At 40.9% G+C, this 143,445-nt stretch overlaps 8 protein-coding genes across 15 annotated transcripts in view; 4 read left to right on the forward strand and 4 right to left on the reverse strand.

The window, feature by feature from the left end:
- Positions 1-16,347: 16,347 nt before the first annotated feature.
- On the forward strand, positions 16,348-27,882 carry LOC311489145 (dual specificity protein phosphatase CDC14AB-like). The gene is made up of 14 exons (XM_084546093.1): positions 16,348-16,641; positions 18,772-18,862; positions 21,819-21,894; positions 22,046-22,138; positions 22,272-22,351; positions 23,274-23,340; positions 23,507-23,569; positions 23,850-23,937; positions 24,143-24,373; positions 24,467-24,605; positions 25,595-25,829; positions 25,951-26,042; positions 27,309-27,452; positions 27,550-27,882. Exons 1-14 carry the CDS (start codon positions 16,596-16,598, stop codon positions 27,596-27,598), a joined length of 1,494 nt encoding a protein of 497 aa, XP_084402219.1. The 5' UTR covers positions 16,348-16,595; the 3' UTR covers positions 27,599-27,882.
- A 3,480-nt stretch (positions 27,883-31,362) lies between these two features.
- Positions 31,363-38,549, reverse strand: dnai4 (dynein axonemal intermediate chain 4; the record flags this gene model as incomplete). The annotated part of the gene is made up of 17 exons (XM_084546745.1): positions 31,363-31,407; positions 31,491-31,644; positions 31,732-31,958; positions 32,465-32,563; positions 32,779-32,903; positions 32,986-33,146; positions 33,229-33,383; positions 33,498-33,584; positions 34,188-34,342; positions 34,488-34,688; positions 34,844-35,008; positions 35,923-36,062; positions 36,293-36,449; positions 36,572-36,678; positions 37,771-37,934; positions 38,243-38,411; positions 38,491-38,549. The coding sequence occupies 17 exons, from the start codon at positions 38,547-38,549 to the stop codon at positions 31,363-31,365; spliced, it is 2,370 nt and encodes a 789-aa protein (XP_084402871.1).
- Positions 38,550-42,162: 3,613 nt separating this feature from the next.
- On the forward strand, positions 42,163-50,827 carry fam151a (family with sequence similarity 151 member A). Its single transcript, XM_084545923.1, has 12 exons — positions 42,163-42,487; positions 45,168-45,317; positions 45,484-45,633; positions 45,714-45,876; positions 45,992-46,049; positions 46,705-46,794; positions 47,708-47,784; positions 47,931-48,067; positions 48,404-48,574; positions 48,944-49,050; positions 49,727-49,906; positions 50,309-50,827. The coding sequence occupies exons 1-12, from the start codon at positions 42,463-42,465 to the stop codon at positions 50,618-50,620; spliced, it is 1,620 nt and encodes a 539-aa protein (XP_084402049.1). The 5' UTR covers positions 42,163-42,462; the 3' UTR covers positions 50,621-50,827.
- Positions 50,828-64,562: 13,735 nt separating this feature from the next.
- On the reverse strand, positions 64,563-80,307 carry LOC311489959 (acyl-coenzyme A thioesterase 11-like). Of its 2 annotated transcripts, XM_084547273.1 has the most exons (17): positions 80,080-80,307; positions 78,236-78,439; positions 78,015-78,084; positions 77,877-77,937; positions 77,015-77,119; positions 76,637-76,772; positions 75,867-75,958; positions 73,369-73,430; positions 72,752-72,871; positions 72,448-72,586; positions 70,533-70,588; positions 70,301-70,367; positions 68,664-68,747; positions 68,401-68,534; positions 67,114-67,281; positions 66,891-67,017; positions 64,563-66,798 (listed from the first exon to the last, which is right to left on the reverse strand). In XM_084547273.1, the coding sequence occupies exons 2-17, from the start codon at positions 78,429-78,431 to the stop codon at positions 66,658-66,660; spliced, it is 1,758 nt and encodes a 585-aa protein (XP_084403399.1). In that variant the 5' UTR covers positions 78,432-78,439; positions 80,080-80,307; the 3' UTR covers positions 64,563-66,657. The 2 variants fall into 2 exon arrangements, with proteins under 2 accessions (XP_084403399.1, XP_084403400.1); XM_084547274.1 differs by lacking the exon at positions 80,080-80,307 and having other exon boundaries at positions 78,236-79,775.
- Positions 80,308-80,894: 587 nt separating this feature from the next.
- On the reverse strand, positions 80,895-85,990 carry mrpl37 (mitochondrial ribosomal protein L37). The gene is made up of 8 exons (XM_084547275.1): positions 85,495-85,990; positions 85,173-85,356; positions 83,779-83,894; positions 83,105-83,293; positions 82,872-83,023; positions 82,623-82,754; positions 82,088-82,162; positions 80,895-81,320 (listed from the first exon to the last, which is right to left on the reverse strand). Exons 1-8 carry the CDS (start codon positions 85,877-85,879, stop codon positions 81,243-81,245), a joined length of 1,311 nt encoding a protein of 436 aa, XP_084403401.1. The 5' UTR covers positions 85,880-85,990; the 3' UTR covers positions 80,895-81,242.
- Positions 85,991-92,467: 6,477 nt separating this feature from the next.
- LOC311489563 (casein kinase I-like) lies at positions 92,468-112,137 on the forward strand. 4 transcript variants are annotated; one of them, XM_084546697.1, is made up of 12 exons: positions 92,468-92,972; positions 99,375-100,428; positions 101,155-101,224; positions 102,164-102,312; positions 102,417-102,651; positions 102,913-102,998; positions 103,126-103,210; positions 103,380-103,528; positions 104,668-104,748; positions 106,092-106,193; positions 108,808-108,914; positions 110,656-112,137. In XM_084546697.1, the coding sequence occupies exons 2-12, from the start codon at positions 100,153-100,155 to the stop codon at positions 110,708-110,710; spliced, it is 1,395 nt and encodes a 464-aa protein (XP_084402823.1). In that variant the 5' UTR covers positions 92,468-92,972; positions 99,375-100,152; the 3' UTR covers positions 110,711-112,137. The 4 variants fall into 4 exon arrangements, with proteins under 4 accessions (XP_084402823.1, XP_084402821.1, XP_084402820.1 ...); XM_084546695.1 differs by lacking the exon at positions 106,092-106,193 and adding an exon at positions 97,953-98,058 and having other exon boundaries at positions 110,656-112,136; XM_084546694.1 differs by lacking the exon at positions 106,092-106,193 and having other exon boundaries at positions 110,656-112,136.
- A 2,950-nt stretch (positions 112,138-115,087) lies between these two features.
- On the forward strand, positions 115,088-128,972 carry LOC311489233 (major facilitator superfamily domain-containing protein 12-like). Its single transcript, XM_084546208.1, has 11 exons — positions 115,088-116,078; positions 116,877-116,996; positions 118,987-119,197; positions 119,284-119,413; positions 122,685-122,930; positions 123,057-123,149; positions 123,290-123,382; positions 125,445-125,615; positions 125,718-125,812; positions 126,134-126,264; positions 126,356-128,972. Exons 1-11 carry the CDS (start codon positions 115,931-115,933, stop codon positions 126,397-126,399), a joined length of 1,482 nt encoding a protein of 493 aa, XP_084402334.1. The 5' UTR covers positions 115,088-115,930; the 3' UTR covers positions 126,400-128,972.
- A 165-nt stretch (positions 128,973-129,137) lies between these two features.
- The window catches only part of depdc5 (DEP domain containing 5, GATOR1 subcomplex subunit), a 23,353-nt gene continuing 9,045 nt past the window's right edge, over positions 129,138-143,445 (reverse strand). Inside the window, exons 23-43 of one of the 4 annotated variants that reach the window (XM_084546224.1) lie at positions 142,825-142,960; positions 142,626-142,717; positions 141,619-141,678; positions 140,434-140,590; positions 139,230-139,390; positions 138,185-138,305; positions 137,811-137,978; positions 137,233-137,455; positions 136,798-136,934; positions 136,603-136,705; positions 136,282-136,344; positions 135,024-135,133; positions 134,645-134,725; positions 133,877-134,009; positions 133,585-133,684; positions 133,226-133,465; positions 131,657-131,826; positions 131,049-131,220; positions 130,896-130,956; positions 129,904-129,986; positions 129,138-129,817 (exon numbers count right to left, since the gene is read on the reverse strand). In XM_084546224.1, coding sequence (XP_084402350.1) covers positions 129,519-129,817; positions 129,904-129,986; positions 130,896-130,956; positions 131,049-131,220; positions 131,657-131,826; positions 133,226-133,465; positions 133,585-133,684; positions 133,877-134,009; positions 134,645-134,725; positions 135,024-135,133; positions 136,282-136,344; positions 136,603-136,705; positions 136,798-136,934; positions 137,233-137,455; positions 137,811-137,978; positions 138,185-138,305; positions 139,230-139,390; positions 140,434-140,590; positions 141,619-141,678; positions 142,626-142,717; positions 142,825-142,960 — 2,870 coding nt within the window. In that variant the 3' untranslated portion in view covers positions 129,138-129,518. Of the gene's footprint in view, positions 129,818-129,903; positions 129,987-130,895; positions 130,957-131,048; positions 131,221-131,656; positions 131,827-133,225; positions 133,466-133,584; positions 133,685-133,876; positions 134,010-134,644; positions 134,726-135,023; positions 135,134-136,281; positions 136,345-136,602; positions 136,706-136,797; positions 136,935-137,232; positions 137,456-137,810; positions 137,979-138,184; positions 138,306-139,229; positions 139,391-140,433; positions 140,618-141,618; positions 141,679-142,625; positions 142,718-142,824; positions 142,961-143,445 lie in introns of all 4 variants that reach the window. The other 3 variants (XM_084546223.1, XM_084546222.1, XM_084546225.1) reach the window with 3 other exon arrangements.

Genomic DNA, 143,445 nt, shown 5'->3' on the forward strand with positions numbered 1-143,445 from the left:
AATATTTAGAAGAAATTAAATACATCAGATACTGTTGGTTAGCATAGTTTCAAAACCTTTGAATATGAGGAGTCTAAAAAGAAACGTTCACTCTGTAATGGGCATTCTGAAAAATTTCAGTTAAACCACAAGCCGTCAGACAAGGCAAACGTTGGATTAATGGATTAAAGAAAAATAACACAAAATAGGGGCGGCACAGTGGCGTGGTGGTTAGCACTGATGCCTCACAGCGAATCCATGGGCTGACTGGGCCTTTCTGTGTGGAGTTTGCATGTTCTCCCTGTGTCTGCGTGGGTTCTCTCCGCCGGGTATCTCAGCTTCCTCCCACCATCCAAAGACAATTGGCTAGGTGTGCATGTGAGTGTGAATGGTTGTCTGTCTCTCTGTGTTAGCCCTGAGATAGACTGGAGACCTGTCCAGGGTGTACCCTGCCTCTCGCCCGATTTAGAACACCACACTTATGAATGTAACGTAACCAGCCTGGCTAATCTGACATTTAATGATTTAACCTGACTGAGCTTGAAATGAATGCTTCTGATGCTGATCAGTTCAGTCAATGAAACTGTAAAAGCGCAGAGGTTGGTCATGAAAAGACTACCAGCGCCCTCTGGTGTTTGGACAAGGCATTGCAAACCCACCAAGCTCATAGCCAGTCTGTATGACAGGTGCATGAGAGGTATGATTGACAACCTTTTCACTGGCTTTGCACTCAAATACCCCAAATATCCAAAAAAATACTTAAATACCGTGCTATCTGTTTTTTATCCAGAGGGTGCAAAGAGAGCAGCATGTCCAAACCAAATATGTTACTGTTGCTTGCTCTTGATGAGAAAACATTTGTCTTTCATTTTCAAGGTTAAATGCTTTTAGTTTAAAAGGGTATGATTTAAAGGTAGCATAATAAAATCACATTGCATGAATTTGACTGTAGTCAGAGGCTGCAGAGGCCACACATGCTGCTACTCGGCTAAGCTAGGTTATACAAGGCTAGTAGGTTTTATCTTCTTAGATTCACATTTTTTCCCCCCCATTATGAATAGATTCGGCTTCTGTGTTATTTGTGTGATATGACAAACTCAATTACTCAGATATAGGATATAGGAGTATCAGTTTTTACTTTTATTACAAGAAAAGGAAAAAGTGGGTAGAGTTTGATGTAACACTACCTAAACAGCTTGCTGTAATCGCTGCTGTGTGGTTTTCACACACAAAAAAGCACATTGTTCATGTTCATATGGAAAATTTTATTTCAAAATCTGATTCAGGTCTTAATTCCAGACTGTCCTGTTCCTGGGACAAATGCCACTCACTGTATTCACATTGTAGCTAGCTCCACTCTCTTTCAACCAAAGTGAAAACACACAGTTAACTGGAAAGGAAAATTGTTTTTCTGTATTTTTCAGTCACTCCTTGCCTTGTCTTTTATGTTCCAGAATAATTAATTGATATTAAATAGTACTGATGGATAAACATTAGTTATACAAAGAATATAAAATTCATAAACATAGTGGTAGTCACACCTATTGTGGTGTTAGTAACTGTGATCATTGCGATAGTACTAGGAGAACAAACCACATTTGAAGTTTGACCATGTGTGAATGAATAAAACGTCCAGATGGCATTTTGCTGCTCATCAGCTGTGTAAATCTCAATTACAAATACTGCTGAATGCTGCAGAGCCACAGACAAACTGTACTGTTTCATGCGGTGAGCCATTTCAAATGCATCCATTGTCACTGTGACCTCCGTGTGGCCAAAGAGGCCAACCAGCACTCTAGCATCCGTCTGCTCAATGACTACTCATATGGAATAGTGTTTTAACATACACTATATTACCAAAAGTATTCGCTCACCTGCCTTTACTCATTCTATGAACTGAAGTGCCATCCCATTCCTAACTCATAGAATTCAATATGATGTCGGTCCACCTTTTGCAGCTATTACAGCTTCAACTCTTCTGGGAAGACTGTCCACAAGGTTGAGGAGAGTGTTTATAGGAATTTTTGACCATTCTTCCAAAAGCGCATTGGTGAGGTCACACACTGATGTTGGTCGAGAAGGCCTGGCTCTCAGTCTCCGCTCTAATTCATCCCAAAGGTGTTCTATCGGGTTCAGGTCAGGACTCTGTGCAGGCCAGTCAAGTTCATCCACACCAGACTCTGTCATCCACGTCTTTATGGACCTTGCTTTGTGCACTGGTGCACAGTCATGTTGGAAGAGGAAGGGGCCCGCTCCAAACTGTTCCCACAAGGTTGGGAGCATGGAATTGTCCAAAATGTTTTGGTATCCTGAAGCATTCAATGTTCCTTTCACTGGAACTAAGGGGCCAAGCCCAGCTCCTGAAAAACAACCCCATACCATAATTCCTCCTCCACCAAATTTCACAGTTGGCACAATGCAATCTGAAATGTACCGTTCTCCTGGCAACCTCCAAACCCAGACTCGTCCATCAGATTGCCAGATGGAAAAGCGTGATTCATCACTCCAGAGAACGCGTCTCCACTGCTCTAGAGGCCAGTGGCGGCGTGCTTTACACCATTGCATCCGACGCCTTGCATTGCACTTGGTGATGTGTGGCTTGGCTGCAGCTGCTCGGCCATGGAAACCCATTCCATGAAGCTCTCTGCGTACTGTACTTGGGCTAATCTGAAGGTCACATGAAGTTTGTAGCTCTGTAGCAATTGACTGTGCAGAAAGTCGGCGACCTCTTTGCACTATGCGCTTCAGCATCCGCTGACCCCTCTCCGTCACTTTACGTGGCCTACCACTTCGTGGCTGAGTTGCTGTTTTTCCCAAACGCTTCCATTTTGTTATAATAGAGCTGACAGTTGACTGTGGAATATTTAGGAGCGAGGAAATTTCACGACTGGATTTGTTGCACAAGTGGCATCCTATGACAGTTCCACGCTGGAATTCACTGAGCTCCTGAGAGCGGCCCATTCTTTCACAAATGTCTTGTTTCACAGTCTGCATGCCTGAGTGCTTGAATTTATACACCTGGGGCCAGGCCAAGTGATTAGAACACCTGATTCTGATCATTTGAATGGGTGAGCGAATACTTTTGGTAATATAGTGTACCTTTTCTCTCTGTACAGAATATTTAATTCTTATTTATTAATGTTTTCTTGTTGTGGTTGGTTTTACAACCCTGATTCCAGAAACAGAAGGCAACGATTTGCTAATTATTCCTCCTCACGTTTAATCAGAAACAGTGCAAACACAAAGTATCAAATGATAAGAATTTTATTTAGTTTTATGAAAAAAAACATTACAAAAAACTTCCCACACATACTGTACAACTGATCACAAATGACAGCTGAATGTAGCAGAAAGTATTTATGTACATTTACTCAGGGTACTGCGTTTATTTGCAACAAGTCGTTCATATGCGTATGTCATGTTTTATTACATGTCAGTGAGAAACATCCACCATTAGCACATGGCAGCTAGTGATCAATTATACCGCAGATGTAGATTTCACTAGTAAAAGCTTATAAAAGACAATAAGTCTTTAGAGATTAAACTACTGTCTCATATTCTTTCAGCCTCTTATATACTGTATATAAATAAATCCGTGTTGTTGACACATTAGTTTTGTTCACATACAAGAAGAGATGATTCCAGAAATAATGAATAGATTTGAATTAATTGATTAATTTAGAAGTATTTTTCTCCAGAACAAGTACTCTGACGTTGGCTTTTCGGATTTTGAGCACATTTGGGTGATTTGTGCCCCATTTTCAGGTGATGCATTCGGAACTTATAATAAAACATCTATTTACTTTTTCTGGCGCTGCATCCTTTAACACATGTACACCACAGCTGAGGTTGCTATCCAGACATGCCTTCATGTTTCATGAGACTACATCTAAAAATGTTAAGCTCGTCCCCTGTCTTCTCCTCAAGGTCCTTCGGGTGTCAGACAGTAGGACTCCTCTGCTACCTGATGGAGGACCACCACTGTTACCTGGCAACCACAACCACATGCCATTTGTTTTTGAGAGAAGCCTCAACCTCATTTGCAATATTAACACAACTTAATTTAATCTGCAACAGCACGGCAGTACAGCAGGGATGAACTCATCTTTAACAGTGTCTGCTTTGCATTGCAAATTTTTGCAGATTGGAACAAGAATGTGATTTTTCCAGCTTTCCACAGCTCAAAATGTAACTATCACTGTATCATGTTTAATCCTTTACACCCTGTGGCCTCAGTACTGCCATGTCTGTTATTAAAGTGTGACCCTTCTCAAAGAATGGAAGTCTATTCTTGCTGTCCATATTTGTAACAATAAATCTATACATTTTTTGAATATAAAATGTAATGTGCTGGCTGCAGTTGCTTCCTCATGTTGTTACATAAGATGAAATGTTTTTGACTGGTTCTGAAGGATTAAAATTACACGGCTTGACTTAAAATACATCTGAGCATGTCACCGGATCAATAGAGCGAAAACAATTTCAGATTACACAATCTGTGCGCGTTTGAGTGAGCATTTTTGTGTGTGCGTGCGGGATCGAGCCGAGTAGGTGTCTGTATTCATGGGTGCTGTGTGTGCACAACACAGAACTCCACGCTAAACAAGATTATTTTGGAAAAGAACATCAGCGAAATAGCGAGTGTGGCTGATGACGACCCTCCACCTGTGGAAACATCCAGAGAGGCAGCAGGACTAAATGTGGAGCAGTCATTTCTGCATTACTGAGGATTAACGGACAACCAGGGTCAGATTAAGGTGGCTCGCCTTTTATAACAAGGCTGTTTAGACGTAAACAAAATAGCATCTGCAGTTTTAAACTTATCTGCAATTGCTGAGCAGGGGGCATTAGGAAGAAAACTCTGCCCTATTAGCATTTGTGTTGCGTGTGACTCTGACTCACCTTTGTTAGTGATCTGCAGGAAGTTGCAGAATTCTCAATTAAAACAGCCAATTAACATCCAAACTCTAGGTCATGTGGTATTTCACTGTTTCAACCATATGTTGCCCTGAGAAAGCTGTTCAGTGACAATGCAGCTAAGTGGCAGTTGAGAGCTAAAGCTTTGTGTACTAAGAGGCCACATCTGTGATTATCCATTATTCATTCATCAGAGACTCAGTGGATGAAGTTTCTCAGCGAGTCACCTAAACAGATTCCGGCCTTTGTGGGGGCCAGATAATCTGGTCTTTGCCCTTCTTGTTGAAAATAGTTCTTCATGACTCTGACTGGATGTTAGAGTCATAGACATAAGACTGTAGTACTGCTGGCTTCCTTCACTTACATTACTTCCTTAGAGAATTTTTTATGCATAAACAATTGACAATAAAACCTGCAGCAAAGAAAAGACAGCCTTAAACATTGAGAATTACTATAACAATTGGTCAGTTTCTTCTTCACTTAAACTAACTCTACAAGATCAAGTCCAATAGTGTGCAAACGTTGACACATTGAAATGCAGGAGTAGTTTAAGGTTCACCCAAGCAAACTGTGAACAGAGAAAATATGAAGAAGTCAAAAAGTTGCAGGCATGAACTATCAAAACTCTAATGAGTCATAAAGGCTCTGTTGCAAAATCAAAACAGAACAAGACAGAACAAACTGGCAAAGGTGTACTCATGGAGACTTGATGATTACCTGGAAAGCAGCTGAGCTCAATCAACCAGCGGAGAGGGCGGGGATCAATGACTGGCACAGGGATCAAGTTCAAGCAGGTGGACTGAATCCTGCCATAGAGCTAAAAGTGACAAACCTTAAAGGTATGCAATACACAGCCTTCGACAATATGAAAGCAGAACTGAATTTCTTTCAGTTTCTATCTTAATGTTCGAGCCACAGTTGTTTTACAGTAAATGGCTTCCCATCAGCCAAAAAGAAAAATTGGCTCAATTTTGATAATGATGGGATCCTGGAGAGAGCTAGAGTCTGGAAAGAAAGAGATATCAATGACTAGAACACAGTATCTTATGAAACATACAAAAAGGAGAGCCTCATGGGGACAGTGGTACAGATAGTTTCAGCATATAAAAAGTACGGCCACATGTAAATGTCTGTATGATCATGGCAGGGTGAGACTGGACACTGAAAAAGAACACAAGCAAGTTGACCCATCAGCCGATGATCTGCCCAGGACATAGAGATAACAACAAATTGCATAAAGTGGTTAGGAGAAGGAGCTGAAGTCTGTGTTGAAGACACCATAAAACTGAGATCCATCTGATTTTCATCCTGCCCTCGGTGCTCTAATTTTATTTTTACTTTTAGGCATAACATTATGACCACCTTTCTAATAGTGTATAGGTTTCCCTTGTGCCTCTGAAACAGGCATCAAAGAATCAAAGAATGGACATGGGTCTTCTGAGGGTGTCCTGTGGTGTCTGGCAACAGAACATTGTTAGTAGGGGCCTTTGGGTCCTATGGTTTGGGGGGAGGGGCCTCTGTGGATCATCCCACAGATACTTGATCAGTTTGGGATCTAGTGAATTTGGAGGCAAGGTCAACACTTTGTGCTGTTCTTGATTTTTTTTTTTGTTGTTCCTAAACACTTTTTGTGTGTGTGTCTGTGTCAGGCTGCATCCTGCTGGGGATGGCTGCTGCCATCAAGGAGTGTCATTGCTATGGGGTGGGGGTGCCTGGTCTGGTCTGGTCTAGGTGAGTGCTGCATGTCTAAGTAACATCCACATGAATGCCAGGTACAAAAGTTTCCCAGTAGAACATGGAATTGTCACAAGATGGTCAGTGTTATTTACTTCCCCTGTCAGTGGTTTTAATGTTATGGCTGATCGGTGTCCCTGTCCTCTAAGTATTTGTGTTCAGTTAAAACAAAATTTCCTTCTGATCACTCTGTGAGATGAGTCAGCAATACAAGGAGCTCAGCTATATATACATTGTGTCTTTAGTACAGATGAGATTAACATCATCATCATCAAGAAATGCTGATGACTAGTTATCTCAGCATCTGAATGGGTTGCCAAGGCAAGAACAACTTGGCCCCTAGAATGAACAGCTCAGCTGGATGAGAGGGTGACACAACTTGTAGAGTGATATGAAAGACATCGTGCTAGCCTCTCAGCAGCTAGATCAGTCAAGGTTCATCTGGCCTCACATGCTCCTTTTACACCTGCTATTTAAATGCATCGTGATGAAATCACCCATAGACAGTCACAACCACATGGTTGGTTAGTGATCCTGTTTATTACTGAGATGGTTGATACAGAACTAGGGAAAAACTGGGACTATTAAAACCCCTGTTGTACACAATGGTATCTAGTACCAACAGCAGAGCGGGTGCAAACGCATTTCAAGATAATCTCAGCCAACAGATCAGAGTTGTTGGAGTGCACCACATCAAACAGTTCAGGACCTCTGTGAGTGCTCGAGAATGAAGTGAAGATTGTCAGGAGTCCCTCCACTGATGGTTCGTTGCAGAATAGTAACGTTACTGGAAAACACCAAAGACTATGAACACACAGCAGGGGCTTTTATTTCTGCACTCTGAGTAGTCCTCCTCTGCACTTCAGACGTACATAATCTAAGATAGATGGTATATTTTTAGAACTGGAATACCATTACTTCACTATTTTCATATATTCTAATATTTGTAGCTTTCCTCACCTGACTGTAACATGTTTTTGGCAAAAGCTCTTAAGATTAACCTTTAGACCTCCATATAAGAAAACAATCATTTTAAAATGCGAATGCGAAAATATCAGTTCATAGAATTATACATGAAAAATGGAACATTTGATGACTAGAACAGAACACTTCAGAACACATAGATTATTATTCTAAAACTCGCTTCCTTGCTGACAGTATTTTGAGATTACAAATTTACCTTCTGATCATCTTTTTATGGCAGACATACCTTCTTTTTACGATCAACTGTAGTGAAAAGAAGGCACCAATGGACACGATAATCCATCTTTCTATATAAAAGCTTTGTTTGTTAACAGACTTTGTTTATTGAGTACCACAGTTTACTTCAGAGCTTTTCTTAATTAGCCCTGTTTGGGATATCTCAGGCCCAGTGGATTATAATGTTGACAACACTGACGAAACCAATTACTACTAAATGTTAATGTCATTGTATTAGTTGCATCTGAGTAGTATTATCTCAGATCAAATCTGATCATTTATTTGTCAATTCTATTTTGAATTAAAATCTGAATGTACAAATGAACGTGTTGGAAGTATTAAGTGGAATAAAATGGATATACTCAAGTATTGTGGCCCATCTTGACCTTATTTTGGTTCAGTACTTGAAACCCCTGACACAAATCCCTCTGTAGGATTATTTACTTTTGTCTATGAAGGACTTTTTGACAAAAATAAATACAGTGTGAAAGATGTTGTTATCTGGTGTCACTGGAATAATCTGTGGTCATTTTAGTATTTTGTTATCAAATGTGCAAGTACAATTAGAGCCAAGGCAAAGATTATTTACTTTAATATTTCACTTTAATATTTTCATTCACATTCAGTTTTAATAACATGAGAAGAAAACAGATCAACAATAAAGATGCAATTATTATCACTCACTTCCTGCTGAGGATGTTCCGCTTTTTGCAACAATGACGTTCAAAAACGCGGAAACAATTTTACCAAAATGTTCTCAGAAAGGAAACGTACAGAGACACAACCTTATGTATGCTTATAGGTTTTCCTACATTCCACAGCAATCTCCAGCCACAATGAAGCAGCGAGGCTCCTCTCTTGGCATTCACCGCGTGCCTTAATTGACTGATTTTAAATCAAGGTCCACTGTGAACACTGAGAGACGAAGCCAAGAGTCACAGAGAGACAGTGGGGGTAACCTTGAGGTAGAGAGCGCAGAGGTCAGACCTGCTGGATGTCTGTTGTGTTTCTTGCTCTGAAAGGAACTCAACTGAATATTGTAGTGTGCATACAATTGGCCTTTTTTTTGTTATTGTGTAGTATTACCACAGCTGCCTCAGCAGGCTATGTCTATAAAAATATGTTCTCTATTATTATCAACAGATTTAATAGGATTTTTTATTTTAATTTTTTTACTCTGAAACTCACTTCCATGCTGACAATAATTAAAGGTCACACATTTACCTGCTGATCACCTTCCTTTTGCTCTGTCATTTATGACAGCCATCCACTGCTGACACCTGACCACCCCCCAACACACCGTCTTCAGCGGTGCAAAGCAGCCACGGACATGCATGATATTCCATCTTTCTTTTTCATGACATGTCAAGGACACATCCAGCAGGCAGCCATTACAGAGAGCAGCCCGGGCTCTAAATGAGGCTAAGACCGGATTTGACGGAGCCTCCTGAGGATGTAAACAGATGGAAACCGAAGAATGTGATTCGCTTTATAATTAGAAGACAAGGAGGCTTTTACGTACTGATATGTGGGCATTTTTGTTGATGTTTTTTTTTTTTTTTTTTTTTTTTTTTAAAAGCATCCCTAGTGCCAAATGGTGGCACTGTGTCCTTTACCCTGGGAAGAATAAAATGTTAAAGTCTGTTCAGAATGACATTATTGAAATACTGATATTGTGGTGGATAAAATAACAAAGGCATCTCGCTTACACGCAGTATATGCACTCTGCTGTAACAGTAACATTGTCCCTGCTAGAATATTGCAGAGAAGATCAAATACATGCCATATCTGCCATAATAATGCATTACATTCTAAAACGCACATTCAAACACAAAGTGTGCCTCTTAGTGTGATAAGAGGGATTATTTTTTTATCTAGCTTTGACATTACATTTAGCAGATTCTTACAGTATGTAGGCCGGGCCATGCAACATTAGCCTATATCCTCCACCAAAGGCCTAAACTACCGCATCCTGCCAAGCAATAAAAGCACAAAATATGCGCTTCAAGAAAACGGCGCCACGAGACATATAGAAATATTTCCATTTTCAACAGGAACAGGTCTTTTGACTACAGCCTACACCATTGCATTTTACGCACAAAGGAAGCCTCACATCAAAAGCTATGGCATAAGACAACAGGAATGAATTGCCTAAATGTGAAGAACGTCGATGTCTGCAGTGAAACACGGAGATGCCCGTCTTCTTGTCGCATTATCTCCTCCAGGATCCATCCCGAAGCCTTCACATTCTCCCTCTCCTCTATCACACCATTTCATTCAGTGCAAAAATAAAATAAAAATAAAAATCTGAGAAAATTTGAAGTAGCAAAATCGGAGTCCCTTTCGATGAGGCGCAGTCCACTCTTTCCACTCTCTGGATAAAAAATAAATAAAATAAAAAAAGATCTCGGTTAATTGGTTTTAATACTGGAGACGGATTTGTTAAATGAAATCAAAGTGTTTGGATTCATCCTCCCGGACGGTGCGGACGGGCGGGCGGTGGATTACGCACAGGAGAAGGCTTCCAGCGGCTGGGGCGGGGTGACGTCACCATGCAGACAGATGCTCTCCTCTCATCCCCCAACGCCCCCACTGCCACCCCTCCCCCTCTTTGCCCTTGAGACCGGGCCTCCTGCACAGCTGATGCTGCCATTTGGGTCTGTCACTTTGCTTCCCCGTTATTCAGCGGTTTGCTTTAAAAGCACCAGGGTCTGTGTTTACTGCGTTAAAACAGCAACACAACGGCACCACGTGATGCACAAACCCTTCTTCAGATATTTCAAATTATAAATATATATCACACATAAAATAGCACCTATAATAACATTTAAAGATGACTTATAAGATAATACAAGAGTGGCACCAGATGACACAGTTCTGGCAATTGTGTAGCATTGCATTGTTGCACACATGATTGCCTCCTCAGTGTGGCCGCAAACATTGATCATTATGTGTCTCAGATAAACAGGTATGTGACCTCCTAATTGTTTTGATCGGTTTTGGGGTCCCCAGATTTCATGTCATATCGTGCTCAGAGTCTACAGCCGCGCAACGACTTTGTGACACCTTGAGCTACACAATAACATCAGCAGCCTTGAGCTTTATGCTAGCATTGGCAATATTATCATTAAACACAAAACGCAGCTGAGGTTTGTGGGATTGTCATTGGTTTTGAAGTTGTTTGGCCATAAACTAAATGCTGAACAAACCCTGGCCCTACTGGGAATGTTAAGGCATCAATCGCGACCAACAGTAGAGGAGAGCTGTACTGTGGGTGACATTATTACTTATTTTAGTCCTCCTTAAAAAATCCTCTTGGCTACCCAGAGGGTCATGACCCCACAGGAAAAGAACCACATAGTTAAATCTAAACTTAAAAATTAACAAATGTATTTCTTCTGCATGTTTCTGTCTGTTTTCTCTATAGTTGTTCTGCTGTCCCCATAGTGCCACTTAATTGCTGTCACAGACCTGTTTAGAACAAGTGTCTTTCTCATTATAAAATCCAGTCTAATTAAATTTAATTCTATTTATATAGCATCAATAACAGTGAAAATTGTCTCAAGATGCGAAACCCAGAGTCTGAAACCCCCAGTAGAGCTCTAAGGGCAACGGAGGCGAAGTAAAACTCCCTTTTAACAGGAAGAAATCTTGACAAGAACCCAGCTCATATGGAGGGACCCATCTGCCTGAGGCTGACCGGGTAGAGACAGAAAAACAGAAATAGGAGGAGGAGACAGCAGCAGGGGAAACAGAATAATGCTTGGAGTGCTTCCTTGAAATAATTGGTGATTCTAAATTGGCCGTAGGTGTCCAGGGTGTACCCCGCCTCTCGCCCGATGACAGCTGGGATAGGCTCCAGCCCCCCCACAGCCCTTCACAGGACAGGTGGTTACAGAAGATGAAGCAGAAGAAGGTATTTATTTGCATGTTTGGAGAAATAGTTGCCTGGTACTATTTATCTTTCTCTCTGTGGAGATAGTTGTCACATACCACATTCATATTCCCCTATTCTGTCTAGAGGTGGCATCAGAATAATTAAAAGCCTGTACAAATAAAACCAAATCCATTCATGCCATTCTTCCTGTCACTTTTTATATATGAGGCTGAAACTTGGGTGCTTGAATGCCAGCTTTGATGATAAGCTGTCTAATATCTTGTCATATACAAATATTCAGTAGATGGGCGTTAGTTTCTTCAAGAACAAAGGAAATTTGGACTCCTTCTGATATGACAAACTGTGACTTGTCAGTGCGACTTCCCAGCAACATTGTGTAATGACTGCATGATTTATTCCTCACTTGCCCTTCTTCAATTTCTACTCAGTGTTGCTGTCCTTCCAATCTCAGAGGAGTTTTGCCAGATCTTGTGAATGAAAGTAATTTCCTGTAAGAGGACATTTCAGCAGTAACTGCTTTGGGAACTGATCTATTCAGACCTCCAAGGGTGAAAGCAGTCTTGCTGTGAGCTCTGATGCTTCATGAAACGAGTGAACTGCTGTAAGACTGAGTCAGTCCAGCACTGATGCGGTGGGGCTGTTTCTTTGATTAAGGATTGTGTCACAGCAGTGAAGCCACCATTTAATGTGATTAGCATCCTTTCATTTCTGCAGTCAAACTCTCTGGTCAAGCTACAACTTTCTTTACGTCATGTTCCCTGAGTGGAATCAATAACGAGTTGGGGTTTTGGCAGCATGGCCAGCGAGGAGCAGATTGGAAAGTTCACTGGCACCTCAGTGTGCCATCACTCCCTGATGTGTTACATCAGAACACATTCATCAGACTGAGGATGGAGCATGGGTTTAGACCACATTCACTTCTTTCTCTTGTTCCTGTCTTTTCATCTCAAAGCTACCCTTTTCTGCTCTCCCTCCTCATCCCCACAGTATTTAGTCATTAACATCTGATTGTTGGTTAGAGGGCATTTTATACTGATGTCTATTAGCATTAATAATATGTTTGTCTGACAGACATACTGTTGTGGCTATTTACTTTCCAGAATAAGATTTTACTTTAAAGCATATAAAGCACATAAAACACAAAGGCAATGATCAAATGGTTCACCTACATGAGCTGCTGCTTCTTACATGATTATATACAATAACGGTTGGAGGCTCTGAGATTTAAAATTAACTTCTGTTTCACAAAAAGCAAACTTTGTGTTGTTTTGACTCCACTGTGAACTATGCTATATATACTCCAATCAGGCATAACATTATGACCAACTTCCTAATATTGTGTAGGTCTCCCTTGTGCCTCCAAAACAGTTGTGACTCATCAGAGAATGGACATGGTCCTTCTGAGGGTGTCCTGTGGTGTCTGGAAACAGAATGTTGTTAGTGGGGGGCCTTTGGGTCCTAGGGGTTGAGGGGAGGGGCCTCTGTGGATCATCCCACAGATACTTGATCAGTGTGGGATCTAGTGAATTTGGAGGCCAGGTCAACACCTTGTGCTGTTCTTCATGTTTTTTTAGTTGTTCCTAAAGTGTTTTTATGTGTGTGTCTGTATCAGGCTGCATCCTGCTGGGGATGGCTGCTGCCATCAAGGAGTGTCATTGCTATGGGGTGGGGGTGCCAGGTCTGGTCTGGTCCAGGTGGTCGCTACATGTCTAAGTAACATCCACATAAATGCCAGGTCCAAACGTTTCCCAGCAGAACATTAGATTGTCACAAGGTGGTCAATGTTATTCACTTCTTCTGTCAGTGGTTTTAATGTTGTGGCTGATCAGTGTAACTGTAATGTTCTACAGTATACCTCAATAACATTGCTGACTCAAATGGATACAGCACAAGCTGAGATTTAGTCTATTTTATCCCACACATTCTTCTTCTTGTCCTTTTAAAAAACTGTAAAATCATTATCAGCAGCACAGAAGAACACGTTAATGCATGTCACACTTGCTCTCAGTATTATTGTAAGCTACTTGTAATGCTGTGAGAAAAAAGGATTCAAAAGTTTCTCGGGATTAATTCACCTGCTTGGTATTTTAGCCTCGACCAACCCCAGGTTGCAGTGTGCGAGATTCTGAGCTCATTGATCAGTGGAGCAATGATCACTGATCATGTATTATTAACGCTGATAAAAATAAAACACTGGTAAAATACTGGAAAATTGATTCCATGTCACTGACAAACATAGCCACTAGGGGGTAGTCTCTTATTGAAAAATAAATCTTTATAGCTCCACAACATCTCTTCTAACTGTGTAATAGAAGTACAGCCTTCAAGAGTGTTAAATATGGTGCACTGGTGAAGAATATAACCTTTGATCCATAAATTGTTACAAAGTGAACATACCGTTTTACTCTGTCTGAGGCAGTTTGGCAATTTTGAAAGGTTTTGAAGATAACCCACCATCAGGATCAACTTCTGTTTTAATTTCACTTCATGGTCATGGTGCTGCTGTCCTCGGCTATGACCCTGCTCTTTCCCTCCCTTCCTTCTGTTAATCTCATGTCTAATTGGCTAACTAGAGCAGATGAAGCTATGGCCAGGAATAGGACTACATCCCATAGACAGACATCTCAGTGTGAGTGTGGGTTGGTGTTAGAGGTTAGACAGAGTGTAAGGACAGTACAATATTACCGAGACAATACCAAGACAAGGGAAATACTACTAAATCCACCTAAGACAGAAACACTCACCATTTGCTCCAGTTACACAGAAATAAGCATTTTAAACAGTGTCAAACAAAATGCAATCTAAACCATGTCCATGATAGGTTTGACATTTACTTTATTCTGAGGGACAGAGGGAATAATATTTCCTCAAGAGCAAAAATGAAATGTGTCTCCTAAGACTAAACTCTCCCAGCTCAGATTAAAATCAGATTGTCCTGTTCTTTCCATCCTGCTGACATGGAGTGAATGCAGTATTATGCAAACATGTTTGTGGTGACAGTGCTAACATGCAGGTATACTGTTAAGCATATGTAACTTATTGGCATGCTCAGTTGCCTGTTACTAAACTTAAAGGAGTCAACAAGCTGGAGGGATCATCACGGCATTTGGTCACGAAACCAGAGTTTTGAGGAAGAACTTTCATTTAATATTTGAGATACCTCAGACACCATCAACCTCATGTTGCCGTACAAGAGATCAACAAAATGTTCTCCTCAGGATCATAAATGTACAAAGGTTTGTGGTGATATTTAGCAGAATTAGTCGATACCTTACCTGCTGGTGTAGCCAAAGTTCGAGTATGTCCTCCTTGAAAAACATTTGATTTCAAAATGGAAGCCCTTCTTCAAAATAATTTTTTTTAAATATGACAAAGTAAACAAGTGTTTGTTCATTACTGTAACTTCACACATTTGTTTTGTTTGTGTCTACATATAATCAAACAGAGATGTAAAGTATCATTAAACCATGAATAGTGTGACAAATATGGGAAAAAACATGGAAACAGCTGTTGTTTAGACATTTCCATAAAAGGCAAAAATGTAGTAGACTGCTAAAAATGAAAAGGCTGGGAGGAATGGAAAAAAAGACACCACTAACAACAAACCCTTGTGGTAATCTTTCCAATCCTTACTCAGTTATTTCTACCCAGACCACACTGCTGACCTGTTTGATCAACAGACTAACTGACAGATATCCCTACAACCACATAAACTACTGGAATCTCTGAAGCCAGATTAGAACCATATGCTACTGTTGGACAGAAATCTCCTTGTAGAACATTTGTGGAGAACTGGTGACTCTATAAACTTCGGTTTAGTGACCAAGCGAACTCTTATGGTCGAATCGCCAACAGAAACGCTTGTAACTGGGTGATGTAAGATTTTTCTGGCCTCATATGAAGTTCACAGCTCAGCCAGGCAATCAGGGATTTCAGACATTTGGCACCTCAGCCATTGGCTCCGCACCCTTGGGTGAGAAGAGGAAGTACGTGCCTAAGGCCAGACGACTCAATCTGTCATTTGAGACATTGGCTGTTACAGTAATGCACACACCAGGGCAACTGTAATTACGGCAAATGTTGTGAAAATATAGGAGTGGGAAGGCATCCAGAAAGGACATTTATATACAACATATAGTGAGACATTTAATGGAATTACATGTCTGTTGTCCCTCTGAACGCAAATCACAAATCTATTTTAAGGTAGCATTAAAAAACAGCTATTATATAAATGCACATTAGTAGGGAAAGGGATTACAGGAATATATACAACAAGTACTGTTTCATCCATCAATCCACCTCTATCAGGCTTTGGCAACATGCTCGCCAGTGTGTGTGCGTGTGAGTGCGCGTGTGTCCACTGACTGAGCATGTGCAGAGCAGCAGAGATTAGCGCTCCTTGTGACTGTGGACGGCTTGGTGCGTCTCCGCTGCTGGAATTTTCCGGGAAACGTTTTAATTCAGGCATAGAGGAACGGAACTATTCGGTTCAAGCAGAGTCGGTAGATAGCCGAGAGAGAGAGAGAGAGAGAGAGAGAGAGAGAGAGAGAGAGAGAGGGGACTTTGGTTTTACTTGACTTTGGAGACTTTTACGCGCGTGAACCGTCTCCTCAGGTGTGAACATGGAACGGAAGCAGCAACAATTTGCCAATTAAAGAGTTACTTTTGTTGGAGTGGGATGTTTTCAAGTAATGCCAGGAGCACCGAAGTGGGATAATAAACCTGGTGTCATGATATTTTGTAGAGGACTCTTTTTCTGGACGCATCTCAACAGATAACCCAAGAAATCACTGACTGGAAGAGAGGACTATCCGTATTCTAAAGTCATAAAGGACTTGAATCGAGGAACTGATCGGTAGTCAGTGCAATGGCAGAAGAATATGAACAAGGGGGTGCGTCAGAATTTATTAAAGGTAAGTCACGGATGGAGACACTGTAATAACATTGTAGATTTTCATTGAAAACTACATTTAGATTTAAAGTGGAAGATTAGGACAGAAAACCATGTGATGAGCTCAGAGTGAGTGTTTAGAATACATTAGCCCATGTATCATATGCTTTAGATTCAGTCTGACTTACACTGAGGATGTCATTATCTCTAATATCCGTATATGAACCCACTTAGAGGGGAAATTATACTTAGAAATCCAGAACTTGCTGGAGAATAATCACGTTTTAAACTTTTATCAGTATTAAAGTAATTCAGTGAGACTGTGTACATTAATGAGTCCACTATGGATCCAGTATGGATTCAGTTTTTCAGAGTGTTTTCAGTAAAATAATGAAGTCAGAATACTGTAAAATCTAATGAACTAACTCTAAAAACTCATTACCTCAATAAAACTACGCAAAGTAAACGTAACATGGTGAATTAGAGCTAAGTTGTTCAGTTTAAGCACTGCTTAATTGCTACTGCTTGAATATATAGTACAATTAACATCATTTTTTGAGTTTGTTTAATTTATATCATTCAGTGTCCACTACTGGACACATATTGCCCCCTTCTTAAATCATCTATTAACTTCAGATTTAGTTATACTCACTCAATAGTCCAGATTCACTTAATTATACCAAGTAAAGGTCTGAATCTACACAATCCTCTAAAACAACACACTGACACCATTTGAATGACAACATTGCCAAGATTTTCCTTAAATGTTTAACATCACTTAAAACACAACAGATCAGGGATGAACAATAAACCACTAGGATATAACAATTAAATATATAGACGGCTCCAATATCAAGGAAGTGGAGATAACTAGAGGTACAGGCACCCCATGATGGAGACCATCTTCAGTCACAGAGGACAATGGTCCAGTTGGATAACCCCGGCTGAGCTATACAGTAGAGCTGGTCAGTTTCTGAATGATCCGGTTTAATGATTCGACTCTTCTTACTGAACCAGCTATTACGAGCCCCAAGTCTCCATTAACCCTGATCTTATGATCTGGTTGCTACAAGGCGTCCAACAACACTGACTCAAGTGAAGCGGATGATTTTGGTGAGTCTAACTCGGTTCCATAAAATGAACAGAGTTTACCACCACTCCAATATAGAAGTACTTCTTTATTCATTCTACAACATCATCAACATGGCCTGGATGCCAGTGAACACATAATCATTTAGTAACTGTTGCAGAACATTTAGCTCATTATTTAACATGACATAAAACTAATTAAAAACGCTCTCGCTAGTCACTCAGTTCTCTTAATAAATTTGTAATTTTTTCCTCAAAGCTTTAATGAAACAACGAAAAAGGTTCCAAGTAGAAGTGGACTGATCTGTGCATGTCCAAATGTTAAAACAGCTCTTTATCCGAAAACAAAATGCTTTTTCTAAGAGGATTGAACAATGAGTTGGACCCAACTGCTGTGCAAGTGCGGATAACAAGTTGTTAGTGCCACTAGATGTATTTGATTAAATACCATGTCAGAATTTACAGTGAGCACTTGGCATTTAAAGGTTAAAGATGTGTTGAAGGTTGGTAAGCAAACAGAGCATAATTATTAAGAGAATTTTGGTTGCCATGTTGTTTAAAAAGCCATTCATTGTAATAGTCCTAAAGAGAGAAAGTGTATCACCAACTAGAGAGACTGCTTTCACAATCTGGCAACATAAATGTTGTGTCTTTATTATTAGAATGATCCACCTTACATAAAGTGACTATCTTTTGTTAGTGGCCAGCCATGGTAGTTTCAGTGAGGCTAGGATTAAGTTGTATTAAATCAGGTTAAATAACAGTGGTTTAAGATGAGGACCTTGGGGAACATGCTGCCTGGGCAGCCCAGTTAAACAGAGAGGCTGGAATTAATAAGGTTCTGCTTTGAACTGTCAAAGCAGCAGAGACTCCCGAGGAGGTTCCAGGGGTCGTAGTGGCAAATAGTCCACTCCCATTTAATGGTCAGCAAGTTTGAAAACATCCAAGTTTGACCTGCCAGTGCAATTGCTTGGTGAAAGCAATGTGTGATCACCCTTAACCCTCGACCGTTATTAATAATGTTAAAATGTTTGTCTTACTGTGTGTGTGATGTTCACTGCAGACCGGCTGTACTTCACCACTCTACGAGTCAAACCAAAAAACACAGCCAACACACATTACTTCTGCACAGACGAGGAGTTCATATATGAGAGGTAAGCATCTACCAGTAGTTTCAACCTAATGTTTTTGATGTATACATGCATGTATGCACATGTACATTTGCAGTATGTGTACAACAGTATAGGATTTGTATGACTGCACATTGGGTGACAATGAATGACGAACGGGGCCTTTCTGTATGGAGTTTGCATGTTTTCCCTGTGTCTGCGTGGGTTCTCTCCGGGCACCTCAGCTTCCTCCCACCATCCAAAGACATGCTGGTTAGGTTAATTGGTGATTCTAAATTGGCCGTAGTTGTGCATGTTAGTGTGAATGGTTGTCTGTCTCTCTGTGTTAGCCCTGCGATAGACTGGAGACCTGTCCAGGGTGTACCCCGCCTCTGGCCCAATGACAGCTGGGATAGGCTCCAGCCTTTGTTCTTAACTTAAAGAACAAAATCAGTCAGTCAGTCAGTCAGTCAGTCATAAATGTTGTTTAAAACAACTTGGCCATTGTCATTTTTTCAATATTTACATTTTAATGATGGCACAGCCACTCTGCCTCTGAACGTCTACATTAACTACTCAGTAACACTGACAAGCCAAGCTAAAGGTTTAACAGCAGTTCCAGTGATTTATCTGTAGAAGCTGCAGCAGGAAGTTAATTCAGTGTATTCTACAAAACAGACTTATGACTCCCTAGGACCAATATTAGAAAACTCAAGCCAACACATTAAAGGGTCTGTTCACTCTAATTACAGAAAAAAAACATTACATTACTCAATGTTAACACTGAGCCACTACAGTAGTCCTGTCGGTCATGCTCTCAAGGCTAGATAACAACAAATGCTGTAGAGGGGCTGTGTTATTATATTTCATAATTTTACTACCATTTTCTCTGTTTTTCAAGTAGTCAAGTCACAGTCCACACAGGAGAACTGTTACGTTGCAACCATTGATTATTTTCATTATCAATTGGTCTGACATTATTTTAGATGATTTAGACTACAAGTTGCTTATGAAAAAGAAATTCCATCATTGTTCCCAGAAGTCCAGAAAAAAACATGAAGAACAGAAAAAATAAAGTTAGTAAAAAGAAAAAGGCTGAGGCTATTTATTATAAGCTTAATATTATTTGAATTCACACATAGTCAGTTATCCACAGATGGGTTTAACAACATAATAACAGATGTAATACAGTCCTGATGTACAGCGCGTCTCATCTGATCTGTTATCCTGTGTTTCAGCAAAATGGGAAAAAAAATGAAATGTAGAAGGATTTTAGTTTAATAGAACGCAATATAAATTCATCCGTGCACACATCTTCTCCCCTTAGCTGGTTCCATTTTGTCACCTACTCTCTGTCAACGCAGGATTTTCATGCGCTATCCTAACGCCTAGTCAGTCTGCATAACTCAGAGGACTCTTAGTCACGTCAAGCTCGAAACAGTCAAGGATTAAACGTGGTGAAAATGTATAACTGATGTCGTGTTTCTGATCAAGATGATACACCCTGATCAATAAACTTTCTCTGCACTGTTAACAGTCACAGCTCATATACAGTAACATACAGTAACTTGCATGAAAAGGATGTGAAAAGAACTGAGCTGCCATCATTGTGTAATCTTTTTTTGAAACGAGAAAAGTGAAAGATTTATGGGGAATACTGACTTCATGTGAAATATTTCAGTGAGTTGCAAACTGTAAACTGCTTTTAGGACATTTAGTCAAGAGATTTTGTAGTACAATGCATAATGTAGAACTGAATGAATTCCACATTAAGAATCAAACTTATTAGGACACACTCATTGTGGATGGAACAAGAAACACGTTTACCGTAAGTGCATAACTGAAGTTTCTCTCGCCTTACAGTGATCTTGTGATGAAGCAGGAACCTTAACGCTGTGATCTACTAATAACACAGTCAAACACAGCAAAGCAAACCTCATATCCAAGGCCAGACTTAAAATGTTCCCCTTACTTTTGATTTTCACTTTTGGATACTTTTACAGATAAAATGAGAAATATGTGAATGGGATGAGGACGTCCTGAGCTGTTCATGCGAATACCCATTCACTCATACATACATGTTCAGCCTGTGGTTATGTGAAATATAGGCCAAGATGAGATCAGTGGCTGCGGCCTTGTCATGCAAAGGGATTTAGGATGAACACAGAGCGCTGCCATTCAGGCTGGACACTTATTCTTCCCGGCCTTCCATCCTTACCGCTAATCTATGCAGTAAACTAAATTTGCGAATTGATTTGCTAATCGATTTGGTCCTTAGCATCAACCAAAATAGCAGTAACGCAGCAGAGGAAGTAAATACAAAAGCATGCATTTCAGTTTTAAAAGCTTACTAGACCTGGCTGAATGCGAAATTAAACATTGAGCAGAGCTCAGTGTGTTGGAGCTGTGGCCGTGAATCCTTGGTCCCTTCTGGCCTCTGGTCTGGTGCTACAGAAACAAACAAGAGTGGAAATAGACATACAGGTTTGCAACAAAGCCAATAAATACTGTACTATAATTTATCAGTAGCTTGTAAGAATGGCTATAAACATGTTTCTGTGGAATTTGTCTCAGTATGTTGGAAAAGCAGTGATAAATGGAAATACAATGACCCAAGCACTGATTACTGTACATTCTGAGGGACATCAAACGACCAAAAAAGAATCCTTCAAATGTAGAAAACCTGTTCAACGCTGTTCCCATGTTTTGAGCTGCAAGCTTGCACTGACAATGTGCAAGACCAGCATCCTCTGACATGGATGGCCTGCAGCACACATGAGATAAGCAAGATTTTCCCAGAAGATCATGCTTGAAGGGCTTAGCTCCAGTATTTACTATGCACGCATTGTGACACCCATGAATTTCCCAAGTGAAGGTGCAGAGCTTTGTTACTTAGTCTTGATTGTAATTGTGATTTGGTGCTTTAAAATAAATAGTATCTGGTCAATGACATTACATACTGGATATACATATATATGACATGTTTATTTGTGTGTTGCAGTTTCTATGCAGACTTTGGGCCCCTCAACCTGGCCATGCTGTACAGATATTGTTACAAACTCAACAAGAAGCTCAAGGTAACAGACTGAGGTCTTTACATGAATTAACACTTTCTCAGGCTGACAGAGTAACATCAGAGTCTACAGACAGTGGACTCTCAAATCATCCATATTCATGTGTTTTTGTTACTGATTATTAATTATGGGTGTTGACTCTTTCTGTTGCTAGTCTTTCACAACATCTAGAAAGAAGCTGGTCCACTACACCAGTTATGACCAGAAGAAGAGAGCCAATGCTGCTGTCCTCATCGGTGCCTATGCTGTAAATATCTTTTATTTATCCATCCCTTTGTCCATTACTCCATCCATCAATGGACAAACATCCACCATTATAAGTATATAATGTTATTATATGTGTCCATTATAAGTAATAAAGGCTGATCTCTGCTCTCTAGGTAATCTATTTGAAAAGGAGTCCAGAAGAAGCCTACAGGACTCTGATCTCAGGAAACAACTCAAGCTACATGCCGTTTAGGTAGACACACACACACTATGCCATAAGTCTTTCTGTAGCTTCGCTTTAAGCTACATGAGAAGATCAGTTCTGTGTCTGTGAAGGTTCTCTCTCATCTAGATCATGGTATGAAAATAGCTGAAACAAGGACAACTGGACATTTATGATTTCTTTAAGGTTTATCCAAGTAGCTTCTTCAGTTCTAACAGCCTGGTGGGAACATTTGTTGGTTGTGCCCTGTCTTCAAGAAACCCTAAAGGTCCAGTTACCCTTGTTTCAGTTTATTTTTTGAATTAGATTAATTATACTTAGTCTTTTAAAACTACTGCCACTTAGCTTGGCTGAGGAGAAACAGACAGCTCACCTCTGTTCGGAAAGCCACTGCTCCCAGCCAAGATATGTCTGGGATGCCTCATAAAATCTCATTACCTTAGAACTCGGCCAGACCAGCTGTTTCCCCTTTCCGGCCTCTACCCTAAGCTAAGGTAACCAGCTGTTGGCTCTGCTTTCATACAGTCTCCTCATCCAGTGATCAATGATGAATGTGAACAAGCGTCTTTCCCAAAATGCAAGCTTCAACTTTAGCATCATTTTATTTGCAATACAAATCACATATTGTATCTGTGTGAGGCCTCTCATGTACAAATACACACACATATGCATATTTGCCCTAGGTTTTAGAATTGGTTATGTAATTTTTCTCCACATAACAGCAAGAAGCAGAGGATTAATATCATTGTATAACATAGTGTTGCAGACACAAAGTAGAGACTATATGCACTCAAAATGAATAATAATAATAATAATACATTTTGTTTGTGGGCTCCTTTCAGAGCACTCAAGGTCACCTTTAACAGCAATTTCTGGATCTAAAGCCAAGATTTGGATCCAATCAGCTGAAGGCTTTCTATTAGAATGATATTGTTGTGTGTGTGCCCTACAGGGATGCAGCAGTGGGAGAGTGCTCCTTCAACCTCACGGTCCTCGACTGCTTGCAAGGAATACGCAAGGTAAACAACAGGAACAACTAAGCCTGACAGCAGTGGATTACTTTAATAAATTAAGAAGGCACTTATTTTAACCTGTGTTCACACAGGCAGTGGATCAGCTGCAGGGACTTTGTTTTAAAGGCTATTTTCCACTGACCTCCCTCTGCTCTCCTCCTTTCTCCTCCAGGCATTACAGCACGGTTTCCTGGACTTTGAAAGCTTCAGTGCTGAGGAATATGAACATTATGAGGTGAGGATGATTATAACCGTGCAGGCAACACACTGCAGACTGCAGATATAGTATACAACCAAAAATGCAATATCATTAAAATATTAGGTGAATCTATAAATGATCATCTTGTAATTAAAGGTATCTTCACAGGGTGTTTGATCTGATGTAAGCAAAAAGGATAGATACACCTGAAAATACATCCTTCAAAGTACACTCCCCAGTGCAACAAGTGATTTTTTTAATGTCGGATGGTCTCTTTGAAACAATGCATCTGCCTCTTTTCTCTCTGTGTTCTTAGAGAGTGGAAAATGGAGACATGAACTGGATAATTCCTGGGAAAATTCTGGCATTCAGCAGCCCTCACCCACGTAGTAAGATAGAAAATGGTGAGTCAGATTGTAACTAAAACCTTTCATCTTAAAAAGGGACTTCCCAAGGGTCCGCCACTGGAAAGTAGGTTTTGTCAAAAGGTTGCACAAGCCATCATCTCTTTCCATCAGTGAATCAGTCTCAGTCTGATACTCAGGATTTTAAAGAAAATGTCCCATGCGTCTGCTTAAAAGCACTACAGCTCAGTGATTCTGTCTACAGGTTATCCTCTCCATGCACCCGAGGCATACTTTGCATACTTTCACCAGAATGATGTGACGGCCGTGGTTCGTCTGAACAAGAAGTTGTATGACAGCAGGAGGTTTGAGGATGCGGGATTTGAGCACCATGACCTCTTCTTCCTGGATGGTACCACGCCCTCTGACCTCATCATCAGGCGCTTCCTGCATGTTTGTGAAAGTACAGAAGGGGCTGTGGCTGTGCACTGTAAAGGTGGGACGTTTGTTTGTGTTGTTGTTGCAGTCCAAAATGCATACCTGTGATAGAAGGTGTACATTACGTCAAAATGTTCTCTCCCAACTGTAGCTGGCCTGGGACGCACGGGCACTCTGATTGGCTGCTACCTGATGAAGCACTTCAGATTCACTGCGGCTGAGGCCATTGCTTGGATCAGAATCTGTCGACCTGGATCCATCATTGGTCCCCAGCAGAATTTCTTAGAAGAGTAAGTTTCGGCCTTATTTGAGAAACATGGAGTGTTATTTTTCCCTTCAGGGTGATGACTCTCAGCATCCAGCTAAGTATGGAAGTTAGTATCAGCTTTAGCAATACATTTCAAGTGGTTAGAGACACTAAAATGCTGTCTTGTCCACTGATCTTACAGTCAGTTTGGCTCAGAGTTAAACACATGAATAGGTGTCGGGCGTTCATGGTCTTCAGATGATGAATCCTTGTGGTTTTCTGTTAAAAACAAAGTCAGTGAGCTACACTGCTGAGCTGGCTAACACGTTCCTCTATTACCTTGAACACTGTTATTATTTTGTTATTTAGTCTATATGCAGCATCCTGCTGTGAGCAATACTCCTTAACAAAGGCACTATTTCCAGTGTTTTGGGAAATTACAGAGTAATCTTTCAAACGAATGGAACTACATGTTTTTGAGCTATTTATAAAGATTCAGTAATGTGATTCAGGCTCAGATACACGGGCAGGGTGGAGGAATCAAATAAGGCTTTAAAAGCATTTTTTCTGCTATGCTGACATTATGCTATGCTAAATTGCAGAACAACACCAGAACTACACAGACCTTAGGCCACAGCTGATAACATAATAAAATGATAACATGGGAAGGTGAGCACGTTATATGCCAAGGTGGGAAGTAATGAAGTACAAATACTTCGTTACTGTACTTAAGTAGATTTTTTCAACTTTTTCATTTTACAAAATTATCAACGGATGAATTGCTTCATTAATGGCAAAATCATTTTTACTTTTTACTTCAGTACATTTCAGAGCCTGTACTTTATTATTTTTACTTGAGTAAAGGAGTTTAATCAGTACTTTTACTTTTACCAGAGTATTTTTTTTTACACAAGTATCCATACTTTTACTTAATTACAGAATGTCAATACTTTTGCCACCTCTGGTTATATGTTATAAGATCAGTATTGTAGCATTGTCAGTGTGATGCAGTCATTGCCTCTGTGTGTGTAGGAAGCAGCACAGTTTGTGGGTCCAGGGTGATGTCCATCGCTCCAAGCAGAAGCTGGTCCAGCAGAGACTGAGTCGACGACTGCAGGTGCAGCAACAGCGTCTACAGCAGCAGCAGCAGCTTCACAGCTCTGACTCGGTCGAGGGAGGACAACAGGAAGAAATGTCCCATCTGCTCTCCAGCATGGATGACCTGTCAATCAACACCACCCTCTGCAAATCGTTCAGCTTGGATGAGGTGATTAGCTCCTTAAAAAAAAAAAAATTATAATAAATGCAGAATTGAAAACTGTACATTTACAATGTGACCCCGAATGCCTTTTCAAACTCTCTGTCTCTGTGTGTGCATGTGTGTGTAGAACAACTACAAGGAAACCAGTCTAACTCAGGGCGACAGACTGAGAGCACTGAAGGGGAAACGACCGCCGAGATCAGTCTCATCCTCCTCAAGGTACCACTTGTTATAACTTTGTTTTTAGGACAGTGTTACAGTTATGGTGGGTTTATGTGTGGAGTCATGATAGTTAGTGAACTGATGACATTATATATGACAATATAGTCTTTCCAAGACATGCATGGGCCCTGTATAGGAAAAATACTTTACCTTTGTTTGCGTTAAAAAGAAAATATGACAATATATAATCTAAAACAAAATGAACAAATATATTATATATATATAATATATAATATAATATATATATATTTTTTTTTACTTTGGGACAAGGCCATGCCAGTTGAGTCCCTCTGGTTCTATAAGTTAACAATGGAGCTTTCCATTTGACAGACATGAAAATGCAATGATCCTCTGCAAACTGCACAGACTGCAGTGACACAGCCAGTGCTTTCTGTTTCATCACAACAAAAGCGCTGCTAGTTGCATAATTTTCATTTTCCATTTGCTTCACCAATAAGAGGATGAGGAGTAAACAGAGAGGCCGATGTAACTGAAGGGGCAGAACCTCTTGCAGAGTGGCAGCTACGCCTGGTTACAAAATGGTTTTCCCTCATGCAGTATTCTCGAGTCTGTAAATGTATCAACTCAGAAACCAGCGTCTGTGACATGTGAACAGACCCACAGTACAATGTGCAATGTTTTATAGATGCTGAAATGAACATAACGTGACTCCACAGCTGACTCTGACGACACAAAATGATGATAAGTGAGTGTGTGCCGTATCGCTTAATGGCTCTCTGTTGAGTAAACTGTTGGGTTTCCATTAAAAAGAGAGGAGTGCGTGAGTGATCAAAGGGGATTTCAACAGTTTTCATGAAATAATATGAACAATATCACTGTTACTTTACATAGAAGCAAAATAGTTTTCTGGATAATGTAACAATCCTATATATTTATGCTGACATGACATTGTTCCAGTTGTTATCCAGTTATTTGACTCAGAATCAAGCATTGCACTGGTTTAAGGTGCCGGTTGTAAAATCCTTGTTATCTCTGACTAAACCTCCAAACTTTTCAAACTGTACTTAGGAGTCATTGTTATCTTGTTTCCTGAAATGCAAGCACTTTTCTTCAGATATGTTGTTGTCAATGTTTTGTTCTGATCATTAAACCAGAGAAGCTATCTGTTTATCCAAGCTTCAGTCACTCTCTCAACATTAACTATGTAAAACAACTACTGACTACATGTATCCTTGGAAGAGATGCTGCGTCAAAAACACATTTAAATTTTCATTTCTTGATTCACCTGTGTCTCTTATTCAGGTTAAACCTTTCCAAGACCTCACAATGCTCCATCCTTCCTCCCCCTAAGTCCTCTAAAGTCTTCCTCCCTCTATGCCCCTCCTCCTCCTCTTCTAAAAATCAGCTGCGAAGTTCCTCCACCACCACCGTCGCACACATCAGGAGGTGGGTGTCCACATTTATGTTTTATTTTAAGATCAAACTAATTCTTCTCTTTCTCTTGATCTCACTCTGTGTTCATTGTATGCCTCTCTCTCCCCAGCCCCTTCAGCCTCAGTTTGTTCAGCACCAGGCCAGCATTAATTCACTGACTCCGCTTTGGACGTCTCCATTCCGCTCTCAAGTCGACTCAACTGATGATGAACTGGTTAAAATCTGGATCAGCTCTCCTTCAACATGCTGTGGTTTAATGGGCCTTAAACATTTCGTCATTCCCGACATATATGTTTCTATAGTATTTCTGACACAGCCATACAATTTGAATGCAGGGACTGACAGAACCAGCTCCCCAAGTGCATCCAATTTTACATTTGGTACACATTTAAAGGGCTACTTCAAAACTGGTCTCCTTAACCAATACGTGATAAGAGGACTAACACCCTAGCTCACCAGAGGCTCATATCTGGTCAACAGGATGAATTAACTGCAATTTTTCAGAGAGTAACTGCTATTCCTAATTTGACCACCAGGGGTCGTTTTTGTAAGAGTTGTGGACATTACACAACACTGAGACTAAACAGTAGATGGCAGCAATACACCAGAATTGCACTTTTCCTAAGAAATCTTAGGTTGCTCCTAAAATGTTTTGTAAAAGGAAAAAATCATTAAATGAAAACATTTTCATAATCTGATTCTTTTCACAAAAACAATGGGGGTTGGAGTTGGTTGTCGTTATTTATAGCTTATTATGCTATTAAGTGACTGGTCTGGCCCCCTTGAGATCAAATGGGGTTGTATGTGGCCCCTGAGCTAAGATGAGTTTGACAACCCTGCCCTAGACCACCCTCTCATCTCCGACATGTAACAAGCAGATGATGTCTACATGACATCATCTGCTTGTTCTACGGTATCTACGGTGTGGAACTTCTGGCAGTCAGAGTTTATGTCCTGGCCTTCAGATTCCTCAGATCTCATTCAAGTGTCTGCATGATGTAATTCATTATATTCATGTGGAACAAGATTTCTGACCAATGTCTTGGTGGGCCAAGGGCCAGCAATCTAGGCGCATCAGTGGGTTGTAATGTTGTTACCTCTACAATTCATGAATCGTAAGACCTAGTAGCGTCTGAATACTCTGCGATATCTAGTCTTCAAAGGAGGATTTAACCAAAATAGATGAATTATTAAAACCCATATTCTACCCACCTTTGGATAATGCTCCTGCTCGTACAAATAATAAAGAGTCATGGGGATTTTGGCATTGTGTAGGTGATATTCTGGGTCAGGAGACATTGAGATGAAACTTCCATTTGAGGTATTGAAGAGACTGGAGAATGCTCTTGACTGGAGGCAGTTCTGTTCACCGCCACACTAAAGTCTTTCCATTACAGGTTTGGATTCATCACGTGGATTTGATATGAAAAATGGTAAACAATTTTCAGTCAGCTTTCTCTTTTCTGTGTAAGCCAGTGTTCAAACAATGTGGTGATAACATCAGGAGGAGTGGAAACAAAGCCATATGATTCTTAACAGCAAACGCACTTTACAGTTAGAACCATAATTTAATTTATTTGAATGTGTTTTAGACAAAACTAAAATCATAAAATGTAGTCACTTGATATATGACAGGCTTTTTAAGGACAGTAATTCTAATAGGACATTTAGAGGATATTTGTGATGGCCATCATTGTATTTGGCCAACAGAAAGTTCTTGTTGATGAGAGTCATTCAAAAAGGGAACTTAATTTATTTTTGTCTAGTTTTTTGTTGTTTTTTTTCCTGAGGAAATGTATGCAGAATCAGTTTTATTTTTTGTTTCTTGCAACATTAACTTTAAAATTGCTATGCAGATGATGCTCGGTTGTGAAACTGTGTTGTCCCTATATTACTACGCTCTCAGATTATGTCTAATCGCTGGTTTCTTCAGAAGAAAGAATGCATTTGTGATATGCAGTTTGAGAAGATGGTTGTCATTTATGTTGCTGCAGAGAGGGTTGTTTGAAAAATAAAGGCTGAGAAACAATGATAAAAGTATTAATGTTATTCCTTAGCTTCATCACTAGTGGAAACATACAGGTCCAAAGTTCACAGAGAGAAAAAATAAAAACACAACAGAAGGGTAACTCAGCAGGAGCTCTCTCTTTGTGGACTTTTGCCTCTATGACAGCACAATCTTCAGTGTCACTGGTAACAGGTGGCAGTTGTCATCGTGCCAGCAGAATAAAGGTCAATACTAAAATTCAAAACTTAATCAAATCAGTATGATCAGTGATAAGTTTTAAAACAACACCCACCTTTTTGAAATCGACATAAACTGTATGCCTAAAACCTTTCCAGAGTAAACTACATGCAGGAATTAATACCAGAAGAAATTTAGTCTTTATACGATTAGTATTAACTAAACAAACCTTACATATCTGAATGTAAAGTTGCACTGATCAGCCATAATATTATGACCTGGGAAACATTTGAACCTGGTATTCATGTGGATGTTACTTAGACATGTAGCACCCACCTAGACCAGACCAGACACCCCCACCCCATAACAATGACACTCCTTGATGGCAGCAGCCATCCCCAGCAGGATGCAGCCTGACACACACACACACACACAAATGGTTTAGGAACAACTCAAAAAACATAAAAAGAAGCACAAGGTGTTGACCTGGCCTCCAAATTCACTAGATCCCAAACTGATCAAGTATCTGTGGGATGATCCACAGAGGCCCCTCCCCTCAACCCATAAGACCCAAAGGCCCCCACTAACAACATTCTGTTGCCAGACACCACAGGACACCCTCAGAAGGACCATGTCCATTCTCTGATGAGTCACAAATGTTTTGGAATCACAAGGGAGATCTACACAATATTAGGATGGTGGTCATAATGTTACTACCAATGGAACATATTTGTGATGGAGGGTATTGTTTATTGTGTGTTTCTAATCAAGGCTTTAATACAAAGGCTATGTCCATATCTATGAGATCTCCAATTGGAGGCCCTGAAGACCATTACATGGACAATATTTCTTCAGTCTAATTAAAATCATTGGTTCCAGTGTTCCACTGTTTACAACACTAAATATAAATGATCCATGGAAGTATTAGTAATGATGATATACACTGATGTTCCAGGGCATGTAAACACATCCATCTCAGCAGACTGTTTTATGTAGCATCCATGTATATTTATCAATCTTTGGTAGACATTTTGAACACAACAGAATAAAAAAAAAAAAAAAAAAGAAAACAAAGATACAAGACACAATGGACAAGTGGAAGCCTAGTTTAGATATCATGGTGGTTCATGGTTCAGGTGTAGTATTTAGAAGATGAAAATACACATGAAAGGTAAAAACAAAGAAAATATCAATACAATCAACTTAATGATTTTCACAATGATTTTTTTTTTTTTTTTTTTTAAAGTTTAGCATCTTTCATAATCTTTTATATATATATACTTTTTATTACTTTAAAAAAAAATCTATTCCGAATCCATGGGCCGACCGGTCCTTTCTGTGTGGAGTTTGCATGTTCTCCCTGTGTCTCCGTGGGTTCTCTCCAGGTACTCCAGCCTCCTCCCACTGTCCAAAGACATGCTGGTTAGGTTCATTGGTGATTCTAAATTAGCTGTAGGTATGCATGTGAGTGTGAATGGTTGTCTGTCTCTCTGTGTTAGCCCTGAGATAGACTGGAGACCTGTCCAGGGTGTACCCTGCCTCTTGCCCGATGACAGCTGGGATAGGCTCCAGACCGGCCAGATCCTTCACAGGACAAGCGGTTACAGAAGATGAATGAATGAATGAAATCTATTCTGTCTCTCTGACTCATGCATTTGGATGTCTTCTATTTCTCTGTACATCTTTTACAGACAGAAACCCTTATGGATTGGGTATAAATCTGTCTGTTTCCTGTAGTTATCTGGACGCTACAGAATGGAGGAGGTTTTCCAGAACATCCAGCTGAAAGAAAAGGGAGATGGAGATTTTTTAGGTGTTCACCCTGTGTCTCTGTGTCTACCAGGCCACCAACTCCTCTATTTTACCTGGCTGCTTTCCCCCGTACTGAGGTTCTTGAGCTGGTAGAAGGTCACTTGTCCATCACTGTCTCCCACCACAACACAGTCTGTCTGTGAGGCAAACAGCAGGGACGTCATCCTCACGCCAGGGGCAGCAGGCTTCACTATGATTGGTTCCAGACTGGAGGAGGGAAGTGCATGTTTGAACAGAGCACATTAGAGTGAAACATAGAACAGGACGAACAGATTCTCCACCCCTCTGACTCACAGGCTTGAATTCAGGTCCCAGATTTCTAGTTGTCCTTCAATGATAGCTCCGAATACTGTGGCCCACTTTGGGGACCACTTGATGTTGTGCACAGCCCTCTGGGTGGAGGTGAAGCTTAACACAGGGTGGAGGTTGTCCTGCTTCCAAAGGTGGATGGTCCAGTCAGAGGAACAGCTCAGGAACACATCAGGATTGAGTGGACACCAAGTGATGCTGTTCACAGGACACTGAGAGGGAGCAAGATGTCAACCATGCTGGTGCTCTCTCTATCAGTACCTTTCTATAACTATGAGTTTTGTTTCTGGAGCATGTGCTCACATACATGCAGTATACAAATAGACTTTGCTTCTATCCTTGAACATATAGCCACTCAAACTATAATATACATATACATACAGTACATAAAATAAAATAAAATAAAATAAAATAAAGGGAATACAGTACATGGCTCTGACAACCAACTATTTTAAACTGGGGTTCAGCATCTTGCTCAAGAACACTCGGGCATGCGCTCCATGTACTGAGGTTCAAACCACTAACCCTCTGGACAACCTGCTATAACCTACCTAGTGAGCCCCAGCTGCTAATGTAGGCAAAGGATGCTCATGCCAAATACTTTCTAGGAATTTAAACCTATTACAATCCTTACTTTTCTTTTCTATAGTCATGTTTGTTTTTAAATGAGCCTCATCAGAAGGAGGTGGTGATTGTTGATTTATCCTGATGAACTTACACAGTGTTTCCTGTAAGTTTCCAGAAACTGCTGACTGTTGGAACTGGAGCATTTGTGGATGAGGCCTTCCCATGAACCAACCAAGTATATACTAGAGTCCTGCAGGAACAATGGAACACAGAAGACAAGTGGGGTGCATGATGATAATGACAACATAAATGGTGCTATTTTTTTCTGTGACAAGGAAATTTCCCATACGTGGGATTAATAAACATGTCTTATCTTATCTTATCTTTTTAATCACAAGAACTAGTGATGGTTCAGTGGAAACCACCCAACCACACATTTAATGACTTGTTGTTAGATCGACTTACTGTTGGATGGAAGTCAAAACACAGACCAGGAGTCAGCGCCGTTAGAACGCTTTCTGTTGTCTTCTCTGTCTTGTTCCCTCCAGCTTTCTTCTTTGGATTTTGAATCCTCTTGATCTTCATTAGGTCTGTGGTAAGAGAATATGGCTCATGATAACCTGTCTCACTTCACTGGCACTAAAATGAAGGTGTAGCGGTTGCGTATAGTACCTATGCAGTCGAGGCCATTGTTGAAGACAAACCATTTGCTGATCCTGCCATCTGCACCCACAGAGAAGAGGGCTTCTACCTTTTCCTCTCCTGTCAAGCTCAGTTCTTGCTGAGTCCACCTGAGCTGCCACACAGGCCCCAAGTGTCTGTTGAGACATTCACTGCACAGAGAACGAGAGCAACAACATGAGTGGCATGACATTAATTTTACTGTGATGGAAGACCTGCCTGCACTGTGCTCACCGGCTGCTCATTACATGTGACTTGTTGTCTTGACTCTGCACGTTGTAGATAGCTATGCTGCCATCATACATCCCCACAGCCAGCTGACTGGGGCTGCTGGCCGAGAAATCCAGGGAAGTCACAGCACTGTCACAGTGGATGATACGCTCAGGCCACTGCAGGGGGAGGAAACACGTGACAACAGCAGGAACTCACACATAAACTAAATCCTCACTCAGTGATCTGATGCACCTGAGGGAAAGCAAAGTCAGGTCAAACCAAAATCATACCGTGAGGTTTTTGAGGGACCAGCAGCACACCAGACCTGATTTCTGGTTCTTGGAGTCAAACTCACCATATCCCACAGCCAGGAGGTCCTGACAGAGAAAAATATGTTTTAGTGAAATGACAAGAATTTGAATGTATTTAAGACTTGCAGTAGTATACCCATAAAAGATACACATAATCATTTGTTGACAGTTTGATAAATGTCTCAACAAGACCAGTTCCTGGTATTCCATTAATAGACTTTGTGAATAATTATTTGCAGTAGCACACAAGACAATACTACCATGGTATGTACGTTGCAGAATTTCTCCAACATTAAAAATTACAAGCCTCACAAATTTCCTGTATTCCAGTTCGAGGGCAAGCCTCACAAAGAACTCTTTGAAGTCACAACAACAAAAATCCATATAATGTGAAAAAACAAAACACCATCAGATGGCAAGATTTTTTCTATTTAGAAAATAAATTCTTATGCTCCCACATTTGCTTAATTCACTTAATAATAATGATCTACATTGTTTTCCCTTTGCTATTTAGTTAGTGTCATATTTAAGTATTATTTAGGTTTTGTGCATTATGCTTTTATAACTTATATTGCACAATTTTGCTAATAACTCTCAAACCCGTCCGTGGTTTTAGAGTCTCTGCTTTTGTAGGGCACTGTAGAGTATTTGATGTCTAGTCTCTGTTACCGGGCTCTTCTTGTTCCAGGCCATGCTGCTGATGCTGTGTCCTCTGCTCAACTCACAGCTGAACACCCAGAGACACTCCAGGGCTGGAGAGGGAGTGCTCTCTGTGTCCCCCAGTCTCTGCTCTACAGGCTCTGGCTTCACCAGGCTATCTGGATCTGACAAAATAATTCCATGTATACTTGTTCAAATGCTTATATTTCATACATTACTCATTGTCACCAATAGCTGGGGGTACAGTGTGAAGGACAAGGCTTTTTTTACGTGTCTTATTACTAGGGTGTGATGATGAGCTGAGATTACCTTGTAGTACAGGCAGCTGTCTGTAAGCGGAGAGCTGAGGTTGGAAGCTGTTTCGCAGTATGCTCCTCTCCATCACTAGTAAGGAGTGGTGGAATTTCTCCGACAGCATGATGAGCTGCAATTCTGACTCTGAGTAAAAACTGTTCCCCAACGCTTCCACTTCTTTCAGGGAGCTAGAAACACTAACTGAAGAGACAAACAGTATGTATGAGAAAATAATATATCTGTTGATTGCACATATTTTTAATCAATAACACAGTTTGTATTAATGATGTAAAATTGTATCTCAGTTTAGCTAATGAAAAAAAATTATATTGAAGCCAGCATTAATGATAGATTATGTCCTTCATCCTTACCTGCACTGGTTGTGCTGCCCATTGACACACTCTTCTCTGTACCTCTGCTGGAGTCCACAACAGCCTCTGGATAATCATCCTTCTCTGCTGCGGGTTTATCCATAGTTTTTTCCTGATCAGTGCCGCTGAAAGTGTCATACATGTCCCAAGTGGTGACAGTCGTGGCTGCAGACATTGAAACATTTGAAAAGATTGTCCTCTTTTAAAACCGGAAAACTTGCCATTTGTGCACCAGAGCATAGCAATCCTTCCACTATAAAAAAATTTGGTTTGTAAGTGCAGACTTGTACTGCAACAGTAAGGTGATACATGTACAGTGCACATGGGAAATGGGTTCAACGGAAAGATTTGCTAAAATAATCAAAAATGAATAGTTTGAAAAAATTCCTGTGAAAATACGTGAAATGCATAGTGAAATGTATTGGCTGAATAACAGGTAACAAAACAATCTGGCAAAGCTGACCGATATTTTTAGAAATAGAAGTGGTTAGCTGAAAGTAATCTTAAAAACATAGTTAAAATAACTAAAAGCACAGGATAGAACATTGAAATGGTTATTACAGAAATCTTCCCTCCATGACCCAGCTCAGCTCCCACATCTCTAGACCTCTCTGTGCCTTGTTTCCCCCAGCTTTTCCCCCACCCAGCCCAAGCTTCTGCCTCTGGTTTACAGCTACCAGCCCAAGCCTCAGCTCCAGAGCTCTTGTTAAGAATAAATAAACTACTCATTAGACTTATTCTGCCTGCTACGTGTGTGTCTGCACTTGAGATCACCTGGCTAATTGTAACAAAAAGTTTTAAATGGATATTATAGTCATGGTTAGAAGCTACTCCTGGATCAACAGTTATGGTTAAACAATTACACAAAAGGGATAATAGTACAATGGTACATATAATTAAAAAAAATAGTGTTGAATAGCTTTAATATCCAGTTGACTGAACTGCGAACACATTGTGAAGCTGGTGTTAATGGACAGCACTTAACAAAGTTTGGGAATCACATCATTCATCAGGTGGCTAAAAACATACTAACACTAAACAATGTTTAGTAGTAAGTAAGTGGTAGTAGTAGTAGATACCTGCTTCCACCATGACCACGCTGTCGGTCTGGGCCTGTTTGTTTTTAGTCGCTCCATTCATTGTCTGCATTGATCGATCCTCATAGTTATCATTGCCCATCCTGTTCCTGCAAACCTCGGCATACCGACTGTTCCTCTCTCTGTGTAGAAAGGTAAGGATGTCAACAACTTGTGAAGCCAGTAATGAAAATGTATGTAGCATTTAGTCATCAATAGATGAATTCCTTGGTCACACACTGCATGAGTTCCAGTCAGTTCAACAGAGCAATTTAAAAAGATTTAAAGTCTTGTAGCAGCCTGTTTTCAAAGCTGGCTTGGTACCCAGATCTTGTCAAATAGTTAAAAAGGTCAAGAAGTAGAGGACACTCACATGATATCTTGTGCGTCACCAGCTTGCACTGACACGAAGGTGCTGGGTATGTCCAGCAGTGAAATATCCTCTGTCTCAGTGATGAAGACGTCTATGATTTCTTTCAGCATATCTTCTGTCACTTGTTCTTTCACTGCGTCTTTTTTTCCTCTCAAATCTAACAGAAGACGAAAGACATGAAGCAAAAATGCAATACCACAGAAGAGTCTGTGTTTAAAACTTATCGGCTACTGGGTTCTGTGACATAAAAACGTATGAATATGCATTATTTTAAGGAACCTGGGTAGAAATTGGGCAAGTCTCGTTTGGAAAATGTATCCTCAATCTCCTCATTCATTGACCCTAGTGTAGACTGGCTGGATATTCTGCTGCTTCCCAACACTGACCTGGAAGACAATGTAATCGCACATTTTTACAATCCAGTTGTTTCTCAAAACAATTCAGACCCCTTCAGTTTTTTATACACATTATTGTGTTGTAGAGCTTACAGTGCAAATGGATACAGTGTGACACAATTTTTGTTGTTTTTTTCAAATACTTTATAAATCAACTAGACATTCAGTACTTTGTAGAAGCCTCTTTGGCATTTATTTCATTTTTCTTGGCAAGTCCTGGTGTGCTTCATTAGGCTAAAATTGGGAAGTACTACCTTCGAGTCTTATTAAAAACGTTCTATTTAAGGATGAGCCACTCTAGGCGTTGCTTCTGAAACCTCCAGAGCAAGCCTGAAGGCGACGGTGGCAAAGAAAAACTCCTTTTTAACAGGAAGAAACCTTGAGCAGAACCCAGCTCATATGGAGGGACCCATCTGCCTAAGGCCAGCCGGGTACAGACAGAAGAAAGAGAGAAGAGAACAGCAAGATAAACATACATCTGTCATAGATACACATATCTGACTAAAGCGTACATGTGGAATCTTATGATACAAACTGGTGATGTTACATGGCAGTTCGAAAATGTAAGAGGAATCATAGGCAGGTTGGAGAACTGTTCATTCAGGTAGGAGTGGAAAACTGCAGGATGCCATGAAGACTGGGCAGGCTGATGAGACCACGACATATATCATACAATATATGCAGAGGTATAGAAAATTAACGTAAACAGGCACATTATCGGTTTAAAAATGTAAAAAAACGTTCTTCCATTGTATCTATGTAAATATCTTCAATGACTCTTTATATAGTTAATATGGGCAAGTGTGCACAGATTTGTTTCGCAAAATACCAATTTTATTCATTTAAAAATGAAATCTACAACACAATGAGTGCAAAAAGTGAAGGGGTCTGAATACATCCTGAGGCAACTGTAAATATGATACAAATATATTTTGTTGATTTAATAGAGTGGCAAACAAGACAAAGTTTAAAAAAGATTTTAGTGTATTTTTTTTATAAATTTCTAATAAATAGTTTGTGCACCCTCTCAAATCATATCAGACCCCTTCAGCTCAGCTGGTGTTAAACATGGTGGCATGGTACCTGGAGAAAGGCATGGTGAAACTCCCTGTGGTTGTTGTCTGGTCTGATGATGATCCAGCCGAGAATTCATCCGCAAAGAACCTGCTGGCTTTGACCTGGACTGTTCCAGGGTCTGCTTGATACAGAGGCTGAGGAGTAACGTCATTGTCTTCTTCATCAAACACCTGAAAATACAACTATTAGACTTGCTTTGAGCAGCTTCTACTTTTACTCCACTACATTTCAGAGGGCCATAATGTATTTTTCTATTCCATATTAATCCAATCACTTTATTTATTTATTTTTTATTGATTAGAAATACTAAAATAGATTAAAAAAATTTTTTTTTTAAAAAACCCTCTCTGTAGCCTGTCACTAGAAAAGCTTCCTATCAGTTGCCTTCTTTGAAGTCAGTAAAGGATGTGGACACTTCCTCCACCAGTGCTGCTGCTCCTAAACACTAAGAAAGTGGAGCTTAAACATTTAGAGTTACCCGAACAGATTGTCTCGGAGTTTGTATGGCGCTCTTCTCCAGAACTTTGCTGCCGGCGGCCAGACTCAGTCGCCTCTTGCTCGGGGAGAAGATCACGCTGTTTGTGTGCCTTGAGCTTTGGTTGACTCCATGAGGTCCCGACACTGAAATGTTTGTTCTTCGAGAAGAGCTACCAAAAAGAGCAGAGCAGCGGTCAGCACGGCTAGCATGCTCAGACAAAACATGATGAGAGAAAGATGTCAACTTACGGCCTCAGCACCAGGGTGCGTTTCCTTGGTATTTCTTCTTTTGCCACCGAAGCAGACATTTTTACTGCGCTTGTTACTGAAGTTGATGTGTTGCCACGGCAACGCGACGCCTCGTGCACCCCGGATGGACTTGCAGGCAGGAAGCAGCAACTACACAAACAGATCTGAAAGCTTTTGTTGGCTCTTAACCAAACTGTGCGACGGATACCATAAATATAAAACCTTTAATATTATTAATCGTTGTCATAAACTGCAAAATGAAAGTTTCATTTAAATAGCATATTCTGCATTTCAATCTAAAAGTGGAGGAAAACTATATATCTACAAACAGATTTCTAACTCATATTCCATCAATGAATGAATTTCAAACTAGTCACAAAAGTCAGTGGGTGCTGGTGCCGGGAAGCCCGGCCAGCAGAGTAGGAGGCAGACAGGAGGCAGACTCAGAAATATAGTATAATCCAAAGAAAGTGTTTATTTACACAAGGAAGTGTCACCAAAATATACGTGTAACAAAAACAAAGAGAAAATCTACAAAAATAAACGGTTAACAAGGCTTAACTGAATAAAACTAAACTTATAGCAAAAGTAATGTAACGTAACGTGCACCCAACACGGACATGTTTCCTCCCTCCCGAGGGCCGACAAGCAACTGCTTATATAGAGCTGCCCATTAGCACTTGACTGGCATACAGTTGGTACATACCATGTGGCAGGTACGTTCACCATCTCCTTTGGAAAAGGTAAGTGACAAGATTGTCCAAATCTTAAAAGATCAAATAATCCATAACATAATTCTTAAACACCCCCATCAATGGTTTAGTCTGATGTCCTCATCGATGAGGTCACAGAGACCTTAAGAGCAGGAAGAGATCCAAACTTTCCTACTTTTGTCTCTGGAACGCATGGTGGGTATGGTAAGTAACTCAACAATTAACTTAAATAATGCACATTTGAAATAAACAAAATTTAACTTAATACTTGTCTGAGTCTGATTTTATATGGAAATGCTGGTGTATGATTTGTAACCAAGTATAATGCAAAACAAAAACAAATGTTGCAAAATAAAAATGTGTAACTTGAAGTGATTTGTAATTGTTGCTATTAGTATTGTTGTTGTTTTGTTTTTCCTGATGATGGTCATGTCACCAGCTCTCCATATGTGCCTTAAAAGGTCCAAGATAACCAAGAATGAGCTCAACTCAAATTACCAACTATAATACAACAAGAGTCCAAAACTATGATTATTTGATTATGACAGTTTTACTTGTTTTATTTGATGATTTATTGCTTATTTTAATATTTATTTGTTTTATATTTAATGGGATTGTTTTATTTATATTCTGCTTGTACAGCACTTTGGTTCAACTGAGGTTGTTCTTAAATGTGCTTTAGAAATAAACTTTGACTTGACACTAAAAAAGCACAAGAGAGAAATGACACACAACATTCAATACACTCATGGCAAGTGCCACCTTGTGACCATTATAGGTCGTGGAACAACACTGCCTTAAATTATGATCATTTTATTCCTATTCAAGAAGCAGTCTGCGAAATATCAGAGTCTCCTTTTAATAATTGTCTCTTTTATCATAGGGACAGTAAAGGCAAAAGGACACAGGACACGCGACACGCAAGTGTTTCATACTTTTATTCTTGAGTCTAGATAAGAGTCATACCTTGATCCATCAAGGATGAGAATCTTATCACATCGGTCTCTGCTCTTTAGATAAGACTCACTAAAACAACAGAAATATTGTTCACCATCTGTCTCCCAGTCACTGTGTGTGCCAGACCTTTGAGTGTTGTGGCAGTAGAAAGAGCTGCTAGAAGAGGATGGGAGAAGGAAAAGAGAAAGGGACTGACAGAGATATGGATGAAAGGCAAAACAGGTTAGTGACAAATTACTGATCTATTTGATTTATTTATCAAGCAGCACATAAGAGGCTGAGACGTGTTTGTGACATGGTCAGGTAAAGACACTGCAGCATACTGGTTTTTAAACGCTACAATAAATGATATTCATGTGACTGCATTTACAAATAACCAAATAATTCTTCTGTTTTCCTCCTGTGTTCCTCCAGAATGAACGCAGGTCAAAAGGAGCAGCAATCTGACCATTACTTGGGCTGTCTAAGCAAACGACACCTTATAATGGCATCTGTGGCTGTCGGACTTATCATCCTGCTGATTATTATCATTGTCCCTGCCGTACTGCTTCCCAGTAAATCAGGTACATTCTTAAAGATACTTGGAACCATGGTTCTCTGAGGTACCTTTGCTGAAAATTTCATCAAATGTGAAAATGAACTGAATAATCTTATTTAAGCAGTGCATTTCTGTGAATGTCTGTACTTAACTCCTCCAGTCCTATGCTACTTTTTGAAATTTCTACCTGAAAAATCATCCAAAAAGTTTGCCAGTAACACCTCTAATTTACAATCCCACAATTAGGCTATGGAATATACAGTTAAATTTACAGTATTATGCAGTATTGTCATCAAATATAGATGTAGTAACTGAAGTGATAAATAAATAATAAATAATAATAGTGCATTAATAAATAAAATTATAAATCATGCATTCATATAAGTAAATCGTCATATTTGATGGACCTACTGTTGAGTCTAATCTGTTTACTTAAATCAATTTATTTTGTAGCAATATAGCTTTTATTGTGGAGATTATCGTGTAAGTGCAAGTGGTCACTCAAGATGCATGTGGAAACACATTCTAATGCCAGATTTTCACGGAAGTGCTAGCGTCCAGAGATCCATGTACAGGGTCTAAGATTGCATTGATGGCCCTGTTCAGACCACAGGTGTCCGTTTAGGCTGCAGCCTATTTCATCTAGTATAATCCACCACATCAGTCCATGTAACTGTACCCCAAATGTACACTAGAAGTATGATTCTGGTCCTGCAACGCTGCTTAGGCATACTGTGGTTTTCTTTGAGTGAAAGTGAGAATCCTAGCAATCTTACTGACATTTATATAAGCATTCTGTGGTTACGAGGTGAAATCGTTGGAATCGCTATCTAACATCCTTGGACAAAAGGAGCATCGTCCCTGGGTGGGCTCGAACCACCAACCTTTCGGTTAACAGCCGAACGCGCTAACCGATTGCGCCACAGAGACCTGCCGCGCACCTTTAAATACAGGGAAATTATTCCACGAGTTCATTCCTTTGGCGATTTATTTGGTTTGTCAGTAATAAACAGACATCACTCACATAGCTTATTTCTTTTCTGGGGATGATCCAAAACTGCAATTGCATGTTTTATTTTTGAGTGAATGTGTAAAAATTCAGCTCTTGCAAAAGCAGGCAGTTACGATCAGATCACACTGGACGCATGTTAAAAAACTGATCTGAACAGGGTTCAAAATATCTGCATTTATGTACAAGCGATGCAGTATCCAAAAAAAAAAAAAGCGTTTAAAAAAGGTAACTGGACTTGTAGAGTTTTTTGAGAAGACGTTTTACCACTCATCCGATTAGCTTCTTCAGTTCTAGGGGACTGGTGGCAAGTTTGAGGTTTAAGTAGGAACTTCTACTGAAACTTGCTTGTTTGTGTAAACAACCAGAAACCAGTGTACAGCTAATTTCCATTAACGGTTACAAGCAATGCTCTTATTTTGAAGGGCGCACGTATTTTAGAGTCGTGTGTTTTTATGCATTGAAGTTAACTTGCAAGGTGAACGCGACACACAACGTACACCTATTGGTTGTATGGTCGTGATCATTGACGTCAGACGTTTTTGGCTTCAGTCATTGGTCAGCTGAGCAGCACAGGTTAACGTGACAGTTTTAGAAAATGGCGGCTTTCGTAAACTCTGAATCAGCTCAGAGTAAACATTTACAAAGACACAGTGCTTTGAAAGTATGAGAGTACTTCATATTGCCACTAAACAAAAGGTGACTCTTACCCTCTATGCTCGAGCACCTGAAGAGGAAACACACAACTACCCTGAATGATGGACAAAGGACAAACGCACTGTAAGTCTATGCATCAGGAGATTAGTAAAATCCTTTAGCTGTCAACAAACTAAACTAATAAATAAACCACAACCTAGAGTAAACCGACACATTAACTTGAATATGAGCTGCCTGTGTGTGATTCTGTCATTAAAACGATATTTACATGCGTATAGCGGCATAACACTGTCATGTGTGGATGCTTCCCAAAGGATGTACGAGATAATGGCATGTAGTTGGAGGCATGTGGTCATGTGGAGACAGTTTAACGCCAGATGTGAACAAAGTACTCAGAGATAACCTTTTCCCTCCTGTATTCAACTCAAAGGGAGATCTTCAAGGTGGAAAATAGTCTAATCTTTTACATTACTACAGTACCCAATACAACCAAAACACATGATCAGCATATAGCATCCATGTCAAATGCATTAATCTTACAAGACTTTGACATGTTTTGTCTCATTCATTCAGAAAAGGGCACACGGCTGATATGAAAAAACATCGGAAGTGATGTTTGCTCATAATGAGAGCCTTTTAAAATATTCTGTTCTTGTAGCTGTTAACGAACTAAAAAGAAATCAATCTAAAATAGAATTAAGAAATGATTTAATATATATGACAGAATCACAAACAGTTGTTCATGGTTCTCATACACTGGTAGCAGCTGTGTACAGTATTCTAGTGTGCCCCAAACTATGTTGAGGATTATTTGCACACAAAGTGTGAAACTGAGATCAGATCTCAAGGTTCGCTGTCGAGGCATGTGGAGATGCATTTTAATGCCACATGTGAACACAGGTACTTAAAGCTGGCCACTTAAGATCTTGTTAGTTGATTTAAACAGGGCCTCATAGGTTAAACATGGCATTTTCAAACAGATTTTTATTAATTAATATAAATGAAGGGACCCACATGTCCAATAACAACAGAGATATGAGCTTGTGTTTTGGAGGGGAGAGAAGGACACACAACAGTTAACATGCTATACAGTAATAGCATCGAATTGCATGACTAGCAGTAGATAAGACGTTAGAGGGCAAGAGCTCGGTGCCAGAGAAAAGAAAATGGAGGATACGAGAGAGAAGAGCGAAGATTACATGTGCATCATCCTCCAGCAGCCTTGGCCTATTGCAGCATAACTAAAGGATGGTTCAGTCCAGCCCTAACTATAAGCTTGATCAAAAAGGAAAGTCTTCAGCCTGACCTTGAAAATCAGGAGCAGCACATAAGAATTTTATAATGCCTTTATCTAGCGATTTGTTTGATTAACATGGCCAAAGTTCATGAGATAACACAAAGTTCATTTTAATGGAATAATGCGTCACATATTTATCATTAGGCAAATGGTGTTATAGGGTTCACTCTCATTACAGGTATTATAGAGACATATAATGGAAAGGGGAAAATATGAACCCTTTAGAATGACCTGGCTTTATATTTTAAATGGTCTAACTCACAAGCATAGACAAGCAAAATGTGCTCAAGCTAATCACACACAAATCTCTAATCTTTAGGAGCGCAGGGGTTGACGTTCTTTTTATAGCAAGCACTTTGAATGTTTGGGGTTGTGTGTACTTATAACTGCTACTTAGAGCATCATTTAACACAAATGCATAGCCATGCATACCTTTGTTTGAGACCACAAACTTATAACAGAAGACCAAGTCATGCAGGGGTTTGAAAGACGATGTGTCAGTAAGGAAAGGTCTAATAAAAGCTGTTACTTTTGCTTTGAGGGAAATAAAGAACCAAATTACCTTAGATGTCTTGATCAAGTTGGGTTTTTTTTTTTTTTTTTGCCCTTGTTCTGATTCTGATTATTTAATATTGAATATTGTCCCTAGTCCCAGTCTGCAATGCATCAAGAAACAAAAAGCATACTGGATGGTTTTAAGAAAATAATTAACAAACTTATCTTTATAAATAGTGATGTGTATCTCTACTTGAACCATAACACTGTCACAATCTAAATCATAATTTCAGTTTAGACCAGCATTATAAAGCTTTACTACAGAAACCTTCAAAGTTTTGTAAAGTACTTCAGGACAGAAGTCATCTTTAGTCATGTTTGGTTTTGGTTTTACGTCAGCCGTGAAGCGAATACAAATGGAATACATCAGACTTGGCTACTTGCTCATTTTAAAAATGCTCTGATACATATCGGGACATCTATAATACCGTATAACTCAAAGAGCTAGTACCTTAAGCCAAGTTCTGTATATCAGAGTGTCTCCAGGCTATTCCATTGTATATTTGTAATATTACGTACCTACATCCTTAAATATTTGTCTGACTAAAGGGCTATAATCAGTTTCTTTAAAAAGAAACCTGTCCAGAGAAGAGTCAAGTTTCATGCAGATTCCATGCAGCATTCAAGATCTTCAACTCCTGAGACCTAAAGAGGTGTTATATAATCACACCAATGATACAGTGTCAAAATGCATCCACTGTTGTAAAATAATAAAACATAGGGTGAATAATTTCTACTGGTGTGAGCACCATCAGTATTATCAGTATGAACAGATATGATGGCATATAAATGTGTTGTTTTATTTCAAGTTTAGGGACATTATGAAAGTGACTGAGAAGGAGTGGGAGACTGAAGATTATGTGTTACTTGTCTTTAAGGCATTTCCCACAGTTGTATTAGAAAAAAAACTAACGGCAACCTGCCATGAACTGTCTTCCCATTCAAAAACAGTGTCCGTCACTGCTGTTCCCACATTCTCCACTGGTGGAGACATGCTGGACTACCTGGTGCAGACAGGTTACATCGCCGAACCTGATGGCCTGTTCGCTACCTGGTTTCACAGAGCCAACAGCAAGGAGGACATGAACAAAGCTCTCGCAAGTAAAGACACACACACACACTTAGACCGGAGATAACATTGCATTTTCCAGTGATTATGCTAGTAGCTATTATATTAATATCTTATACTGAACAGAATATTAATATATCATACACGTGCTAAATACGTGGTTTAACAAAACCACTTCCCCTTCTGTCCTCCTCTCAGGTGATGCCATGATCCTGGAGGCTGATATCACTCTGCATGCTTATGGAACCCCTGATGAGAAGCCCATCCCTATCATGGCTCACTTTCCAGACATCATCAGCGACAACACTCTGGACCAGTGGCTGGATGCCGTGCTGGCCTCAAATAAAAGTACGAATAGAATAGGTCTGATTAGTCTCGTTAACAGGTTCACTCGGTGACAAGCTGTGACGTGTTGTGCCTTCTTAAAGGTATGAAGTTGGACTTCAAGGCTCTGGAATCAGTGGGTTTATCACTGGACCTGCTCAGTCAAAAGAACAATAGCACAGCAATAAACAGGCCTGTGTGGCTTAATGCAGACATCCTCCTAGGTCCTAATGTACCAAGTTTTGTGCCTCCAGTTAATGGAACCAGGTAAGAAACCTAAGATTGCTAAGATTTAGATTTGGAGATACACTAGTAACTCACAACATATATATACAGTTTATATACAGGACAAACATACTCTCTTTCATCCCTGTTCTTGCAGATTTCTGGAACTGATTCAGGAGAAGTTTCCAGATGCAACTTTGTCTCCTGGATGGAAGGTATTACATGCTAACGCCAGAGTACCATTCATATAACCTGTAATATTTTTAGCTAAGAATCTCTGGGGATGGTCATGTCAGTCAGCTGGTCAGGTGGGGAACTGGTTGACTGGTTGGTATACAGCCATTCTAGCTGCTGTGTGAGGCTGTACTTATGACAACACCATTGTCTTTGAGACATTTCACAAAATGTCAGTGTCATGGAACACTAAGGGTGAAGTGTTTTTTTCCTTTTACTGCAGTGCAAAAACCCTCCTACGTCAGGAAAAGCATTTTTATCACAGACCAACATTATGAAAGGGAATTCTACAAAATTATTTAACAGACACGTAGCAGCAGGAATTTTTAATGTGAAACAACCAAAATCATTCTAATTTTGACTGAAAAGGAGAGTTTGTGTAGAATCCCATTACTCGTGGTAAGAAGCCGATACCGAGATGCCTTTAATGTTCACCAGAGCTCTATGGATGCGCTTAAAGACAATGTGTTTCCATTTGCACCACCCTCAGGCAAAGCTTTGAATTTTGCCCCCAGCTGCAGGTCAGAGTCTCAGAGTCGCTCAGTCTTTCATGCAGCCATCCAGCAGTTGAATAATCAGAAGTACATTAGTCTGAATGACTGTAATTTGCAGTTCTCATTGCATTGTTTCTGCTAGGTGGCCTATACTCCTCCACTCTTCACTGCTACATACACCAGGGCCATGGTGGAAGAGATGTATGATATGATCAAAGATGTACCCCAAAAGGTAAGCTACAAAAATATGCAGAAGTGTGAAAACTAGGATCCAGTAGATCAGCAGAGTGTGGTCAAAGGCGGGAATGCACATGTCAAAATTTACCAAAGTGAATAACTTCCATTAAAAAGACTAATTTATTATAATGACAACGATTTGACTGAAACATGTTTATGTTCATTGGTAGCTTAGCTCCAGTATATTCATGGAAATATTTAATTGACTGCTGCTGTACTTTGCAGTGATGCATCAGTGTGGTCGCCATATTGCTGTGGAGAAGTGATACCGCTTTACGCATGTACTGTAACTTCAGCTGTTTAGATTTATTTACACACTTATTTACTGTATCAATGAAGATTTTCATACCTTTGTATCAGTTTATTTAAAATGTAATTGCCTTTGTTATTAATTTCTGAGAGTATTATTAGTCTAGACCAGACCAGGCACCCCCACCCCATAGCAATGACACTCCTTGATGGCAGCAGCCATCCCCAGCAGGATGCAGCCTGACACAGACACACACACAAAAACGCTTTAGGAACAACTCAAAAAACATGAAGAACAGCACAAGGTGTTGACCTGGCCTCCAAATTCACTAGATCCCAAACTGATCAAGTATCTGTGGGATGCACTGAAACAGGTTTTGGAGGCATAAGGGAGACATATACAGTATTGGGCAGATGGTCATAATGTTGGCTGATCGATATATATATACAGAATAATATATATATTGTATCACGCATTCACCAATAGCAGCCCAAATGTGTGGTTTTTATTTTAGATGCATTAGCATATGCAGAAATACATGTCTTAGTCTACACCAAGGTCTCACAGTATAATGTGACTCTGATAGGAGGCAGCAGCTCCAAGTCAGTGACTAATTTAAGATCTGTAGTGAAACATCAAGGCTGTTTTATCTCTCCAGGTCACATTCCCTGTCCACGCTCTGTTGGTCCGCAGCGGCTGGCAGCACCTCTCCTGGCTCCTCAGCCAGTCACAACGGTAACGGATAACTTCTGCCATGGCAGTAAGCTGATTGCTAGCTGTTTAGGGATAATGGACTGAACCCCAAAAACACTAACTGTAGGAGATTTTTCTTGACTTTCCATGATGATGACACACATTGATGATGAGGATTATGTTTCCAGGTTCAGCCTGACTTTGTGGCAGGGGTCAATTCACCCGAACGTCAGTGATCTGCTGTTTGTCCGTGACAACACCCACCCTTCCAGCGTGTACTACGATATATATGAACCCACGCTGTCAGAATTCAAAGAGGCTGCAGGCAAGTTAGAAACCTGTCTGCTAGTGTGCAGTCATGCCATGATGTTCACATGAGTCTTTTTTTAACTCTTGTTAAATAATTGGTAAATAAAAAGAGGAATTGGGATAAGAATACGTAACTAAATACATTTATTACAGAACAATACTTAAAAAGTATAGGCTTTCATAAAAGGCCTTCATATGATGATGTATGATAATGTAATCGTCACTTTGCTACATTTCTTTTTGCACATTGTCTGTATTTGCTGATATTAAATATACTGTTGAACTGATATCTTAATATTTTCATTTATATTATGTGTTTACTGTGTATTTATTGCTATATTAATTATTGCAGGGTATCAGAACCAAGTGAGGAGATTCTATCCTGGAGGAGACCTGTTGGACTTCCTTTATCCAACTAACTACTCAGGCACCAATTTCTCACCTGCAGCCACGCAGCACAGCAGCCTGGCAGTGCGTTGGTTTACAGTCAGTGATCGTTCTTCCCTGTTGGCTCGGCTCTCAGGTATGGAGACTTTCACATCACATGTTCTCATATCTAATTGTAGTCTTATATCCCAAACTCCTTAATTAAAGTATTTTCTGTGATCAGTTGCTCTTTTCAATTGACTATGGATAACAGAAAAGTCCAGTAGTTTAGCACCATCTGGTGGTAGTATTAAGAACGACATGGAAGCATGTTGAGCCATTTCCAAGCTTCCCAGACACTGGGATAAAAAACTAAATTGGTTTGATTAAATCTACAGTGTTTCAGTATTTCAGCTGCATGATTTATGTGTTAAGTAAGGGCATGCTGAGGACGTCAAGTGTAAACCTGTGGACACTGCTGTTGTATTAACATTATTCTCTTTCTGTGTCATTTATACGTATCCAGATGAGGATGGCGGGATGCTGATCCTTCATGTGGCGTCTCACAGCAACCAACCTGACGTCCCTCTGGTGGAAGGTTCTGGAAGCAGCTCAGACCCCCTCCTGTTGCAGGTACATCAGCAGGAAAAATGCTGGACACTGGGAGAGCAAAGTCTTTGTGCTGACCAGATGAAACACCACTAACTCTGACTTCACTGTATTGATTGTTACAACCCGGACATCAGTTACAAAGATAAAGGGTTTATTCCTGCAAATTAAATAAAATTGCACACAAGCAACAAAATTAAAACTGCTGGGCTTCAGTGTGAAAAGAGTAGTGAGTCCTTCAGGCCTCTCCAGCCATGCCTTTTATCGACATCTTCTCACATGTGGTTGAGGGGCTGGTCAGACCTGGTTATTAAATGCTTTCTCAGTGATCCAATCACAATTAACCAGCTGAAAATATTGCGGTCGTATCAACATTTTAATGAGATTTTTAATGAAATCTGATCACAAATCTGTGCTCTGAATTCAAATAAATACCAACATGATTTGGAGTATAGTAGAATACCAAACAACTGTTGTCTCTAATGGATCTCTACCACTGTATCGGAACCATGAACAGCACTGTTTATTGTGTCTGCATCGTGAAGACTCAAATTTGAAACAAGCTGTGAAGTCTTGTGAAGATTGAGCGCCACTTATTACTATTGTGCAGATCGTTTTGTGATGATCACTTAAAGAATGACATTGACTTCAAAACAAACCTTGTACGTTAAAAACGCCTTTGGTGCGCATGTATTTGCAGGATGTTCTTGAGCTGCTTGAGCAAAATGCTAACGCCCCCTGGGGTGTGTACCTGCGGATCCACACTCATCAGCTTCTGGAGGCTTCTCTCAACTTGCTGCAGTCGGCCTACAGCACAGAGAATCTCTACAGGCCTGTCTGGATCAGCATGGAGGGTTTACAAAGCAGCGACAGCGCCGAGGTATGTACTCTGCCTTCCTGCCTCACTGACACTAACATGGTTTTCTAATATGTGGCCACCAGGCATGCAATAGTTACTGGTAGTCTGTGCCTGTAACATTAACTCTGATGATGTGTACGATAGTTGTAATAGACTATTTTGGTTTATATACTGTATATTCATATATTCAGAAGCCATGTTCCCACCCACACTGTGATTTCTGTCTCTGCTGATGCCACAGTTACCACCATTTTTCCAGTTATTTTTTGTTTTATAGCATTTGTGGTGCCACAGGATTCTGTCCTCGGTCCACTATTATTTACTCTGTATTGTTACCACTTTGTGGCAATTTTCCCTTTATTCAGGTATTAAATGTATTTAGGTGCTTGTATTCCTCTACATTGTCTCCCTCTTCTCTTTCAGGACTTTGTTTCCACAGTAGAAAGACTGTTTCCTTATGTCACCCTGGTGTTGACCGAGCAGAACTGGCCTCCCATGACACCATCAGCACTGACAGGCTTGTCTCAGAGGGTCGCTGTGCATCTGAATGCAGCGTCGTTGATCAAAGGACAGGAGCAGCTTCATCTTCTAATGGGGTTGATGGACAAATATGACTTTGTAGTGGAGACAGAAACAAATAGCGATGCTGGAGTGTTTACAATACTGAAGGGACTTATGGCTCAGCGCACAGGGAGAGCAAACACGAACCTGTATGTGATATCTAACATGTCCTAACTGAGGAACCCACAATTGCAGAATTATGCAAATATCAACAAGGATATTTGTGTTATAGTTTCGTCTTTATTTACTGTGAATAGAAATGTATCTGTGATGGGTTGTAACATCAGAATGTTGCAACCCATCAAGAGCCTGACCAACATTCTGGGGAACCTGCATTATATTATAATGATTAATCACTCATCAATCATGTATACACTGGTGAATGTGTGGTTAAAATATAAAAGTATTTTTTTTAAAAAAATGAATCAATTGTGTAAAATATTTAAATAATTCATAAAATAAACTATAAACTATAAATATATAGTAGTTTTTAAGGTCAAAGTTCTTGAGTGTGTATACACCAGAGCCATTGAGAAAGAGAGTTGCGACACTCTTTGATGTCGCCGCATGGCTGTCACGTGGTTCATGTAAACCCAATTAGTTCCTAAACATACGCTGGCTGTCATGTTCTTCTATGGGACAGCAGCGATTGCATTATTGAACAGTAAATATAAAATAAAACACACACCCAAGTACTTTTTCAGCTGTTATTACATTATTGCATTTTTGTTAATGTCAGTTTTGCATTTGGAGAGGCAGGGTGACAACGAAAAACTTATATTACTTAGATAAGTTTTAGGCTACATTTTTGGAGGGAAAAGCTTAGTGTTCATGTTCGCATGGGTAGTAGCACTGGCTTTAGAGGCTCTAACTTAACTTTTCCATATCATTCATCTGATGGTAGACGTCTCACGATATTCATTTGAGCACAACTGCGCTGTATTAGGCTATTGATTCCTGTGATTTTGCTTATAAATTCCGATTAAGCTATTAGCCTACCTTCGTGATAACGCAAAGAGGTCTGCCACTCAAACTCGCCAGTCCTAAAATTCCCGTCATTCCTAATTAAATAACCCTCGCTCAAATCACGAGTCACGACAATGCCTTGACATACCCTGATCACGAGCTCATGGCATGGGATAGCAATCTATCAGCATGTCATCAAGCATCAGCAAGTAGCGCTGGGCAAATTGTACACTAGCCAAGTGAACATGGAACAGGAACAGTACAACAAATTAAGTACAGCCAACACGTCACATAATGAAAAGTTAGTATATCCCAAAATTCAATTAAATAAAAGTTGCTATAAAGGTGGTAGCGATTCATTACCGAACTACCTTCACAGCAGGGGAAGTCGCGCTGGCTAATTAGCTAGCAGGCAATGCTAGAAAATTGGTTGAAACAACCAAGATAAAATATAAATAATTACGCTGTGCATATACAAATGAAGACCAGTATAAGCATCGCAAAGGGCCTCTGATACAATATAGACAGTTGACAATTCAAAAGAGGTCGATATTTCAGCAACTTACCTCTGGAACAACTCGATGCGCAGCAATGTAAGTGAATGAGGTCCAACGCCCAAATGACAGTGTTAGGAACTAATCCGATTTTCAAATCCCGGACGTAGGCGGTTAAAAGCGCCGCCATTTTTTACAACGGAGGTCTATGGGAGTGTCGCAACTCTCTCTCTCTATGGCTCTGGTATACACTATTGCCATGTATTCACTCACCCATCCAACTAATTGAATTCATGCGTTCCAATCACTTCCATGGCCACAGGTGTATAAAATCAAGCACCTAGCCATGCAGACTGCTTCTACGAACATTTGTGAAAGAATCCCACATAGCAAAACTGGTGTGGCCCACCTCTGGGCCACACCTCCCACTTGCACTCGGCCCACATGCCTGGAAGAATTCCGGCCCTTATGTGACCCACATCCGGCATCCAACATGTGTGCCACATAAGGCCCACATCTCAGCCACACTGCAACCAGAGCTGGCCCTAATCTGGCCCTAAGGTGGGCCAAACCATTTTCAGAAGTGGTTCCTGATGTTATGGTTAACTCAGCCACTATATTTATGTGCCATATTTATTCATATATATATATGTATATTTCCATAAAGGTTTAAGATTGTATTTGTCACATACACAGTTATATACAGTACAATGCACAGTGAAATGTATTCTTTTACCTGCAGCCAGTAGTAAAAAAAAAAGAGTACTACAGTAAAACAGTAGTAATTGCAAATTCCTTAACACACAAGGTAAACAATACAAGTGTAAATGTACACCGATAAAAATAGAATAAAATATAGACTGTGAAATAGAATAAAATATAGATGGTAAAACTCAAGTGTAAACTTAGAGGGGGGGTAGTTTGTATATATACACACACATTGGCGCCACTTCACGCAGGATAGTCTGTTCCTATTCCAATGATGACAGCTAATCACGTTCATTCATTTCCAATGTGGACGCAGCCAATCAGAGCGCTGCTTTGGATGCCGTACTCACGTACGCAACGTACTGTGTATCAGTGCCTAGCAACGATTTGCTTTCACCGTACTGCAGCTGTCAGTAAGCGATACCGTTCACATTCAATGGTAAGTAACCATTAAAATATGTGTTTCTTTCTTTTGGCCCAGGGGCCATGTGTTTGGTTGCTCTCTCCTCCCCCATGTGTTCCTTTATGTGTTTCAGGTGCTCTTCCTCCTCTCTGGATTTTCACAGGTGAAGGCTATTGCTAATCAGCAGGTTATATCTAGGAGGGAGGCAAGACCTGTGAGGAGAGCGGACATTTTGGAAGCGTGTGAGCTGCGTGCTGGTTATAGGCAGAGCTGTCCTCTCGTGTGGAGAACTCAACTTTAGTTTAATTGTGTTTTTTGGTTGTTGTCTTTCAGTTATGTTTTACTTTTGTAAATAAACCACTTGTTTTCCTGCCCATTCCCGTGTTGCTTCGCTCCTCTTAATTAGTGATTTGACTGTATGTTACTCCCCTTTTCCCCTAGCATTTTGGGGGACGTAACATAATTGGGGGCTCGTCCGGGATCTCCACTGGTTTTGGGTAAGTGAGCCTGTGTCTGGTTGTCTGGTCTTGCTTTTGCTGGGTGGCAAGTTTCCTCAGTTCAGGTAGGTGGGTGTCCAGCTAGGCTGTTTCCGCCTTTCCGTCTGCACTCTTTTGTTATTCTGCCCCTGGTGATCCCTGGTGGGGGTAGGCGTTTCAGGGCCTCGGCCGCTGATGTGTGCCTTTCAAGCTGCCTCGAGCCCGGCACGCCTCAGAAGATAGGTAGGTTAGGTTAGCATTTTGGGGGACGTAACACCATCCTTCACACGAAGTTATCTGATCATTTTGATAGATGTTACATGACGTTATATGGCCGCTAGTCACCATAGCTAACAATCGCCAATGCTAACTTGCCTATGGAAAAAATCATGTGTGATTTATAAATAGGACAACGTCATTGTGTTGGCTACCTTGAACTGGTATCAGATAACGGGGTAAGCCACGCTGTAGGCTAGCTAATATGGGTCATGTTCGTGGTATTATTATTATTATTATGTAAAATGTAAACAAACCGACGCTAACGTTACGATCGATAAATGTAACGTTAATAGGCTCAATATTAATATGAATAGAAAAAGACATGTAACTACTATGACATTACTATTCTTAGCTAACTACCTAGATAGATTGCAAGCTGTAGGTTAACTTTTATGGCTAGTTTGTGTCATGTAAACAAACTAACGTTACGATCTAAATAATATTACTATGAATAGAAAATCATATGCATCTAACTGACTGTGACAGCCTACTCTTGCTTATCATCTAGGTAGATTGCTACTAGGGGTGTGTATTGGCAAGAATCTGGCGATACGATGCGTATCACGATACAGTGGCAACGATACGATATATTGCGATACTGTATGAACAACGATATATTGAGTTTCTTTTAAAGATTTAATTGTGAGAAAACTGTCATAGCATAGTAAACACACAATGCTGTTACATGCTTAACATAAGCTTACTGAATTCGAACACAGGGATCTATATTTGTGTTTCACAAGAGAAGAAATACAGGATTTGCAGGATTTTTTGGATAAACAAATGAAAAAAATAAGTTAACAATTTCTTGACTCTGGTAAAAGGTTATCCCTTAACTGTAATAAGCAATAATAATAAGGTAAAGTAATAAGGTTCAAATTTCTGAAGTTGAAAAAGAAAATGCAAAGTCACTGCAACATCCGCTCTTTATGTGGAGGCTGAAGAAATTAATATCTGCCTTTCAGTAAAAGTCACAAATACTTGCAAATATATGCAGTCCCTGTACAATCTAACATAACAATACTTTTTCCTGCAATATCAACAGTCATTAGCTTAACATGTAGAAAAAATATGTAAACAATGTTACATGAAGGCTGTAGATATTTTAAGATATCTGCTTAGAGGTTCACAACCAATGAGGAGTTTTTGATTTCAAAGTAACTATCAAAAGAAAATATGGTCTCTATACCTTCAAACGTCACAACACTTTTTCTGGCTGTTACCACAAAGAAATTAGCATATACTCTTTCTATAATCAAATATGAAAGTGCTTGTAGGATTCTTAATATTAACAAAAAATGTAAACTGTTATTGACAAAATAAAGTACAAAGCCCTGCAACATCCACTTTTTCAGTGTAATCTCAATAAAGGAATTTACCCATCTGCCTAAATAAATAAAAACTTGCAGGACTCAACAAAATTAAATATGGTAAACAGTCTCAGATACTGGATTTTACATGTTGTTCCAGTTTGTATGTCAGTGCTAAAAAACTAATTAACTTCTTGAATAGTACGTTGACCAGGATCCACTCGTTTCACGTTAGCCTGTAATGCTACATTGTCATGGTGTCTCGCCACATGTGATCGCAAATTTGTAGTATTGCCCGACTACTTGACTCTGGCGTTGCAGAGTTTACAGACCGCATGGCTCTTGTCGAAGTCGCAACTGCCTTCCTTTGTTTTGAAACCAAAATATGCCCAAACATCCGCTTTAAAAGCTGCTGGAGCCGGCTGTATCCGCTCGTCCTCAGTCATCGCCGGTGAACTGTGCTAAGTTAGCGGTTAGCATGCAATTTGGCACAGACTGGTGCTCTCGCGGGATTTCATTGTTTTTTTTGGCGCGGAGGACATAATGACTGCTGCCCATGCTGCCCACCTAGCGGCCGGATGTTTAATTGCAACACAAAAATGAACAAACGCCGTGAATATTGCATGTTAATTGTTAATAAAAAAAATTATACAGTACTGTTGAATATCGATACGGTATCGTGAAAGAAAATATCGCGCTATTTAAGTGTATCGATATTTTCTTACACCCCTAATTGCTACCCATGTAAAACGTCTGATCAGAGGTGATCATACACCCAACATTACTGCAACTTGATTAATTTGACAATGCAGCTGTCATGCTGTCATATTAGGTGTGTTTGTGCTGTAGTGTCACAGTGTAGTCCAAAGGGATGCTCATTGTTTATTGTTGTCCATATTCAGATGAGCAATAAGCCTAAGAGCCACAAGGCCATGGGGGAAGGAGAGTGGATGGCCAGGCTGAGGGCATATGCCAGCTCAGGGGTTTGGCCTTCTGGAGGCAATAGACCAGCCCCTAGGCAGCGGAAGTGGCATGACCTCTACCAGAAGGTAAAATATAGCAATACATAATGATCACTTGAAAAATGTACCATACAATAGTGCAGATACTATGAATAAAACAAATGACTGTAATCCCCAGGCTAAGCAGGGTTCTGATTATTTCAGATTGAGAAATGCCCCATGCAGGCCCGTGGACAGACCACTCTGTTTGGAGGGTCAGTGGCCTGTAATTGTGGATTTCACAGTGCTAAGGTGATCTATTTTAAAATTATGTGTCATTATGATTAATCTTGCATCTTATGTCATGTCTGCAGCAATGCTGTAGCTGTTATATCACGCATTACAATGTTGTAGCCGTTATATCACGCATCACAATGTTGTAGCTGTTATATCACGCATCACAATGCTGTTGCTTCAGCAGCCCACCACTCAACCTCCTGCTGCAGCCTCGCAGCCTCACAACCTGCTGCTCCGGTCTCGGCCCCTGGTGCAGTGCCAAAGTCTTTCCTGCGCCCCCCTCCGAGTTTGTCTATGGTGAATATTATATTAAATAACTCATATTTCATTCATAATGGTTTTGTATTTGTTACGTCATCAAATTAATATTGTTTGTCTTTTCAGTTCACTAAATCACGCTTTGGTGGGTCACACTCTGCCACACTAAAGCCTAATTTAGTGGCTAGGAGAAGCCCCAGCCCCTCTTCCTCCCCCGTGAAGACACCCAGACCCTCTCCATCCCCTGTGAGGACTCCCATCCCCTCTCCATCCCCTGTGAAGACTCCCAGCCCTTCTCCATCCTCTGTGAGGACCCCCAGCCCCTCTCCAGCCTGTGAGGACCCCGAGCCCTTCTGTAAACACCAGCATGGCAGAAGCCTGTGTAAGTACAGCAGTGTCTGTTCATTGGCCTGGCTTTTGTGTAGGTTATGCTTAGTGTGGCCTTTATTTATGCCATATATTAATAGTTTGTTGTTGTCTTCTAAACAGGGTGAACCTGGAGGAGGTCAGCTGGCCACTGCTGGGGCTGCAGCTTCATTCTGGTTGCCAGCAGAGATGCGGAAAAACATTCCCATCCAAGACCAGAGGTGGATTTCCAAAACCATTTTCCACTCTGGCAAACTGCAGCAAGATTTGAAGCTGTGGTATGAACCCCCTGTCCCAGCCCTCATCTACCACCAGACACCAACACCAGATCGCTTTTTCACGCATCGGCTGATGGTGTGGATGCCCTACCACCTGTGGAAGGTGAGGGTAACCTGCCCTGAGTGTGGGAAGCAGCTGACAGGCTATGGTGTCCACAAGAGGGCTCGGATGGTCCTGGACATCGACAGGTACTACCTGATGCTGACAGAGACACTCAGGTGCACTCAGTGTTCTCTGAACTACCTGTCCACCTCACAGACTGTCCGGGACCAGCTAGACCTGCCGCAACAAAAAATGTTTTGGCTGATCCTGACCCGCAAGTGAGTAAAACAGTTTTGAAAAAATGCATCGCCAGTAGTGTGTGTAATAAAACGATCAACAGAATTCCACCGTCACATTCAGCTGTCGCATTGCCGGCCGTGTGTGATAGACTTTACACGACTGTAATGACCCTTCTATTAATATGTAACTAATCACAACTACATGTGCATTTCAGGTACGCCTGTGACATCCGTGTCATACGCCTGCTGCGTGACCGGACTCTGGGCAACAGTCCAGCACGTCTGGTGAAGCAGCTGAAAGAAAATCATGGGGAGGAATGGCTGAGCAGGTTGGCACACTATCTTGGGGAGTGTGCTGCCTTTGTTGATCGACCGAGCCTCTTCCCAGTAGTGTGCCAGGAGCCCCCAGAGCCCATTGATGTGCCCACTAGTCGCTGGCTGCTGTCCGTGTATGGCAGGGACATCCTCTCCCGCCTGGAACATATTAAGGCCAGCATCACCTCCACATTTGGCTCCATCTTGAAGATGGACTCAACCAAACAGGTAATACAGTAAATAATCTGTGTAATAGATATCCATGTTCTTAATATATGCCATTATACGCATGAATGCTATTGTCAATCATAATATTACATGGGTAGATATTTTAAATGTGTACAGTGTAATTAATCTATATATACTTGCTGCTGTAAATAGTTCAAATGACAGATTTTGTAACATCACTATTGTTAAATTCCAGATCACAAAGAAGCTGGCAGGCCATGGCAAGGGGACTGGTCTCTGGGTCACCTCCATTGGGAACGAGGTTGGCCAGATTGTCATCAGTGTGGTGACAGTGCAGGAGGGGCCAGGACTGGACAGGATGGTAGCAGGGGTGATGGAGCGGTACCGCCAGGCAGCTGTCGCACCCCCACTGCTGCTGTATGTGGATTGTGGTTGCTGCATCAGTGAGGGGTCCAGCAAGCTGCAGACCAGGTTTGGGGAGGGGCCAGACCTCCAAATACGACTGGACATCTGGCACTTCATGCGGAGGCTGGCCGTCGGGTGTACCACCGACGCTCATCCCCTCTACCCCACCTTCATGAGCTGTCTCTCTGCCTGCATATTTGAGTGGGATGCCGGGGACCTCTCTCTGTTGCGACGGGCAAAGAGAGAGCAGCTCAGGCAGGAGGGTGTGCCAGCCATAACTGATCGTGCGGTGGACGCAAGGATCAGCAAGAAAGAGCTGAGCCAGTACTGCCGCAGGAGGACGCATGGCGAGGAGGCCACCATCAGCCTCATCGGGCGACTGCTGAAGGAACTGGGAGGGGCAAATGGGAGAGACCTCATGGGGGTGCCACTGCTGGACCAGGTGCGCATGGAGCACATCTGGCGTGTTGCAGCAGCGCCACGTCAAGTGCATCCAGGACCTGCCTTGTGTGCAGCTCTACACGGAGACTCGCACCACCAAGAAGGGGGGTGTTGTCCTGACCAGGTACCGCTGTGCCAGAGGGTCCACATCCCTGGAATCTTTTCATTGCCACCTGAACAGGTTCATTCCAGGTTGGTGTCTCCCTTATGTATGATAAACACACAGTATACTCTTTTATCAAAGCATTCATTAGATTGGAAAGCTAGACTTTTTTAATTGACTATTAATATTGTATTGTTTTCTCAGGAACCAGTGCAAATGCGCTGAATTTCCAACTGTACCTCCTGGAAGGCCTGAACAGGTGGAACCAGGACCGGGGGACTGCGGTGGTGACCAGCAGGCCATCGTCTCTGCTTACCTACTCCGGGGATGTGACCCAGAGCGTCAACACAAACAGCTTGAAGGTGTTTGGCCGGGCATTCGTGCCAACTTTCAGGCCACCCTCCAAATACACTGGTATGCTAATGTAATGATAACTGTCTACCTAGTATTTTTGGTTTGTTGGCTTTCAAGTGCATTAACTGAAATTCAGTGAAGCTTTTTCATTCCCAGTGGCAACAGCAAACTATATACTTAACATGATACATTAATTAATTATGTGTGCATGCTTGTTCATATGTTTATCTGTTCATAGGAGAGCTGCTTGGTGTTGACTACCTGTTAAGTCAGACTGGGCAGACCCTGCAGGTCAACCCTGACTCAGAGGCGGTGGAGGACATGCTGGAGGATGTGAACGAGGGCGAGGAAGAAGACGAGGGCTTCGAGGAGGACCAAACACCTGACCTCACAGTGCCAAGTCTCCTTGATGACCTAAGCGACTCAACCCAGCCCGTCTTCTCCTCCCTGGCTGCTGCCTCCTCCCTGGCTGCCTCCTCGTCCCTGGCTGCTCCCATCCAGCCTGATGCCTCCTCCTCCCTGGCTGCCGCCTCCTCCCTGGCTGCTCCCATACAGCCTGCTGCCTTCTCCTCTCTGGCTGCTGCCTCCTCCTCCCTGGCTGCTGCCTCCTGGCTGCTGCCTCCTCCCATGCTGCCTCCTCCTCCCTGGCTACAGATGCATCTGGGGTATGTAAAAGCATATTTATTTTCTAATAAATGACATCACTATGATGTTTTGTCTTCACAACTTCATTGATCTCACAATTCTCATCCCTGTTTTTACTAGGCTGTGGATGAGTCCGGTGTGCCAGGCATGGACAGAGTGGACAGCTTGGCGGAATATTTAGTGGAACTGCGCACCCAGCCCTCACTAGCCCTCACCAACCAGCAGGTCAGGAGATTTTATTGTCTTATTTTTTCTCCTCTGTTCCCTGTCACACATGTCCACACTTGAATGTTGTTCAATGCTGTTCTCTCTATGTTCTCTTTCTCAGGTGAGCGATATTGTTGTTCTCTGGCAGAACCTGCTAGACTACGACAAGCAGCGGGTTGTCTTTGCTGCCAGACACCAGACCAGGCCGGACACAGGGAGGTTCAGATCTCCGAAGAAGAGGCAGAAGTTCACTCCAGGGGTGGAGAGTGTGAAGCGGCACGCCCTTACCACCACTGCCCCACTTGCTCAATGGCCAGATTGCTGCCGCCTGGTGGAAAACATCTTCACCAGGCTCTGTGCCATCCACCGCAGTCCCAAGAAGAAGGGGACTGGCACTGTGTCCAGATGGGACCTTGTCCTGGAGGACTATAGGCGAATCAGGAGGTGCATTCTGGCCAATGGGGATGTTATGCAGCAGACCACCATGCAGCTGGTGGACGTGAGCCACACCACCCTGGTGCAGTGGCACAACAAGAGGGTGAAGAGGCAGAACAGCGCAGTGGTGATGCAGGGGCTGAACTTGCCAAGCCGCTTGTCTGTGGCGGCTGACCCTCTCCCCAGTGCAAATATACGGCCCGTATCTGCACCCCCCCAACCCGGTCCAGCTCACCAGTACCACCTGCCCAGCAGCACCGTGGGCCAAGCGCAGGTGAAGAAGAAGGCTGTAGCCCCATTCGCGACACCTGTGGCTGTGAGGCCACGCCCTCAGCAGCAGCTCTTCCCTGCTCCACCTCCACCTCCCACGTCAGCTCCACAGCTGATGATGCTGGCTCCAGGGAGTGGTTCCATGACACAGGTGCCTGTCCTGATTGGTGCCCCACAGGCCCTGGGTTTCAGCCTCGTAACAGCGCCTCCTGCTCCTGTGGCTCCTGTGGCTCCAGTCCGAAAACTGACCCGCAGAGTATTGCACACCACGTGCAAGAAATGTGGGCAGTTCAGGACAGCTGAGACAGGACACAGCCAATATAAAGGGACTGTGTACTGCCCCTCTGTTGAGACTGTCTCCAAAGAACAGTGGCTGGAGGACATTAAAAAAAAATAACATTTATAATCATTTTGTAATATATCTGTTCATATCTTTATAATAATTATATTGTTTCCCCATAATAAAAGTTTGGTTTGATAAAAAATATATGTTTCACTGTTTTTCGTGTGTTATGAATATAAATTTCTGCTTATTACAGTGCTAGAATTTTTTAAACCTGCAATTCTAGTGAAATTTTATATATACAAAATATTATATTATTTAATTAAATAATTATAAAGTTTATGAAATAATTTATGATGAATTTCAATGTTAAAAAACACACTGAGGTTGAAAGACTATCAGTGTTTCCCACACATAGACGAATCTGTGGCGGTGCGCCACAGATTCAACTCCGACCGCCACAGATTCAACAGATTCAAAAATTTAATAAAAAAATTATTTTTTTACGCTATTTAAAACACGCGCGTATTCGTTCAGCTGCATTTCCTTTCCCTGCTCTCTCTTCGTCTCTCTGTCACTCACGCGTCTCTCTCTCTCTCACACACTAAAATTAAACACTAAATTCCGGACTATAAGCCGCTACTTTTGTCACTTGCTTTGGACCCTGCGGCTTATACAACGGCGGATGGATTTTTACAGCTAACGGTCACCAGGGGCGCACTATCATGGAAGCGCAAGAGCGAGACAGACAGTTCGCGCCAGGTAACGAGAGCAAAACAAACCAAGTGAGTCCAAATGCAGTACGAGAGCTGCTTTTAAGTTAAAGGCGATCGATCTGGCTGACTTTTCTGGTATAGTAGGCTGGTTATTTTGATACAGTAAACAGCCGTGTTACTGCACCTTTACTGCTGTGTTGGCTGTTTTCGAAAAAGATACTGGTTATTTAGTTGAGCAGCTGAGTTACTGCACTTTTGCTGCCGTGTTACAGGCAAGCACTTTTACAAACAAATTAAATTTAGCCATTTAACGTTATTGCCTCGTCAAGCGTTGTAAGCTTTGTTTTTTGTTATACTGCACTACTACGGTACTATGACTGCAGGAAGTGCCCTAGGAGCGCACCGTTGTATTATTTGTGCACTGCACGAATGCTGTTTGTAATGTCAAAGATGTGAAAGTTTGATCATTGATTGAAAGATTTATTGTGTTTCTCAAATGTAAATAAATGGGACGCTTTGCGTTTCCAAACAGTCATTTCTGTCCCGACAATCCCCTCCGTGGTAGAAGAAACCCTTACGGTAATTAAACATTAAAACACCAGCGGCTTAGGGTGCGGTTTATATATGGAACAATCTGTATTTTCCCCAAAATTTAGCTGGTGCGGCTTATATTCAGGTGCGCCTTATAGTCCGGAAATTACGGTATATATAAGGTGTTAAAATTAATGTAATAAAGTTCTGTGTAACCAATTATTAACTGTTTTTTTTCAATTATTAACCTTTAGGAATTAGGAAATCCCTTTAGGAATCCCCCCCCCCCCATCGGTCAGACACAGTCCTCATGCACATACCCTATCCAATCGTTCTTTTCATTCCCCAACCCCCCCCCCCCCGGCCAAACCTCCACCTCCAACCCCCCCCCCCCCCCCCCCCCCCCCCCCCCGGCCGAACACCACACATTGCTTTCAAGTCTGTGGGAAACACTGACTATGGAATAAAAATCTCCTAATCCTTTTCTTTCCTTTCCCTCTCTTTTTTTCTCCTTTTTTCTTCTTCCCCCTCCTCTTCCTCCCCTCCCAACAATAGTTTCAGTACAAGTTCCTAAACCTCAAACTTTACACCAATCCCCTAGAACTGAAGAAGCTACTCGGATGAGTTGTGAAGCGTCTTCTCAAAAAAATAAAATAAAAACACATAACACATACATAAATAAAACGCTACAAGTCCACAGTTGCCTTTTTAAACGCTATTCTTGGATTGAAGCACGATATATCTGCAATTGCCAAAAAACGCCAACGGTCAGCTAGCAGAAGCTATGGTAGTAGCCCTAATGTTTAACTAGCCGGAAAAAACGTGGAAAAAAGAAAACGACCCCTTCGGCAAAACATCCGCTGTATTAAGTTCGTTTATATCATTTATTCAAAACGAATAGGGAAGTTTAACAGCAAAACAGTGCAGTCCATCCTTTCCTGAGCCGCATTTTAGGCTAACGGTAATCGTTAGCTAACGCTAACCACGCGTTAGCCACATAGCTAAACGTTAGCGCCCCTTGTTAACATTCAGGCTAGACTCTAGACAGAAATTGTCTTTGTATACCAACGGCTAGCGCATTGTCTCAAAAACAATTGTTATCGTAAACATAAACTGATGTATTTCACTCACCACGTCTTTGTTGTCCGTCTCACCGGAGTGCACGAGCAGCCATCAGCTCCGTCCACAGTGACGTCGGTCGCGTCAGTCACCTGGACGGTTACGTTACTTACGCTGAGTGGCTGATGAATTTAAAAAAGTCGATAGCTGGCTGACCGTTGAAAGTCCGCTGTTGCAAGATTTAACTTTAAAATTTCAGATCAACTGTGATATCTGTCCTGTTTCGACAAGAACGATATTGTTAAGGGTGATAGTTGATTTTGATTGAAATCGATAATAATATTTTATTTATTTATTTTTATTAAACCTGTGATGTTAAACAACTCACTCAAAAATATCGAAAAATAACTTTAAGGGTGGGATGAGTCCGGCCTCACATATGTGGCCGAGAGGTCTAAGCTGATATGTGGCCCACATCTGTCTGCCGGAGTCAAGACAGTGCCGCCTTTGCCGCATCTGGGCCATGTCCGGCTCACATGCCGTATGCCAGTGCCGAGTGAACGTCACCTGTGCCGGCTTCAAGCCAGATCTGGCCCACATGTCTCTGTTATGTGGGATGGGTCTCTCTCAGGAGCTCAGTGAATTCCAGCATGGTACTGTGATAGGATCCCACCTGTGCAACAAATCCAGTTGTGAAATTTCTTCGCTACTAAATATTCCACACAGGGGCGCCGCTAGGGATTTTGGGTCCCATGAAAAGAATCTTTACAGGGCCCCCCAACACAGCGGCGAAATTTTTTGACGCTATTTTACATACAATTATGCATTTTAATGGCATTTTTGACTATCATTACCATATTTGTGAAAGAAGAACAACACGACAGTTGACATGTACAGTAGGGGAAGAACTGAGCATTCTGAATACAATGGAATTCATTTTGATTCATTTATTTGCTGCAACACTGATTCTTAAATTGGAAATAAACTCTTCCATGAAAAAATAGCAATTATAATCAGTGGAGAGAAAAAAAAAAAAAAAAACACCATCAAAATACAAAATGGCCATATATGATTTCTCATCATTTAAGTAGAAGTTAATATATGAAAGAATGGCAAATATATAACGTTGCCGACTGAGTCAAGCTTCCTTTTGCAACCTTTCAATCACTGGTCCTTGCTCAACTTTTCTCACCAAAAGCCCAATGCCGAGCCTTCTCAAGTGCAAAATCACTTATCAGGTCTTTGAAGTCCAGCTTTCTAGCCAACTGACTCTCAAATGACAGCATGGCAAGACTGCATAGTCTTTCCTGAGACATTGTGGGCCTCAAATAGTTTTTTATCATTTTAAGTTTACTGAACGCTCTCTCACCACCAGCAACAGTAACTGGCGGCTTGCCCGCTGTGGCGCTGTGTGACAAACCGCCGGTGCGCTACCTGCAGCTGATCCAGTCGGACTGAACCATTTTACATAAATAGAGGGGGGGAAGGGGGGTCCCTGCAGGCGTTGATGTTGCCAAAACAAATAAAGTTATTGTTACCAGGACATTGAAAATAAAACATTTGTGATTATATGTTAGTTAATAACTTAGTGTCATTATTTTTTCTGTATTATAATTTCATCATCATTAGGGGCCTCTCTGGGCCCCCCTCAATCATGGGCCCCTAGAATCCGTCTCCTTTACCCCCCCTTTTCAGCGCCCCTGATTCCACAGTCAACTGTCAGAGGTATTATAGCAAAGTGGGAGTGATTGGGAAGGATAGCACCTATAAAATAACAGAGTAGGGTCAGCGGATGCTGAGGTGCATAGTGCGCAGAGGTCGCCAACTTTCTGCTGAGTCAATTGCTACAGACCCCCAAACTTCATGTGGTTTTAACGGCACTTGTCTGACTGCATCGTGCCAAGTGTGAAGTTTGGTGCAGGGGGGATTATGGTGTGTAGTTGTTTTTCAGGAGCTGAGCTTGGCCCCTTAGTTCCAGTGAAAGGAACTCTGAATGCTCCCAACAAAGCAAGGACCATAAAGACATGGATGAGCAAGTTTGGTGTGGAAGAACTTGACTGGCCTGCACAGAGTCCTGACCTCAACCAGACAGAACACCTTTGGGATGAATTAGAGCGAAGACTGTGAGGCAGGCCTTCTCCAACCTCAGTGTCTGACCTCACAAATGCGCTTCGGGGAGAATTGTCAGAATTGTCATGAACACACTCCTAAACCTTGTGGAAAGCCTTCCCAGAAGAGTTGAAGCTGTTATAGTTGCAAAGGGTGGGCCGACATCATATTACAACGTCATGGATTAAGAATGGGATGTCACGTTCATATGCATGAAAAGGCAGATGAGCGAACACTTTAGGCAATATACAGTGTATATTTTATCCATTAGAGTTTAATGTCCCTTTTTATTTCATGTCACATTTAATCAAAAAGTCACATCTAATAATGTTTTATTGCCGTCTGATATGTGATATGTGTTAGCAGCACTGAGTGTGTAATCCGTCATCAATTCTTTATCATGACAGTTTTACAAGACTGTTACTGTCAAAGAGACTTGGAGATAAAATGTCATAACACAGTGGTCATATCGCATTTCCTTGCCAAAGAATCCTCATTAGAATGAGACAGCAAATATTTACTGTTAAAATGTTTTATTGCAGTACCATGAAAACACTAAATAAACCATCTGTCTGTTTTTATCAAAACCTAAGTGCTAATTGCATCCAGCTGTTAGTGTTTGTCAAAGTTAACCCTACATTTTCAAACGCACCACACTGGGTAGAAAAAATGACTACATTAATGTTTACTTTAAATATAACCCTTGGTTACAGGGTACTGTTTCATCCTTGTCCAAGAATGATGACTGATATTGAATGAGCTCTTAATCTGAAATAAGGTCTATGTCGTGTATCTGTTTTAGGTCGAACAGTAGTCTGAGCATTTCGTGACATAGTTTTCCTTTATTCAGTTCATTGCAAAATTACAAAATGTTTAGTTGTTTATGTCTTTGTTAATACTAAAAAAACAAAAAAACAAAAAAAAAAACTGGCATTTTCTTCACTGTGAATGCTTGTGACAGTTATATTTGCACCGGACTGTATGAACAGCAGATTGATGTCACTACACTGTGACATAGACTGGCCTGGACAAGTGCCACTGAATGTTGATGGGACTGTTGGTTTTTGTCACCTGGTGTTGGTTGGCTTGCTCTACAGTGGTGGACTGATTCTGTTCCTCGTCAAGTACTGGCTACAGGAGCAGAAGATGTGGTAGTAGGAGGAGGAGAGGCCTGCGATGTCTGTGGAGATGTAGGGAAGCACCTCTGGAGATGCCTGGTTGTAGTAACTAATCTGAAGAAAAGAAGAAAAGTAGTGGTCAGGTTTATTAAGATCATATGTAAAGATGTGGATCTGTTTGTAGCTAAAAACATTACTTGTCTCACCAGTGACTTGTTGTCTTTGGTCTCTAGTATAGTAAATCCAGCGCACAGTACTTCTCCTCTGTTATACTCTTCAGTTGGGGGGTGAGTTGGCAGGGATACTGAACGAATAGCAATGACATATGGATCTCTAAAGAAAAAAATAAAACAAAAACAGAAAATTACAGTAAATCCTGAAGCATTGGGGTGAATGACCTTTGACCTTTCGGCCAGTCATTCTACTGACCCGCTGCCACACGGCTTCCTTTTGGAGGCCAACAAGATGAAATCCTGGAGAATCCCTCCTGCCTGCTTAGCTGACGTCGGCGATCCCACAGAACTGTGACGCACTGATGGAGTCACCACGCGATACAGGAAGTCATCGTCATCCACCCGGTGAATCAGCTCGCATTTTCTGGTTTAGAAAGGAGACACAATACACTGATGAGTCTGCTGTTAAAAAGAACTTTGTTCCAAATAAAGTGATGGCACATTGACTATATTGTAAAAGGAATAGTTCAACATTTGACAGACTACAGCATGTGTTGGTTACCAGTCATAGCTTGCAATCTTTCAGCACGAAGACTGTAAAAACTACAATTCATGGCTCAGTGCCAGACAAGTGCAGATACCCAACCTGATTTGATCATTAATATAGAATAAACCGACTATCCACTGTATGGATGAATATACAGGCGTACAAGGCGTTTTATCACCTGAAAAATAACCACTAAATCATTTCAGGGGGCTATCCACAGAAGGTGTGACCTATTTTTCTATTTGGCCCCACTTTCTGTCTGCTACAAACCACAGTCGAGGATCACTTAAACAAATATGGTTATCTGGCTATTTGAACTTTATGCTAGATGCAGTTCGTTACTTCTGCATTTACTATGAACTTAAAGTGAACTATGTATTCATTTTCTGATAAAGCAACATCAGAAAACCTTTGTTTGCATCATCACATCTACGCAGTGAGCTTAAATCTGGACAGAGGAGGGTGCTTCAGAATGTAATACTCCTATGAGTGGATTTTCCTCAAGGACATCTCTCCACAGCACCCCACACATTAACATGATAATACCGTCACCATGTTTCATTGTAGGCATGGTATTAGCCAGTAGACAATTAGTGCTTGGTGTCTGCAGCAACAATGTGTGTTCTCCTCTACATCCGGCACAGTCTGTCTCTAAAACAATACTGTTTTTGCAAAGAATGTCTTTAAATAAAGTCATTGTAATCAATCAAGATCTTGAAAGATTTATTTTTTTCTTATCTGCTTGAACACCACCTCCTGGCAGCTCCTTACAGTTTAGTTAGCATACCTCTACAGTCTAGCTTAGGAAGCTGAAATGTTCTTACTCTCACTCCTAAAAGTAAGACTGCAAATACAGCACTCACGTAAAGTACCTGTTTCTGAATGCTGAGCAGACTCGATCACACAGTACAATCTGACTTTACACAGATAGCAAAGAGATAATTTGCCAGGCTTGAATTGATTTTATTTAACCAAATGTGTGCGTGTAAGCATTACTTGTAATGTGTGTCCCAGCTTGGCCTGTTGCTTAGCTCACCGAGCAAACAAAAAGCTCTGTGAGCAGGAACATCCACCTCTGATTCCACCCTGAAACTCAACATGGACTTCTGTTCCAGGGTGTAAAGACGAACCTGCGACCAAGGGATCACGTGACACAGTCAACCCCACACGTGGAATGAGGGGAAAAAACACTCACAAACAGTAAAATAAACAATAACAATAAAAGAATAAACTCTGTTTAAGGAGCAAACAGCAGATACCTTGTCCTTCTCAGAACTGAGGCGCCATTTGTTTTTTGCGGCCATCATCTTCAGAGCTGACACATTATTATAGCTCAGATAAACCTGGAGAAATAACAAAACACATACAACACAACACACAGAGACATTATACTACCACATGCCTCCCCTGGACCTGCTTGCATATTCTAGAAACATCTGATAAAAATCACAACGTTTTCTGTAAAAAGCACCTCATTTTTCTGGTTACACTGGTTCTACTACTACATTAGCATTAAAGTAGGAACCAAAGAAATAGCTACATGTAGCTACAATAGCAACCCACAGGAAACTGCATTGCAGTAATGCATCAGTGTGAAAGACTGTGGTGACATGTCAGCAACAGTTATGGCAACACAGAGTCGGGTGCCCACCGCTATGATCAGGCAGTTGTTTCATTTTCATTTTGGCAGTGACAATCTGCTTCCGTTTCACACATGAAAATGGTCTGTTGCATCTCCTCTTGTAACCTAATGACAGCATTTTGAGTATTTTGAATGATGTACTGGCAGGGGTGTAGATCCGATGTCAGGATTGGGGGGGACACAAAAGTGATTTTTGTTTTTTGTCGGTATGCAACTCATACCATTGCACCATACCAATCATTTCTTTTTAGATGTGAATCTAAAATGTGAAGAATGTGAAGTCTGAAAATACATTTGTTCAATTTTGAATGATTTTTATTGGGGGGGACAATTCATGTTTTTCACAAATTGGGGGGGATATGTCCCCCCCATCCCCCCCGGGATCTGCACCCATGTGTACTGGTAAGACGACAGTGAAATGGCTTTTCACTTTGTTTTCTGTGTTATGATTGGCTTAGGTTTTCGTATGGACAATTAATGCCACAATGAAAATAACTGATTCAGTTATTATTACTAAACTCTATGTAACTGTCTTTTGCATGTTTTTGTATTTCATTATAAAGGGAAAATAGAGTATATTAACCTTCTGTCACATTTCACTGGACTGTTTTTACATTACACACAACATTAAACACATGCGGCAACACGTTTTGTTAGCAAAAAATGTCCTTCAAATAGCTCTTCATTCAGAAAGTGTGCCCTGTGTTATCCCCACTGTTGTGATATGGGCAGCATTTTACTTATGTAGCTGGTCAAGCAGGGGCTAGTTTCTGTTTCTGATGTACTCTGGGGCAATCCATTGTATAAGAGTGCATCATTTTCTTAGATACAATTTAAACAATATATAAAACAATGTTAACTTAAGCTGTAAAATAAATGTAATGGGGTAAAAGGATTAAATATCTTTAAATGACTTCAATAAATTGACATTCCTCTTCATGTTACTTCAAATGACACACAAAACTAGCCAACAGTCACAGTAGTTCATATTGGGGCCGCACTTGATTTTGATAGCACAAAATCACTTTTTGGAAATGGACTTTTTGACCATTTGACAGCCTAAAAGAAATGTCAGTTCAGTCAGTGGATATAAACCAATGTGAGCCACAGGGCTTTATTTTCCTGTGAGAATGGGGCACTTTTAGTTTGTTGCCCTCTATGATTTTGTTTCTCTGTGCATCTGATCACCTGGAGTAAAATATGCATTTCTGGATGTGTCATTAGACCTGACGGAGTCCTGAACCCTTTCCTTACCTGGTTTGTGGGGTCCCAAGGTACAGACAGGGGGGCCTCACCCTGCTTGTGGGAAATGATGTACTTCCTTAAACACAGGAGGAGAGCAATTTGAAGCATTTTGATGATTAACACCACAACACAGCTATGTAAGTTCGTGGCACTGTAGAGCAATGTTTAGTCGATGTACAAAACGTGTGACAGAAAGCAATGGATGTTAAAGCTAATAAACTAATGCTGGCAGATGTTTTACCTGTCTAGTCTGATCTTTTTCCTGGCTATTGCCTCCTGGAACCTCCTCTCACCTTCCTGTACACAAAACAGAGACAAGTCAGAGACAGGGGTGAAACAACAGCTCAACTAAGATTTTATCTTCTGCATTTTTCCTTGCTGATTGGTCTCTGAGCTGGGTTCTGCTCAAGGTTTCTTTCTAGTAAAGGGGAGTTTTTTGTTGCTGGGATCACCTTAGTGCTTGCTCTGGAGGTCGCAGGACAGGTTTTTTTTAAAGCGTCTTGAGACAATATGTACTGGTAGTGATGCTATGTAAATTGAATTGAATTGAGTGGCATATTGGAGTGGTGGTTAGCACTGACGCCTCACAGCAAGAAGGTTCCGGGATCGAATCCATGGGCCGACTGGGGCGTACTCCAGCTTCTCCCACTGTCCAAATCATTGGTGATAGTAATTGACCATAGGTGACTGTCTCTCTGCGTTAGCCCTGCGATAGACTGGCAACCTGTCGCCAGTGACACCTGGGATAGACTCCAGCCTCCTTAATGTAACCTGCCGAAGGCTGGGACGGACCAGTGATGACAGCCTGATTTATTGAAAATTAATCTGTAGCTATCAAATTATTATTATCATTACAGATAATAGTAATGACAATACAGTTACAGAAGATGAAGATGAATTCCTTTCATTCCAACACTACACTTGGCTATTATGTGACTTCGCAAAGCCAGAGTGACAGAAAACATGAACAGAGTTTCTTATCTAGTAACTCGATCCACATATGTAAACTCAGTGATAAGTAATATTACACACACAGTAACTCATAAATAGAGAGTACAGAGAATAGAGTGACTCAAACATGTCAGATTACGATGGTGTAATAAGAGCTGCTTCACTAAAGACAAAGGTTGCTCCTTCAAAGGTTTATGACCGTCAAGTTTTTTTACAGCATTCTTTTTTACGGCTCTGATCTTTGTCCAGTCGATTCTTCACACCTGTATAAAGGCCAAACCAACTGAACATCAATACATGGCATTCTAGCTGTGTGTACTGTAGTAATGATAAGAATTATTTAATAGCTACGGATTTATTTTCAATAAACTCTGGCTGTCATCACTGGCCCGTCCCAACTTTCGGCATCCACAAATTCAGAAATTCAGCCATGTCTTGCCGAGGCCCGCTATTGAAGGTTATTAAATTCAGAAATGTATTAAATATAGTTCTAGTATCACACTATTCTTAACCCTCACACTCTGCTGTAAAAGGACCATCACTCAATGTTATTATTACACACTGCATACTGCCCTATGAAGACAAACCACAATTAGTTAGTTTACATATTCTGACCACATTTAATGAAAATCATAATCTATAACTGCTTACCCTCTAGAGTCTCACACAGAGCTGTAGTCTATCCCAACTATGGGTGAGAGGTAGGGTACACCCTGTACAGGTCACCAGTCTATTACAGAGCTAACACATCAAGACAAACAACCATTCACACTCACACGCACACCTAGGGTCAGTTTAGAATCACTATTTAACCCTAACATTCACGTCTTTGGACTGTGGGAGGGCACCACCTTCAATTAACTTTACATTTTCTTGACTTTTTATCGAACTAAAAAAAAACAATTGTTATGCAGCAACATCTTAACTTTGTTGTATGTGTTACCACATTACCATAAATTAGCAGCAGCTGCCATCTTGAAACGTCATAAACAAGGGAATATTGTCATTACGTTTCCTCCCACATGACTGAAGTGCGTCATTATCACTTCATTTCTGCTGGAAGTGATCATATTTCAGGTTTCCTCAACATACAGACCATTCAACTCCAAAAGATGTCCCCTTAATTGAGTCTTTTTACACTACAGACAGCAATGGAGTGATTTTTTATTCTTCTGTTTTTAGGGCCTTCTATTGGCTCTTCTCACCAGAGGTTCAGGTCGTATCCGTGGCAAAGTGCATGGCTTCCCATGGTCGTCAAGCACCTCAAAGGTCATGAAGGCAGAGTTTATGTGTCGGTTAGGCCCCTCCCCATGGTACGCCTCTGCACGCACCCCCACCTCAATGCTGCAGAAGACACATCAGATATGTTTGAACTTAATTGCTCTGCTGCTCAGTTCTCCTGGACTACAGAGTTGTTATCGTAACATATTTGTCCTCCACACGTTTCATCTTATCAGAGCGTATCTTCTGTATCTTTATGTCTATGACTGTTCCCAGATACACTGATACCTGTTTTCGAAGGCGTTGTTGACGATAGCCCTCAGCAGCAGTCTGTCTCCAACCTGAGAAGGTCCTCTGAAAGTGAACATGTCTATGGTCCGGAGAGTTGGATGTGCCTGACAGAGACGACTGCACAGAGACAGAAAAAAAGATATAACAACTCATTTTAAATCTGCAAGATAGCCTCTATCAGCTAGATACGCATATCTGTATTCACTGTTGTCGTTCTGCTGTCTTTCTTTTTGTTTGCTAACCTCACACCAAAAACCTTCCATGTGAAATAAATGACTGAAAACAAAACCAAAAAATATCTGCGTTCCAGTCACTGACCCTTCTCCTACTAGTTACTATTAGCTAGAGTTTACTTTTTTTCCATGAATTGAATAATCACTGAATCAGCGACATGTCCAAATACTGTGAAAAATGCCAACCACAGCATTCCTCTATTGTCAACAGTAAAAACAACTGTAGCTGTGTTTAAACGGTGTGCTTCATCTGCCAGTGAACATGTCCTACACCCAGATATGTGCACATATGCTCTGATTGTACGTTTGTACATGCTCTGTAAACATCTGTGTCTGTGATAAACAGAATACTGTGTACGGTATATGTTTGTCTGACTGTACCTGGCAGCAATTGTGGCTACATTCACCATCCAGGCCATGATCTGTCCTCCAAAAGTATTCACCTGGTATTTAAAAGAGAACGATGATTTAGACAGTAACCCTTCCTTTAAAGTGCATGAACAGTAGAGGTCAATTATATATATATAATATTATATTATGTCATACATGTAAAATCCTCAAAATGATGATACTTGTGTGCACTTTTCATGAGTAAATAAATGTCACTGAGAAAATAAATGTTTTGGTTTGGAATGTATCTTTTAAAATGGAGTGGTACTTATTACAGTTGCAATCAAAATTCAACCCCAATTGCAATTTCCATTTACTGACAAAATGTATCTAATGTAACTAGCATCAGTTTGCACCATCTTCTGGCAGCATTCCTGAGGAATCTTAGCCAATTCCTCATGGGCAAAGGCCCATAGTTCTCTAATATTCTTGGGTTTGGCTGCAGTGCCTGCTGCCACCAAGTCCTGCTGCAGGTTTTTTACAGTCAGTCGACGGTTTTTGACCACATGCCTCCTCAGGACTCTGATGCCAGCCGTTGATAGCTTCCTCTTTCTGCCATGTTTCTGCCTTTTCCTTGTTTGTGCAAGATACACTATATTACCAAAAGTATTCGCTCACCTGCCTTTACTCATTCTATGAACTGAAGTGCCATCCCATTCCTAACTCATAGAATTCAATATGATGTCGGTCCACCTTTTGCAGCTATTACAGCTTCAACTCTTCTGGGAAGACTGTCCACAAGGTTGAGGAGAGTGTTTATAGGAATTTTTGACCATTCTTCCAAAAGCGCATTGGTGAGGTCACACACTGATGTTGGTCGAGAAGGCCTGGCTCTCAGTCTCCGCTCTAATTCATCCCAAAGGTGTTCTATCGGGTTCAGGTCAGGACTCTGTGCAGGCCAGTCAAGTTCATCCACACCAGACTCTGTCATCCACGTCTTTATGGACCTTGCTTTGTGCACTGGTGCACAGTCATGTTGGAAGAGGAAGGGGCCCGCTCCAAACTGTTCCCACAAGGTTGGGAGCATGGAATTGTCCAAAATGTTTTGGTATCCTGAAGCATTCAATGTTCCTTTCACTGGAACTAAGGGGCCAAGCCCAGCTCCTGAAAAACAACCCCATACCATAATTCCTCCTCCACCAAATTTCACAGTTGGCACAATGCAATCTGAAATGTACCGTTCTCCTGGCAACCTCCAAACCCAGACTCGTCCATCAGATTGCCAGATGGAAAAGCGTGATTCATCACTCCAGAGAACGCGTCTCCACTGCTCTAGAGGCCAGTGGCGGCGTGCTTTACACCATTGCATCCGACGCCTTGCATTGCACTTGGTGATGTGTGGCTTGGCTGCAGCTGCTCGGCCATGGAAACCCATTCCATGAAGCTCTCTGCGTACTGTACTTGGGCTAATCTGAAGGTCACATGAAGTTTGTAGCTCTGTAGCAATTGACTGTGCAGAAAGTCGGCGACCTCTTTGCACTATGCGCTTCAGCATCCGCTGACCCCTCTCCGTCACTTTACGTGGCCTACCACTTCGTGGCTGAGTTGCTGTTTTTCCCAAACGCTTCCATTTTGTTATAATAGAGCTGACAGTTGACTGTGGAATATTTAGGAGCGAGGAAATTTCACGACTGGATTTGTTGCACAAGTGGCATCCTATGACAGTTCCACGCTGGAATTCACTGAGCTCCTGAGAGCGGCCCATTCTTTCACAAATGTCTTGTTTCACAGTCTGCATGCCTGAGTGCTTGAATTTATACACCTGGGGCCAGGCCAAGTGATTAGAACACCTGATTCTGATCATTTGAATGGGTGAGCGAATACTTTTGGTAATATAGTGTACAAAAGGGATACTTCATGTTTCTAACATGCAACCAAATGTCACTGTCAACAATCCAGATATCTGAGGTGTTCTATCTCAAGCACACCTGATGCAACTAATACTAGTATGCTTGACACCACCTCTGATTTGCAAATGTGTGCATAGAAACCTATGACTCTCTTATGAGGGTAATTTTGTCATTACAAGTGGCTTTTTGTGTTTTTTTTTGTGGTGATTTTGGAGAAACCACTTGTAATATTAGTTGTGTTGAGCTATTTAAATTGTTTTTGTTTGATTTGTTTATTGCAAATAAGCTGCCAGTTTGTACATTTTACCAATAAACCTAATCTGCAGTGGGGGTTGAATAATTTTGATTGTAACTGTAAGTATATTGTGTCTTATAACAAGCACAAACACACAAGAACACGTCTTTATTGTATATTTAGGAGAAAAAGAAAATATAGTTTGGTTTAATGTGAAATTATATATGGCCCAATTACATACACTACACATTTTACTGGTGTTTGGGGAAAAAAACTCTTATATTCTGCATTTAACATAACCAAAAACACCACCAGTAGTATTATTCAGTCAAGGAATAACCGGTGATGCATTCCCTTTTGTGTGAGATAAATAGAGGGGCAGAAAAATAAATACAGTAAATAACCTGATGGTTTGCATGTGGAGGCAGAACCAGTTCCACACTCTCCACCTTGGTCTTCTCTGCTGCCACTGCATTACACACTGCTGAGCTGTCAGCTGACACACACACACACACACACACACATTTGAATTTTTACACAAAGAATACTTATCATTAACAGCTCAACCTTACAAAGGGCTTCATACATTATTTCCTCTGATTATTAAAAATCATCATTATTTATGTGAAGAAATGTAACAAAGAAATGAATTTATTCTTAAACTCTCCTTCCCAAAGCACTAGTTCCATGAATTAATTATAAATGAAATACATAATATCTTATGTATGTAGATTTAAAAGGGTACTTTATGCAACATCAGATCCTCTAAAGTCAGATGATCCCTCTGGCTCCCTCTGCTACGCTAGGTTAGTTAACTGTTACGTAGCTTCAAAACGACTCCCAGTTTTCTTTCTTTTTATACAGTAATTATAACAAACTCGGATACCCGGAGCATGAAAAGCGTTTTTTAATTCTATGAAAGTCCATCACACCAGCTTGATGGATGGAGTGCAGTTGCTGTACTTTTACCTGAGACTGAGTCAAAATAGTAACATATTTGATCTCTGCTTCACTGTGTTCAAACACTCTGTATTCAGCTGCTGTCCTTGACTTTCACAGCGACATGATCCACTATCCAGCAAATCTCCAAACTCGCAGCAACCCACTGTGTCTATCTTATCGGGGAAAGGAGTGATATGGTCTGCTGTGTGCTGGGATGTGGCATCAAACCTACCCTGCTGGATAGAGCCCGTGGCAAGCAGCTCTTTGATGATGTCATCATGTATCATGCGGACCCTCCTCCTCTCAGCCGCCACGCTGTATTCAACCTGCTCTTTCTGAGTCTGAGGAACAATGGGCTTCAAGGTTATCTGTGAAGGAACAGGTTCATAAATACAGTAAATATTAGTATCTATTTTACATTAATGTATGTAGGCTCACATGAGATGCATAGATAAAGTAGACGACACACCAAAAGACTTGTTTTGTACACTTGTTCAGTGCAGTTCATTTCCACACCCACACACACACTCATCAAAACCCAAAAGGAAGCGCTGTTATCACAAACTCAAAATCGTTTGGCATCCCATCCCACACAACACACACACGTTACCTTTTTTCCAGTGTTTGTGCGCTGGGTTACAAAGGTGGCGTAGGCATGACAAACCCTCCAGTGGCGATCAGAGAACAGGTCCTCACAGCTCACCTGAATGCCCACCTGAAGTGGAATAGGCAAGGGATAATCTATGGTCAGTATACACACAGCTGCCAGTTCATCGGGTACACTAGTGAAAACAAATCCATTCTAATATAATAGTCCTGCTCTAAATGTGAGCTTTGCGAAAGTTAACTCAGTTAACTCAGAAAGTTTTTCCGTCTGCTTCTCCAAGGACCTCCGCACGTAGCCTATATCGGTGTGAGCCATTCATACTTGTGCGCTCATCAGTCTGGCTCGCTCAGTAACAACACCACCCAAACACTAGTCGGCACAGTGTCTTTTTTGCCAGTCGGGTTAATTTTTGCTTCTACTTCCTGCTTCATTTTCCACTTCCTGCTTCACTTTCAACAATGGTGACTGAAACCTTCGCAGAACACGAGTCATAGAAATGTCTGTATCTCCAAAGCTCCTCAGTTAACCTTACCGATTCTTTATTGATCCAAAACAATCAATTTGAAAGTTGTGGCGATGGAGAAGCCAAGCGACCAATCACAGCTCTTGCGCTCTGCATCGCCACGGCCCGTAGTTACATTTCTGGGGAGTTGCACGTAGGGTCTGCGCAGGTGCTTAGGGTATCGCAGAAGTCTAGACTTTCTATAAGTGATTTTAGGGGATTCCGGAAATCTGATTTCATTCGAAAATACCGACAATGTCCACATATATATGAGCTAATATGACAACTTGTTCTTGTGGACATGCTCAATTGTTTGTAAGGGAAATCTATCTATTGCAAGAACGCGATGTGAACCTCACTGACCTCCATACTGGTGTTAAAGGCCCTGTTGACCTTTGCTCTGATGTTCACCACTTGACCCACGCTGAGCAGAGATAGACAGAAAGTATTAGTACATTCCGACCAACCCTACTGAACATACAAACACACATTCCCTCTTACCTGATGGTGTGCTCAAAGTGGATGTCATCCATTGAAGCGGTGACGCAAGGACTTCCAGCATGCCTCTCAGCTGCCCATATGACACAGACATAAATCATTTCCTGTCTGGATTAACTTTGCTTACACCATGACTGGACTCTCTTAAATTTGCACTCCTCACAATCTCACACACATACGCACACACACACACACACACATACACACACACACACACCTCTCACCAGAGAGGCAGGCGGTGCAGTCTATCCATTTGAGGAGCTGCCCCACGCTCAACTCCTGACGGTGGTTGCTGTGACAAGGCATCACAATCTGACTCATTTTCACCTCTGTCGGGTTGACACGCTCTTCTTCCTCTTCTTCTTCCTCCTCCTCCTCCAGCTCCTCTTCCCCCAGTTCACCTGAAACTCTGGAGTTCATCTTCAAAGCTGAGGGAAGAGTTTTTTAGGATTAAAAATGCGGATCAAAGTGACCAATACACATCGATTAGACTAAATAAGATGAAGTTGATGTGTAAGCTGAGGCTCCAACAAGTAGCTAGTTAAATAAGTCTTGGTATGTAAAGGTCATTTCTCTGCTGGTGGACAGTGGAATAGAGCTCATGTCTGGGTTTCTATCTGTCTGGAACCAGTTTGGCGACACAGCTGAATAGTTACACATGCAGGGAACAACAAAGCACACACTGTTTGCTTAGAGAGTCAGGTCTACCGTGTAGTATACTCACTACAAATGTGACACCACCTCAAGATGAACTTTTCTGTGAACTTTGAGCTGCATACTACTCCTCTGTGGCACCGGTCTCATCAACCAGCCCTGTCTTCATGACCTGCAGTGCAATGCTTAACTCCTCAACCTGCTTATGACACCTCTTATATTCAATCATTATAGCAGCTAAGTCACCTGGAATAGAACTACTACTGTCACTGACCATTTTATGCTGCAGTGTTTTTGTTTATCCCTATAACAGTAACTTTATGAGCACTCAGTATACACACTAAACCTTTCCACAATGAATATTTTGAATGCTAACGCTATTCATTCTTTCTTCATTCATTTTCAATCTCTTATATAAAGTGCATCAGCTATATCTTGTACTCTGGGTGTATAATGTTTAGATTTTGCATGTATGCTTCAATCAGATGTACGTATCATCTTGTCCCCCTGCTCTTTTTCGGTCTCTCTGTCTCCATTAGCCTCAATCAGATGGCTCCCTCTTATGATCTGGATTCTGCTCAAGGTTTCTTGTTAAAAGGGAGTTTTTCTTTCCCACTGTCACTTTAGTGTTTGCTCTGGGGGTTTCTGGCTATGGCTTTCTGGTTCCGTAAAGTGTCTGTGTTGGAATTGTTGTTAAAGCTATAAAACTGAAATGAACTGAATCCAACCCATGACTGACCAGGTCATGTTAGTCAAGTGCTTACATGCTGATTGCATCCCCACAGCTAGTGATGGCGAAACACCCCACAGTAACAGCTTCCTGCTCAGTGTTTAATTTTCAGTTCTCTTCAACAACAGCCAGGTTTTTTGCCTCAGTGTGACGGTCCCAGACACAACTTCAACACAGCACTGTGCAGGTATGCACATGTTTAGCAACCTACTAGGATTGTTTTAACGTGGGAGTAGTGTAGTTGTGCTGTAGCACTGCAGGAAGGCTCTCAGTAAACACACTCTAAATCAAAGTCACTGAAGGCTAGTCTCTCCATCCTCCAAACAAGAAACTAAGTTAGTGTTTTCTGTACTCTCAATAGGATAGCAAGGAACTAAATGCTAAGATGGTTAATGTAAACCTACAGCATAGTTTAACTCTATCAGCGGATTTTTTTTTTTTTTTTTTTTTTACCAGCGTGTCTAGCGGACACCAATGTGTAATTAATTCTCTAATTATTGTCTCAAAAATACACATTAATACCAAGTAGCAGAGACGAAACGATACCTCTCCTAGTCAGGTAAGTTATCGTAGAACTAACTATTGTTTGTCACTCCCACACCTCTGAAAGCCTGTTGCTCGTGTCGGTTCAATTCATCATCATACACCTCCCAGCTAACTAAGAGACCTGCTGAAAACACTTACCAGTCGTAAAATTGTCTGGCTGTGTAGCCGCCACCGGAAAAAAACAAAAAAACCGTCCGTTAGCTTTGACACCTTAGTTTATAGTTTATAATGTGTACATACCGAAGTACAGCAAGGGCTGAGTCTAAAGTGCAAATTATTCCGAAGTGCGCTACATACAACAGATGTTCCGGTAGCACCTTTCAAAACAAAAGCATCTGATTCTGATTCTGAAAAATGTATTGTGTAATGTAATGTGTAAAATATAATATCTAAAATTAAAATGTAGTATATGAAATATATTTGCCTGTTGCTGAATTTCTATGTTGAAGGTCAGCAACAGGAAAATATTTTTTAAAGCTTTAGCAGTGGGTTTTTGTAATACGAGCTTTATTTATGAAAGCAAAGCATCCGACTTCCTATTTAGGTGTGCGTAACTTTGGCTAACTTATTGCTAGGCAGTACATAAAGTTTAACCTTAACTTGAGATAATGCTTTGAATCAGCTGTGTGCAGTTGGTCCAGTGTGTCATGCTGGCTCCTCCTGTGAGCGTATTGAAGGGCGTTGACGGGCTTCTACTGCCACAGTCTGTTTGTGCCTGGTGTGACCCACCTTTTACAGAAAAACATGCCGACATGCACATTGACTGTCATACTGAACAGAAGGGCTCTTTGCCAATTATAGTAATGTTATTATGGTTTTAATAAATGGTGGTTTTTACTGTAACTGGTTCCAGGCCAAAGGCACAGGACATCAGAGGTCAGGGGACATTTTCTAACATATGATTGACAACCACCGATATACTGAGGTAACACTCTGCAGCCTAAAAGGGAACCTATCACTGCTGTGCCCTACTGGAGTTAGTCTGAGCTTTCAGGACGTGAGGTTATATATGGAAAAAAAGACAACCTTTGTTCATTCAAATGGGGCAACCATGAAACAATGTTCAATTTTACATGTTTTATTGACTGCATTCTAACATAAAATGAGAAGTTGCAGTTTCAGTTGGTTCAGCTTGTCCAGAACAACATCTGTCACTGACTGTAAAGAAACTGGGAAACTTTTAATAAGATAACAGACTTAGACAGCGGACACTAGCATACTTGAACAGTATATCACTGCTAAACAATATGTCCATTCACACACATACACATTTGAAATAAGCCCATGGGCGTACAGCAGTCCTATACAATTCCGTGCAGATACAGGGCCAGGAACTTGTTGAATGTTTCAGGCTTGTATCCTGCCAGACCAGCTGGGACCTGCAGGCAGACACACACACAGAATCACAACATTCAGTCAGCAGTAAATACAGATAATACTGCCCTAAGGCAAAATTCACTACCTATATCACTACCTAACATTATGACCACCTTCCTAATATTGTGTAGGTCTCCCTTGTGCCTCCAAAACAGTTACTCATCAGAGAATGGACATGGGCCTTCTGAGGGTGTCCTGTGGTGTCTGGCAACAGAATGTTGCTAGTGGGGGCCTTTGGGTCCTATGGGTTGAGGGGAGGGGCCTCTGTGGATCATCCCACAGATACTTGATCTGTTTGGGATCTAGTGAATTTGGAGGCCAGGTCAACACCTTGTGCTGTTCTTCATGTTTTTTGAGTTGTTCCTAAACTGTTTTTGTGTGTGTGTCTGTGTCAGGCTGCATCCTGCTGGGGATGGCTGCTGCCATCAAGGAGTGTTATTGCTATGGGGTGGGGGTGCCTGGTCTGGTCTAGGTGGGTGCTACATGTCTAAGTAACATCCACTTGAATACATGAATGTTTCCCTGCAGAACAATGAATTGTCATGAGATGGTCAATATTATTTACTTCTTTTGTCAATGGTCATAATGTTGTGGCTGATCAGTGTATATCTGAAGAATACTGAGACAGCTATTCCTGTTGTAGATTTATAAGCACTCATGTTTGAAGGGTGAACATTTTATGCTCTTGGTATCATGGCACTTGGTCATGTCCAACTGCTGTGACTGGAGGATTTGTAAAAAACACTGAGCTTGAAATGGAGTATCATACCTTTACTTGTTTCTTCTTGATGAGTGGTTGGACTTTGGCATAATTATACAGCTCAACATCTTCATCCAGCCACATCTGTAAGGGGACGAAAGCATTAAAAAATGTTTACAAAATAAATCTGACAAATGATGAGGAAAGGTGACTGATCTCTCATGCTTTAATTACTTACTTAAAGAATGTACAAAAACTCAATGGACAACTTGTCTGTATACTGTTTGAGAGGTACTTTACCCGTTAAGGGGGTGTTTAGGAGCAAAGAAATGTGGACTTGGTATGTAGATGCCATGTTACCAAGTTAAGAGAAAATCTGTCTGTCATTCTGTCCTTTTCATTTCGTGTTTTGAATATGTGATACCCATACCCTTTTCCTAGTATTAACGGCAGAGCTATTGGTGTTTAAAATATTTCTAAGTTTGTTCCATCTCTCCTATCAGCATTATCTCTTTCATAGTTCCATATCTTGCAATACTGTGACAATGCTCCCTTCATGGCCATTAGCAGTGAACGTATTATAAGACTCTAACACACAGCTCACCTGGTTCTTGATACCGTCGTCTCCTGAGAGATCTGTGGTGTTGAGCTGGAAGACCAGAAACTGGAACAGTCTACCGTTGCTCCCCACGGCCTGTACGGTTATAGGGCGATCTAATTCACGCAGGGGCTGCGTCTGACACACACAGTAAAAGAGAGAAGGATAGTTGAACAGTTGTGTCAGAGGTTATGCGGTCTTAAATACAACTGACAGTTTTCCCCAATAAATGTGTGTTTCTTTGCATGTCCTTACCCCATACTGTTTGTGTGCACGGGCCAGAGCATTTCCAAAGGCGAACATGACCATCTTGGCTCTAAACTGTTCCGGGCCGAGCGTACAGCGACCATCAGTCTCCAGGAAGTAAAGCGTGTGGGCGTGAGGGTAAGGATAGGCATCCACGAAACCTGATAGAATTCAAGAGAAGCCATTTAGCAGGCTAGAATTAGACCAACAGCTATGTAGGAGCCGATCATGACTCTTCTCACCTGTGCAGTTCTCGTCCTCTTTGTATAATTGCACTTGCTGCAGGTCGATGGTGGGGGAGACAGGATAGAAGGTTTTCAGGACGTGATCTGCCGTGTCTGACACTTCCTTTTTCCCAGAAACCTCTGGGAGAGGATCCATGCTGTTATGCAGTAAACCATTCTGACCCCTAACCTGCAACAGGTCCTCACCTGGAACACAAAAAAAAGGTAGTCCAGTAGAACACATGCAGTATTAACTTGCATGAAATTAAGGTCACCTTAATTTCCCTGTACCTGTACAATGACGATAAAGCCATTCTATTCTATTCTATTGGATTTTGAGTAGGGCTGGGTTTAAAAGACTAGAGTTTCAAATCAATTTTCATTTGAAAGATCGGATATTGATTCATAAAACCCTCTGATTGATTCTTTAAATATGTGCCATTTCCTGCATCCTCTCTTTAGAAATCTTGCAGCGGTCTCACAAGATTAGTTCATGTGCGAGATCTGAAACATGACAGAAGCTCCAATTCTGAGACCAAAGTCAGGTCAGAACTGAATTAAATTGGGACCTTGTGAATCGGAATCAACTCAGGAAATCAGTAGCGATACTGAGCCCTAACATCTAGTCGTAATATGCAGCCTGCTGAGTTTGGGACTGAGAGATCTAAGTTCATGTGGGTATACTACACTACCTCTTTTCCACGATGCCTTCAGCGAGTAGTTCTCCACAAGGTTCCTCCTTCCGATGGCTGGGTAAGTGGGCTGTAGAGTCGCACACAGATGGAGCAAGTTGAGCAGCAAAGTGTTGCTGAGGGACAAACACACAAACACAGTGATTTCAGTGTTTTGTTGACAACATTATGAATGAACAAACAAGAGTTGATTAGATTTCTGTTTCATTGTGGTGTTTCGTTCACAAATATGTGAACAGTACTGTAAAAATAAAAAAAAATAAAATAAAAAAATAGGCACAAAAAAGGTAAACAGCACCAGCTCCCCTCTTTACAGCCACATACATCTTTTTTGAAGGCCCTTGACAGGTAGTTTGTGCTGAGCAGCTGGGAGAACTTGTGGGTTCAGGCTGTGCCAGTGATATTAAGAATCATATTCTCAGAACATCCTGAGGCAGAACATAACCCCAAGAAATAAAAGATGTCCTAACTCCAGTGTTTTTGGTCTGAGAGTAATTTACAAAGCATTTTAGTGCTAAAAGTAGCTCCTTAGTCTGAGAAGAAGTGACCACAGTCTTTGAAATGCTGCAAACAATATGCCTGTGTGTGCTAGCTGACATTTTGCTAATAAAGAGATGCATAAAACCACAATGAGAAAATGAAAAAAAGCTGATAAATGACAGTTTGCTCAACTCTGCACTGCTACCATCAGTCTGAGGTACTGATAAAGTTGGATTAACCTAACCATCTGTTGGCATTATTGAACCGAAACACAGTCTTCAGACTCATATTAACACCAGCTGTATTCAATAAATAAATGATGGTGCAGAACTGCCCAATCAATGTATGATACATATTTATTTTTCTATAAATGTCAGTTTCGCCATAGCACTGGCATCCACCGCGTCACTTCTCGCCTAATAGTGGTTCTCATTGTTTCTTACCACGTGTCTCTCTGCAGCTTTGCAAAAAGTGAAAGATTAGTTTGTCAGTCTGCAGATAAAGTACTGCAGTACTGCAAAATAACATATCTTGGTTGCATCAAACGTAGCACGTAGCAACTAATGTTAAGCAACGGAGGTAGATGTGGATCTGGCAGATGTGAACGCAGCTTCTAGCCACTATTCAGAGCACCTTTTCTCAAATCATATTTATCTGATCCTGATCCTTTTTCCTTGGGCTATTTGGAGTTCAGTGTTGTAGGATTAACCTTAACTACCAACCCTGTTCCTTCCTTTGTCCAATGAGTTCCTCTCTTGTCCTCTTTACCCCAACCACTGTCCCGTGCATGAGTTGCCACCAGACATTTTTCAGCACACACAGAACTGACAGTTAGTGTATCCCGGAGACATATTTGTTGAATTCGATGAAAAGTGTAAAATCCCTGGGTCTATCTCGAGAGGCTGTGACCCTACCTATATTTCACTTTGTCTGGCCGATCCTCTGTCGTGTCCCAGAAGCGGGCATGTCTGATGGCATTCTGCACCTGCTCATCCTGATCTGGTAGCAGATTCCCAGAACTCTCTGCCAATGAGAGGAGCTGGGGGGGCAAACCGGAGATCAGCTTGGTTTTGGTCAACCATGCAGCCTGAAGCACGCCTGAAAGAAAGAAAGAAAGATGTTAAATGCAGTAAATAAAGCCTGACATCAGATCTAGAGTATAATAGAGAGTCTATATGTATAAAGAGCTTATGCGAACAGGAATCCTGGCTAGGATGAACATGTTGTGATATTTACCTTCCAGCATGCTGGTCCTCTGGTTGTACACATAGCACGGTTTCTCTTTGTACAGTGGCATCTTTTCACGAGGGGGAGACTGGTAATATCTCGGGTCCTTGTAGTCCCTCTCCCAGTGTGGGTACGCGGGCTTAGCCAGCCCCGGAATATAGTGCATCCGTTCTCCGTACGTGACCACCTCCAGACCCGGGATTACCACTTTCTCCCTGGGTCTCCGCGGAGGGGGGGCCTTGGCTGTCAGACGTCGGCTGACACCGAAGTGTCTCCGGGCCTGCAGACCGCTGGCTCCTCCATGTGCGGACAACCGTCTCAGGTCCTTCAGGAAAACGGTGTGAGAAAACAACGGAGCCGCCGTTCTTAGACACTGAGCCGTTTCTGGAAACATGCCACCACCCGTTCTACTTCTAACTGAGAAGAATCCAGTTGTTACATTGACCTAACTCACTGCCTGTCAGTAACTGCAGGACGCCGCCATGTTGACTCGTCTTCTTCTACTACTATTCGTGCTGGTAGTGAATTGCGACCAGGCTGAGCTATGTCGCCGCCTACTGTTAGACAGCAGTCGTAAAATTCTCAACAAGAGGTTCTGTGTGTTTTACATAAGTGAGTTATCGGTTACTTATTCTAAGGCCCGTCTGTTTAATAATCGTTATATAACAGTTTAGTCCTTAATAATTGTCTATGTCGACTCTTATGACTTATTCTGTGTGACGGTGAAGTGTCTGTGAAAGTACAGAGCGCCCCCGGCAGTGTACAAGAGGAACTACTACCGTTATGAAACGAATGTCACAGTAATGAATACCTTGTATGTGGAGTCTGGTTACCAGACTTAAATTATACTGCAAATCACTGCAAGTAATAATATCATTAACTTTAATTATGTTATTAATCATTACATAATTACATACAGTAGCAAAGATTTAGCCAGTTCTACAGCACCTCCTGGATGCCAGCATCTGCAATTGCATGTCAAACAAAATGTTCTTTATCCAAAACTGGACTCTGTATCATAATACTTCAGCTGTTATAATCACTGGCAACATATACGTTACCAAAAGTTTATAGGTGCCACTGTTTTGTAATTCATAAAAGTATATTCCATATATTCCAAACCACTTCTATTTTATTACAACTGGCTGCATCATGTGTACGTCAAAACATCAAAAATACATGTCAGCCTCTAATTGGAGGTTTAATGTAATGTAATAATGTAACATAAAACAAACAATTTAATAGTCATTCAAAAACTATTCATGAAATAAAGAAAAGCAGGACTATTCTGTAGCTTGCAAAGCAAATGAATGTTGCAGCTGTTTCATTGAAAACAAAAACACGATTTGCAGACTAAAAGATGCAGAACTTTAAAAAAAAAATTGAATAACTTTCTCTTCTCTTCTCTTCTCTTCTCTTCTCTTCTCTTCTCTTCTCTTCTCAGCTTCTCCTGCATTTCACAGCCAAGGAGACCAAACTGAGGAGGAGGATGGCAATTTTTCCCAGAAGCATCCAGCACCACATTTGACCCTGCATACCTACGTGGACACAGATTTAGTAACATAAAATCCCTTGGAAGCAAAGTTGCAGAGCATATCCAGAGATGAAAAGAGGCAGAGTTAGAAGGAGGAGCAGATAAAACGACATGGCATGTAGACAATACTATACTCTTATCTCTGTCAGTCTGTCTGCTATATTCCTTTGCTGTAGGATGGGAGCATATTTGTACTTAGGGGTCCTATTGTATTATAATCACATGCATGGCCTGTAACAGGCACAGACTCAAAAGCTGTATCTGTATCTGTACCGAAGGCTCAGGATGCCCTGAGTGGGACCTTATGTATGAAGTTACAGTTAGACAGCTAATAATCTTATTGAACAATATAGGATTACATTTGTTCCATAAAAATTAAACAAATCTCAAACTAAATGAAACACACTGAATAAGGATAAAAATACACTGAAAGCAAAAACTGAATTCAAAGGTAGGCCATTTTGGGAAATTATACAAGAGTGCTAAATCTGACAGAGATCTCCTAATATTTTATTCACCAATCAGAGTTTTTATGAACTGAAACATGAAACATTTCAGATCTACCAATACTTTGGAGGGTTTGCCGGTCACTGGGCGGCTGTGGCTCAGTAGGTAGAGCGGGTTGTCCACGAACCAGAGGGTTAGCGGTTCGATCCCTGGAATGTGCCACATGCCGAAGTGTCCTTGAGCAAGACACTGAACCCCCAGTTGCTCCCAGTGCGTGGCACTGGTGTGTGAATGTGTGTGTGCTTGTGTGAACGAATGGGTAGATGCATCTGCGACTGTAAAGTGCTTTGAGTGCCAGTAGGTGGAAAAGCGCTATATAAAAGCAAGGCCATTTACCATTTACCATTATCTAGGCTAACACCAAGAAGAAGTGCACCTGAGGAAAGCAGATGCAGAGAACACATTAACTACCCTTAAAAAAGCCCCAAAATGAATCCAGAACCTCAACGTTGTCAGGCAAGCACCGAACACTCGTCCAACATGCTGCCCCTGCAAAACCCCAGAAATGGAACTGAAATATAGCAGGTAATCAACACAATATGACCACAAAGATATGGCCGCAAAGTTACACAAAAAGAAAGCTAAGCAAAAAGAAAAGTTAAGCGAAATATGAACAAAGAAACATTTGTGAGCTCTTACTGGCTGCAGTGCTCGGCAGTTGGGTGCTGTCAGACTTCGGGGTGCTGTCAGACATCGGGGTGCTGTCAGACTTCGGGGTGCTGGGTGTGGTCAGGTTATCTGGACAGAGGACATATAATTAATTAGTCAATTAAAAACAATAAGTAGGCATGCAAATGTAAATTTCTGGAGCAATAATGTGTAAAATAGTGAAACTGACAAAACTCCACTCTCTGTCCCTCAGTGTAGCAGATACAGTAGTCGTACTAATAATAGTACAATAGCTGCTACCAGATTTAATATTTGCTGATTATTTTTGCTATAATCTCTAAGAAAAAGACATTTCTAAGATGTTTATGTTACCAGTGAAAATTAGGATTCCACTAATGTTGCATTTTCTAATATTAAAATCTGAATGTATAGTAGGACAAAGGCAACTGGTCCAAGTAGTCAGAGTAGCATCTACAGTTCTAAGAGGAACATCTGTGGGTGGTGCCGACCTGAAACTTATATGACAAGGAATCTGTTTTGATTCTTTTTTCACTCTGCTGCCAGTGATTGCTACTCTATCAACCCATCAAAGTGTGGAGACTCTAGTCGGAAGATGTGAACAGGGATGAAACTTATTGGAGATAGATTTTGTAAAGTGATGACAGATCATATATATATATATATATATATAAATATATGTAATTATATTATTATATAACTTAAATATCTTTCATATCTATTTCTATGTGATGAAGCTCCTGGACACTGAATCTATCTATCTATCTATCTATCTATCTATCTATCTATCTATCTATCTGTCTATGTGTCTGTCTGTCTGTCTGTCTGTCTGTCTGTAGACTCAGTTGCCTGACCTTGCATATTTATAAAACACATCTTACGTGATATCTGAATGGGTAATGAGGCGCTGATTGTATTCGGTGGTTGGGTCATACAGCTGTAATCACCAGAGTCTGCCTCTGTAGCAGCGTTGATTTTCAGTTCCAGCGTCACGGTGGGCCGGGCAGAGGTCATATTGACAAGAGCCACTTTGCCCTAGGAGACATAAACAGTTACTATACTGTCGCCACAGACCAGACTCCTCACTGACTGAGAGTTTAAAGAGTGCTTCTGCTCAGGCGAGCGGACACCTAAGGAGGCTCCATCCCAGAAAAGCAGCCGGCTCGGAAGGAGTGTCCCCACGATTACTCATGGCCTGTGCTTATGAGCTGAGGGAGCCCCTTCAGCATGTATTTAACTCTCACTCTCAACTCATTGCAGTTTGCGTACCAGGAGAAGGTGGGGGTCGAGGACGCCATCCTCTATCTGCTCCATCGGACTCTCTCACACTTGGACAGGGTGAATGCTGCTGTGAGGATCATGTTTTTTCCAGCGCATTCAACACTATCCAGCCCCTGTTACTGAGGGACAAGCTAACAGAGACGGGAATGGACTCACACCTCACCTCTTGTCTCATGGGAGACCTCAGTATGTCAGGTTGGGGAACTGCATGTCCGGGACTATCGTCAGCAGCACTAGAGCACCACAGGGGACTGTGCTCCCCCCTGTCCTATTCACCCTGTACACCTCGGACTTTAAGTGCAACACAGAATTATGTGATGTGCAGAAGTTCTCAGATGATACTGCTATTGTGGGGTGTATCAAGGATGGACAAGAACAGGAGTACAAGAATCAAGTGAACAACTTTGTCTCATGGTGCGAAGCAAACCACCTTCGGCTCAATACAGCCAAAACCAAAGAGATGGTAGAGGTCCAGGCATCACCTGCAGCCTGTAACCATCAACGGGGAGTGTGTAGAGGTGGTTCAGACCTATAAGTACATGGGTCTACAGCTGGATTACAGACTGGACTGGTCGGCTAACATAGACTCAGTATACAAGAAAAGGTCAGAGGCGTCTCTATTTTCTTAGGAGACTAAGATCGTTTAATGCCGGAAGCTGCTGGACATGTTCTACCAGACTATCGTTGCCAGTGCCCTCTTCTACTCTATAGTGCAGAACCTCTTGACTGGACAAGCTGATACATAAGGCGGGCTCTGTGGTAGGGGCAGAACTGGAGTCCGTGACATCAGTGGCAGAGGCAAGGACTTTGAACAAACTCCGTTCCATCATGAATAATGTCCACCACCCTCTTCACGACATCATAGTCAGTCAGAGAAGCTCATTCAGAGACAGGCTAGTGTCTCTGTTCTGCTTCATAATATTATTATTATTATCTGTTTTTTTTTTTTTCTTTTGTTTTATGGGATGAAGCTACTGGACACTGAATTCCCCTCGGAATAAATAAAGTACCTATCTATTTTCAGCTGCTGTTCACTTGTTTTTTGGAGATACTGTAGATGACAGTGTCATTTGTGTAAAAATTCAGCACAATTTCCACACAAAAGAGACCACTCTATTCTCCACCAATGTATTCATTTTTTCTGTGAATGACTGCGTCGCTGTTACTCTTCAGTGCATCACCACATAAAGCCCAACCAGACAATTTGATTGGTCAGGCAGATCTTTGGATTAATCAGTTCCCAACAGTGGGACCCCAGACCAACTATGCGCACAAAGAAAATATTATCAACTTTGTTTCAGCCTTTAAGACATACTTGCACAATCAAGGTTACAGCTTTTTTTTGTTTGTTTATAATTTTTTATTAATAAGTTTTAACTATCAGGAAAGTATTTGACCTACCTGATGTTTGGAAGCCTTCCACACCTGTGCAACATGTTTTGGTCTTAAACATACGAACTCACATCTCACATTGAAGTCCCTTCCTGCTGGAAGCACCCCTGTGTCCCCAGAAATAGTCACTCGAGTTTCAGTGCAGAAACCTGGACATAAAGAACTGCCAAGTTAATAGGTCTTATCATAAAACATGAATACATAATTTAACTCGAGTGGGCATTTTGACTTGACAGGAAAAGCTTACAAATATCTCATAATTTTAATGAAAGCTCTATTCTATTGAAGTGCCATAATATGTCATGGTAGTGTGACATAAAACGATAATGTCACATTCAGAACTTGAAGAACCGGACATTTTCTGATTTACTCTCCAGTAAAAATCCACTTTTTAATTATTATTATTTTTAACTTTTTCACTAAATATTAGGCATTACATTTTCAAAGATGTCAAAATTCTACATTTAATCCTTTAGTGTATTGCATGTTCAGCTGAAAAACTAAGGAACCACTTTACTGAAAAGGAAAGTTATTTAGTATATTGTATATATTTGTCAGTTTAGGCAGTTAATACATTGGAAACCCTTGTATACATTCAGAATTTTCTCAAGCACACTTTTTAAAAGATCTCTCTCATAAATCTCGTATCATGATGTGTCTGGTAGAAATTTTAAGATTTTACTGTCATGGTTGTATAATGCAAAATATGATTAGAACAAGCAATAACAAGTTAATAACAACTTTTTTTTAAATTAAAACAGCTGTTGTCATATTTTTTTATTAATTATTAGATAATAAAAATCCCACCTTCAGATTGAGTCCAGTACAGCAAACTCATCACCAGAACCAACATGACGGATTTGCTTCTCTTCCTTTCTGCTTATCTGTCGCCTGCCTGTCACTGTCTGCATCTAGACTTCTCTCGTGTGGGCGCTGTCTATATTTCACACTAACAGCTACGCTGAGGGAAGGTCAGACGTCAGATTCTGACCTAAGTCCCCAACAGGATGCACATTTCTGCATTTCTGAGCTGATTTCAGCTGTGATAACCTGAATAGTAGAGGTTTCACTGATAACACTGACCATAGTGCAGACTATATTATCATAAGCTATATGGCAGATATGTTGGAAAAAATCCCCATACTGCAGCAAAAAAATGAAGTAGAAAGCAGAAAACACGTTCAAATGAGCATGACTGTACAATAACAGGAAACCATTTGCTGTTATCCATCCAAACCCAACAGTCAAACAACACTTTTGTAACAGGATTAACCAACCGGAATGTTAACAGTAATAATACATTTCAGTCTTTGTCGCAGGTGGATTTAGAATTTTACCACCAATATTAGAATTTATCACTTTAATTCCTTTGACATGTGTTAACTTTGTCCGTCTAATTTTTCATTATAAAAATGCCAATGTGCATATAAAAAGGATGAAATAAAAACTAAAGCCAGGCTTAGTCAAAGATTTACATTAATAATTTTAAAATTGGAAAAATAAATGGATGATGCATGATACCAGTCGGACCACATTAGACAATGCAGATCATTTGACGCACTTGGCTACACAATAAACTTTTTGTAAACTTTTGTTGATCACTCACAGACTTTTGTAACTAAATGATTTTACATATATTTATGACGAATCGTTATTTAATTGCGTTACTAATTGAATGTATGCGAATTAAGTTACTTTCGTGTCCTGAACAATACGACTATATATAAAATGCTTTCGTTTCCAAACTATTCAGTTTACAAAACATGGAGTAGCAAATACATCAACGCAACTAAGCAGACTCGTACACAGTCACAGTAAGCTGAGCAGAAGCTGGGGAAAGTAAAATAAACTTTTCTTGTCATATCAGAGTGTGCATGGCTCCCTCTCGCGCACGTCCGCACCAACGCGCTTACGCACACGCAGATTTTCTGTGGCTATTCTTCAAAGCAGCCTACGCGCGCTCCCTCCGTTTACTGCACTGCACTTGTCTAAATCTGCGCAAATTACGTTACAGTCACTGGCGAGGCTTTTCAGCTGGTTAGCCAAACATCCATAGAAAAAGAGATGAGCAGGAAAACGAGACGAAGAAAATGAGAACAGTTTATTCCGAGCTAGAAAAATAGCGACATAAAGAATTTCAACTTAGGTACGTAAACTGTATTTTACACTTTACAGCGATGTGTTTGTAAAATTAGCCAGCTACGTTTATGAATGACAGAATGTGTGGGGAGAAATTCAGCGTTAGCTAACATTGGGTAGTTAGCTAACATGTTAGCACAGTTAGCTTTTCTCAGGCTTTGATTAGCTGCGACCACAGAATCGAGTAAGTGCTAGCTGCTTGTTGATATATTGCTCCAGCGAAACTTTGAACTGCATTCAGACAGTATTGTTACAATATTATTTGACATTAATTCGCTCCCCGTGTTGCTGTATTTTATCCAGTTAGCTACTTCAAAATTGTTTCAATGAAGCTAACATTGCCAAGCTACACTAAGGCCAAACACAAACTACTGTGGCCTAAACCTAACTTCCTGCGCTATCCAGCTCGATGGATGGTTTGCCGTGCAAGAACACAACAATATTAGATTTTCCATAATATGCCACCGGCTAATGTTCTTGTGGTAATTGCAGGCAAATAGTTATCAGATTGAAAAGTCGCTGCTCCCCGAAATTGAAATCTGCTGCAGTCGTATCAGCTAACGTTAGCTCCTTTAGCAAACTAGAGCTCATTTGATCATCCCCTCAAAAGCTTTCTTCTCCGAAATTTAAGACACTGACAGCTCGCTCAGCTTTCGAACAACGCTATGACTTACAGTCTCCTAAGTTTGTTTTTAAGTGTTCACTAAAAGTCGTATTCAGAAATGAGTAAGAGGTGTTGCAGCAAGTTGATCATTGGAGTGTGGGAGGTGAGACGAAGCCATGTTGATACATTTAGATGTGCTGTTTCCCCCAAAAAACCCTCATCAAAGACTCAGTGCTGCCTGCTGAGTAGAGCTTGAAATGAACAGAAGTACTACTATGATGAAGGCCTTAACTCCGCATGCGCCCATTAGGTCGTTAGTCCTATTGTATGGTGCCATTTATACATAAATGGCATAATAAAAGCAAGACTTCACATGTACTATACCATGCATGACATTATCAGCACTTAATGGTGGGCATGATGGACAGATAATCCAAAGTCAGCAGGGGTTAATTGGTAATTCAACATAGAAATAATGTAATATCACCCTGTGAATGGTTATTTATTTTTCTGTGTTAGCCCTGTGATAGACTGTGGACCTGTCCAGGGTGTACCCCACCTCTCACTCAAAGTCAGCTGTGGTAGGCTCCAACCTACCTGTGGCCCTCTTAAAAAAATACTTTGTAATAGATACTGAATGGATGGAGGTCATAAGTGGATATCCACTGAAAAGCTGTTGTGCAGTTCTTTGATTTTGACCGGCAATGTAAAGGCCACCTAACATATAATGAGAACTATAGCCAAGATGACGCGAAGCCCATTGTTTTTCATTTATTTCTCAGTTAGTGTACACAGGAAGTTTTTATTAATAAGCACTGCATACATATTGTTGTCAGTTGGCAGACTGGGATGTCCTGTGTGTTCACACGCCATTGATTAGACTTTACGCATGAGTAGCAGTGCAGCCAAACCAGCAGTGAATTTAGACAATGGAAACTCTTATAACATTGGTTTCTTCTATTCTAATATTGTCTCAATGCTTTTTGATATATCAAACTTTTCATAAATGGATAAAAATGACCTTAGATGGCTTTCCCCTTATGAAGGATATACATTATTTGTTTTCATCCTATACGTTGCATGTGTCTTGAGATGCCATAAAAACCCAGTGTTTACATCACGCCTTGGGTGCATTGGGTGTCAGCAGAGAGGCAGGTTTAAATTTTAAATGAGTGGCGTCTAAATGGACATATCTACGAATCTGTTGATGTGCGTCAGATTTCTCTTGTTGGGGAAACTCTTGAATCTGTTGTCCCACTTGCGTAGTAATCGGGTCAGGTTTGTAGCCTGCAGCAGGCTGTGTAGTGGATACTGTTGCTTGCGAGGTTTCATGCAGGCTTGTGGGTGTAATAAACCACTAAACTTTCACTCCTTACTTTGATGTTTTTGTACAGGATGGTACCAAACATTGCAGACAAGAACTGTGTTGGATACCAGGATTCGTGTGTTCATTTTAAGTACTTAACAGATACTGTCTCTGTCTTAAAGAACTTTTGACACAGTACATCTTTCCCAGCATATTCTAAAACCTCAGTGGCTTTGTGGAAGTAATGAGTTTTGACAGCAAGCTATTTCCAGTTTAATTGCATTGTTTAAGGAAGAGACGGTCAAAGCAACTATTGAGCAATAGTTATTCTATTATGAGTTCTAATTGTATAACTCGTATATTTGTTAAATATTTGTTGAGTATTATGCAATGATGAAGTCAGACTTTTCAGCGACTAAATTTGCTGCAACAGTTAGATGTATTTCTTAGTAAAGACCTCAGTCTTTCAGGTTGAGAGTGGGAAACTCTTGTTTTAGCTGAGGCCATGGTGTGTGGGAGTGAAAGTGCATTTTACTTTGCGCAGGCCTATCCCTTTCTCATATATGGCTTATAGAGCGGCATTGATTTTTTTTTTGTGAGTTGCTCAATCTGACAGAGGCCTCTGTGGGAGGGTAAAAGGGTAAAAAGCGGTGTTTGATCAGCTTCAGGCGTTGTAATTAAAGGCACAGATCTAACCTCTGCAGGGCAGAAGGTTTTTCATTTTTTTTATTATAACTTACAAACCTGTTAAGTTTCAAGCAAGCTAATTCCCTCATTTGCTAAACTCTGCTGAGTACAGTTCCCACATAAACAAGTTTAGGTTCTCAGGCAAAGAGCTGATGCAACTGCACTATTGAAGTTGTTGTCACACATAGCTGTCTGCATAGATTGGTATCAGTTATAGCCTTTTTTAAAACATGCATCCAGCTATTATAGGCTACAAATATCCTGCGTAGGTTGACTCTAGTTATAGCGGTTTATTGCAATGAGAATGTGACAGTATCTCATTAAACTGTAATAGAGCTGGATAGGCATTTGTATGAATGCAGTGGTCCATTTGCACTGTTACCCCAGAGCAATGCATCAGCATCAGAAAAAAACAAAGCACATTTATATGCTGATATTTCTTGCTTAGCGTAATGTGGTTCATGTAGATCGATTTGTTGGTGGTGTTGTTGTTTTTCCTCCCCCATTTCAAAAAGACAAAACTGCACATTATAATCTGACTTCTCCTCATCTACAGAATGTGTACACCCAGTTAGCTAGCAGTGGCAATATAAAATATTTAAGCCCGCTGCCCTACCCTTCAATTTTCCCCTCTAGCAAGGTATGTAATTAAGTATAAAAGATACTTACTCAAGACATGCAGAGTAGTCATTCGTATGTAATGTGGTCAGTGGTGCATTTTGAAGGGAGTGAGGAGCCAAAAACATCGAGTGGAGTTGGGGTTCACAGGTCAACACTACGACTCTGAGACATCCCTATTATGGATATTTGTGTTCTAAGTTTAAATATCCCTTGTGGAGTAAAGATTTGTTGACTAAAGTAGGGATGTCGTGATCCAGTTCAGCGTGGCCAGATCCAGATTAGAAGGTACTTGATCAACCCTGAAGACCTAGTTTAAACTATTAAGCTGATCAGCGTAAATTATTGAATTGGTATGATAAATGTTTAAGTGGAAGAATGTGACTCCAGGCACTGATGTGACGCACTCGGCTTCAGAGAAGGCCTCTCGCTCTATTGTAGTTGTAGGGACTATAGAAACACATTGTGTGAATTGTCTCAGAGACTTTTCATGTAGCCTTTGCAGAAATTCAGCAGACATAGTCAAAATTGACATAGTTGTCTCACTGGTGGCGGTGGGTTTATGGTTTTATGAATGGCAAAGTTGCTTAATTCATTGATGAATTAAAATGAGTTTTTAATTAACATAGGTACTCATTCTGTTTGCAGAGTATTCCGTTTCTAAGTAGAGCTGCAGTCTTAAAAACTTGTATCAAGCAAAAAAATATAGTAAAAAACAACATATTAATGACAAATATGGGTATTTATGGAAGAGTTATGTTTGACCAGCCAAGCCTTCTTCTTTATACAAGTGCGCTGGTGTGTTAGCATTGTTCTGCAATTACGACACTAAAACGCTAGGTGGCGACTTCACACAGTGGAACTGAGAAGATCTAGCTGGAGCTGAAGTTAGAGAAGACATGTGAATAGATGGTGTTTAGGAAGCTGATCTTTTATAGTTATTTATTTTGTAGAATCTTCGTCCTCTTCTGTTTTAGTGGTGGTTGGCTAGCAGCAAAGCTGTCAACTAGCCCAGACATTTCCTCTCCTTGAGTCTTGACCTTCTTTATCTGTGTCCCCCATATTATTATCAAGACTATGAGTCAGACATGCGTAGGTTAATGAGCTGATGTCTGCTGGGCTATAATTTTGAATCTAACTGATGGTTCTGCTCAGTAAAACACAGACAGCATTCAGAAGAGTTGGTAATTATCTACGTTAGTATGGTTAGGTTAGCGTAAGTAAGTAAGAGTAAGAACAACTGGCAATATACCAGTTTCGTGGTACTTTAAGTAGTTGTGTAGTTAGTTGAGCAATAGAAAATATGCCATTATATTATGTATTTTCCCATGCAAAGTTCCTTTGTATACTACTAGGCATTTAACAGGAAAGCAAGAAGAAACAAGGGAGTTCTTGAGAGAAAAGGATGTGAGAGGAGGAGAGGTGAAAATAGACTAGATGCAAAAGGAAGGAAAGTGAGAGGAGTGAAAGAAGGAGTTGGAGTTGCCAGGATGTGTGTTATTATTAGAAGAGGGAATCAGAAACACTAGAGAACATGTCATGAGGAAGATCTGGCCTGGTTTTTTGTTGGTGTCAAATGGTTACTGTTTCCTGATTTTCATTTCCAAAATGTGTCTTTATTATATACACTAAATGTTGTCAGATTTTAAAAATCGGATTGTCAGATTTTTTTTAACAGTTGCTGCTGTTGTTGAGCTTTTTGTATGTAGACTGAACACTAGCTTAGTTTGCTTATCTTATCATTTGGCAAATTCATGTTGACCTTTCCACAGGTTGAGACAGCAACCGCCCCCTTTTCTAGCAGAAGTACCTACAGACAGCATATTAGCAGGAAGCAATGAAGACAGAACAAGATGACTGATAGTAACTGATGTCTCTGTATGTCATTCTTTCTAAACCTCACTCGTGTTTTCATGTCAGGAATATAATTTGGTTTTAATAATAAATAATAAAAACAATTTAGGAATGAGAAAGAATCAATAAATAACTGGATTAAGAGGGTCGTTAAGATACATTTATCCTTGTGTTATATTCATACCCACAACTGTCTAGTAGCTGGATACAGCATGATGTTCTGTAAATGATGGTCATATACAATTACTATAAAGAACAGTATGCTTTGGGGCAGAGTCACCTTGTAATTGCCCATATGTAGTCCATGGGTATCCATGTTTTTTCTGTCCCATCCATCTCTTGCTCACAATGGCCAAAATGCCAAACTCTCAAAAAGGTTCTTACAGTTAGTGACATCCTGGTAGCATATGCCCAAACCTGTGCAGTCTTTAGGCTACACTTTTCCTGTTTCAACTTCAAAAGACTAAAAGTACATGCAATTTTATATGCTGTTATCTAAATGTACTGTGTTATACACTGCCTGGCCAAAAAAAAAGTCACCACCTGGATTTAACGAAGCAAATAGGTAGGAGCCTCCTATTGGATAATTACTGCATGGGGGATTATCTTTCAGCTGGAAACAAGTTATTTAACCCCAACTGATGCAATGAGTAGCTTCTCATTTCTTAAATAACCATGTCTGAAGACACATCCTGTGGTCGTGGAAAAGATGTTAGTCTGTTTGAGAAGGGTCAAATCATTGGCATGCATCAAGCAGAGAAAACATCTAAGGAGATTGTAGAAACTACTAAAATTGGGTTAAGAACTGTCCAACGCATTATTAAAAACTGGAAGGATAGTGGAGAACCATCGTCTTCCAGGAAGAAATGTGGTCGAAAAATGGCTGAACGGCTGTGTAGCCTTAAGAAAACCACTAATCAGTGAGGGTGAGGCTAGTAAATTGAAAAAGGCTTCAATTTGCTAGGGAGTATAAAGATTGGACTCTGGAGCAATGGAAGAACGTCATGTGGTCTGATGAGTCCCGACCATAAGCCCATTGAGAATCTTTGGGATGTGCTGGAGAAGGCTTTGTGCAGTGGTCAGACTCTCCCATCATCAATACAAGATCTTGGTGAAAAATGAATGCAACACTGGATAGAAATAAATCTGGTGACACTGCAGAAGCTTGTCGAAACAATGACACAGCGAATGCGTGATGTAATCAAAGCTGAAGGTGGTCCAATGAAATATTAGAGTGTGTGACCTTTTTTTTTGACCAGGCAGTGTACTTTAAATCTGTAAATATGATGAGCTTTTATGAAATATGTTTTAATCTGATTATTTCTGTCCCTTTTTTTCAGGCGGTACGACGCAACATTACCCCCACACAGCAGTCAAGAGTTTACCTGGTGTTTTAGGACCAGGCAACAGCAACAATATCAGCCTATGTGGGATATAGGACAAGAACAGTTGTCCAATTATTGTAGGGATACCACATTGCTTAGACCTATGGCAGTACACCAAAGAGCAGAAGTACTTTGTCATACTGGAGTGTTAGATGTAAAAAAGAGGAACCTCTAAAGTTCATCTGTTCTTTTTTTCTGTTGTTATGCTTTATTGTTATGTGTGAGCCTGACGCTGACATTGCTCCCCAGGTTCATATAGCATGTTAGCATATGGCTAGCCACGTATGGTGACGAATCAGGCCATTATCTTCATCCCCTCCATCACCATCACTGGCCCCAACAAGGGGGTATAACGTCATTGCTAGTAGTGCCCCATCATCATTTTTTTTCATTTCTCTTTCATTTAGTCATCCTTCAACCCAAATATCACTGACTTTTTCTCTATCTTTTCCCCTAATCAGTATTCATCAGTTTTGTGTTCTACTCAGATTTGTCCTAACAGCTGTTAAGCTCAGAGTATTTAAAATTTTGCACTTCACAAGATCCACAACTCTCTGCAGAAGTTATCTTCCATCCATCCAAGTTCAGTCTAAACTGCCAAGAAGTCCAAGAGAGTGACCCAGTGTCGACCACCCCAGCGTCTGATAGGCAAGCCGCTAGGCAGTTGTTTTGGTGGTTGCTTTGGTTGCATGGAATCGGCTTAACCGTGGAGAGGCCAGGCTACCACAAACTGATGGACTTTGACAAGCGAGGAGTAGGGGGAGGAGGGGGCGGTGGAGGAGGGGGTGGAGGTGGAGGTGGAGGTAAGGGGGAGACAGAGGAGGGGAAGAGGATGTCTGGGAAGACGGGGAGCCGATCGGGGCACAGCGGGCGCGGTGCCGGCTCCAACTCTGGCGTTCTGATGGTCGGACCTAACTTCCGAGTGGGAAAGAAGATCGGCTGTGGGAACTTTGGAGAGCTGCGACTTGGAAAGAACCTGTACACCAATGAATACGTGGCTATCAAACTGGTAAACCTTTTTAATTGTCTTGTTTATAGAATTGTAGGGCTGCGCAATTCATTTGTTTAATATTGAGAACCCAATAGTTCATATATACAGTATATGAGGATAAAATCAGTAATGTCACTTTGGACTTAAATTTTTCTATACAGTTGCTTTTCTTGCACTCTCCATATTGTTGTAGAGATACTTTTAGATTAAAAAAAAAGAGGGATTCCCATAATCTACACTCAATGACACATAACAACCATTGAAATCTGTAATCTCTAATAATGAACATCTGGATATGGGAAATGTATCCCATTGTCACAAAGCATGATTAGCTGACACCAGAAGAGCTCATGAGGCATAAGTACATCGGTACATTTGTGCACAGTAATGATCAGCACAGAGACCCACTTCCCGCTCCTCCTCATCACTGCCGGCATCACTTCTCTTTCTTCTTTTGAGCTGTCTTTTAAGCTCTTCTGAGAATTCAATCATGAAATTTGACAAACTTAACAGTGTTAATATAGTTCATGGCTTGGTTTTCATCATGTGTATATTGTCATTGTTCTCACAAATAAGTGCAAAACGTGACGGCAGCACTCCATGGCAGTATTAAAAAATAGAAATAAAATAGAAATAGTTACAGCATCCCTCCTGGCAATCTTCCAGTATTATGGATTTAATTTGATGAATTTCACTACTTAAGAGAAAGAATTATTCTCATTTTAACATAATCTTCCTTTGTAGGAACCAATCAAGTCTCGGGCGCCACAGCTTCATCTAGAATATCGCTTCTACAAACAACTGGGAAGTTCAGGTGAGAACTACCTTCACTTGTTTTGTTGTTTTATTGTTAGAATTAGTTGACTTTAATGGAAGAGTTTATCCAGACACACATTTATAAACAACTTGGTTATGTATATCATATACATACTAATGACACCTAGCATTTATCTAGTAATTACCATATTGTTACCATATTGTTCCTTCATTTTAGCTGATTTTCTTCTATGATCAATTTAGTTTGCCCATTTCACTCCCATGCACTGCAGTCCTTACTCCTCACTGCTTACTCTGTGTTTGACCTGTAGAGGGCGTAGGCCGCCATGTTATACCCCCTTGTCCAGTATGAGTTCATAATAAATTATTTTCAACGTATTGTTTGACCAAGCGTGACACCTGTCTACAGATACCCCTGTAGCAGTGGGAACATTAGTTACATGTTATAAGGCAAATGTGTGGACTCAAGTCACATGGCTTGGACAGAGGAAAAATCCAAGTCACAAGTCTGATGTCAGAAATGACAAAATCACAGCTCTGAACACCAGTGGCTTGTAATTTCATCTTTTGACTTGGAATTAATTTAAATCCTCCCAACATTTTGGTTTAAAAACTTAATCTTCTAGATTATATTTCTGGATTTGACAGCAGCCAGTCACAGTGTGTGATGGAATTAATTGATCAACAATAAATGGATGGCAACATGCAAAACTTTCAGCTTATGAATGAGACATCAGGGGGCAGAAGTTCTTCTGTTAAAAAATAACTCATGTCCCCTAAAGTTCAGTAGGTTTTTTTTAGGTTTTTCAAGAGCTTTCAACCATATTTATAATATATTGTTTGTTTGAGAAAGATCTGTTAAGAATCACAGTTAAGAATGTATCAAATGTATAAATGAATGTGGTGTAGGCAGCATGATGACTTGATGACTGACGTTTGATCACTCCTGGTCTTTCTTTCTCCGTCGGTCATCCAGAGGGTGTTCCCCAAGTGTTCTACTTTGGACCATGTGGTAAATACAATGCCATGGTTCTGGAGCTACTGGGACCCAGCTTAGAAGATCTGTTTGACCTCTGTGACAGGACCTTCTCTCTAAAGACTGTACTTATGATAGCCATACAACTGGTAAGCTGGTACTTCCATTTTAATGTTTGGACCTCAAAGAACAGTCGTAGTTCAATGTGACTGCCTAGTATTGCTCATGTAAATAACTCTGTGTTCTCCCTTAGATAACCCGTATGGAGTTTGTCCATACTAGAAGCCTGATCTATAGAGATGTGAAGCCTGAGAACTTCCTGGTAGGCCGACCCGGCTCCAAACGGCAACACACCATCCACATCATAGACTTTGGCCTGGCAAAAGAATACATAGACCCGGAGACCAAGAAACACATCCCATACAGAGAACACAAGAGTCTTACTGGAACTGCTAGATACATGAGTATCAATACACATCTGGGGAAAGGTGAGCTGCATCATGCTGCTACTTTTGCGCAAACGTACCACTCTAATCTATCCAATGCAAATGCATAATTAAATTAACCATAAAAGTCAGCCAAGCAGTTTCAGCTTTAGAGTTCAGTTCTTTCTTGTAACAGTGGTATTGTACGTACCAGACTGGGTGTTGAAGCAGGTGGTGTTTTGTTCTTGGAGTTCGAGGTGTTGAATTTAACACCTGATGCAGTCATGTCATTGAAGCCTTGGATCTTATTCTGTGTTATTTTAGAGCAAAGCAGGCGAGATGACCTGGAAGCTCTAGGCCACATGTTCATGTACTTCCTGCGAGGCAGTCTGCCCTGGCAGGGACTCAAGGTGAGCATCAAGCTAGTTTGTCCAGTCATCTCTGTTGTGTCTAGTTTGTCTTTGTACCTTTGTCTTCAATCACTTTTCACTCATCTGCTACCTGTTATAAATGCATTCCTCCCTGTCTTTTTATTAGGCTGACACTCTGAAAGAGCGCTATCAGAAGATAGGAGATACAAAGAGAGACACACCAATAGAGGTCCTCTGTGAAAACTTCCCAGGTTTGTATGCGCACATGCAGATCTGTACAAAGATATTCTGTGTGGCTGTTGTATATAGGGCATATGTTGATCAAATTTTTTCTCCATGGGTGTGAATCTGTCAATGTGTGTGTTGGGTGCTTTGTGTTGTCCTGCCTGTGTGTGTATTGCATCCGTGTGTGTGCAACAGAAGAGATGGCCACCTACCTGCGGTATGTGCGTCGGCTGGACTTCTTCGAGAAGCCAGACTACGACTACTTGAGGAAACTCTTCACAGATCTCTTTGACAGAAACGGATACATCTTTGATTACCAATATGACTGGACTGGAAAGGCACTGGTTAGTGTTTGTGTGTTTTTTTGCTGTATGCACGCATGAAGCTGTTTGAGCTGACCTTATTGCTGAGTTTATTGAGAGCCAATGCCGAAAGGTCTGTTCAGCAGTGGTTCTTGGTCATATGTGCTGTGTTAACAGGAACTGAAAGTCATCCTATCAGTTTACGCTTAGTAAGAGATTCTTCCTCATCCATTCCTCTTCACACAGTTTCTCTGTAAATACATGTAATCAGAATGATTCAGCAGAATGTTAAGATAAACAATGATGAAACATTTAGCATTATAGCTCTGCAGAGTTTAGATTTATTTTGTAACAATAATAATAAAGTTTACTGTGAAGGACTCATCTCCAATAGTAGAACTGTAATGCTAAAATCTTTAAAGCCAAATTTATGCTTTTGTGTCAGATCTACTCTTTAGGCCCAGTCTGGTCTGATGAGTTATTTCTAATGATATGAAGATCTATACATGTTGGAGTAAAGAGCTGTAGCCAGGAGTGCTGCTAGTGAAGGAGACACCCATGGGGAAGGAGAGACATAAAACCTTGTATAACTGGACATTATATACTACTGATAAGTCTTCAACATTTTATAATTAGTTTTACGGAAAATTACAAACTGTTGATGAGGTGATGAATAGTTTGTGGACACTTACACATTTGAGTCATTTTAGTCATCTTAGCAGTTTATCAAAACATTTTCAAATTATTTAGTATGGACTTTAAGTGCAGTCTGGAGTTGATTTCAAGTGTGACATTTGCATTTGCAAACTTCTGGGTTGAACCAGCAAAATGCATTCAAAGTATCTGTGAATGCAAGCAAACAGGTCCTATTTAGGCTGCAAAAACCAAAATAAATCCATCAGAGAGCGAGCAGGATCATTCAGAGTAGTCACATCGTCGGATGTGTACACGAAGGAAAAAAGATTGCACTTATTAGCTCTGTAACATAAAAAGCCCATATTCATTATAACTATAACTTGAATATGTTTTGATGAATGGCTAAAATAATAATAAACATTTCACTATCCACGCATATATGGTCATTTCTGTATAAAATCCATATAAGGAAATGTCTAATAACCATTTGCGTATTTCCTGCCGTCCTCTCTTTCCCTTGCTGATGACCTGCCCTGTGTGCTTAGCCCACTCCTATTGGTCCAGTGGCCAGTGAAACTCCCCTTCAGACGAGCAACCGAGAGAAAGCGCCGCAAACCAAAAACCAGGTACAAACACTCATTTTAGATAAGTATGCAACATTGTGTTAATGTTGCACTTTTTAGTGAAACATCAAGAAAATAAGCTTTTCTCTTGATACACAGACAACAAACATACATCACATACAAAGCCAGCCACATGAAGTTGGCTTTCTCACTCAGTGTTTTTTTGTTTGTTCGTTTTTCTCCAACTGTGCGTAATTAGTTAGTAGTTGGTCTTGCTGTAGGGATTACTTGCTTGGTTTCTTTGTCAGTCAGAACAGAAAACAACAGCACATATTCAATATTCAGTGATGGGAGGGCAAAATCCAGAGTTACCATTTTGTACAAAAACATCATTGTAAGTTTGTGTTGCTTTATGTGCCTCTATCACATACCTGAATGAAAACACTTTCTAGAGAAACACAAAGATGGACTGTGACACTAAAAACACTTGGAATATTGGTATAGGTAAACATTGGAATATATGTTTCAAAGAAAAAGGAAAAAAGAAAAACAGATTGGATTCAGGCTCAACATATACAGATAGATCTGAGCAGTTCCAATTTCCAATCAAGGTTTACAGTTTGCTTTTGGAACTTCTACAGTGGTAAGAGTATGAAGCATTGTTTATAAGCAAAGGCATACTCAAAGCCTCTCAATCAGAAGAAAATGGGCTGTTGGGGCAGGTGGCCTTAATCAGGCTGGAGCTAATATGGGATGTATAAGGATTTTTTTCAAGTGGAAATCTAGCCCACAACAAAAATATAGATTTAGAAATTAGTATAATGAGCCCATTTTACATCAGTCAGATAAATTCTATACCTCTCCCAGGCCTGAATAGTGTTATAGTGATTTATATTGCCCATCTTTGATTTTATTTTATTTTTTTAAACAAATACAGTCAGAGCAGGTCCACAAACACACAAATAGTTTGGTAATGCTGTGTGCCTATTTGGGTCTTGATCCAAATAGGCACACAAGAAGTTTTGAGACAGATGAGGCTGAAGAAAAAGAAAGAAGACCACCTCCTTCCCCCTTTGCATGGGGATGCCAGATGTGCACACCATTGATGTACTGCACACTTGGGTGCGCACCTTCCTGTTGCTCCTCCACCAAATACTGACTCTAAACTCACTATTTCTTTTCTGTTTCCTTTGTCACTCTTTCCTCATTATTTTTTCTCCTCACCGAAATCCTCTTTACCCCAACACTCCTCTGCTCGTCTCTCCGCCTCTGTAACTGCTTTTTTCCTTCTCTTAATCTGTTCCACTCTATCTGCGGCCCATCTCATCCTCAACCTTTCCCCTCATTGACCACCCTCTTTTCCTTCCTTCCCGTTTCTCCTGCGATTGGCTTCCCGTCTCCTCTAGTCTCCAGAGGGGAAAGGCAGTGAGTCCCAGCCCACTCCAGTGACCAATCGAGAGCTGCTGGGCTCCCATCTCACTGCTGATAGGCTGGGCGGGTCCGTCCAGGTACTGAGAGGAAGTGTTAGCTCTATGGGCTTCCTGTCTGTCTGCCTACCTGTCTATCTGTCCACCTGCATGACCCTTTCTGTCTCTGCAGCAAGGCTGACCTCAAGTCAGTTTCCTCACAGTCTCAATTATTCCCTCACATGGGGATATTCTAAGAGAAATCTCATTTTATATCCATTACTTATTCACGTTTTCGCACATTTGTTTGTTTTATGTTACATTTTTATATAATAGTTTGACAGCCTTAATGCTTCCATTTTTTCCAACAACTGCATTTTCGACATTAAAATAATGGAGACTGTCCTGCAAGTGCACAGAAGCGGTGGCCTGACTTCTCTTTAGATAGAGCAGAGATTTTAGAGGTCACATGATCTAGGCTGCTTTTTGTGACTAAGCAAAAGAGCCTAGTGATTTTACTGTGTATGTAGCTCAAAGAGGAGGTAGCTTACCGTGCCGCAAGGGCTTACCTTGCTAGAAGTACTGTCATACTTGCATACATAGGATGCGGGGCTGTTCAGAACTGATTTTTAAAATGCTTCCTGGGTGATCCTATCACAGTGTGCCAGCTTTAGATACAGGAGTGAACACACCCTGGACACATTGAGGACTTGACTTGGAGGTGGTCTGGGAAGCATTTGACCACATGTCCTAGTTCACATTAGGGACCACCTACTCAACAGGAATGTTGTTGTAAGTTTTGTCCCATTCATTTAGTAAAACATAACCTCTATTATAAATGGTCGCCTGAAATGTCCCGTAGGTGATGTCTGCTCATTAGTATTGAGAGCCTTTTAATATATTCTGTCCTTGTAGATGTTAACTTTCTAAATAATAAATGAATCTAAACAAGAATTAACAAGAGGAGTAAGAGGAAACTATTGAACATTAGTAAGCTGTGTGTGATCCTATCATTGGGTGATTAGCAATGTGTTCATGTGGGTGTATGCAAAGTAGCCATATGGTATTAAGTTTCTGTATTTCCTCAATAATCACCAGCGTCTTTATTTACCCTTTTTACCAGAGATTGTTCTTACATTACTGCAAACAGCGCAGCGATGAAATTACTCTACGCATGGACCTTCCAAGGTTTGAGTTCTAATCTGAGCTTTGTGCGGGTCTTTAACCCACTAACGCCCTCTAATGTCAAGGCAGAGATAAATAAATAAACTTAACTGAGAAAATTCTCAGCTTGTGCCAAAGTGTGTGTCATTTCCCAAAGTTCCCATATCATGACGCACACACAACAAACATCATGGTTTGTGGTTTTGATAGCAGTATGTAGGGATTAAGTAAAGACACCAGCAGTTAGTATATTCGACTGCACCCCAAATGATGTCATGTTTATTTTCAGTATGTCCGGTGTGAATACGGTATTTTCAGCTGGTTACTTGTTATCCAAATCACTCAGGACTCCAATAACCAGGTCTGAACAAGCCCTATGTCTCTTCTTCATTGGTTTTATCCAATGCGCTTACTGTTTTCTACATTGTAGAACACAATTGAAAGCAACTCCAATTAGATTTTGAGAAATGTTAAGTATTCAGTTTTGTTCTACAATGTAGAGAAAATAAAGAAGATCCTTAAGTTGATTGGTTTGTCCAAGCTTTTGACTGCCGTTGTATATAATTGTTGTATTATCATGATGGAGCCACATTAAATATGCTACCTACTTTTGTTCAACATTCCCCATTTTAAAGAATAAAGTACTGTTACAGCGTGTATAAAGATTTTAGGATGTATGTGCAATTTTTGTGGCCCTGACAATATTTGTGTGATGCACCCTTTCAGTTTGCAGGAAATTAAAACATTAAAACAAAGAGGCAGAAGGGATTAGATGTGTCTCGTCACGGGCAACAGAATGACTTCTTATGAAGTAGGTGGTGATGTGTGAATGGTGATGAGAATTCTACATATAATCGCTGAGTAATGGTAGTGTAATGTTTTTCATGGGGCATTGAATTTCCATCATGACACAAATTAGTAAGTGAGGTGTTAATAGCTTGAGCAGAAAATGTGTGGATTTTTTTGTTTTATCAAATGTGTTTTTTGAATGATCTTCTGTTGGAGCCCTGAGGGGCTGTCATACTGAATCTTAGTAGGCTGGGAGGGGTGAGACATTTTGGTAAGTCTGGCTGAGGGAAAATAAAAAACTGAACTAGGAAAAAACGATTCACATGAAAATGAAATGCCATGTTCACAAGATGTGAAACTATGTTGACATCAGCAAAACACTGTCAGCCATTAAGCTGTTTTGCGTGGCAACAAAATGAATGTCGTCAGTACCCATTTCTCTGGAGGTGTAAGGCTTCCCATGGCGTCACAGCTGTCACAGCTTCCACATTTAAGTGGCTACATTTGAAAAGTGTTCTCTTTTGTGGTGATGTTCAAGACTAAGATGTTTTTCTGTTGTTTAAGTGAAGAAAAATAACTATTCTAAAAATATCTGAAAACACCCCTAGTGTGGAAACATGTTAGTTTCACACATAAAGTCTGTTTTCAGACTTATTTGGCTTAGTGTGGACATAGTGCAAGTCTTTTCATTTTGTCCCACCAAATCTAAGGAGTAACTATGTCTGTACTCACCTCAGCTTCTCATGCTAATCCTCTCCTTCAGGTGATGAGTTCAACAAATGGGGAGCTGAACACAGACGACCCAACGGCAGGACACTCCAATGCACCCATCACAGCTAATGCAGAGGTTGAAGTGGCTGATGATACCAAGTAAGAACATGCACCCTTTAAAGTAGTAACTCTATGTGAGCGTTTCTGTAACTTCCTTTAGCCATTTCAAAATCAGTCCACAGCCAAAAGTAAAAACATCCATACAGTATTAACAAATGGGGAGTTGAGCTGCTCCGAATGGCAAAGATTTGCTTGGTGGCTTCATTCTTTCAGTATGCAAAGGAGTGTTGACTTTGCCCTCACTGAATGCTGACAATACAAAAAAATCTCTCACTTCTCCTATGACACATCTCACATGCTCTATTTCAGATATATAGGGTAATTCATCTCCGTCTCACTATCCTGCCAGTTACTGTTTGTTTTATTAGTAAAATCATCCCATCAGCCTCTTGATAGATATCAGTTGATTGCATCCTTTGTTGCAACACAAGTTGTGTGTCATAGTTACTTATCCCATTATACAATGAACATACACATAATTATCCTGACATTTTAAAGCTTAACAATAGTAATAATCACTAACTTCATCCTTTGAACATAACTTTCTACAGGATATGCTGTCAAATAGTTTGACAATACTCAAGGTACATTTTTGTTACTGTCCATAGTTATGGCCTAGCTCTGTCAGGGAAAGAGGGAAGTAACATTAAACCTGATGATAGTGGTTTAAGTGAAGGTTTTATTATTTTGCTGACTAATAAAATTACACAAAAACACTAACCCTTAGGCCGGGCAAGCTGGTGTTGACACATTGAAGAGATTAGTACATCAAAACTTGAGTAACGGTCTTAAAAATAAAATCACAAACTAAAACCAAAGCCAAAGTACACTGAAGCAATGCCCCCTTTTTCCTAAATTTGTCTATACAAAGCAAATACTATCAAGTGTGAGAGTATCTAAATGTAAGGCCCAGCTCTTGGGCCAAAGAATGAGCACTTGTGTTTTAAACAGTCACTTTACAAAAGAACTCAGATAACAAGCACATATCACGAATACACAGCAAGCAGAAAAGTTCAATAACAGTTAATGCTTAAAATGGCAAAATGAAATGTTAGTCACGGTTGCCAGTTCAGCGGATGCGAAGTTCATTCCACTGATGATCAGTCTGCCTTAAAGGAGCTGTGGTGGAGTCGGTGTAAAAAGGGTAGCATATGGATGCTAAGGTTTTCTGACATACAAATGAGCATTATACACAAAGTTCAGCTCAGGATGGTGGGGATGTTTTATCATAATCTAAAAGCACTGATCACATACCTAAAGATGGATCTTGAGGACAAGTGAAGGGGACACAATGCTACTGTAGTTCATCATGAGGGAGACGCAACTTCCTGAACCAAATTCCATAATAACTAGAAAATGCATTTCCAGGAAATAATGCAGTGTGACTGCTGAGTAATTCTGTCGTGCATTGCTGGAAATGTTCCAGTATGAACTGAGTCAGCTGAAAATGAATTGAGACAAACTGTATTGATGTGCTGCAAATCATTCAATGAATAGAAGAGGAAAGAAATGGAGGAGGCAAAGAAAACACTGGAGGATAAGTGCAGAGAACTGGAGGAGTGCAAGAAGGATATGCAGGAGGTGAAGAAGGCTTTGGAGGAGGAGGGAAAAGATGTGTGAAGTTCATTCCACTGATGATCAGTCTGCCTTATCCTGGATCTGTTCACCTACCTAATTTGATCCAGCGAGGAAATATTTATAAGGACATAAATGTGATGTTAACTTGAACGACTATTTGAACTGTCTTTGCAGTCTGTTAATCACTGCTTATGTGTTGCAGGTGCTGCTGTTTCTTCAAGAGGAGGAAGAGGAAAGCTCTCCAGAGACACAAATAAAAACCAGTGACGAGAGAGAATCCCCCGCTCTCTTCTTCGCCATCTCCATTTCCTTTTCTCTCTTTCTCTAGACCTTTTAATATAACCCTCTCTTATCCTCCTCCTGTAGTCTACCTTGGGTCGGCTGGACCACCAGGCAACACAATACGTTGGCTAAGCTGATCTGTTCATTTCTATTGCTCTGGACTAAGGACAGACAGTGACGTGTGTTTGCTGTCCCACCTCGGAGTTTGAGACGTGAGCTGGCTGTACCAGCGGTGGACTATTCATGGATTTTGGTCACAGACTGAACTAAAACCAGATCAACACAAACCTCTGTGGGAAACGTGACCACAAATGAACACTTGACTAGACTGTGAACAGCAAGCTGATTGTCTGATTGACTGGATTCAGCTGCTAGACTGGCAGACTGGCTAGTTCTCCTTTTTTTTGTTTTATTTTTGTTTTTTTTCTTCCTTACTGACTGGATCAGAGGAGAGAGAGAAGTGTATTTCGGAGGAGATACAAAAGAGAGGACTACAAAAGCACGGGATGCAGATAAGACTGTCGACCACATGTGCACATGAAACACACTCATACAAACACGTTGCACACCTTTCTGAGCTCATCATAAAGACACTTCATGGAGAAAGAGATGCAGCTCTTGCACATAGTCTATAAAATTTTATTCCCTGGGGTCAAAGGGAAGTACACGTCGAGTGGCCAGGTCGGTTTCCTGCAGTGGGCCGGGCAAGAGTGTATTTCTAATTCACCCTCAGAGGAAAACCTCACAACCACCAGAATCAAAAGTTTAAAGAAGATGTTTATATAAGATTTATGCTTTTTCCCATTTTAATTTGTAACTAAAAAAAAGGACTGTGTTCTATTTTGAACTCGTTTCCCCCCCACCCGTCTTTTTGAGTTGTTCGAAAAGTTTGTGTTTTGTAGCTACTAGTGTGTTCCTGAAAATGTAATATTTTTTTTTTTTTTAAATAACTTTTAAATTTTCTGTTTTTTTCCCTCCTTATCTCTGGGTTGGAGGATGGAAAGTCGGATAACTCCATTAAAAAACAACCAAACTAAATAAAAACTGATTTTTATTTAAGGGTTTAATGGGATGGTGAAGCATTTTAGGAGGATATTTATTTCATTTTGTTTTGCATGCAGTCGCTTCAGAAAGGAAAATGTTTCAAGAAAATTTTGCAAATTTATCAAGAATCAAAAACTGATATATCTCAAATTTCAGGCTCTTGTTTTAATAGTGCGTGAGATGTGTCTAGAACTTGACTAGAGCAATTGTTCACCTGTTGGCTCCACAACGACAAACAGCATACAGCAAAGATGCTGCTGGAGTTGCTTCTGGACAAATTCAGGCTTTTGCTCCACAAAACATCTATGGAGAGACTCCAGAGAGAAGGCAGTTTAAAGAAGCTTCATGGGCTTGAGAGCACCTGCCAGTGTTGGGATAAACTGTAGGAAAATTCCAGGAAGTGGGATTATTTTGAGGAAATTATTGTTGTATCAGCCATAACACTATGACCACTGATGGGTGAAGTGAATAACGCTGATTATCTGGTTATCATGGCACATGTCAGTTTGGTGGGACATAGCAATTAGCGAGACAGCAATTTTGTCTAGTGAAACATTGTGTACCAGGGTGAAGTAAGAGAAGAAGGCAGTGTTCTGCTGGAGTTCTTGGGTCCTGCCTTCATGTGCCACCACTTACTTAAGCATTGTTCAAGACCAAGACCATGTACTCACTTTCATGGAAACGCCTGATGAAAGTGGCCTCTTTCAGCAAGATAATGTGCCCTACCACACATCTAAAATAGTTCATAAACTGTTTGAGGAACAAGAACGGACCAATTGTGCATCTTTGGGATGTTATATACTGTATATGTTATACGGTATGCTAAAACATAAATGATGATGTAAAAGGTCCCAAGGTGATGTCTTCAAATATCTTACACTATTTAGTAAAACTGAAAGAATCTGAAAGAACAGAGAATCTTGGAGGTACATAAACAAAAGTTGAAACCTCTTTCTTTAGCAAAATGATGATTATTTGATTGTTAATAATAATTGTCAATTTAGTGTTGGTTGATAAATCAACTTGTTTTAGCTCTGATTAATAAGTTAAAATGATGCGATAGTCCGGTTAGATCGTCAGGGTGCAGTAGCTGTGGTGGAGTCGGTGTAAAAAGGGTAGCATATGGATGCTAAGGTTTTCTGACATACAAACGAGCATTATACACAAAGTTCAGCTCAGGATGGTGGGGATGTTTTGTCATAATCTAAAGCATTGACCACATACCTAAAGATGGATCTAGAGGACAAGTGAAGGGGACACAATGCTACTGTAGTTCATCATGAGGGAGACTCAACTTCCTGAACCAAATTCCATAATAACTAGAAAATGCCTTTCCAAGAAATAATGCAGTGTGACTGCTGAGTAATTCTGTCGTGCATTGCTGGAAATGTTCCAGTATGAACTGAGTCAGCTGAAAATGAATTGAGACAAACTGTATTGATGTGCTGCAAATCATTAAATGAATAGAAGAGGAAAGAAATGGAGGAGGCAAAGAAAACACTGGAGGATAAGTGCAGAGAACTGGAGGAGTGCAAGAAGGATATGCAGGAGGTGAAGAAGGCTTTGGAGGAGGAGGGAAAAGATGTAAGGGAGAAGAAAGAACTGTAGCAAGACAAGAAAGATGTACATTTAAGTCCATATATATATTTGGACACTGACACAATTTTGTTATTTTAGCTGTTTACCAAAACATGTTCAAGATATAGTTTTATAATCAATATGGCTCTAAGTGTAGACTCTCAGCTGTAATTCGAGGGTATTCACATCCAAATTGGAGGAAGGGTTTAGGAACTACAGCTCTTTAATATGTAGCCACCTCTTTTTCAAGGGACCAAAAGTAATTGGACAATTCTCTAAATAGCTGTTTCATGGGTTGTGTGGAATATTTCTTCATTAATCCTTCATTATTTAAGCAGGTCAAAGGTCTGGAGTTCATTCCAGGTGTGGCATTTGAATTTGGAAGCTATTGCTGTGAACCCACAACAGGTGGTCAAAGGAGATCTCAGTGGGAGTGATACAGACCATCCTTAGGATGAGAAAAAAAAAAGAAGAAATCCATCAGAGAGATAGTGGAATTGTCCAAATCAACAGTTTGGTATATTCTGAGAAAATAGGAACACACTGGTGAGCTCTGGAACTCAAAAAGACCTGGACGTCCACGGAAGACAACAGTGGTGCATGATCACAGGATCCTTTCCACGGTGAAGAAAACCCCTTCTCAACATCCACCCAAGTGAAGAACACTCACCGGGAAGCAGGTGTATCAGTATCTAAGTCTACAATAAATAGAAGACTTTATGAGAGCAAATACAGAGGGTTCCACACGAGGTGCAAAAATGGAAAGGCCAGATTAGACTGCCAAAAGACATCAAAAGAGGCCAGCCCAGTTCTGGAACAGCAGTTTTGAACAGATGAAACTAAGATCAACTTGTACCACAATGATGGGAAGAGGGAAGTATGCAGAAGGCGTGAAACGGCTCATGATCCAAAGCACACCACATCTTATGTCAAACATGGTGGAGACATGGTGTGGCGGCATGGGCATGCAGGGCTTCCAATGGCACAGGGTCACTAATGTTTGTTGTTGATAGAAGCAGTTGACAGAAGCAGCCGAATGAAATCTGACTATATATTTTCTGCTCAGATTCAGCCAAATGGAAATGCAGCAAAGTGGATTGGACAGTAATTCACTGTACAGATGACAATGACCCAAAACCCAGTGTTTGGTGATGTCCATGGGTTCCAGATTTCAGGTAGTAATTGTCTGCAAAGGATTCTCAACAAAGTATTAAAAATGAACATTTTATTTATGGTAATATTAATTTGTCCAGTTAGTTCTGAGCCCCTGCAATGAAGAGATTTTGTATACAAAATTTGAAATTCCTAAATGTTTCATAGGATATTTTTATTCAACCTCTTGAGTTAAAATTAAAAGTCGGCACTACCATCACATCTCAGTTGTTTCATTTCAGATCCACTGTGGTGGCATGCAGAGCCCAAATCATGAAGATTGTGTCACTGTCCAAATATTTCTGGGCCTAATTGTGTGTGTGTTGCACAGTATATAAACAGACTATTGTAGTAATACCAGATGTGATTACTTTTTATAGTCCCTGCTTTTCTAATCTTACCCTTTCTTGTACAGAAATTTAATTCTGATTTTAAAGTCAAAATTCTGAATTATTATTATTATATATATATATATATATATATATATATATATTACAGTGGCTCTCGTTCTCTTTCGTATTATTGACAGTTATTTAACAAATTGAATTTTGTGTTAAGTAACGTCTTTACGGCGGATGTTAGTGTGAGACATCTCTCATACTGTACTCTTTGCTGTCATTTTACCGTCACGTGAGGAAATTCAGCCCGCGATCCTTCCGCTTATTGGCTGAAAGGAACAAGGCTGCTTTCCGATTGGTCCATTCCGTTTTTACTGCGTTAAGTCATCGTTACCGGTGCCTCGTTGTTTACATCTGTTTGGAATTTTCGTCGCCAGATGTGCTTTAGCCAGTTAGCTAAAATTTCATGACGGAGCTGCTTAATATTTTCTGTAGCGCGGTGGATTTAACAATGTACGCTGCTGCTGTTGTGTGAAAGAAACAAAGAAGAGGCACTCGACCGGTTCCTGTCGAAATGTGAGGTCACTTACCTCACATTTGGTTTAGGCTCTCTCGTGTTCGTATCGCCGTTCCTAAGCTTATACTTTATAGCTTTAATAGCTAGTTTGGCGTTTTAAATGTGATTAAGAGAGAAATCACATTTTCGTCTACGAATGTGCCTCTGTTTCGGTTTTTATTGCGCCTCATATGCTCCTCCTGGCTTTTCCCCTTCGCTGTCACCTGATTTCAAGAGGAAACTGGCACCGAGATGAAAGGGACTGTGTTTTAGTTCTACCCCCCGCAAGTGCAGCACTTAACTCACTAAACGAACGAGCATGAGGCTATGTAAAGCAAGGGACGCGTGAAAAGGGGAACCGAAAGCTGGTCTGTTGCCACTCACTCAAAAGTCCAAAATGTTCGTCTAACTTGAACGAAGGTATCTGAGTTTCTAGTGAAGGTATTTGAGCCTCCGGTCGACCTCGCTCATGAAGGCGTGAGCTGAGCTTATCTTTTGGACTGTGTTGTCGTCTTCCTGGATACGTAATGTCGGACACAGAGAGGTCTCTGCCAGCTCTCCGGAGGCTCAGCTATGCGGTGGGACACTTTCTAAATGATCTGTGCGCCTCTATGTGGTTCACATACCTGCTGGTGTTCTACCACTCTGTGCTGGGATTCCAAAACACTAATGCAGGTAAGTCATTCTATCTATCTATCTATCTATCTATCTATCTATCCAATCATCCACACCACTTGAAGACTGTGAGTTTGTCCTGAACAAAATATTTTTGTTATATTTTGGATCGTCATCCTGCTGAAAGATCCACATCCGTTACTTTTAAGTTTGTCCCCAAAATTTCTCTTTTATGGAATCCAACACTAAATTCAAGTTCACCAGAATTTGGAGTCATCTTAAAAATAAAATATCTTTTTGTCTGGATGTCCTTTTGCAACCAAAGCTGCATAGTTCCACCATGGTGTGTGAATTATGTTTTTTTTTTTTTTTTTTTTTTGGCTGTTTTTATTGATGTTACGCATAATTGTTGCTGTCCAGTTGGCACCTTGCTGTTTACATAATTTTTTAAAATCATTTTTGATTTTACTGTGCAACTCTGTAGAATGAAGACTGAATTTTGAGTCCTCTGAGCAGCTTTTCTCTGAACTCACTTCACTTGTCTTTGTCAAGTTGCTTTTAACTAATCAGATCTAAAGTGATATATATATATATGTGTGTGTGTGTGTGTATATATATGATTCTCAAGTTCCTCTTAAGTTTTAGAGGAAGTTGTGTGGAATATAAATTCAAGCTTCATATACAGTATGTCTGCCCAGTTCTGTGCTGTTTTACACCTCAGTGAGATGCTGATTATGATATTGTCATTTCATTCAGTTTACACCACAGTTACAGTGATTCTGTGCCTTTGTCATGTGTCTCTGAAACGCACTGAAATATAATATATTACTGAACTGTGAATGCCTCTCTGTGGTCCAGGTTTGTTGTTGCTGGTTGGGCAGGTAGCTGATGCTATCTGTACGCCTCTCATTGGCTATGAGTCGGACCGAACCCCAGGCTGTGGAAACTATGGCAAGAGGAAGACGTGGCATTTAGTTGGTAAGTCACAGAGATAGCATGTTAGATAGCCTTACTCTGAAGCCCAGCTTTACTGCCTCATGTGATTTGTAGATGATTGAATTGTCCTTCAGCACCAAAATGTAAATTTCAAGAATTTAGAATGCACTGCTGTAATCTTTCACTTAAATAGTATATACTATATAGATCCCACATGGGGACATTTTTTTCTGCATTTGACCCATGCATTTGTTCACACAGCAGTGGTGCTACTTGTGTAGTGCCTGGGAAGCAAGTTGTGGCTTAGGTGCTCAAGGCACTTACATTTACAATCAAAATTATTCAACCCCCACTGCAAATTAGGTTTACTGGCAAACTGTACAAGCTAGCAGCTTGCAATAAACAGTTCAAACAAGAACGGTTTAAATAGCTCAACACAGCTAATATTAAGTGGTGGTCACATGGTTTTTCCAGATTCAACACAAAATGCCACTTTTAATGACTACTGCAGTCTCAAAATTATTAAACCCCCTGAATAGAATTCATCATAAGAGCACACTTTTGCAAATCAGACGTGGTCTCAAACACACCTGATTCATTAGTTGCATCAGGTGTGCTTTAGAACACCTCAAATACCTGGACTGTTGACAGTGACATTTGGTTGCAAGTCAGAAACAAGGCCAAGTGTCAAAAAGAATGTCAGAGAAGAGATCCTTGCCTTCACAAACAAGGAAAAGGAAATGAAAGGTTAGCAAAAGCTACAATTGGAAGCATAATTTGCAAGTTTAAAGTTAAAGGGACAGTGGCTACACTACCTGGACATGGCAGAAAGAGGAAGCTGTCAACGGCTACATCAGATTCCTGAGGAGGCAGGTGGTCAAAATCCCACAAAATCCCCCCGAATTTTTTATTGACTACTGCAGTCTCAAAATTATTGAACCCCTTCATGACAGCCATCTTTTGTACTTAGTAGATCACCCTTTTACTGTTATGACCTGCTATAAACATGTTGCGTAGCCAGACACCAGCTTCTGGTATCGTTCCGTGGCAATCTTAGCCCATTCCTCATGGGCAAATGCCTCCAGTACACTGACATTCTTGGATATGTACTATATTTGGAAGGGGTGAAAATGATACCAATATATTGGCTAATAATTTTGTTAAACATAAATGAATTTTCTTCTGAATTCCTTAGATTTGCTACATACTGAGCAGAACATTTTACAGTGCAAAAACCAAAGCTGGACGCTGTTCTTTTTGTTCTCATCAGTCAGCTGTTATGTACAGGATCTCATAAGGGGTTTTCATGTGCATTTTTATGAAACTTCTGCTTGAACTATGCTCTCATACTCAACACTTAGCATGTATTTTATTGATCTAGTTCAGGTCAGATTATGTTTTACAACACAACATGTTTCCACATGTGAGTCCATAAAGTCTGGAATGTAAAACACAAAATTACATTTTCTCATCCCAAGTAATCTAGTTGTCTTGTGAGGCCTCCACATGTGGCTGCGTGACCTTTGATGTATTGTAAATTAAAATCAAAACGCTACCACCAGTTATTATATACATCCGCATGAATAATAAAAGTAAGCCGATGTAACAGTAGTCACACTGGTTGGTGCTATACTGTGATTGTTTTGCCTGCAATAAAGTGTTCTTTTAGTACTCCACATTTCAGGCTGTAAATTTTAATGAGAAACTGCAGATTTTTTTTCTGCACTGGGGAACTTTACTGCCAATAGATAGAGAGTGACACATGTTTGGAATTTTGTTTTGAGTTGATTACTCATAAGTTGTGTAATCGAATGTCAGATATTTGGATGTGCAGGGGATAAAATGTTCTGCCATCATACTGCATTTGATGGAAGTTTTCTCACTTTTTTGTGTGTGAATATGATTGCTGTCATCTGATACAACTTAATTTGAGTAAACAGGAAATAGGAATGATGAGTGGGTTTTTACAAGCAGGATACCAAAATTCATACACTCACTGTGTCCTCTGCTGTACTTGTGTGTGTCTGTGCAGGTACACTGAGCGTGTTGCTGTCCTTCGCCTTCATCTTTAACCAGTGTCTGGGCTGCGACACCTTTACCCCTCAGTGGGTCAGTTTGATCTACTTCGCCCCCTTCGTCATTATATTTCAGTTCGGCTGGGCCGCCACGCAGATCTCCCACCTGTCTCTCATTCCAGAGCTGGTCACCTGTGAGCATGCTAAGGTAGAGCTCACTGCATACAGGTATGTTTTATACGGACATACAGTTCACACAGCAACGTAACGTACTGGTCCTGAACATGCACTTTCTACTCCGTGTATGTGAGCAGGTATGCGTGCACAGTGATAGCCAACATCACAGTGTATGCGTTGGCTTACCTGCTGTTCCACCTCCAGGCTGGAGATGACGACGATCCACTCAGTGAGGCACTTGGACCAAGAGATATTCCTGTTTTCAGGGTGAGAACGCTGACACATGACACTTAAGAATGATCAGGAGCAGTGAGTGGAGTTACTGAGAGTGACAGCTTGGAACAGAACCACTTATCATATCAGGTTAAGATGACTGTTCGGCCTTTTAATATCATTTTGTGTGTAGGTGAATCTGGTAGTAGATGTATACTGGCCAAGCATAACATTATGACCATTCCCCTAATATTGTGTAAGTCTCCCTTGTGCCTCCAAAACAGTTGTGACTTATCAGAGAATGGACATGGTCCTTCTGAGGGTGTCCTGTGGCGTCTGGCAACAGAATGTTGTTAGTGGGGGCCTTTGGGTCCTATGGGTTGAGGAGAGGGGCCTCTGTGGATCATCCCACAGATACTTGATCACTTTGGGATCTAGTGAATTTGGAGGCCAGGTCAACACCTTGTGCTGTTCTTCATGTTTTTTTAGTTGTTCCTAAAGTGTTTTTGTGTGTGTGTCTGTGTCAGGCTGCATCCTGCTGGGGATGGCTGCTGCCATCAAGGAGTGTCATTGCTATGGGGTGGGGGTGCCTGGTCTGGTCTAGGTGGGTGCTACATGTCTAAGTAACATCCACATGAATGAATGCCAGGTCCAAAAGTTTCCCAGCAGAACATTGGATTGTCACAAGATGGTCAATGTTATTTACTTCACCTGTCGGGGGTTTTAATGTTGTGGCTGATCAGTGTATGTGTTACACTCACAAGAGCTGACGCCAGTACAATATTGGAAGAGTGGAACTGAAAGCAGACATGTTTGGTTTAATGCCACTCTGACAGATAAAGGTACTCTGTGTGAATGTTGAAGTTATTCTGTGATGAAGCGTTTGTCTAAACTTCTGCGAAAGTAACATGAATCGGGCTTTGTTTTCCAAAATGAAAGATTCCTACAGGGCAACAGATGACACCACGTATAAATGTCTAACATCTGTTAAAACACTAGATTTAGTTGAAAATGTAACTATAATCCAGAATTTAACATTTGATTTATTGGCAAATTCAGAATATGTTTTCAGCATATGGTCATCTTTACAGCAACTCCTGGACAGACTTCTTGGTAAAAACGCCCAAACAATGGCATTCTTGTACACACTTTATATTGAGTGTTATCAGTGAGGTGCCAGCACAGTGATGAGGCTGTGCCCACTTCCACCTCCAACCATGGTTTGTCTATTCATGAGATAATGCCTGCATTTGTGCCTGTTCAGACTGAGTCTTATCACAGAGCACAAAGAATGCTCCTGTCAGCCGTTGCCATTTGAGGCGGCTGCGGCTCAGTAGGAAGAGCGAGTTGTACACAAACTATAGGGTTAGCGGGTTGAGCCCTGGTGCATGGACCACAAGTACACGAAGTGTCCTTGAGCAAGACACTGAACCCCAAGTTTCTCCCAGTGTCTTGGCACTGGTGTGTGAACGTGTGTGTGCGTCTGTGAACCAATGGGTAGATGTGTCATTGTAGCTGTGCTTTGAGTACCAATAGGTAGAAAAGTGCAACATAAATACAGGTCCATTTACATTTCTCCAAAATCACAGAACACACATTTCTTTTGTATGAGTTGTTTATATTGATAGTGATAAATTACACACTTTGTTAGCCCTGCAATAGACTGGAGACCTGTCCAGGGTGTACCCTGCCTCTCGCCTGATGACAGCAGACCCCGTGACCCTTCACAGGACAAGCGGTTACAGAAGATAAATGAATGAATGAATGAATGAAATTACACATTTTTTGTACCACAAGTTACTGCGGTTGTCCACACAGTTGTGCAACTATGATTCTAAAAGGAAGGTTTCATTTCCATGGATGCATCACTGAGTGTGGGGTGTGATTTCCCCCTCTGCTATAGGTTTACTTTGATTTACTCACTGACATTTATTTATTCAGTCACTCATTCTAATCTCTCCAGTGTCGTTGTGTTTCAGTAAGATGTGAGATGCTTCACTTCATTACCCAGCTGGCCTTCAGTTATCCAAGCAGCAGAAAAAGCTTTGTAGAATTTCTGTGTAACAATGAAGTATAAAGTGGATATAAAGCGTCTACACCCTCCTGTTAGAACAGCACCATGTATTGCCGCTGAGAAACAAATTTATATATAAATTATATACAAATAACAAAACAGGACATACAGCTAAATAAGAAATAAAAGCCAGTCAAAAGCAAATAATGTAGGAATGTAGCAGTGAATACAGCATGTTCGTCTTGACTCTCAAGCAAATGTCATTTTTTCCATCCGAATATTTAATGTGTCACATTAAATCATAATCTGATGTTGTGGGCAGGCTTCAAATAGCATTTGTACATGTTAAATTTGTAGAAACAAAAATCAGTGGTGGCATGTCACCCAAGAACAAGACCTACCGTCTATCACCTGATTATTTTCCAGTGGTTAGAAATTCCAGGACATTTCCAAAATAGATCATAATTCACTTTCTCACCAAACAGGCTCTCTGGCATGCTGTATACCTCACATTTGACTCTTTAAGTGCTGCAATTATTAAATGTGAACTCTCTCCAGGACAGTGACTAACTTATCATTTAAGTCTCCCATTCCTGTCACCCCCTCCTCACCATGTTTAGGAGAGTTAACTCTTAAATAGTTTAGAAATAATTTCAGATTACACCAGATTTGACAACATGTGCTTTGGAATCTCTAAAAGGAGCTGTCTCTGTCACATGTTCAAGTCAGGCTGGTTCATGTAACCTGGTTCATTCAGTAAAATAATGCCTGCCACTACAATAAAACAGTTTACTGCAGTCCAGACTACTTAAATGTGATTCTGGCAGAGGTAGTTTGTAGCACTCTTCGAGATGTTTTCATTACCTCTTTCTAAAAAGGTCACAGCACGTCACGGTCCAAAGCAGAAAGAATTATACACACTTCCTTGTTACACTTCAAACATTTAACATCATAGGCCAAGCCTATTTTAAACTATTTCAAGTGTATGAAAACAAGATCTTTTTGTGATAGTTACGCCTTAAGTAGTAAATATTGTTGGATATAGATGGATTTATTGATTTTGGTCAAACAGTCCTTAAATCCACAAATTAACCAGGTATGCTGCTGAGGACACTGTGGGACACTGCATATAACTAGAGAATAACAGTATTCTCTGAATGTGGGAAGTCCACGAAATAACCAAGATCCATATCTGTGGTTAAAACTTCATTCTGTATTCACATAGTTTAGAGAAGTGAAAGAAAACAAAAACATTGTGTCCACTAGCATATAGTAAAACGTGTTCCTGTATGCTGCTGTGTTTGATTACAGAGTCTGGCATTGATTGTACTGGGGATTGGAGCTCTCTTCTCTATCTTCTTCCACCTGGGAACCACAGAGAGGAGGCTGGGAGCAGGAGAGGAGGATGAAGGAGAAGAGTGGAGGAGGAGGAGGACGAGGAGGGAGGAAGAGGAAGAGGAGGCGGAGGGTGAGCGGAGGCCCCTGCTGCCTCGCTCGAACACCTCCTCATCACTTCTGCAGTGGAAATGTTGGCTGCAGCAGCCTTCTTTCTATCAGGTAGGAAGGTCGGGCGAGATCTCAGTCTGCTATAATCAGAACAAACCTCAGCTGATACTACTCAGACAGGGACAGGAAAAGCATCAGAACTTCCTGTTTCAACAGCTCTATGTTTTGTCTCTGCAGGTGGCCTTACTCTACATGTCCACCAGATTAATAGTCAACCTGTCCCAGACGTACATTTCAATGTATCTCATCAACACTCTGGGGCTGCCCAAGGTAACACAAATTCCATTTTATTTATGCATTTGATATTTTACATAAAATCCTCTTTTCTTGACTACATTGGTAATGGTATCCTGTGCTGTAGTGTTTTGCTCACTGCTTGTTTGCTCTACTTCTCCTTCTCCCTTCAACAGAAATTTATTGCTACAATCCCGTTAGTGATGTACGTGAGCGGCTTCCTGTCCTCCTTCATCATGAAGCCTGTCAGTAAACTCATCGGAAAAAGTGTAAGTGGACCCTCTCACATTAGGCTGCTTCCGAACTAGATCAAACATTTTCATAAAAGGTTTTTCTCCTCTAAAACAAAACAGAAATTTGTCAGGCTACTTTGAGAATTAATCATGGATTTCTGCAACCATGGTCAAACTTATACATTTTGTGCAATCACATGTGTATAGGAAGCATGAGCAGTAACACTGTGGAAAAATAAGTGAGTCTGCTCTAACTTGTTCAACAAGTTAGAAATATGATGGAATTTCTTTGCACCACCCCCTGCCCCAGGTAGAGCTCCTTTATGTGTAAACATATTTATCCATGTCATTCTTTCAGGGCAGAGCACAAAAAATTAGAGACAGCACAAACATAGAGAGAAATTCACTCACACAAGTATAGAAAGCAATAAATGAAAACACGTTCAAAAAGGGAAACCCCTAGCAGAAGTGCTCCAGATTACTGAGGGGAATGGTGGGCCGCAGCGTGACAGACAGACAGACAGACAGACAGACAGACAGACAGACAGACAGACAGACAGACAGACAGACAGACAGACAGACTGCCAGGCTCTAGGCTGCTGCTGATAGTTGTGTCTCAAGGTGGGAATTTTTCAGTGAAAATGTAAAACCCAAAACCTGCATGTTGGATGACATCTGGGTAACTTACAGTCCCAGTTATTCTTAGCTCTTTGTAAGTTGCCACTTTATTGCTTTCACTCTTCTGTGTGCATTCATCAGGTGTCAAACATACTGCTGATGTCCACTCATATCAGGCTCTCTGATGACAGAAAGAAAATGAGTTATAAAAAGTTATTGTTGTCTGTATCCATGGTTAAACTGCAAAAGAACTTGCTGGCCGCAAATGGAGCATGACATTTCACGCTGCATGTTTGCAACCACGTACAGTTAGTTAGTGGTTTTACGTTTTACACAGTCGTGTCAAGCTCAGCATGTCCCATCAGCCAGGCTCTCATATGCCTCACCAAAAACACAGCAACAGTGGTAAATTGCATTCAACTTTCTTTTTTCCCCAAAAGGACTGTCCTAGAACATGTGTAAGTGCCAGTCATTTCTGAATTTCTAACCTGGAATTGTTTCATTTAGTTAGTTGCAGCCCAATAAACATATGTGACACTCCTAGTGGATACAGATACAATGACAATAGGTGTGTTTCAATCTACTTGAACCTTTATTTTGTGCATAACAAACCCTGAGTGGAAATTTAAATGTGACAAAGTGCAATGGAAACCGACTATTAAAAAGGAATTTACCTCATTCAAGAAGATGTTGCAGGTTTCAGTAAAAATTTAATCAGAAATCTGTGTTATTGGTCCCTCATGTTTCAGTTCAGTTTTATTTATATAGCGTTGATAACAATCCAAATGGTCCTGACACGTCACAGAAACCCAGAGCTTGAAACCACCAGAGTAACCACTAAGGAGGAAACATTTTGTCAACAGGGAGTTTCCAGGTCACCATCAGTCACATGTGACCAGACACACCTGTATGTCGTCTCAGCAAATCCTGAAGGAGATGTCTGGCTCACTGTCAGCTAAATACTCCACTACATTCACCAGCCAGTATCCAACAGCCTGCAGAACATGAAAATGAAACTATAAGAGAAGTGAACCTTAAACAGCGTGTTTATAGTCTAGGTGGCTGAATAATAGCCTGACACTGTCAACAAAGCTCAAAAAGATCCAGCTCTAAACTCCCTGTAGGTTCACTGAATTGAGCATATGAGCATTGTCTCACTGTTTTCACACACTGCTGTTTCCGGGCAACCCACACTCACATGCACACCTACGGCCCATTTAGAGTCACCTATTAACCTAGCATTGTCGTGACGTGCATTCGATTGTTCTACACATGTTAAATATTGTTGACAGCCACTTTAAATACAGCAAAGCGAATGGAAGGTAATCACAAAGAGTATACAGTAAAAGTAGAGCTAAATGCCCTCTAATATTTTATTAGTTTCATTTACTCTGTGGCCCCAAAATGATCTCAGACGGATGAACTGAACGCATACACACATTCTACAGTAACTATCTGTCTTCTCTTGTGATCGCTCCAGCTCACCTACTTCATGGGCCTGCTGCTGATCATGGCCTTCTCGTACTGGGTGCTGCTGGACATGAAGATGGATCAGCAGGTGTACGGGGCGGCCGTGCTGCTGGGGGCCGGGTCAGCCACCATCCTGGTTATATCGCTGGCTATGACCGCAGAGCTCATCGCAGACCAGACGGTGAGATCTGTGTGTGAGAGAGAGAGAGATGGGGTTGTCTTTGTCCTTCATCCTCAGGCTCCATCTTCATCTTTTTTTCTTTTTTTTTTTATCTCTCTGCAGCAAAGTGGAGCGTTTGTCTACGGAGCCATGAGTTTCACTGACAAGCTGGCTAATGGAGTGGCTGTGATGGTCATCCAGGCCCTGAATCCTTGCCAGTTAGTACACACACATCCACCCACGCAACACAACACAGCTCAATACAACCATCAATCAAGGGTGCTGTGGCTCTGGAGGAGCTTTGTCATTTTTTTTAAATAGAACCTCATCATGATGGGTTTTACATATTAAATGTGACCAGATGTGCTGTTTAATACCCACTCTTACAACAATCTGTGGACAAGCCCTTTAAGAAGAGCACTAAGAGCTCAACAATGTCAGAACATAGAGGATTACAGAAACAAAAGGATATGTAACAATACGTACACTACACACCACCAACCGTCCTGTCTGTCTGTGTGTGTGTGTGTGTCTGTCAGTACGGTGCTGTGCTGTCCAGAATGTGTGTGGTTCTACCATCACATCATGGTCATAGTGACAGGAGGTGTGGCCATGGTCGCAGCTCTGGCTCTCTGCTCCATCCTCATCTGGCCGATCAAGATCAGACTACGTGAGTCCTACACACACACTAATACACTGTCTGGATGTGTGTTTGTGAACATCTCGGTAGCTTAAATACGTGTTTTTGTTTGTTTTTCCAGGTGGTCTGGCGGTCATCCCAGAAGACGCAGCCAGAGTCAACTAACGTACAATCACAGTACAACAGAGAGGCACAAAGCCTGGTCTCAGCCGCAGAGGAAGAACTTTCACTTTTGGTTCTTTTTAAGATTCGTTTTGAGTTTTCCTGGGAAAAGTACCTGGAATTAATCGGGATATCCTGACTGGCTGCAAAGGAACAGAGAAGGAGGCAGTTTAAATTTAATTTCACTCTTGACTGCTATTTATAACTTGGACCTTGTTTTCTCATCATTCGTCCCTAAAAACATTTGGTAATTATAAAAGTCGTGTTAGCACAGATTCATCTTGCTGCAGTGAAGTGGTGTCAGACTGATGATCTGACTTCATAACTGACTTTTCATTCAGCCACAGGATAGCATCAGGGATGTAGAGAGGAACACGTCCTTCTGGACATCTGGACTGTTTTGTTGATCAGTTGATCAGCACAGCGTTTGAAATATATGCACTTTATACATTTGTTTTAATTTCTTTTATCATTTAAAAAAAGACAAAGATAATACAGCAAGATCATTTCCGAGATTCAAATATTATGGCAAAATATATAACTACATATATATATACATATATATATATATAATATCTAAACAGTTTCCACAATTACAAATAAATTCTACTTTTTTTTTTATATACTTCTGCAGCACAGGTAAACTAACACGCTGCTAAACAGAGGAGACTCAGGCCACCACTGTGTATTGGGTAACTAATCATCTACCCATTACTGTACACATTAACAACTAAAAAGTCTTTACATTACTAATTAGTAGTAGAAAAAGTAAGGAGAGCTTTAGAAATGACAAACATCCAGTAGCTCCGTTATCTCTTATCTTCTCTGTATCACAGCTGTGATACAGCTGTATCACAGCTGTATCACAGCTTCACACATCCTCCACCAGTTACCACAAGTGTATGACTCAGTGCAGGCATACACATCGATAGCAACACTGAACCAGCTAAAAGGCACGTAACATAAGATAAGGTTTTATTTGTCACATGCACAGTTATACGTGGTACAGTGCACAGTGAAATGTATTTTGTGAACATGACTGCTTCAGTCATGTTTCTCCCAGGTTGAACTGAACCATGCGGGTCAATGAAACTAGTTAAGTTCGATATGAAGATACCTGAACAGTTTAGCAAAATAGCCTTGGTATGAGTGTGTCAGCAGGGGTGTAAGGCTGGATGTTACTAGTCATTTAGATATTTAGTAGTCAAGCAGCTGATGAATGGGCCAGTAATTAGGAAGCATGATGATCCTGCTGTTACACAGATTTAGATGAGAAAACAAGGTAATGTAGTTCAACTTCTGTTTTATGGCATGTACACTCTTTTACTCCGTACAAGGCAGGGGAGTGAACTATTTACAGATCTCCTGGAAGTCTAAGGGAACTGTTGTCCTGCTGCAGGTCATCTGATAAGGGACAAAGGACAACAGAAGGAACCAGTGAGATCCAGAGTCCTAACAGCTGATGTCCTCACAGTATCATCAGCTAAGTAGGAACATCTTCAATGTTTCACTGCACTACATTGTTCTTCTGCAGAATTACACACCAGCCACTACGTTAACATTCTGTCAGTGGACTTGTGAAGGCTGGCTGAAGTCAAACTAGTGGTGACGAGTGTGAAGGATTTGCTGCAACGCACAGACAGAACCCAAAAAGAGCAGATCATGACAGAGTTCATGACGTGATGCACTTCAGTGCTGTAGACAGGAGCTGGGACCAGTGAGGCCTCAGTCAGAGGAGCTCTACAGTCCTAGCGCTGCTCGTGTTTTTACCTCATTGTGGAATTTATTTTGAAAAAGCACTATTCTGGGTTTACTTACTCGTGAAACAACGGCTCGATTTATCGCATTTTCTAGTTGAATAATTTTTTTGTTTTGTTTTGTAGGTTCTTTTACCTCTTTAGAATCAAACGTAGTGGAAGATATTTTTATAATCCAAAGACACTTAAAAAGTAGAACTCTATTTGATATTTTCAAAGGGATCATTGTTGTGTGTGTATTTATATGATGTGTAAATACTAACAGAAGGGAATCATACTGGTAAAATATCAGGGCAGGTATTGATGTTTGACATGGGAAGTCTTATGTCATGTTCAGCCAAAGCTATTTGCTGCAACCTCTGTGAGAATCTTTTCATCGCAATTATGATAACTTCACTGTCGTTTTTTTTTACGTCCATGCTGTCCCAATTACTTCAATGATTCCGTGTGTGACAGTGTTTAATAAAAAGTTTCATGAGATGAAACGTTGGGAATGCGTCTTGTGTGTTCATTAGAATCAGTTGACCTCACACTGTAGGTTTCAACAACAAGGAGCACTCTGCCCCAGTTATTTTGTCTATTAATGTTGGAAGCTTTAATGCATCACATGGTGCCACGTGTTGTGTGTGATGACCTTGTGCAACAGTTTAGCAGATATATGGGCAGTTTTAGAATATAAGGAATGATGCCAGAGGTCAGATAGCAGGAGACACTTTCTACCAGTCCAGACCAGCAAACTTCAACATGTTAGTTACTGTATTATAGTCATGGTGACTAGTCAGAATGGAAGGTTTTTAACATTAATCATTCATCCATGTGTTGACACCTATCAATAATATTAATGTATAATTCAATATGTCTTTATCTTCCAGAAGCTAGATGCTTGAATTTACTATTTAAGGCCAATAGTGTTTGTAGCCAATAGATTTCCTTGAATCTCTAAAACAAAAGATGGAGAGAACAAAGTTAAAGGGATCCATAGAGTCACATTAAATCATCATTTAATAACTTTATCATCTGCATCATTGTGCTTGATGGACTTCACCACAGAAAGATGGAGCTGCTGCTACAGCATGAAAGTAAATTCAATTAGTAAAAGTAGTTTCATTTATTAAAAAAGCATGAAACTTTATACTTCTTTTTACACTTTTTATTACTCTCTAATACTTCAGTTTCTTGTGCTGTAGTTAGTGTTGTCAGCTCAACATGGAACAGCAGCAGCAGTGATCTGTGTAGCTTTTCCTTCCAGTCCATAGTCCAGTGTGACAAAGTCAGTGTCTAACAGGAGCGTCAATACTGTTCAGCATGTTCTTGCATAATTATGTAGGAAATGCGTTTCAGGAGCTGTTAAAGGTCGGCCTCCTGTCAGGGGGCACTGGCGTTCATTTTCTCCTGGCAGCTGTCCCAGAAGTTCAGCAGTCTGTTGTCCTTGTTGGTGCAGAAGTCCGTGAAGTCTCTGAGCAGGCGGTCGGCCAGCTTCTCGTCACCTAGCACTCCGGTCCTCCAGGATTTGGTGAGCATGGTGTTGTAGGCCCAGTAGTAGCCCACCTTCTCCTCGCCTCCAAACGGGCCCTGGCTGTTGGAAGTGGTGGAGTTCCTGCGGCGCCGCTGCTGTCCGCTAGAATACTTCCTCTTAGAGTAGGGCAGCTGCAGGAACACGGTGCCTGGCAGAAAACAAAGCGCAGTCATGCTTGTTAGCTTTCAGGAAACAGAGAGGACGTCTGTTATTATATGCTGTGATGAAACAAACCTGTTACGTGGATGTACTGAGGCTTATTCTCAGAGGGGAAATTAAAAGTAGAGGCAGAAAACTTGTCGTGGACAAAGCCAAATCTGGTAGAAAGAGCCACAGAGAGACAAAACATCTGGTCACAACACAGAATTCTGTTACTCACTGTAATGCTTACATTTATTGATTCTGGAGAGTGGTGGGTTATTCTGACCAGTGAAGTATTATCACTCAAAGTTATAAAATAATCCTAATTTGTCAACTGTTTTAGTAACAGTAGCGAACAGAACACAACATACAGAACTAAATAGCAGACAGCAATAAAATTGCACTTTTATTTTTTTAAAGAAATTCCAGGTTGTTCTCAAAATGTTTTGTAAAGTAATAGCTCATTAAATGTAAACATTCTCCTAATGTACTTGCACTTCTTTGTGCTAAAACAAAGGGAAATATCTGGAGTTGTCGTTATTATACTATAATGTTACTGATCCGGCCCGCTTGACATCAAATTGGGTTATGTGACCCCTGAACTAAATCGAGTTTGATACCCCTGCCTTAGATGCTTTATTTGGGACACAGCTCCACGTGCTGGAAACGTCTGGTTCTAGTTGCAGTAACTTCATTCTGGGTATAAAAAAGGGAAGGTGTTGTTTGTTTGCTGCGTCACTATCTCAGGAGAACAGGATCACAAGTATCTTTCAAAGAGGATTGCTCAACAGCAGGGGTCATCTAGACGGCACAGTTAATAGTTACCCAAACGGAAGCACAGTAAGCACCATCAGCACTCCTTACCTTACGTGACACTGTAAAATTGTAAATTTTTCTTCCAGTCTTCCAGCAATCTAAAGTGGTCGTGGCCCCACCATCTTCCTCCACTAAAAATGTCATTAAACCCAGCAGTGACCAGGTGACTACTAACCTGGGTATGTAACCAAAACTATAAATCCATAAAAGAATAAAAGATTCTCTGCAAAATATATAAAAGTAAAAATGTTACTATGAACATCAACCACCTGTACAGTATGGCTTCCTGAAAGAGCTGCATCCTGTCCCAGTACGTCTCTGGCTCGAAACCTGTTGGACGACATGGAGACAGGCAGATGTAGTGACTGAGCTGTACACGCGCACACACGTGAAGGCAGCATTCTGTCAGAGGACGTCTTTACCTTCGAACAGGTTGTCGTTGCTGTTCTTCACCAGGCAGTGGATGTACAAAGGGATGAAGAGGTTGGCCCTCAGAGGGTCTCCATACAGGTAAGACGTCAGAGCGAAGGGAACCTCCAGCACGGGGACCAGCAGGAAGCCGCAGGAGGCTGCTTTCCTGTGCCACCCTTGAACCTGACAAACAACCACCGATTCAAATCGATGTGACTGCTGACCTCTGTTATATTCCTTTACTTTTTAAAGATGGTCCAAGATGAAAAACAGGTAAGATTTATATATCTGACATATCAAAACTCTATTTCTCTTTCATTGGGCAAAAAAGATGTGATTTAGAAAAACTTGTGCTAAATCATTTGGGAGCTATATTGCCAGGTCTCAAGCACAGACTGCAATGTTGAAAATCTGACTTTTAAGTGGCACGGTATAAATCCTGTCCCTCTTCTTTGAGTGTAGTCACTGTTTCTTCCTCATTTCTTTGTAAAGCGACCTGTGTTGGGAATTAGCAAGATGAATATTGATAAGAAAAGAAGTTTAAATGTGTCTGTAGGTTCTGCAGTCTATGTTGATGTTACCTTTGCTAATGAATAAAATAAAATAACACGCTGGTTACCATCTCAAACAGCACGGCGGCAGTGACAGCCATCCAGTGCAGCTTGATCTCAAAGGCAGCGTTGAGGGAGAAGTTGCCGTGGTAGTAACAGCTGCACCACTCGGTTCGGTCACTGCGGTTGTTGACGTCCACGTCCAGTGTGGCCGTCTTCTGCTCTGGAACTGTAGCAGCTGGAGGACAGACAGGGGGGAGGTAGGCATGGCAGGTGGACAGGCGGAGAGACGGGAGACAAGGGAGCAAAAGACGGAGGAGAGGGTGGCATGATGGGCGGGCAGTCAGAGAAGCAAGGGCAGAGGTCCTGAGAGCTGGATGGAAGCTGCTAAGGCTCCAGACAACCGAGTGAGAGTCATGTGAATGTATCATTTTTAATTATGTTCTATATGTTCTTCATTAAACACATTAAGTTCTGTGATTTGGTCCTGAATTTGATGAGATGCTGACTATGTGGATCACAGTTTTAAAGAAACATGTGAATAGCAGTTTGCATCATTTATGATTAACATGAGAAAAGTTGCAGCTGAATGATCAGTTACTCCAGAGAGGCATTTAAGAAGCATTAATGTTGCAAAGCAGTTTGAATATGCTGAGGTCGAAGGTGAATGAAATGGCTGCATGAAGCAAGAATCAAGCTGAAGCAAACACTGTCCCAGTGTACTGTGCAGGGCCGGGCAGGAAGAGAGCGACAGGTGAGGACATTGCACACCACAGCACTACCGAACCACAGCCACTAACACCACAGCATGCACTGAATCACCACACTACTACCACTACTACTACTACTACACCACTACTGTAGCTGCGAGTGCATCAGCTACACACTAACTACACAGCATGCACTTGGACGGTGGAGGAGGAAACATTTGATCACGTCAGTCAGACATGTGGTCCCATCGGACTGACGGCCTCAACTACAGATGCTCTGCATGCACTGGAGAACACACCACCAGCTGTTTGATGCAGATCTACGGGCCACTGTGAGGACAGCTGAGCCGTGTGTCTCTGTGTCACAGAGACAGGGATGGACTGCGGCAAAGAGAACGGCACGAGAAGATGGAAAATGATGAACTTGTAATAACTAGAGTTGGCATGGTGAGTTGTATGTTATATCTGTGGTGGAAGTCTACATGTGGGGCTCATTATTGTCGGTTTATATGCTGTAACACTTAAAATGGGAACAAACCAACTTCAATGTGGATTACAGAAGCACATACTTCCTCTGATACAGCTGAAACATTTACTCTTTACTCATTTTGTACAGTAAATACTTAATGATGGTTACTATCAGATTTTACCACGGCCACTAAACAGTATATTTGATACAGTGACCTGACCTGATAGTACTCTTTGGTGAAAATAAGTACAAACTGAAAACAATGAGCCCACGGAAGATGAATGATGAACAGAAGCTGGGGCACTCCCTTGAACCTCTCTGTTCTCTGTGACACTTCAATACTGGGCCCAGACAGCCCCCTGAAGTAGACTCAAGTATGATCTGCATCAGACTGGATGAGGGAGGAGGAGGACTCCTCTGCGGTGTGGTTTGGGCTGGGAGGATCAGGCTGGGTATACCTAGCAGTGCGGCGGCCTGGCTGCGTCCTCCAAAGCTGCGGCTGAAGGAGCTGTGCCTACTTGCATAGGAGGCTGGCCGGCTGGGCAGCCAGGGCAGGAGGAAAGTGGGCAGGTCGCAGGGTCGCCGCTCCTCCAGCACGAAGGCCACTTCGAACCACTTCCTCTGGAACAGGGCAAAGTCCTCCATGGCTGCAGCTGACCAGCCCCCAGCTGCAGTAGTGGGGATCTGGGGGGTCAGGCCTGCAGAGGAAATCTCTGTATGAGAATGATCACTGTATCCATATACTGTATGAACATGTGCCAAATGGTATATATAAAGAGAAGCAATGGCTCTGTTGAGTTATTTTAAGTTCATTTACCATCCTTATCTCCTACTATTCTATAGAAGTAGAAGCCATAGACGAAGGTGCGCATGGCGTCTCCTGAAGCATGGGTCACCAAACCTTCATCCAGCATTTTCTACACAAAACAAACACACAACAGTCAGCTGGAGGATTGTTCCAAACCAATTATCTGCCCTATTACCACATTCATTTTGTATTTTACAGTGTTGCTGTTTTGTCACCAATCAACTGAATTAAGTTAGTTGGTTTTGCCCACCATGCTAATGGAAAGCTAATGGGAAGTTGGTAGATAAAAAACAATTCTTACCTGCATGACATCAGCAGCCATTCCCTGTGTGGCTACGCCCTCTACATTGTTGACCAGCCAATGGACAACCTCTGCACTGATGAAGCAGTTGAGTGGTAGGCCCTTCTGTTCTGGGAGCAGCTGGACACCTGTCCTGTAATATCATAAGAGCAGAAATGGACAGCTGATACTGGATAGTAGAATACAGAAAGACATAAGCCTGCACGACCAAACTTAAATGTCTTCTGTTCAGTTGAGGTAATGTTGATGGTTTAATTCTTAGGATTATTTTTTCATGCTCTGATCTGAGGATAACCATCCACTGAGTTAACATGTCCTATAAGTTATAGAGTGTAACAGGAAGGTATAATATGACAGATATTGTGTTTTTTTTAGCTTATACTGTACTTGTTTACAATCTGGTAAGCTGGCATCATTAAAAGTATGCTGAGCAGGGTTAACCTTTCCTGTTTGACTTATACCCATTGATGTGCAATCACTGTGAGATAACTTTAAAATGGAAAAGATATGTAAACATTCTGCTGAATCAAGATTGGTATTGGATATTCATGGAAGGTACATGTCACATGGAAAACGACATGTTTCATTTCTGGGTGTTCAGATTTTACGAATCTGAGAACAAATAAGATTTTTGACTCCAGTTCTGATGTAACTTTTTTTTTCTCCTCACTGGCCATAATTCACAATATCTGGGAAGATGAGTAATCCACTGTCAATCATTGCAAATCATATCAAGATCCAAACACAGAACCATAAAACAAATCTTACGTGGGATGTTTGATAGCTTCCAAGATCTCCAACAGTGTTGAGGAAGAGGACAGAGAGAGGGCTCCCACTGCAGACTGCCCACTGAAAGATTAAAGATGGATCAAACTAAGCTCCTACTACTTTTGTACTACTGTTTTAAAATACACTCAAGTGACGAGAGATATTTAGTTTCAAGACAAAGTTCCTGGATATGCTAGTCTGATGTACAGCAGTGCAAAAACAGTAGAAACCTTGTGTGTTTACCAGATAATATTAATTAAGTAAAGCATTAAATAACAAACTCATTTAAAGCATTGGTGTTTGTAAGAATTTAAGCATTTTTTGTTTTCTTGTTCCAACTGTTAAGAGTATTCCTGCTGAACATGGAGCCAAAGGTCACCTGGTGTCTGCGCTGACGGCTGCAGTTTCTCCTGCAGGCTGTGGTACTGATCCAGCTACCACTCCAGACTGGACTCCTTTATCTGCAGCCTCACTGGTTTCAGCAGCCAACTACAAAGTCAGAAAAGCTTCTTCAATGTGCTGTCAGTCTACTGGTATATGAGTTCCCTCAGATAACAAGCAAACTGTTCTGTCATTCATCCAGTGATATCAAGTCATGCAGGTGGTTTCAGCTGTCAGACTTTGGGATTTCCGCTGCCACAGTGGAGGTGAGTGGACTTTTTTATGTTTTATCACCATCGCATACCACAGATATACAGTATACTGAATATAGGGACCACTCACTTCAACATAGAAATGCCTAAGAACAAGTGCAAGCCTACTGACGTCTAAATGTACAGATGGCACTAGTGGGAAGTGAGAAAATCTGTGTTTTGTAAAGTGGTGAACAGACCTTTAACAACCCAGCCCTGATATCATGCACAGAAACAGGACTGGGCCTCAAATATCTGTCTGAAAGAGTGATTCCAGTTGTAATAGCACATGTTAGTAATGTCGGGATCACACTTTATATATAAATACCACAGAGAGTGGAGTTTAATGTCCCCTGCATTATGTCATAATAAATACTGATATTACAACTAATAAAGTAAACATATACCTTATTTAGAAGTAAAAGATGCCTGGATCAATGGATCAATCAACTAAAAATGATTTATTCTTTATGTTTATTTAAGTTTTTGCTAACACTGATGATGCTCGCCTATCATGAGACAATGATCTTCCTCATTTTCTCAGAAAAAGAAAAAATATTCAAAAGCCTTCTGAAACACAGTTTTCTGTCTTTTTTTTTGTTTTACTGCCATTATTTACTGTTATTGAATTGAAGTTACTAAATATACAGAATTAAAAGCTAACTAAAATCTTTCCCACAAATAGATACAGATATATAGAGAGAACAGCTTGATCACAGAGGACCAAAAGATAAATGAGATCCCGGTGTGAGAGTGTCTCTACTGTGCTACTGTGACAAGTTAATTTCCCATACGTGGGATCAATAAACATGTCTTATCTTATCTTATCTACCTACCAGCAGGCACTACATAATACAAGAGACAAGACAAATCCAGACTGGTTCTGGTGCACAGCATACTAATGCAGTGATGCAGAATGAGTTAGAGCAGCTACAGCACATGAGAACAAAAACACACACACTAGAACACAAAGCATCAGCAATGCCCAGAGACACTTTTACTGACCTGAGAGTGATAGATGTAGGAGGAGCGAGGGCTACGAATAAAATCCAAAATAAAGGCAGCGTCCTGTCAGCATACATAAAGAACATAACCCAGGATCAAACATCCAAAGCCCAGCAGCAGGAACAAAACAGACGCATGGGGAAATGCAGATGGAAGAAGAGAAACAAGAGCAAAAGCTACGCACCAAAGCACCAGCAAAGAAGAACTATCGGACCCAAGTATTTGTTGAAAAAGTAAAATTTTCATTTGTCTGCAAAAGCTAAATGCCTGAAGCAAATCAACTTATTCTAATCCACACATACATACACATAAAGTGTTCACCTTGCGGGGACTGTCCACATATGTGGAAGTTGTGGAAACACTTGAGGGGTCACTGACAGCTGCAGAGGACTTTGCCTGCTGCTGCTGCTGGTCCTCCAGCGTCCTGACAAAAGCAGACAGAATGCAGTGCAGACTGAGGTTCATAGCTCTGGTGCAAACATCGTGTGAGACCTGCAGTCTTGAGAGGACACTCACTTGTGGTTCTGCTCCATCTCCAGCAGGGCTGATAAAGCGGATGTACCTTTCTTTCCTTGTGGTGGCACCACAGGCTCTGTAGGGTACGGAGGGATAGGACTGGTAACCTGCAGTCCTTTCATTGGTGTGCCCTTCTGCTACATGAGGAACAGGGAGAGAATGAAAGCCATACCTACTGAATAACCCTGACCTCACAGTTCACAGACACAAGAGAGTGAGCTCTGACATGTTTTAAGCTTTGCAGTAGGAGCTGAGAGCTGAGCACAAAATGAAATGGAAACAAATGAGATAGCAAATACTGACAGATTACAAATTAACCCTTAACACTTAATGACAGGAGGAAACTGCACTCCTGCAGTCCTGCACTCCTGACTGGTACGTACAAATATACAAAAAAAAAAGAAATACATTTCAGGATGATATCATTAGTCTCACCCTGATGATCCTATCAGAGCGATGGCGTCTGCGAATACGATTGAGGCCCTCCAGGAAGCGAATGAAGCCGTCCAGCAAGACCCAGTCCCCGCTGGAACACATCCCAGCACCCGCTCCGTCACCATACACATCCCAGTGCCCCTCTCCGTCTGCCACCCGCCGAGCTCCTCCGGCTGGCAGCAGGAGGAAACGGGTCCTCCAGAACTTCAGCGAGTCAATCAAGCTGGGGAGGCAGAAGAAAGGTGGATAATGCTTTACACTATTCCAAGATCATTTGAAAACTTGAGTCAAACATCCAAACTGTAGCATTTTTGATCTCAATATATAATCCCAATAAATCCAAAAAACTCATTAGATAGCTATTTTGAATGTGACGATGAGTTGAATGTAGAACATAGTATATACAGTATACAACAAAACATACCGTAGAAAGGCTTTACAGTGTGTAAATGTCCTTTCTTTCTGTTAAAAGGGTTTTTTGCTCCGGAGGTTTCAGGCCAAGCTTTGTAAAGTGTCTTGAGACAATTTGTATTGTTACTGATGTTATATAAATAAAAGTGAATTGAACTGAATTGTACCTGAAATCCTCAGAGCCAGCAGAGCAGATGTACTGGTCCAAATAGTTCCACTTGTATTCCTCCAGTCTCTCGTGTCCAAACTCCACCCAGCACGAAACAAACTGAGCATCAGAGTGTGGAGGACATAGGCTGTAGCTGTACTGGATCTGAGCTGACTCATATGGGTATCTGAAACACAAACAAGTGCAATTTATGACCTCTGTCTTTTTTTTTTTTTCTTTTACATAGTGGCAGTTCAGTACAAGATTGGGTTTCACTGTGCTTGGAGACTTGGAGAAGATGCCAAACACATCTTAACCATTTAGGACATTTAACGTAGCATGAATGCAGTTTAAGTTTGTGTAATTGTGTTTGATGTTGTCAGATGCACTCACTTTGGCAGGTAGCGCGTAACAGTGATTATCTTGTCTTTGAGGCATACTTTGTGGAAGGTCCGGCCCATGCTGAGCCAATAAACTGTCTCCTCCTCCTCTGCTCGACGCAGAGACACCAGACCTGAAACCACAGAGAAGAAATAAGGCACATACAGTAACAAAGGGTCTGTTGATGTTTCAAACCTAACCCAATGTCACCTGTAGATAAACACCGTAGCGCTGACATCACACCTACCAAAACCAAGGACATGCTTGTGGTAGTCGAGTGTGGATGAGGAAGCTCTGTTCTGAACAAATTAGACTTTCAGACCATTGGTCAACAACTTGTGATACCTCTTTCCTTTTCTCCAGCTTGGCCAAAGTAGCTGAATGCCTAAGTTTTTTCGGAAAATGCAGGTGTGTGAGAAATTAATACTACGACTAGCTACTAGGAAGATAGCAGCAGGACTTAATCTAGTAATTTGACTATGAGAAAAGCTATGAGCAAGTTGTGCAATTGACTGCACATAACAGATGGTGCTGCTGTAATGATCCAGTCATGTTTTTATATAATTCATAAACTTCATAAACTGCATTAAAATGAATTCTTTATTATCAGTAGCCTTACGTATGTCTTCATTTTCAGAGAAGTTGTCATCAAAACCCTCCAATATCAAAGAAACTACTGTTCCACACAAACCAGAACCAGGGGTTGTGTGTTACTGTGAGAGCTAATGACAAGGTTTTTTTCTGATTGTGTCTGCATTTGTTCATAGCACCATCATACTGTCAAAACTAAATAAACCAGAATCAATGCCATTAAAAGCACTAGCATCCAGAAAATAACCAGAAGGTTATTAAACACAAATAGTTTCAGGAATACCGGGAACTTATATATTTAACTGAACAAAAATAATGAAATTAAATTAAATCAAAGTATGCTTTTAACAGGTTTGGGTTGTACTCTTTTTTTGTCTGTCTTAATGGTTACTATCATCACTGTCTTTTTCTCTTCCAGATGCCTGTTCCCTGTGTGTTCATGAGAAAATTTCGCATATTTATTTACCTCTGGAGTAAAGAGGACTACTACCAAGGGGTGTGGCCACAGCGGGCTGTGGTTTTCTGTTATTGGGCTGCACAATAATCTGGTATCCCTGCATCAACCTCTGACAGATGAACTCCTCAAACACTTGAGATGCACTCATCACTGGAACTTCATCTTCTCGTCTGTGGAAGAGACAGAAATGTTAAAAGACAACTCATATGGAAAGTAGATCATTTTATGCAGTTCCCTTTTTTTTACAGGGAGCAATTATATGCGAGTCTAGACAACCTAAAAAACTCCATTCCTTTGGTGCAAAAAATGTCTGGCATGCGCAACGCCATGGGTGTAGTTTCAGGAATGAAAGATCTCTTTGCCTTAAAAACAGCAAAGACAGTTTGTCAAGGTACGTGCCAGTAGTTTGTTTCAGCATCTTGGATAACTTGTTTCTGCTATAAGCTAATGTAAACCTAGACTGACCCCATAATGCTGAGATCAGGGCTCAGTGAGAGCCACTACGCTGACAAACATCAAAGCTATGAAACAACATATGGAGTCACACAGTCAGCAAACTGTGTTTTACATTTTAGATTCTTCAGAGCATATTTTTGCTTTGATAACTGTTTTGCACACTCTTCATTCTCTCAACCAGCTACATGATATTGTGACCTGGAGAAATAATGGCGAGCCTTTTTAATAAGATTGCAAGTTCATGGTCAAAAATGTAATTTTCAGTGTGAGTACATGTTAACACATGCAGTGTTTCTCTTTTTCATGGCCATATTTTATTTTCTGTGATAAAGTATGTATGATACTAAAGTATGTAGTGGTGATTTCTTGAGCTGCTAATCTATTAAACTGAATATCCAAGTCAAAAGAACTCTCTGTACTCTCTGTCTTCCTTTCCAAGGGTGGTCCACATAAGAGCCAGTTTCATCACAGCATTTGATGTGATAAGATTTGTGGGGCTGACGGTTAAGCTTGCTTGCTAAGCATAATAATAATAATGAGTTCAGATCACTCCGGTGAGTGAGAAGGTATGAGAACACTGTTTATAGTGTTCAACCTGAAATAATAGCGAGAGGGAGAAAAGCATCCTTCTCCTTAAGTTTTGTAGGTGTAACCAGGGAAGTGGCCATAATTGTTACAGTTGCTGAGTACATTAGTCAGCAGCAGACAAACTGATTGGCAGTAGACTGTTATACTGTAAAGACGTAATGTGGTCTACCTCTCAAGGTCACTGTGCGGAAGCAGGTCATAGCAGCCCTCAGTGTAGTCATTCTGCAACGTCTGACGGTCAGGGAAGTAGTCGGTGGTGAGGGGGAGGCAGGCCGGTGTTGTCAGAGACTTCCAGTCCACCCCCACCGTGCAGCAGAAGCTGGGCACTGTCGGGGGTGCAGACAGCAGCAGGGCTTCACACACACACAAACAAAAAAAAATCCCCACAGCAAAGACAAATGCATGTACCCAGAGTGGAGAGGTACATGTGTGTGGAGGGCGGGGTTGGAGAGGCACAGTGGGGTGATAAGAATTGACAGGAAGGGAGAAGATGAAGATGGAAAAGAAAGAATGAGGATGAAGATACAAAAAAAAAGGAAGTAGGAGAGGGGGGAAGAAAAAAAAGAAGAAACAAGTTACTTTTGTTGGCCTCGTCACCCCAACTAGTGATTCCTGTGGGGCCTGAAGTTGTGGAGCAGTGATCAGAGCCATGCAGATTGTGCTCCTGTGACAGTCAGTCTGTGATTGGCATCATTCACAAGAAAGTGAGAAATGTGTCTCAAGCTCAGCAAAGGTGTGCACTGTAAAGTGACTGAGTGGATTTAAGCAGAACAATCACATGCAAATGTACAAACTGGCGAGCAACATCTCAATTTAAAATATTGTGTGAAAGAGAGAGATTTGTTTGACAGAAGCACTGATTTACTGACCAGACAATAGAGACATCCATACTATACACACTGCCATGCAGGATTGTGATAAGGAATACCAGGCTTCAATGAATGAAAACGGGTCATAGTGCAAGAAAATTACACAAGGGTGAGTTCATTTGAAGATTTTAGACCTTCTGATATAGTAATATAAAAAATATGTTTAACAGGAAGAGGCCCAGAGAAAGACAGAAAGAAAGACAGAGAAATTGAAGATATAGAGGGAGAAGAAGAGGGTAACCCCAAACCACATGACCTGTAAGCGTTGTTTATACCTGAGACCCTTGGATACAGACGCCCATTGGAGAAACCTCCCTGCCAAAGCTGAATAAGCCCTCACAGGTTAAAGACACCTCTGAAGGTTTATTACAATCATTCACCGATCCGGGTGATTTTAAATATGATCTTGATCCTGAAGTGTGTCTACATGACAATTAGTTATCAAATGATACGTTCTTGTTTCTGTTATGGCACGATGGACTCACTTGGATCGTTACTGCCGGGGGAAAAATCTTGAAATGAAGAGCCACGGTTGGTGTGAGTCCCTGTAAAGAGTTCACATTTACAGCAAAGACAGAGAAGCACGGTTACAAGTTTTATAAGGTTCCAACTAATGATTATTTCCTACACAATGAAATACCTTTCCAAATTTCCATACCCATCTTAGCTGGCAGAGGTAATTATTCCACTTTCATAATTTATAACTTGAAAAAATGGTGATATCTATAACAGATTCTTCACTGGAGAGAGTGCATCATTGGTCTTTTTTCTTAAGTTCAACAAATTACAACAACCAAGGCACATTAGTCGCTCTCTCAGTGCTGTGTGACTTGCAACGAACCAAAAGCTCACTGGTTCCTACTGAAAAATGTGACTGATACAATTTGTGGAGCAAATGTTAATGAAAATTAAAATAGAAAGTGCATTTTGAGGAGACTGTTTTCAGCGGTGGATTAATCCTCATTTTCTGCTCTAGGGAGAATTAGGATCAAAATAGAAGGTACAGTAAGGTTTTTCTGAACAACAGTGGAGCTACACGGCAAAGGGTAATGAGATGTATCAAGGTCTGACACAAACACAATACTGAGTAAGTCATTTAATTGCTGGTTTGGTTCTGCACATGGGTTTCATTAATTGTAAGAAGAAAATATAGAACCTCCACTTTCAAGAGATACAAACAGTCCAATAACCCACCACTGTTAAAATAGCAGGATTTTTTTGGCATATAGAAACATTCAAAATTGCACATCATTATATGACTGGATATGTGGCCATGTTCAGAATCAATTTCTCATAATAAGGGTGTGTGTACTTTTCATAGGCACAGTATATTAACATATTTTATTATATAACGTTTTATTATAGAAACTGTCAAAGAAGCTAGTCTGCCACAAACGTGGTGTGCTCATTTGAGTCTTTGTAAGATAAAGATAGAGCGATATGTTTCAAGTGAAGTTAAAATAGTAAATCTGTTTTTGAGAAGGCATATCACCACTGTTGTTGCTTCCTGGACTTCCAGTGAACTCTTCCATCCCTCCACCAGTGTAAAGGCCATTCTCTCCAGTTTGCCTAGAGGTCGTTCGCCTTAAATAAAAAGGTAAATGACAGCCATTCATCTCATGGCCTGACTGCCCTTCAGGCTGACAGTGTTTATAAAGAAATGTTTGGTCCTTGAGGTAGAGGAGTCTAACCTTCCAGTGGCCTCGTGGTAGGCTAGCTCCAGCAGCTCTGCAGATGTGTGGGCAGGATCTCTCTGCTGGCTGCCCTGTAGCTCAGCCATGTTCTGTCTGGTTTGGTGATGGATCTGAATTGCCTCTCCAGAAGGACCTGAAAAATAGTGACACACACACTCTGCTTACTGAATGAGTACCAGCAATGTAGCTACAGTCTCTGACTTGAATTTCAGTGAGTAGCTTTAGACAAATTGAAGGGTTTGTTCTCTGAGAACCTTGAAAATTTCTTGTTCATCCTCCAATTTGTGCCATTTGTGGATTAATGGTGGTACTAAATAAACGGTAAGGGGGTCACCAAGTATTTCAGTTTATTCTTTGAACATTAAAGACTTGGAACAAATCTGCCATTTAACTTAATTATCATTTGACACAGAAAAGGTGTTTGTCAGGGGGATATTTATACAAGTCCAAGATTACTCTGAAGACTAAGAGTTTCAAGCAACACTGTAATATAAATCTACCAAGTAGCTAATCCTAATCAGCACCAAAGATGAACCAAACTACACACGCCAGTAATCACCATCCTGTGATTAGAATAATAAACGTGATATCAAATACTGTAGATTCCATGTACTCTAA

The sequence above is a fragment of the Chelon labrosus genome (assembly GCF_963514085.1).
Source record: "Chelon labrosus genome assembly, chromosome: 6".
Taxonomy (NCBI): Eukaryota; Metazoa; Chordata; class Actinopteri; order Mugiliformes; family Mugilidae; genus Chelon; species Chelon labrosus.

Bases quoted from the DNA above. Each gene is read 5' to 3' on its own strand.
- LOC311489145 (XM_084546093.1), top strand. From the start codon at position 16,596: ATGGCAGAAGAATATGAACAAGGGGGTGCGTCAGAATTTATTAAAG. The intron at 24,374-24,466 runs GTGGGACGTTTG...TCCCAACTGTAG, and splicing joins TGTGGCTGTGCACTGTAAAG to CTGGCCTGGGACGCACGGGC. The intron at 25,830-25,950 runs GTGATTAGCTCC...ATGTGTGTGTAG, and splicing joins AATCGTTCAGCTTGGATGAG to AACAACTACAAGGAAACCAG.
- fam151a (XM_084545923.1), top strand. From the start codon at position 42,463: ATGATGGACAAAGGACAAACGCACT. The intron at 45,877-45,991 runs GTAAGAAACCTA...CTGTTCTTGCAG, and splicing joins CCTCCAGTTAATGGAACCAG to ATTTCTGGAACTGATTCAGG. The intron at 46,795-47,707 runs GTAAGCTACAAA...TTATCTCTCCAG, and splicing joins TCAAAGATGTACCCCAAAAG to GTCACATTCCCTGTCCACGC.
- LOC311489959 (XM_084547273.1), bottom strand. From the start codon at position 78,431: ATGAACTCCAGAGTTTCAGGTGAACTGGGGGAAGAGGAGCTGGAGGAG. The intron at 72,587-72,751 runs GTATCAGTGTAT...TGTCTTCTGCAG, and splicing joins AACAACGCCTTCGAAAACAG to CATTGAGGTGGGGGTGCGTG. The intron at 67,282-68,400 runs GTAATGCTTACA...TTTCTAAACCAG, and splicing joins AGCTGGGACACACATTACAA to AAAATGCGAGCTGATTCACC.
- mrpl37 (XM_084547275.1), bottom strand. From the start codon at position 85,879: ATGTTTCCAGAAACGGCTCAGTGTCTAAGAACGGCGGCTCCGTTGTTT. The intron at 83,895-85,172 runs GTAGGGTCACAG...TTTGTCCCTCAG, and splicing joins CCAGACAAAGTGAAATATAG to CAACACTTTGCTGCTCAACT. The intron at 82,755-82,871 runs GTAAGGACATGC...TGTGTGTGTCAG, and splicing joins GTGCACACAAACAGTATGGG to ACGCAGCCCCTGCGTGAATT.
- LOC311489563 (XM_084546697.1), top strand. From the start codon at position 100,153: ATGGACTTTGACAAGCGAGGAGTAGGGGGAGGAGGGGGCGGTGGAGGA. The intron at 101,225-102,163 runs GTGAGAACTACC...TCGGTCATCCAG, and splicing joins CAAACAACTGGGAAGTTCAG to AGGGTGTTCCCCAAGTGTTC. The intron at 102,313-102,416 runs GTAAGCTGGTAC...GTTCTCCCTTAG, and splicing joins TTATGATAGCCATACAACTG to ATAACCCGTATGGAGTTTGT.
- LOC311489233 (XM_084546208.1), top strand. From the start codon at position 115,931: ATGTCGGACACAGAGAGGTCTCTGCCAGCTCTCCGGAGGCTCAGCTAT. The intron at 119,198-119,283 runs GTATGTTTTATA...GTATGTGAGCAG, and splicing joins GTAGAGCTCACTGCATACAG to GTATGCGTGCACAGTGATAG. The intron at 122,931-123,056 runs GTAGGAAGGTCG...TTGTCTCTGCAG, and splicing joins AGCAGCCTTCTTTCTATCAG to GTGGCCTTACTCTACATGTC.